Below are 144,179 nucleotides of genomic sequence, written 5' to 3'. Positions count from 1 at the left end.
TTTTGCTTTTGTTTTAGTGCTTTTTAATGATGCTGCTCAAAGGATAAATATTGGCCAAGACCACGGGATGAACTCCCATGATCTTCGTCGAAATAGTTATATGAGATCTTTTACATCTACCCGAGAGGGCAGATAGAGTCTTAGTTTAATATCCCAATGAAAAAAACACCTCTGACCATGTAAAAGTCTCTCAGTACTGGACTGGAATGTTGGCTCTGATTACGAGTGGGACTTGAACACACAAATTTCTGAGCCAAGGGTGAGAGAGGTCTACCAACTGTGCTATGGCTGACATTTTGTACATTATTGTGGCAATGGATTATAATTCCCTCAATTTGCTTCATTTGCTTTCATGACCACAGACAAATAACCTCCCTGAAGAAATAAACCTCCATCAATTTTAATGATTTTATGTATATTGGAGAATTCAGTGCAATTACTGCCCACCTCGATTAGATCAAAATAAAATAAGGCAAAGAACAAAGGAAAGCTCACATTAAATTGTAGGTTGCTACTGAATCTCATTAAGTAACATTTCCATGGATTATAAATATATACTCCTTTTTATGAAACCTTCTTCACCAGTCTAATCTAGCAATTATAACAAATCTCATCCCATTAAATCGCATCCTGTTTTTATTTTATTGTTTTAGAACAAGCCTACAATTATTTTGCCAGTCTGACTTTGCCAAATAAACACTGCTTCACCAGTATGAAGCACTTCATTCAATTTTGACAATGGTTTAATAAAGGACATTTAGACACTGTAAATGGTTTTCCCTGCCTCAGTTTTCAACTCAAGATAGCTTGTACAGGTGAAGAAAGATTTTCCAATTTCTGAGCTAAAGAACTTGAAAAGATTGATATGACCAATTAAATGCCATTGAACAAACAAGTCAATTTATTAGAAAATACCTTCAAGAGGGAGCTGGACCAATTCTTGACTGGGGACAGAAATTTGTATCATTTGGATGGTAATTGGTTTTGCAGATAAAATATGGACCATACGAGCTTCAGGTTCCGATCTCTTCAGGGAGATGGAGAGCACTTTTTTTACAGCATTTTTTTCCTTATTAGTTCTGAGTTTTACCCTGTTTCCACCTCTTTCAGGAGATTACATAGCTGCAGATGGGTAGTCCAGACATGCAGCTGCAGTTATCGTAAGTGTGGACAAGCTTGCTAGACCAGCTGCTGTTTTTCTACTCACCTTTTTTTATGTTCGTAAGATGGCATCATATGCTGATCACAGACGGCCATGCAGCTGAACTTTAAGAACATTTTAATTCAGTTCCTGTTTGTTCCTTTTTTAAGATTTAGATTGCAACCTCAATAGATGTCTGATAATTGCAGTTTTTGTTGTAAAATCTGAATATAATACTTTCTCTGCATGCAACTCTGAAGTTATCTGATTTGTATTCTGTGATTCTGTAATCATATCTCCATGCTGCAGGCTATTCATTTTCAAGCTGGATTAGTTAAATGGATGTTCTTGTGAGGTAGAAGCTCTGCTACAGTTGTTGAGTGTGGCATAGTGCCTGTAATTAGATTTTAAAGGCTAAGGATTTTCTGAAAATACATTTGGATTAGAGAGTTAGGATTTCCAGTACCCTATATAGACATAATTTCTTAACTTTCAAGATCAAGATCATATCCGCTACTTAACATATGCTTAATGTGTTTCAGCCTTTTCACAAAGGCTCTGGGTATTTACTGGAACAAGACATCTTTTAGTAAAACTTAATGCATGGGTTGAATATTATAAAACACACACACACACACACACACGCTCACAGACACACACACACACACACACACACACACACACATACCTGCAGACTCTGTGACTGATCAAGGAGGGGGAAAGTTACTTGGCTGCTTTGTACAGGGTCTTCTGATTTGGTCAGTGGTCAGGGACATGGAGGTGTGACTGCAAGTGAGGCAGGTAAAGGGATCCAGAAGGCAGGTGTGCAGGAGTGTCAGCCTCTGGAATTGTCCAATAGCTTTGAGGTTCTCTCAGTTTGTTTGGATGAGAGTGGGGGGCTACAGGGTGGATAAGTAAGCTGACCATGACAGTGAGGTACAGGAAGCCATTCAAGTGGGGAAAGTAAAAGGAATGTAGTGGTAATACAGGACAGTGTAGTGACACCGTTCTCTGCAGCAAAGAGTGAGGGTCCATACGGCTGTGCTGCCTGCCTGGTGCCAAGATTTGGGACATCTGCTCAGGGCTGGAGAGGAGCTTGCATTGGGAATGGGGAGGATCCAGTTGTTATAGTCCACGTAGGTACCAATGACACAGGTAGAACTAGGAAAGAGGTTCGGCATAAAGAGTCAGAAGACCTAGGCACTAAACTAAAAAGTAGAAACTCAAAGGTTATAATCTCGGCAATGTGGCATATGATACATAAAATTAGAGAGATGAATGCATGGCTCAAAGACTGGTGTGGGAGAAGTGAGATCCAGTAGGGCACGGGCACCAATACTGGGAAAGTGGACAGTCTACACCTGAACCATGCTGGGACCAATGTTTGTGCAAACCTTAGAACTAGGGAAGCGAGGGTTTTAAACTAAATAATGGGGGCAAGGCTCAAATGTGGAAAGGTGTGGTGTATCAAAGAGCAGAAACAAGGTAAGAGGAAAATAGTCTTATTGGAAATGAGGGTCAGGGAATGGCAGGAAAGGACAGAGAGATAAAACTTAAGAATGTATCAACAATCAAGACTAGATATTACAAAGATGACAGAAAGACAAAGCTAAAGGCTTTGTATCTGAATGTGCGCAACATTCATAACAAAATAAACAAATTGATAGCACACATTGAAGTAAATAAATATGACCTGATAGCCAATATGGAGACATGGCTGCATGTTGACAAGGATTGGGTCCTGAATATTGAGGGGTATATGATATCACAGAATCACAGTGCAGAAGAGGCCCTTCGGCCCATTGAGTCTGCACCAACACTTTAGAAACACCTGACCTAACTACCTAATCCCATTTACCAGCACTTGGCCCATAGCCTTGAATGTTATGACGTGCCAAGTGCTCATCCAGGTACTTTATAAAGGGTGTGAGGCAACCTGCCTCCACCACCCTCCCAGGAGGTGCATTCCAGACCGTCACCAACCTCTGGGTAAAAAAGTTTTTCCTCACATCCCCCCTAAAAAAGAATAGGAAGTTAGGTAAATGTGGAGGGATAGCACTATTAATCAAAGATGGCATTGGTGTAATAGTTAGAGATGACCTTAGTTCAGGAGATCAGGACATAAAATTGGTTTGGGTGGAGATGAGGAATAGTAGGGGGAAAAAGTCATTAGTGAGAGTGGTCTACAGGCTCCCTAACGGTAACCACAATGTAGGACAAAGTATACGAAGAAATGTTGGGTCCATGGGATAAAGGGACGGCAATAATCATGGGTGAATTTAATCTACATATAAACTGGAAACATCAGATTGGCAGTAGCAGTCTAGATGAAAAGTTCATAGAATGTTTTTGAGATAGTTTCTTAGAGCAGCACATTCTGAAACCAACCAGAGAGCAGGTTGTATGAAACTTGGTATCGTGTAATGTGACAGGATTAATTAATGACCTCAGTTTAAATGCACTCCTAGGTAGCAGCAACCTAATATGATTGAATTTTACATCATGTTTGAAAGGGAGAAGAGTGGGTCTAAGACTAGTATTTTAAACGTAAATAAGAGTAACCATGTGTGCATGAAAGCTGAGCTAGCTGAAGTAAGCTAGGATACTAAGCTAGAGGATAGATCAATAGAGAAGCAGTGACAGACATTTAAGGGAATATTTCAGAACACTCAGAATAAGTATTTTCCTACCATAAAGAAAAAATTAAAGGGAGGACTCAACATCCGTGGATAACTAAAGAAGTTAGGGAAAGCATCAAATTTAAGGAGAAAACATATAAATGCTCAAAGATGAGTTGCAGGTCAGATGATTAGTCAGAATATGAAGAATGGCAGAGAATGAAAGATTAATCAGGAGAAAGAAATTAGAGTATCAGGGGAAGTTGCTAGAAATGTAAAAAATCAGACAGCAAGAGTTTCTACAGGTATTTAAAAAGGAAAGGAGTAAGTAAAGTGAATGTTGGTCCTCTAGAGAGTGAGAATAGAGAGTTAATAATAGATAATCAAGAAATGGCAGATGAAATGAACAAATATTTTGCTTCACCATAGAGGATACAAAAAACATTCCAGTAATAGCTGTGAATGAGGAGATGGAAGGAAGGGAAAAACCTGGTGAAATTACAATCATTAGGGAAGTGGTACTGAGCAAACTGATGGAGCTGTGGGCTGACAAGTCTCCGGGTCCTAATGGTCTTCACCCTAGTGTCTTAAGAGAGGTGGTTAATGAAGTAGTAGATGCATTGGTGTTAATTTTCCAAAAATTCCCTAGATTCTGGAAAGGTTCCTTCTGACTGGAAAGTAGCAAATATAACCCCTCTGGTAAAGAAGGGAGGGAGGCAGAAAACAGGTAACTATAGGCCAGTTAACTTGTCATCTGTTGTGGGGGAGGTGTTAGAATCGATCACTAAAGAAGTTATAGCTGGGCACTTGGAGAACTCAAGGTAATCATTAAGAGTTAGCGTGGTTTTATGAAAGGGAAATCATGTATAACCAATTTATTAGAGCTCTCTGAAGGAGTAACATATGCTGTGGATAACGGGGATCCTGTTGACATACTGTTCTTGGATTTCCAGAAGGCACTTAATAAGGTGTCACATCAAAAGTTATTGCAGAAAATAAAAGCTCATATTGTAGGGGGTAACATATTAGCATGAATAGAAGATTGGCTGACTGGCTTGCAAAAAACAGATAGTACATATAAATGGGTCTTTGTCTGATTGATGAGTGGTATCCCGCAGGGGCCTCAACTTTTTACAATTTACATCAATGACTTAGCTGAGGGGAGCAAAGGCATGGTATCTAAATTTGCAGACTACACAAATATAGGTAGGAAAATATGTTGTGAAGAAGACATAAGGAGTTTGCAGATGGATATAGATAGGTTGAGTAAATGGACAAAAACCTGGCAGATGGAGTATAATGTGATAAAATGTGAAGATGTTTACTTTGGCAGGAAGAATAAAAAAGCAGAGTGCTACATAAATGGAGAACGACTGCAGAGTTCCGAGGTGCAGAGGGATCTAGGTGTTCCAGTGCATGAGTCACAAAATGTTAGTATGCAGGTACGGCATGTAATCAAAAACATGAATGGAATGCTATCCTTTATTATGAAAGGAATGAACATAAAAGTAAAGTAGGTATGCTTTGGTTATACAGGGCATTGGTGAAACCACATCTCGAATAATGTGTGCAGTTTTGGTCTCCTTATTTAAGGAAGGATGTAAATGAGCTGGAGGTAGCTCGGAGGAGGTTTCTAAATTGATACTTGGAATGAGCGGGTTGTCTTATGAGGGTCGGTTGGACAGACTGGGCTTGATTCTACTGGAATTTAGAAGAGTGAGGGATGACTTGATTGAAGTACATAAGATCCCAAATGGTCTTGACAAGATGGATATGGAAAGGATGTTTCCTCTTGTGGGTGAGTCCAGAACAAGCGGGCACTGTTTTAAAGTTAGGCGTCATCCTTATAGGACAGAGATAACAAGTTTTTTTCTCTCAGAGAGTTGTGTGACTTTGGAACCTGTTGCCTCAGAAGGCTCTGGAAGCAGGGTCATTGAATATTTTTAAGGTGGAGGTAGAGAGATTTTTGTCAGGCAAGGGAATCAAAGGTCATTGGAGATAGATGGGAATATGGAACTCTAAACACAAACAGGTTAGCCATGATCTATTTGAATGGTGGAGCAGGCTCGAGGGGCCAAATGGCCTGCTTCTGCTCCTATTTCATACGTTCGTATGAAAGGTTTGTCTTATGAGGAAAGGTTGAGCAGGTTAAGCCTATACTCGTTGGAGTTTAGAAGAATGAGAGGTGATCTTATTGAAACATGTAAAATTCTAAGGGGGCTTGACAAGGTGGATACTGAGAGGATGTTTTCTTCTGTGGGTGAACAGCGGCACAATTTAAAAATAAGGGGGCCCCCATTTAAGATGGAGCTGAGGAGGAATTCCTTCTCTCAGTGTCATTAGGCTTTGGAATTCTCTTCCACTGTCTAAAAGATATAATAATGTCTAAAACATTTTGTTGGAAATTATTTTACAATTGTGGTGTCTATGTCTATGTGTGCGTATGTGTATGTGTCTTAATTATATTAAAGCCAGCTGGTCTAGAGGCTTTGATGTATAGAAGAGAAGTGGGTTTGAAATGTTAATTGGGTAAACATATGGAAGTTAGAAGGTGAGGTGTAAAGGGGGAAATTTGCATTTTTAAATAAACCATTCAAAAGAATGGGTGAAAGAAGCCAAACAATGTGTTTATTTTTATTTCCAAATCTTACTAATAAAATTGGTGCGATGAAAGGGTTTTATTGTTAGAAGAGATGAAGTTCAAACAACCGAGTGATACAATGAGAATATGTACAAAGGAAGAGAAGGCTTTTGGTGAAAAGGAGAGGAATTCTAAGATCTAAAGCCTCCAGCCTGTAAGCCTCAAGCTGCGGTCTGCAAGAACGCAGAGCTGAAAGAAACTAATTTAGAATATGACTGTCCAGAGTGTGCTTTGCCAGGGGTCTGTTTAAATATATGAGTTTTGATCCCAGCGTGAGGGATCAGCGGGGGCAGGCAGAGTTGGGTGGGAAGCCGAACACCGCTTGTGATCGGCAGCACCCCATGATTTTATGCAGGTGGGCCAACTAAGGCCCAACCAGCATGATACATGAGTGGCCGCGCAGTGCGCTGCCTGTGTGGGTGGGGGATGAGGGAGCAGGCCTAGCGTGCAATTCATGCATGCATGCAAAAGAATATATTGAAAAATGATTAAACAGCACAAAAAATTAACTCTGTCACATAAGCAGGGGCATGTTTTTAATTAAAAATTAAAATTTTTATTTCATTTGTATTTGATTTTGGAAACCTCATCCCGCCTGTGGATGATGTTTCCAAAAAAAAAATGCAAAAGCCGCTTGACCTTTTCGAAAAATTCAGCGCAATTGATAACTTTATGGCATTAATAGGCCTTGTAATTGTTGGCGGGGGCGCTGCCAGCTCCGTCGCGCACCCGCTGACCAAACTATCATGTGACTGCGAGTTGACGTCAGCACACACAGCTGATGTCATCGCTTGTCATTTCATGTTCGGTAAGGTCGGGCGTGTGTCCACCCGCCGAGCTAAAAATCCTACCCAATGTGTTTTACCATAGCCGTAAGGGAGGTGTAACTGGGAGTCAGATTAATTATGGGATTTTTAGAAGTTATTATAGTAGTAATTTGTAGACATAAGTATGTGCTTACAATCTTTTAATTAATAAATGCTTAATTTAGTTTTATAAAAACCTCTTGAGACTTGGTGGGCTTATTATAACTTAATTCAAAGCCTGCATCTCGAAACATGCAAATTGCAACAATTGGTGATGACAGTTTATTAAGTTTCTGGGATTTGAACAGCTCAGCATTTACCATCAGCTGTGTCACAATATCCACAGAGAGCAGTGGAGGCTGGGTCATTGAATATATTGAGTCTCAGTTAGACAGATTTTTCATAGATAAGGAAGCTAAGGGTTATGGGGGCAAGCAGGAAAGTGGAGTTAGGGCTATAATCAGATCAGCCATGATATTATCGAATGGCAGAGTAGACTTGATGGGCTGAATGACTTACCCCTGCTCCAATTTCTTATTATTTTACATCCTACCATTATCCATTGCCTCCAAAAGAGGGGAGGAGGGAATGGGTGAAAATCAGCACAAGAAGGTGGGGAGAAAAAGTATTGAACAGTTCCCACCGAATAAAATAAAAGAAGTTGAATCCAGGAATCCCAGTTGCACTGATTGGTTTTATTGTCAGGTAATGTTCATCAGTAGGAATGGATGAAATCTACTGATTTATTCCTATTAGAAGAAACTATGTTGGATGTTTGCACAGAGATTTTAACAATACTTTCAAAGCAATAGAAACTTTTCATGCTGTATTTAAAGTATAAATAACATGAGGCATCAAGTGTAAGGCAATTGCCAATTCAATCGCTGAACAACACATAATCAGTTGGGATAGTCATATTTTGCCTTTTCTATTTAATGGCAAACAGAAATAACCAGAATAATTACTGATAGAACAAAGATTGCTAGCTGATCTCTTTTTTTCCCCCGTGATCTAATTTGTTTGAGGCCTTGATGACCAAGAGCAATTCGATAACTACAGTTAAACTTGATAGTGTATTAGTCATGGAGATAAATGGTAGTGTTTGACAGACCCTTCACTTTGAGGCTGACATCACCATCTGACATCTGTATCATCTCCAACAACAAACTGACGTGTAGACGATTAAACTAATTCCCCCTTATAAGTGTTTACATTTTAAGCACTGTTAAAGCAAGCACTCATAAGCCCTGTGAACCATGGTATATTATTGTTATTCAATTGTACAGAGTCACACACCCAGAAAATCTCATAACAGAAGGCAAATAGGCAAAATCAGTCACTGAGTATGAAATGCAAATGTCCAGAGTTACTTTCTCATTTGTTGGCCTACAGATTTGTTGGCTATTAGTACTTTAGAGACCGAAGGAGTTTTATTAAATTAATATTTTTAAAGGATATCCAACAAAAATCAACAACATTAGAGAAAAACATGAAGTAAACATTCTAGATGTAGTAGGAGGCCACATGTCAGTGACTCAGAGGATATTGTGCTGCCACTATGTCAAGGCTGGCACTCTGGTGGTGCTCTTGATAATGGAAATGATAGGAATTATTCTACAGTCCCATATTCCCAGAAGGGAAACTGCAACACAGTGACTATGGGTCTACCACAGTGTAGTTTTACATGAGCACAACTCCCCACTGGGAACGCTGGAGTGCTGAATCACCCCAGTTCTTGCTCATTCATTCCCAGGACTTTAACACTGTGGAACTTCTTGCTTTCTACAATTTATTCTGCCTATCCCTACAGGGCTACAAAATCCTTGCTTGGTATCCATAACTTCTTGATCTGTTTTTATTTCATTTTATCTTTGCACTTTTCTTTTCAACCTTGGTGTTGCTCTGCATTACAAGTCTCAGGAATTCATCGTTGCTTTTCAAATAAGAACATGAACATATATACCACTTACTATTGCCAACCTCAACTCATCCAATAAAATTAGTAAAATCACTGTAATTATTGTAAAGCAAATTGAGTGTAGACAAGGCAAGAAGCAACAAGGTCTTGAATGATGTCTTAAGAGTAACGTTGGCAAAAAGATTGAAGCAATAACAGCTCAGACATATATTTCCCTTAATCTGAAGCATGGGATATTTAATTAAAAAGACTTCAGCGTCTGCCTAAAGCTTTCCCTCAGTCTTTAAAGAATGATTATTCTGAGTGCATGTTCAGTTAAACTTTGCCCACTGAAGATCTGATTGTTTATATTCAAAAAAGGATCTGACCAGAATATAAGCCTTAAAGGACCCTACCTCACAAAATGTTCATTGGAACAGTTCAATAGAGATAAGAAATAGAAGTGTCTATAAACAGTCCAATGCAGTTTTTGTTTGTTGTGTGATATTAGAGTACAAATGCTTAATGTCATCTCAGAGGTAAGAATGCACTACCCACTCAAACCGAGTGACCTTGTTTGGACCTGCCAGCCAGTCCCAGCTGACACTCTGGCCTCACCTTCGGTCTGACCTCCTTTAGCTCTGTTTCCTCGGGAACGAGCTGTAATCCCAGCAGTGACCACCAGTTGAACTTGGCACTGCTGGGATTACAGAGTTGCCGGCCATAAACTGGACTTGCTCCCCAGGCCGGGGCGTAAGTCTCACCCTTAGCCAAGTTACATCCTGCTAAATGTTAAATGGCTGTGGGGAAACCTTTCCATCTGAGAAAACCTACCCATAGATTCACTGATGGCATAAAAGGAAACGCCATTTCCGCCAACTCCAGCATGATGCCACCACCAAACACATCTTCCCTTCACCCCCCTTATCGGCATTCCGTATGGATCGCTCCCTCCGGGACACCCTGGTCCACTCCTCCATCACCCCCTACTCCTCAACCCCCTCCTATGGCACAACCCCATGCCCACGCAAAAGATGCAACACCTGCCCCTTCACTTCCTCTCTCCTCACCGTCCAAGGACCCAAACACTCCTTTCAAGTGAAGCAGCATTTCACTTGCATTTCCCCCAACTTAGTCTACTGCATTCGTTGCTCCCAATGTGGTCTCCTCTACATTGGAGAGACCAAACGTAAGCTGGGCGACCGCTTTGCAGAACACCTGCGGTCTGTCCGCAAGAATGACCCAAACCTCCCTGTCGCTTGCCATTTTAACACTCCACCCTGCTCTCTTGCCCACATGTCTGTCCTTTGCTTGCTGCATTGTTCCAGTGAAGCCCAACGCAAACTGGAGGAACAACACCTCATCTTCCGACTAGGGACTTTACAGCCTTCCGGACTGAATATTGAATTCAACAACTTTAGGTCATGAGCTCCCTCCCCCATCCCCACCCCCTTTCTGTTTCCCCCTTCTTTTTTTTTCCAATAAATTATAAAGATTTTCCTTTTCCCACCTATTTCCATTATTAAAAAAAACCCACAAGAGCTATACCTTGAGTGCCCTACCATCCATTCTTAATTAGCACATTCGCTTAGATAATATCACCAACTTTAACTTTAACACCTATGTGTTCTATTGTACTATTGTCGTTGACATCTTTTGATGATCTGTTTCTATCACTGCTTGTTTGTCCCTACAACCACACCAACCCCCTCCACCTCTCTGTCTCTCTATCTTTCCCCCCCCCCACACACACACCTTAAACCAGCTTATATTTCAGCTCTTTCCTGGACTCGAACTCAAGTTCTGTCGAAGGGTCATGAGGACTCGAAACGTCAACTCTTTTCTTCTCCGCCGATGCTGCCAGACCTGCTGAGTTTTTCCAGGTAATTCTGTTTTTGTTTTTTCATTGAATCTATGCTGGCTCTCCACAGGGCATTTCGCTTAATCTTACTCCCCCGCTCAATCCCTTAGCCTTGCAGGATTATTTCCTTCAAGTGCCCATCCAATTTCCTTTTGAAATCATTGATCATCTCTGCTTCCATCACCCTCATGGGCAGTGAGTTCCAGTTCATGAATCAGGAATGCAGCTTTTAGCCAGTGCAGGGCATTGAATCTTGAGGTGTTATCAGGTCAGAATAATAGTGTCAAGGAGGGAGAATGACAGAGGAGGTGTGGCAGCAAAAAGAGGAGTATTTAAGCATTGAGCCATTGGACTGCTTTAAGAAGCTGTAAGGTAGATGGTGTCTGGAAAATACTACCACAGTGCTGGAGAGTGCTGGAAGAATGGAGAGATACAAATACACCTTCTTTGAAAATTCAGCCTGTAACATTCAAATCAGGTAAATAAAACAAGTAGGAATATTTAATCGTCGCAACAAAGCATGATGGTCAGACCTGTCGGACTGGCATAATGAGAAAGGTGCGACCGAAGAAGTATGAAAAGGAAGTGTTCAGGGAAGTAACTATGGTACTTATAGGAACTGTGCATTTTATATATCTTATAGATAAATATTGTGTTACTGATTGCAGATTGACACAAAATGATTGTAAACAAAATTTATTATCACTAATACAAAGTAGTGCATTTTAAAGGGTATCTCAAGATAAAATCCTGCAACAGTCTTAACCTTCATCATCGGAGAAAATACAACCATGCCTCATCTCTTACAAGAATTAGGTTCTTCATATTTTTGCCTGTTTTACTGAAGACACTGACTCATGCTGGGAAACAATTTCACAGCCCTCCAATACCTCACCATTCTTCGTGTGTGAGTTTAGAGAGTGAGCATTGGGAAGTTATTTAACCTCGGGGAATGAGCCATTATGTTTGTCCACATCACACTAAGCTCAGAACTTGTTGGATACATTATTTAGTTGGGTCTACTTTTATAATCATTGTCGTCAACAAAAGCCTTGTTATGCATCTCACAATCATGCTCAGAAAGTGGATATGAGCCATAATACTGACAAACCTGACAGTGAAAATAAATTGCCACAGTAAGCAGATGTCATTATGATTTTCTCTAGTGAAGATCTGTCAGAAGTTCGCATTAAATGCTGAAGTGTATATGTCTTTCTGATGATCTCATGCATCAGTGATGTACCTAGCCTCCAAACAACTTGCCTTTAATTAACACCTTTGAACTGTTCTGCATCTATTGTAATAGGAGCTCAAGTGTTACACCAGTGCAGAAATTAAATGTGCCAGCTTGATCATCAATCAATATTGTCAAAAATAATATGGGTTAACCTGTTTGCTTCTTTGTGCTGCTGTCATGTTACTCTCTTGTCACGTATGATGCTCAAGGATTAATATAATTCTATAACTATCAGCAGACAGCAGATCCAATAACCAAAGCACAACTTGCCAGAGCTAAGTTGACCTGTTCTTTCACCCTTTTCTTAACAGAACAAGTCACAGAATTGCATGTTTTAGTTAATGCATTCCTTTTCATTGTATTGACTATTGATTTTAAGTTGGTACTGCATCACCACCCTTGGGGAAACTGTAAATCTCGGGCCAAGAAGAGGAGTATTTCAAACTACAAAGACCCTAACAATGATTTATGAAGAGTTGCATGATTTAAGCTGAGATTCTCTTGTATCGTTCCATTTGAGTGCTGGAGATTCTGACTTGAAAATTTGAAATTCTTAATTCTTGGATGCCTGTAAAGCTGAAATAGCCATTCCAGTTGCCTTCATGTCAATTTCTTGACTCTTTAAATTTAACAGAGCAGTTTTTTAAAAGATACCGATGAGGAGGAAATAAATAAATTTTATTCCTAAGGCACCTTAATGCATCTTCAGGCATCTCAAATGCTTCACAACCAAACATTACTTCAATGGCATTTTTACATAGGTAACTGTGGCAGCTAATTTAGTGTATAGCTGGAGCTCCAACAACTGGAAAAGAATGAACAATGAGATTATCTGCTTTGGGGTGCTTTTGTTAAGTGAGGAATGTTAGCCAGGACACTATAAGAGCTCCTTACATTTCTCCAAATACAACCATAAGATTTTTTACATCCATCTGAGCAGGCAGCAGCCTTGGCTCATTGTCTTATCCAGATACAGTGGCTGGGATTTTCCGGCCCTGTTGCGGGCGAGACAGTGCTCCAGCCAGAAGTCCATCGACTCGCAGTGGGACCGGATAATCATGGTGGTGGGCGGTGTGGAAAATCCCATCAAGTGTCTGATCATGTGGCACTGCCTCAATACTGTACTGAATTATCACCTAGATCATGTGCTAAAGTCTATAGTGAGGCTTGAATTCACAAATTTCTGATTCAGAGGCAAGAGTGCTACCAAATGAGTGAGAAAGTATGGGAACCTACTGAATTGCAGCAGCTACCACACCAGGCATTTCGGGCCTCTTGGTCTTTATGGCTCAACTATTCATAGGCGTCCCTGCTATTTTCTAATACGCTACTTGCTCTTACCAGTTTATTGTCGATGCAAAAAAGACTGCTTAACGTGAGCAATGGACTAATGTGAACATTTTCAACCAGGGTATTGATTGCTATTACCTCTAGTTGCATACTGCGGGAGACAACACATAGATTTCAGTGATGACTTGCTCATAAAGTGAGTAGATATTAAAAAGATAAACTGTAAAAATCTCACTTCTGAATATGTTGCTCATGTGCTATGGCCTGCACCTAATGGCCTCATTATCTGAGAGTGTCCTCATTACACAAAGACTGCAATCTACTTAGTAACTGAAGCTTTTGAAGTATTTTCTCAAGGGGGAAAGGCTTATTAAAAAGTGGGGAAGTGTATGTGGCTTAGTGCATGGATCTTTGCATTTGAGACAAAGATCTTAGTATGGGCGTTAAAATAAAGAGGGCAGCTGAAGCTATCAGTCATTTCTACAGTCAGAGTAACAATAGAAAACACCAATTAGAGAGTTGAACTGCTCATTATAGACATGATAATTCAGAACATGGTCTACCGCATCTTTTCTCTGAATTAATTTGTTTCTCTCTCAATTTTGTCCCTGATTCCACTGAAGTGCTAATGAATGTTAGCATATAACTCTTCTAGCATCTGCAGCTCCACTCACACCTTTAATTTCTATAAGCCAGGTCAGTTGCAATGATTAATGGCTATGCAAATTGCAATATGATTGTCAAGATGTGGTGTTTGGGTTGTAAATTGGTTCTCATTGGATACTTTGAAATATCAGCCATTTGGGAAAATTATTAATGAAATTCACAAATGCTTAATTAATGAAGATTTTTAATAAGCAGATGCCACGCCATTTAAATATTCAGGGCAGAAAACCTTTGAATTTTTAAAGTTATGGAACCTGAGAGGCTCTTTTTTGTACCTAGTACCTAGATCTTTGATAAAATAGACATTCTTTAGTTCATAAAACAAAAAAGGCCAAACATTGCTTTCCATTTAAAATTTAGCAATTGGATGTGGAGTTCCTGTGTGTGAGAAGTCTAATTTGTAAGTGGCAACAAAAATTTGCACACCTATGGAAAAGAAGTGAGAGTGAGCGTTTTGTTCTTAAAAACAACAGGATGGATTGAGCTGTGATTTCATTTGTACTGGAGAGAAAGTATATATGTGAGAAAAGATTGTGACTTAAGAGGCAAGTATGAGAGGTGATAATCTCAGTAGGAGAGGAATACATTATAGTCCTTGATGCGACCTTAGTAACTGTGGCAGTAGAGCTTAGACTCATATGTCTAGATGTTGGGAATTCAGCTTCCATCTTAACTGAAACTTAAATTTGGCAACCCCCTTTGAGCAAGTTTTGTCAGACCTTGATTGGGTTGCTTGGCAGCACAGCTTTTGATCATAAATTGACAAAACATAGCAGAATCACTCTCGCACCCGCTGAAAGGCAAAAGCCAATCAGCCGACTAACTACTAAGCAACAATAAAGTCCTGACAGCACTGCTCTACCAGGTGAAAGGGGAAGATTAGCAGGGAGATACACAGCAGTAAGAACCTCAAGGGGAAAGGAATTACTGAAGGATGAGAGAATTGCACAAGTCATAGCTGGCTATATCTTTGTTCTGATTTACTTAGAACAAATATTGCAGTGAGGCAAGTGATTGGAAAGGTGGTGTATGTTTTATTTAAAAGATTCTATAAAATAATATTTACCTTCTCTATAAGGCCAGTTTGATGTCAGCTACTTCACGCTGTCTAACATTACATGTTGTTTCATTGTGAAACCATATTGGTCTGTGATCATCATCTCTGCTGAATGGCACCTCAATTACTAATGAAGGCTAATAGACCTGAAATCAAGGGCAGCTATGAATGGGCTTCTCTCCCCTGGGAACTGCTTTGATTCCAGTGCTACTTAAAGGGATGTTCTCCTTCATTCAGGTGTATAAAAATGGATGATGCATTACGGGTTCCTGGTCAGAAAACATATGACAGGGTCAAATAAATAAGGACAGTAAGGATATCTTTCTTTTTTGTTTCTGCACTGATGAAGCATTATAGGCAAGGTTAGCTTTGACTGACACACTTTTATTAGTTAGTGAGGTGAGAGGAATGTAAACAGGTTACAATTAAAGTACTTAAAAATCTTACATGGAAGGGAGACTTTAAAAACTAGAAAACATCAGATTTGAGTTTGAAAATCCATAGCAGGTCTATGAGAACAGATAAAGAGAAAAGACAAGTCAACATTTCTGGTATGAACTTTTTGTCAGAACTCTTAACACCTGATCCTCACTTAAATGTTCACTTGCCATTTCTCTTCACAGATGTTGACAGACCTTTTTTTTATTCATTCATGGGATGTGGGTTTCACTGGCTGGGCCAGCATTTATTGCCCATCCCTAGTTGCCCTTGAGGAGGTTGTGGTGAACTGCCTTCTTGAACTGCTACAGTCCATGTGGTGTAGGTACACCCACAGTGCTGTTAGGAAGGGAGTTCCAGGATTTTAACCCAGCAACAGTGAAGGAATGGTGATATATTTCCAAATCAAGATGGTGAATGACTTGGAGGGGAACTTCCAGTTGGTGGTATTCCTATCTACAGGCTGCCCTTGTCTTTCTAGATGGTAGTGGTTGTGGGTTTGGAAGGTGCTATCTAAGGAGCCTTGGTGAATTCCTGCAGCCCATCTTGTGGATGGTACACACTGCTGCTACTGTGCATCGGTGGCGGAAGGAGTGAATGTTTATGGATGTGCTCCCAATCAAGCGGGCTGCTTTGCCCTGGATTGTGTCAACCTTCTTGAGTGTTGTGGGAACTGCACTTATCCAAGCAAATGGGGAATATTCCATCACACTCCTGACTTGTGCCTTGTAGATGGTGGACAGTATTTGGGGAGTGAGGAGGTGAGTTACTTGTCACATGATTCCTAGCCTATTGCAGCCATAGTATTTATATGGCTAGTCCAGTTCAGTTTCTGGTCAATGGTAATCCCCCAGGATGTTGATAGTGGGGAATTCAGTGATGGTAATGCCATTGAACATCAGGGGGCAATGGTTGGATTCTCTCTTGTTGGAGATAGTCATTGTCTGACACTTGTGTGGCGTGAATGTTACTTGCCACTTGTCAGCCCATGCCTGGTTATTGCTGCATTTGGGCATGAACTGCTTCAATATGTGAGGAGTCGCTAATGGTGCTGAACATTGTGCAATCACTAGCGAACATCCCCACTTCTGACCTTATAATGGAAGGAAGGTCATTGAAGAAGCAGCTGAAGATGGTTGGGCTGAGGACACTACCCTGAGGAACTCCTGCAGTGATATCCTCGAGCTGAGATGACTGACCTCCAACAACCACAACCATCTTTCTTTGTGCTAGGTATGACTCCAAACAGTGGAGAGTTTTCCCCTGATTCCCATAAACTACAGTTTTGCTAGGGCTCCTTGATGCCACACTCGGTCAAATGCTGACTTCATATCAAGGGCAATCATTCTCACCTCACCTCGGGAGTTCAGCTCTTTCGTTCATGTTTGAACCAAGGCAGTAATGAGGTCAGGCACTGAGTGTCCCTGGCAGAACCCAAACTGGCCATCAGAGAGCACGTTATTGCTAAGCAAGTGCCGCTTGATAGCACTGTTGATGAACCCTTCCATTACTTTACTGATGATCGAGATTAGACTGATGGGGTGGTAATTGGTCGGGTTGGATTTGCCCTGCTTTTTGTGTACAGGACATATGTGGGCAATTTTCCACATAGTCAGATAGATGCCAGTATTGTAGCTGTACTGGAACAGCCTGGCTAGGGGTGTGGCAAGTTCTGGAGCACAAATTTTCAGTACTATTGCCGAAATGTTGTTAGGGCCCATGGCCTTTGCAGTATCCAGTGCCTTCAACCGTTTCTTGGTAACATGCAGAGTGGATCAGTTCTTACTATATTTTGTAAGGCATATGGATGGATTTTTCAGGGGGCGGGGTGATCCCTGCTCCCTGGTATAAATATCAGGGGTGAGCCCACCCTGCAGCCATGGGGCATTTATTGGCTTGAGACAGGCCTTCCACCCCCATGGGGCAGGAAGTCCCACCTCTTGAGAGAGCTGCCAGCCAATCAAGGGACCAATCAAAGGACCAGCAGCTCTTTGGTCCCAGCAGCTCCAAGAGTGGTGATCACTGCTGGCACTGCAGCCAATCCTGAAAAAAGCATTCAGGGCTGGGGCCTGGACTTTAAGGTAAGTCTGGGATCTCATTAGGGTCTGTTGGGGCAGGGTGGACAGGACAGGGAGGGAAACGCATGGTGGGGAGAAAAGAGCTTGGGGCCCTCCATGGGCACGGGGGGCAGCCCATATATGTGGCAACTCTTTGACCTGACACCACTTACATGGTGAAAGCTGTTTGGCTGGATGCTTGCCACTGGCTTTCCTTCACCGCGGGTAAAACCCCAGTGACCTCAATTGGCACATGGCCAGCAGGCCTCCCAATGTCTCACCCTGATGCTGGTAAAAATGCAATGTAGACCATTCTATGGCCAGGATTTTCCCATCGGCGACTTGGGGGCGGGGCCCGCTCGTCGAGGGGAAAATGATGCGGGATGATGTCAGGAGGAATCCCCAATGTCATCCTAGGCCATTTAAATCTTAAGGAAGGCAGGCGGACAGTAAAATCAGCTGTCTGCCGGCCGACCTGTCAATGGCCAATTAAGGCCATTGACAGGCTCATTAAGATAGTTAAATGCCTTGCCCAGCCAACCTTAAGGCTGGCAGGCAGGCCAGGAGCCCCAGCGGCCTGTAGATTATTAATGAAACTTCACACACTGGCGGGATGAGGTTTCATTACCGTTTTGTAAAAATTTAACACATTTTATGAGTTTGTTATCAACATGTCCCATCTCGTGTGACAGTGTCACATGAGGGGGACATGTTAATAATTTTAAAATGTCTCTATTTTTTGACTTTACTTACCTTTCACTAAACTCCCTGAGACAGGACTTTGCCTCAGGTGCATGTACGAAAGAGCACACTTTGACAGTTGGGGATTCCCAACCCCCCCCCAGCACAGGAAGCGCATAGTGCTTCCTGTCGGGCAGGCCGTTGGGTGGGCTTTAATTGGCCCGCCCACTCAAAATGGCTGCCAGTGGGGCCCGCCAGCCAAGGGCTAAATTCTGCCCTATGCTGCGAACAAAGCATGAAACCCTTTTCCCCTCATGTACTTATCCAGCTTCCTCTTAATGACATCTATACCACTCCAGCTGATAGAGAGTTCCACATTCTAACCACTTTTGAAAAAAATATTCCCCTGAATTTTTTTTTGGATTCATTAGTGACTGCCTTTTATTGAGGGCATCTAATTTTGGAAAGCCCCACAAGTGGTATATATGTTCTTTACATCAAAACACCATCAAACCTCTTCATAATTTTAAAGTCATTCATTAGGTCATCTTTCCAGCCTTCTCTTTTCTAGGGAAAACAATTCCATAAGCAACAAGCCACAGAAATTTTAATTAATGAAGTGCCAAAACAAGGTTTTTGTTTTTATGAAATTATGCCATTTTCAAATGCTGCCTATTAATTCTTGCCTATTAATCACTTGCATGAGGACTAACACCTTAGAGAGTTCCACAATACAGTCTGATGTGCACGATAACTTCTTCAGGGTTCATAGAATGCAACATCAAACTTGACAGCCAACTACATAGCTTACATTACTAGTCAAACTTTATATCAAAGGGGATCATACAACAGGGTATTGTGGGGCTGAGTGGAGACTCTCAAATCTTGTGGACAGAAGAGTAGTACTTAAATAATGTAAACAAAATCTTTACAATAAATCTTCCATTGTAGTTCATCCAGATTTGAGTAGAGCTTTTTGCATTACTTCTTGTGGTAAATAAAAAAATTACCTCTAGAAAACTTTCCTATATTTCCACAACAGAGGAAGATTGCGAGATGATGGTGTAGCAGCAATGTCACTGGACTGGTAATCCAGAGACGCAGGCTAACGCTCTGGGGACAAATCCCACCACGGCAGAAGGCGGAACTTAAATCCTGTCGATAATAAATCTGTAACTGAAAGCTAGTCACACTTATGGTGACCATATAACTCTCATTGATTGTTGCAAAAACCCATCTGGTTCACTAATGTCCCTTAGGGAAGGAAATCTGCCGTCTTTATCTGGTCTGGTGACTCCAGATGCGCAGCAATGTGATTGACTCTTAACTGCCCTCTGAAATGGCCTACTAAGCCACTCAGTTCAAGGCAATTAGGGATGAGCAACAAATGCTGGACTTGTCAGCGATGCCCACATCCCATGAAAGAATGCTAAAAAAAAGGTGCACCACAATAAAGGGAATATTGAAAACCGATAAATATAACTCGGATTTTTTTCTTTTAACAAAGAGAATAACACAAAGGAACTCCGATGTTTTAACATTGAAGTGATGCTCATTTGTCGTCAAATAAATGTCTTAGTGAGAATTCTTGCAGTTCCTAATATTATAACCATTCAAGTGAAAATGAGAACTTCTTATAGTGCTATGTGGCATTACAGCTTATTCCTAATCAGGGTCAGGGTGGAGTTGGTCTTTTGTTAGATTAAGGTGATCAGAGATGATTGTGAACATTATGGCTAAAGTACCAATCTTACCTAGTACTCTAGTGACACCAAGTGGTACCACAGTAATAAAAACAAAAAAACTGCGGATGCTGGAAATCCAAAACAAAAACAGAATTACCTGGAAAAACTCAGCAGGTCTGGCAGCATCGGCGGAGAAGAAAAGAGTTGACGTTTCGAGTCCTCATGACCCTTCAACAGAACTTGAGTTCGAGTCCAAGAAAGAGTTGAAATATAAGCTGGTTTAAGGTGTGTGTGTGGGGGGCGGAGAGATAGAGAGAGAAAGAGGTGGGCACACAGTAATCTAGCAATTTACATGTAAGCTTCACATTGATCCTATTGTTCCAAGAAATGGAAATTGTGAATATCAGCACTACCCCCAAATATTTAAATTCTCATTCCTGTTTTACTCTGAAATTCTACAGTAAATTCTGAGAAAAGTGCCCACAGGAAACCTTGAATTTTATGGATCTTGGAATCCCTTGAAGTTGACACAGGTTGTCATGCCAATTAGCAGAGCTCCTAAATATAACCTGATCGTATGGTCTGAAAGAGCATTGTAAGATCTACAGGCTCAGGAGTTGAACTGTTTGTTGCATCCTTAATTAGCTTGTTGGAAAGTTTTGAGGTTGGCTTTGGGGAAACCAACTTAAAACGTAAGTGAAAAGGACTACACCAAAGTCAATGAATACCAAAAAAGAATCTAACAAAACACAAGAGCTCAAATCTTCCGATCAGAGTTGGAATTGCTGCATCCAACACTGATCAGACAGAAAACTAACCACTTACCTGGATACTCTTAAAAAGGCTAGACTTCTGAACCACGATGCAGAAGAACTCGTTCAGCGCAGGAATCCTCGCAGAGAGCAGTGAAAAGACTCAGCACAGAGGCCGCTCCCCTTTTTATGGCATTAGCTGCCATAAGGTAAGTTTAAATGTCCAGTGTGAATATCAGTAAATGGGTAATGGATGAATGTTAGTGAATGGATAGGGTGGGTGGGCGGGTGAGGTGGTAGGTGGGTAGGATGCCAGGCGAGTGAGATAATGGGTGAACTGATAGGATGACAGGTGGGTAGAGTGACAGAGTGATAGGTGGGTAGGGTGACAGGTGGGATGAGATGGTAGGCTGGCAGGTGGGTGAGGTGGTAGCTTGGCAGGTGAGTAGGGTGGTAGGTGGGTGAGTGACTAGGTGGGTTAGAGGTCAGGTTGGGTTGGGAATGGTTGTTACATCAGAGGATAGTCAGGTTGGGTCAGGGGTGTAGTTGGGTCATGGAGGCTGGTCAGGTTGTGTCAGGAGGGTGGTCTGAGGTTGGAGGAATCATGTCAGGCTGGTGGGGCTGGGTCAGGTCAGATTGGGGGGAAGGAGTTGGTTTGGGCAGGGATAGTCAGGTCGGTGGGGGAATTGAGATATTTGGGGGATGGGTGTTTGAGGGGTGAGTTGGGGGGAGTCAGTATGGTTGATTGGGGCATCAGTAGTATAGTTACCCAAGAGTTAGACTAGGACTTTTTTGTCTAACATTTCCTGGGTAACCATTCAGGTAAGTAAATCGGAACTGTCCGAAATCTCCGACTATTGCAGAGTTAGAGATTTTCTTGGAGGGTCCCGGGGATCAGGGGAATTGCCCAACAGAGGTTCAAACTTCCCAGGCAATTCCCATGGAGTTAGCATGTCAAGACTTCCGTGGGGTCTCCTTACGCATCTTGGGTCATACATCCGATCTCCGAAGATCTGGGCCAATATTCTTTGAACGTTCTGTATGAGGTATTTTATTTCTAAATGTTTTGAATTTGCTTCTTTTCTGGTATTCACCTGATCTGCCTCATGTACATGTTAATGCTATATATCAATCTGCTGCCTCATGAAAGGTTCAAACATGGAATAACTTCATCTCACTGGCACTTGGGTGTGAGAAGGTTAGACATGAAAGCCAAGAGCTACTCTATAGAAAGCAAAAAGCCCAATGCGGCTCACTCGGTGAATTAAATCTATTTAAAGAAGTAACTTGGATATGGCCTCATATTTTGTGACCTCAGGACATTCTAAGGCACTTTACAGCCAATGAAGGTCCCTGTGGACCCCAACATCACAGATGGCAGTCTTCAATCAATTCAATTCATTCCATGTGACATCAAGAAATGGCTGAAGACCACATCACAAGATAAAGGCCCTGTCAACAGCCCAGCTGTAGAATTGAGGTTCAGAAGTAGCTGTACCCCTAGCCAAGCTCTCCCAGTACAATTAAAACACTGGAATCAATGCGACAATGTGAAAAATTGCCCAAGTACGTCATGTCCACTAAAAAACAGGGCAAATCCAATCTGGCCAATTACTGCCCCATCAGTCTACTCTCAATCACAAGCAAAATGATTGAAGATGTCATTGACAATTCTATCAAGCAGCACTAACTCAGCAATAACCTGCTCATCGATGCGCAGTTTAGGTTTGCCCAAGGCACTCAGCTCCGAACCTCATTACAGCCTGGATTCACACATGGAGAAAGGACTGAATTCCAGTGGTGAATTGTGAGTGACTGCACTTGACATCAATGCAGCATTTGACAGGGTGTGGCATCAAAACCCCAAGCACAATTAATATCAATGGGAATCAGGAGGAAAACTGTCTACTGGTTGAACTCACACTTATGTTACACCTGTCCAATATGCCCACGAAGTTATGAAGAAGATGGACTCTTTACTTTTAAAAAGCAGAATTTAAAAGGATGATTTATCTTGACATAAGATGGAGACTGGGGGGGGGGGTGGGGTGGGGTGGGGGGGGAGGGGGGTTGTGGTGGGTGGGTGCAGGGGTGGGGGGTCAGAATACCTTTTTATGTGTTTTCTGTGCAGGCACAAAGACTGACTTATGTCTGGGCATGTCTCTGCGAAGCCCATCACATCATTTGTGTGGATAATGGGAACACAAATACTGTGGTCAAATGACAGAACTGATTTGTTGTAAGAATCGTCATATTAATTCACAAGGACAGCCCAGGGCAGTCAGTCTGGAATACAGAGACCACAAAGGGAAGACATCTCATCCAAAAAATGGAAGAACCCTGCCTAGAAATTCACCACAGGCAGAGAAGTAGAGCTATTCTTTTACCTACAGATTATATCTTCACTACAGGGGCTTGACACACAACTTCGACTGGAACAAAGCCAGAAACCTGCTGTTGCATGGAGTAAGCCACTGTGAATTCATCGGCAGAAACTTTCAGCTTCAATTGTTTTCATTGAACCAAGAGAGAATCTTCAAGCCTGCAAGGTTTCCAGGTACCATCTCAATAATGAATACTAAAAGTGAATTTTTTGACTCTTAAAGAAATCTAAGTGCATGCTGCATCTTTTGTAATCAACTTTTCTTGTCTGCGTATCTTGTGTGAATGAATGAGTGGTGCTGTTGCAATTTTGGGTGGTGAGAAAATAAACATTGATTCTTTCTTTTAATTTAAACCTAAAAGAAAGCCTGTCTTGAGTCTGTTTGTGAAACTCACAGCACTCAAGGGATTAAAACACTTCTTCTTTAAAACATGACATGTTGCAGTTATTTAAGGGGCAGAAAAAAGGGGAACAATCTTACAACTCTCACCTGACTATAACACCTAGCACAAATGAAGATGATTGTGATTGTCGGAGGCCAATCATCTCAGCCCCCGGACAGCATTGCCAGAGTTCCTCAAGGTAATATCCTCGGCCTAGCCAGCTTCAGCTGCTTCATCAATCACCGTCCTTCCATCTTAAAGTCAGAAGTGGGATGTTTGCTGATGATGGCACAGTGTTCACTACTCCTCAGATACTGAAGTTGCTCGTGTCCATATGTAGCAAATCCTGGACAACATTCAGACTTGTGCTGATATGTGACAAGCAACATTTGCACCACACAAGTGCCAGGCAATAACTATTTCCATCAAGAGAGAATCCAGCCATCTGTCCTTGGGAGGTACCATTGATCGGAAATTTAACTGGACTGGCCATATAAATGCTGTGGCTACAAGAACAGAGACTAAGAATTCTGTGGGAGTGATTTCACAAAGCCTTTCCACCTTTGACAAACTATATGTAAAAAGTATGATGGAATACTCCCCAATAGCCTGCAGATCCAACAACACTCAAGAAACTCAAGACCATCCAGGGCAAAGCAGTTCCCTTGACTGGCAGCTCATCCACCACTTTAAACATTCACTCTGCACCACTGGCACTTAATCGCAGGAGTGTATACCATTTACAAGATGTACTACAGCAACACATGGCTACTTCAACAGCATCTTCCAAAGCTGCAACCTCTACCAACTAGAAGGACACAAGCAGCAGACACATGGGAACCAGTTCCCCTCCAAGCCACACACCACCCTGACTTGGAACGATATCACCATTCCTTCAGTTTCTTTACTGGGTCCAAATTCTGGAACTCGCTCCCTAATAGCACTAATAGGCAATAATGCTGGCATTACCAGCGACACCCACCATCCCATGAATGAGAAAAATGAAATGTAGTCACTGTTGCAATGCAGTAAACACTTTGACCAATTTGAGCAAAACAAGCTCCTACAATTAGCACTATGATAATGACTAGATAATCTAATTTAATGATGTTGATTGAGGGATAAATATAGACCAGGATCTGAATGACCATCCCTTGTTCATTCTAGGTTAAATAAGAAATTGGCATTACTGAAGCTTGTAAGATTTTTGGATTCAGGGCCTCAGAAAGCTAAGACAGGCAGTCAACTGTTTGTAAGTAATTTTAAGGTAGTTTATTAAGAAGCAACAATTTAGATATGATGCATTAATTAATTAGAGAGGAAAAGTATACAACCTGTGACAGTTGAGAGCAGTTTACTGATCCCAGGGGATGAACAGATGGTTGGCACAGAATGTGTTGATTTCAGCAGCTTGTGATAGCAGTATTCTGCTCTCTAGCTGAAGTGTTGGGGAACTCTTCCCTCAGTCTTCCTCCTCACCCTCCTCTTCCTCTCCCATCTGAAGAAGGCAGCTGCCTGGTTAGCACTGCCACCTCACCAGCACTGCCCCCTGTTCCTGAGCTCTTCTTAATATACCCTTTTTCTAGGGTCTGGTAGCTTACCCAGTGTCAATCATCTGTTCAAACCCTTCTGACCAATGGATACAGGACAGGTACCCAAAATGTCAGGGTGGTTACCTCCTCCCCTGTTTGTTACCATGCTGAGGGTCATATCCTGACCCTTTCGAAACACTTGCATAGATAAGGGGCTACACAAATACGCCATCCTACCAACTTAGGAATGTCAACATGGCAGCCTGAACCAAGTGACCTTGTCATTTCTGGGGACTGTTTAGAAGTTGAAGGGCAGGGTTTTCTAGTCCCACCCACCAGCAGGATCTTCTGGTCCCCTCCGGAATCAATGGACTTTTGGCTGGCTCGCTGCATCCACCGCAGCGGGACTACCATGCTGAGGCTGGTAAATCCCGGCCAAAGTGTTTAGATATTGCCTTTCCAGAGAGACAATTAATGTTGTTTAGCTTATCTCATAAAAGTTCTATCCTATGTGGAAAATACTAATTTATTAAAGACCCCGGTTTCTTACAAGCTGTATCTACATAATGTTAAACACATTTAGTTTTTTTGTTGCCGTCGCTTCCATATTACATTTATTCCACAGCTTCCACACCATCTAGTATTGAAATTACTCCTTTGGGTATTAACATTTGTACACAATGTATTGGAATGAAAATCTTCCCTCAACTATTTTGACAGATATGTTAACCTGTTTATTCTTTAGTTAAAGTATGTAATGAATTTGATATGTCATAATTTCAAAATCAGCTTGTTCAATGCAAGCAAACATGAAGATTTGTTTTTCATATATCTCACTGAGTTACAAAGCAGGAGCTTTTAACAGTCCAGACAAGAGAATCAGGAAATTGGATTACACCTTCATAACTCCTATGTGGCCATTTGTGTTACACAAATATACACAAAGTTTTTAAACATTTACTCACAGTAAATCTTTCACCAGGTAATTAATCCACTCCCTCAAATGCAGAAAATATGATTGCAATGAGCCATTAAGCAACAACAACAGGCTCTGTTTGCTCAGTTTAATTATTTATTATTAATAATAAACCAACATTTGAAAACGTACTTTTAAACTTTAAAATAATGAACCAAAATTTGAAAACTCTGTACTTTTGCTTTCGTATATTGTGGAGTTTTAATTGGTGCTGCCATACTTGGTCACCGCCTTTGTCCCTTGTGACATGGATGCTTGGCCAGCTCCCTGGGCAGCAACAAATGCTTGGCAGTCTGGATCTCTCAGGGACTGATAATGTGGCACTTGTGTAATGGGCCAGTTGAGACCCCTCACCTACAATGCTCTTGAAAATATCATTCACATTGGAGTTCATGTTACCCAGCTACCTTGCTGGGAGTCAGAGTGGAATGGACCTGCGGGAGATAATCGGGAGCTGAGAAGCACCTATAAGTACAGGCTGGGGATTCGATTGAGACCTAACTTGCTGGGAGTCGGAATGGAGTATGGACCTGTGGGGGACAGTCGGGAGTGGAGCAGTGCTTATAAATTCAGACCAGGGATTCGAGTGAGGCCAACCTTGCTGGGAGTTGGAGCGGAGCTGAGGAGTGCCTGTTTTGCTATTTCAGCTGCTGCGATGCAGTAGAAGGAAAAAGAGAAAAAAAACAGCTGTGATGTCACAGGAAGCTAATAAGTTCATTGGCAGATAATTGCTCAGTCTAGGGGACAGTGTGTGAAAAGCTAGCTTAGGACAGGTGAGTACAGGTAGATCTATAAATAAAAAGAACTAAAACTTTAAAATAATAAACTAAAATTTGAAATCTTTAAAATTAAAATAAAACAATTAAGATAATAAAAAACAATTAAAATCAAGTAATTTAAACAAACATCTAAAAATATACTTTTGTAGTTAGGAAACATATAACTTTTAGTTGTCAGTGGTACCAGCATTCAATAAGCACAGTAAATTGTAGCATACATAGGAAGAAAGTAATTAAAGTAAATTAACTAAATAACCTAAGTTAGAATGGTGGGACAGGTGTTATGTTGTAGCTGTAGAATGTGGGAATTTGGACGGCAAAGTAAATCCATGACACACACACCTGCAGGAAGCGTAAGCATGCGAAAAACTCTGGATCAGGATTATTGATCTGGAAGCCAAACTGCATACACTGCGCAACATAACAGAGAGGGAGAAATACCTGGATACTTTGTTCCAGAAGACAGTCACACATCTTTTTTGGTCAGCAGTGAGGTTCAGGAAGATGTGACTGTCAGTGAGGCAGGGTAATGGGACCAAGCAGACAGTACTGGAGGGGCGTCCATCCCATTCTCTCAGTTCCTTTGCCTCCATCACATCTGTTCCGATGATGCCACTTTCCAAAACAGTGCTTCTGACATGCCATCCTTCTTGCTTAACCAAGGTTTCCCAACCATGGTGGTTGACAGGACTCTCAACCGTGTCCGACCCATCTCCCGTGCCTCTGCCCTCACATCTTCCTCTCCCCCCAAGAACCATGATAGGATCCCCCTTGTCCTCATTTTTCACCCCATCAGCCTCGGTATTCAAAGGATCATTCTCCGCCATTTCCGCTAACTCCAACATGATGCCACCACCAAACACATCATCCCTTCACCCCCTGCATCGGCATTCGGTAGGGACTGTTCCCTCCGGGACATCTTGGTCCACTCCTCCATCACCCCCAACACCTCATCCCCCTCCCATGGCACCTTCCCATGCAATCGCAGAAGGTGCAACACCTGCCCCATTAATTCCCCCCTCCTCACTGTCCAAGGGCCCAAATACTCCTTTCAAATGAAGCAGTGCTTCACTTGCACCTCCCTCAATTTGGTCTATTGCTTCCAAAGCGGTTTCCTCTACATTGGAGAGACCAAACGCAGACTGGGTGACCGCTTTGCAGAACACCTTTGGTCTGTCCGCAAGTATGGCCCAGGCCTTCTGTCAATTGCCACTTCAAAACTCCACCCTGCTCTCATGCCCACATGACAGTCCTTGGCCTGCTGCATTGTTCCAAGGAAGCTTAACACAATCTGGAGGAACAGCACCTCATCTTCTGATTAGGCACTTTACAACTTTCCAGACTGAACATTGAGTTCAACGATTTCAGATCATGAACTCTCCCCTCCATTCTCAACCCTTCTTGATCCCCTTTTTTCAAATATTTATTTTTAAATTTTTATTTATATATATTTGTTTCCCACCTATTTCTATTATTATTTTTAAAATTTATTTCCATTCGTTGTTTTATCCCCACCTTTCAGCCTATTTCGATCTTTTCTCCCACACCGTCCCCTCCCCCACACCACCCCCACTAGGGCCATCTGTCACTTGCTCATTCTGCTTTCTACTCTTAATGTCATCATTAGCACCTCCTTTAGCCAGTATCACCACCATCAACACCTCTTCTACCTTATCTTTATGACATCTTTTGCAATCTCTCCTTTGCCTCCACCTATCACTGGCCTTCTATCCAGCTTCACCTGTCCCATCCCCCTTAAACACTATATATTTCATCACATTTCTACTTCTCTTTAGTTCTGAAGAAGAGTCATACAGACTTGAAACATTAACTCTGTCTTTCTCTCCACAGATGCTGTCAGACCTGCTGAGTTTTTCTAGCAATTTTCATTTTTGTTTCAGATTTCCAGCATCTGCAGTATTTTGCTTTTATCTAGCTGAAGTGAACTGGGAAACTAGGCTGGTGGATAGATCAAGAGAGCAGACATTTAAGGGAATATTTCAGAGTATTCAGAATAAGTACATTCCTATTATATGGGGAGGACCCACCATCCGTGGTTAACTAAAGAAGTTAAGGAAAGCATCAAACTTAAGGAAAAAGCATACAACTCTGCAAGGATGAGTGGCAGGACAGATGACTGGTCAGAATATAAAAAATGGCAGAGAATGACTAAAAGGTTAACCAGGAGAAAGAAATTAGAGTATGAGATAAAGCTAGCTAGAAATGTAAAAACGAGTAGCAAGAGTTTCCACAGGTATTTAAAGAAGAAAAGAGTAAGTAACGTGAGTGTTGGTCCTCTAGAGAGTGACAGTGGGGAGTTAAGGTAGATAATAAGGAAATGGCGGAAGAAATTAATAAATATTTTGTTTCTGTGTCCACCTTAGAGGATACAAAAAACATTCCAGTAATAGCTGCAAATGAGGAGGTGAAAGGGAGAGAGGAACTTGGTGAAATTGAAATCACTAGGCAAACAGGACTGAGCAAATTCATGGAGCAGCAGGCTGGCAAGTCTCTTTACAGTACAGACCTCAACACAGGAACTCAATTAGAGCATACCACTGCTTCATAGCATAACTCCGTGCGACACCACAACGAGGAGTTTGTTTAAACGGGGTGCAATGTATTTACATCCAGGTAGACCCTGGGTGCGGTTACACATTGACTACATGGGTTTACTAGATTGATACCTGGAATGAGTGGGTTGTCTTATGAGGAATGGTTGGACAGACTGGGCTTGGTTCCATTGGAGTTTAGAAGAGCAAAGGGTGATTTGATTGAAGTATACAAGATCCTGAATGGTCTTGATAGGGTGGATGTCGAAAGGATATTTCCTCTTGTGGTTGAGTCCAGGACTAGGGGGCACTGTTTTAATATTAGGAGTCGCCCTTTTAGGACAGGGATGAGGAGAATTTTTTTCTCTCAGAGGGTTGTGCGACTTTGGAACTGTGTGCCACAGAAGGTGGTTGAGGTGGGGGTCATTGAATATTTTTAATGCCGAGGTGGATAGATTCGTGTTAGGCAAGGGAGTCGAAGGTTATCAGGGGTGGATGGGAATGTGGAAATTGAAACACAAGACGATCAGTCATGATCTTATTGAATGGCAGAGCAGGCTCGTGGAGCCAAATGGTCTAATTCTGTTCCTATTTCTTATGTTCTTATGTTCTGTGCTCATGGCCTTGGAGGAGCACCAGTCTCAGAGAGAAATGGCTCCTTCACCTTCTGGATCAAGTACGTCTATGTAGTAATTATGGGTTTATTTAGTGTGTAATGTACCTTTAAGAATAATACGTGTTAAGGAAGATCACATGATCTGCAGCAACCAATAGGAGAGTAGCGCGGGCCGTGCAGCGGTCAGTGTAGAGATAGAGTTGGAGTTGAAAGCATGCGTGTAGTTGCTGCTGAGTATATTGTAAATAAATTTAAAGTTTCCTCCCAAGAAGTGATGCAGATCAACTCTATCATTAATAGTACAACTTGGCCACCCTACAATAGTCTCCTTCTTCGATTTTCTCCAATTTGTGCTATCACTTAACGCTCTATTCACCGATATCTTTGCAACGTTCTTTGGACCTGCTCTCTTCTCCTCAGAAACACTCCTCCAGTTTCAGACACAAACGTGTTGGATAATGTTAGATGACAGTTTCTTAAATGTGTATGAAGAATGAATTAAATCATTTACTACTTTTTGCTCCACTGAACCTTTCTTATATGATGCTTTTAAAAGTAATCGTACTGGCTGGACGATGACTATAATTGGAGTTTTTTTTCAGAATCCTTCGCCTGATAGACATGTAACACCATTTAAAATTGCAGATTCCTTTTATTTAAAAATGGATGTTATTTCCATGGGATTTTATTTTCCCACAATTAGTATTTTAAGAAAAAAAATCTGAAAATAAATTTCATCCTTAAGTTTGTTTTCAAAAAATTAAATTTTCCACTTCAACATTTATCACCATTCTCACTTTTGATGTTTTCCACCAGTGAAGTCTTTTATAAATGCGCAATAGCCAACGGCATTCTAAAACCTAAGATGCTGTTGTGTTGAACTAAATGGCTTTATTTTGTTGATGGTGATAATTAACTTAGGCTTTACATATTACTACTAGCTAATGAGCAGCCATGCAATAATGAGAGATTTAATGAATGGCATCATCACCAAGGGAAATTCTCATAACATAATTTTGAGAAGAATAAGTGTTATCCATTACACTGGAATTTTTATAGAAATTGTAGTCAATTTCTATAAATTGTAGCCAATCTCCAATTATAGAAATTGTAACCTATCTATCCATTGTTATTTTGGATTGCTTTCTTCCCACCCAATCCCTTTACACTTCCAAAACATTAACCAGGAGCAGCAGTGGCAAGAAAGGATCAAATACTTTTTAAAATAATAAATGTACATCCAATCTCTAATTTGCAATTTTGACTATGAGATATGAGACAAAACATCTTTCAAATCATAATGATGTTGATTTTGGTGTACTAATAGTAGTGAGGTCAACTGCGCTTACTGTAATAGTAGGGTCTGGTACATACAGGGTTAATGTGGGACTGAGTACAGTATCACCCACACAGTGCTATACGAAGGCACATGACCCAGAACCAGAGTCAGTCTAGAGATGGACAGAGATGTGTAAAGACCTAGGATGGAGTCAGCTTCACATCTGTACCCTCTACTGTACACATGTATATATCTATGAATTGTTAATGAAGACTTGCTGATAATATACTCAAGATATGAAGCCTACATCATGATGTCCGGAACAGGATTTTCCATGGTGGCAGCGCCTGGATCAAAAACCCTTATCCTCACAAGAATGCAGAAAAGTAAGAAAAAGACACCTTCAGTGGCTTCTGAACTGAAACAAACCCCCAACTGAAGGTGCAGACGTGGAGAAAATTCAGCAGAAATTAAGATCTCCAGTGAGAGAAGAACCTGGAAGTGAAAAGGTAGAAGTTTAACTCCAGCATACGACTCCATTGAATTTCCCTTGGAAGTCCAGCTTCAGCAAGCAGAGCTCACAAACTGCAAGGGTGAGATTCTTTTTTTTTTAAATTTTAGGCCATCCAGTCCTAAGAAATTCCTTTTCATTCATTCAGTCAGAAGCACCATTTGAAAGAAACCCGTTGCTAATCCTGATCACCCTTTCCAAGTCTCAACACGCTCCCGAATTCAGCAAAGAAAAATAAATTAAGTTAATAATTAGTTTTGTCTACTTTGGGTACCTCAGAACCATCTGATTCCCCAAACAGCAAGCCTGCGGTTCTTAAGGCAGCAGTCAGCTGACCCATGCAATCATTGCAGGCCCTTCTTCTTCAGGCAGAAGAGTGCCGCTGCCATTTTGGAAAGCTTGCCAAAAACCGGCAAGCATGGGAAGATCCATTGTTCAGCAGTGAATGGCAATGCCATCTTAGAAGTCTGTAATCTCTTAAAGCTGTACTCACACTTTTAAAATCTTCAAAACAGATCACAATTTCACACTTCCAGCTTCACTGGGTTTCACTCATGGCCCAGAGCAGTCAAATAATTAGAGTCTTTAGAGGAAAAGATTTTTAAGATACAGCATTGCTACTGATCTAAATTAAAAATCAGAAGCCGAGCAAATCAATACACTTCTCTACTTCTGGGCCAATTGCAGATTGCACCATTGCACCACAATATATTGATGAGCCATCTACCAAATTTGAGGATGTTTTAAAATCCTTCGACATTGATTTCAACCTGAGATCAAATAAACTATTGGAGAGAACCAAACTTAATAAGAGAGCCCAACTGCCCAGGGAATCTATCGATTCCTTCATAAATGATCTCTACAGGCTGGCAGAAGGTGTGAATATGACAATTTAAAGTCTGAGCTCATTGAGACAGAATTGTGGTGGGTTTTGTGGTTGATTCACTCTCTGACCTCCTACAAGCTAAAGATGATCTTACCCTAGACAAGGCAATCCAACTAGTTAGGTTGTCTGAGCTACATGAAACACATGGGACCATCCTAAGGGAGAACGCAACTTGGAGCAGAAGCCAACCCTCAGTCCACCATATCAGGTCATAAAAACACAGGAACCACCCAAATTAGGGAAAGCAATTCCTGAACCGCCCAGCAGAGAGACCTTGCCGGCGCTGCGGTGTGAAGCGCCCTCACAGGAAAGATCAGTGTCCTGCAAGCTCTGCCCAATTGCTTCCACTACAACTGACAGGGACAATTTGGTAAACTGGGCAAGTTAAAACCCCAGCACTGCACAGACATCCCAAAGATAACCCACAAGGTACAACCAGTGCTTCTTCGGTGACATCAGAGAATGCGGCTCTTAGCTTTGGAATGCTGACATCCTGGTAAATGGTCATCTAACAAATTTTAAATTAGATTCAGGTGCCAGTGTGACAGTTCTGTCACTTTAGAGAGCGGGGGAGTCCGATTCCCAATGTTCCTTGAGTTACTGAGGTGTGGCACTAGTCAGATCCTTGAGCTGATGTATATTGTCTGGAATGAGACTTTCTCTGTCCTGAGCAGAGGCACCTGCATAGCCCTCGATCTCCTTCAGACGACAGGAGATGTCAAGACTATCACAGTTGTTAGCCAGTCAGAACAGCATGTCCTGAGTCATCAAACACTAAAGGGTATTTAGACTCTGATTTCACCTGTGATCTTCCATCTCTTTATGCGGAGCAGGTTTGTCCATCATCATTCCAGGTCCTGGAAAGTCCTCAGTGCCTTTTCATACGAGATTACCTCCAGTGGAAGTGGCACCAGAAAATTATCATCAGTGTGAGCACCCTCTACCTCCAACTATGATAATGGTGCAGTCGGTAGGCACACCAGCCACTGTGCACACAGGGCAACTTCCAGCCATTGTGCCAGAACCACAAGGGATGCTGGAGCCTTGTAACTGTCTTGCACCATCAACAACAAAATACAGGTGAGCATGCTACTCAATCTCCTTCTTGCCACAAGAACACCCTTTCTCAGCCTCAGAGAGCTTCCCAATGGCCCAGACAGAAAAAAGAAGAAAAGGCCAAACCAACAAATACCTTTTTCGTCCACCCTGCAATAAACGATCAAGAGTAACAACAGCCATGCACCGCCAAACCATCCAGACTAACCAGGCATGGTTTAACATCAAGCAATGGAAGAAACGGATGAAATCATACCCAGATGCCAGTCCAACCTCCAAGCTAACAACAAGAGCCAGATCCAACAGAGCCTAACACTGTCCCAACAGGACACCGAAAGAAATTTGGAAGGGTTATAAAACTCCAGACTGCCGGAACCTCTAACTTCAAAGACTTGAAGGGGGAGATGAGGTAGTGAGAACATTGTTAATGTTAATACTGTAATAGCTATAATGTTGGAATAGCATTAAGTTTGTAACAATAAGGTAAATGCACAAGACTTTTAACAATATAAGACTTGAAGTAAACTAAAGTAACTCTATATCCATGGAATAAAGATTTGGGGGAGATGTAATAGTAGGATCTGGTACATACAGGGTTAATGTGGGACTGAGTACAGCTCCGCCCACACAGCGATATAAGAAGGCACATGCCCCAGAGTTAGTCTAGAGATAGACACCAATGTCTAAAGACCTAGGATAAGTCAGCTCCATATCTGTAACTTCTACTGTATATATTTATATAGTATTGAGTTGTTATTAAAGACTTGCTGTTAATATACTCAAGACTATGAAGCCTACTTCATGGTGTCTGAAGGTGGATTCTTCACTTACCATTACTATAACATACATTGGACAACAAATTCTGGAGTCCCCGCATGCACAGAGAAATGTGGAAATCCAGAAGTTGCTGTCAGAGATACCCTGCTCACTTACCAGATGTCAGAGGTACTCTGCTCTGTTGATGTCTTCTTCATTAAGACTTGGCATTGACATGACTGCAACAGCCTGAACTTGGTTACTTGCCAACTAGTTTCATACTAAAACAGCTCAAGAGAAATGGGCTGTTGCATCCTGGAATGGGTGAATTCTCAATGGCGTAATGAATGAGTTCTAATTATTGATGAACAACTGTTAGGTTTAGTATAGTGTTATGGTTTGTTGATAATAATCACCCTGTAACATTCTTCTTAAGAAACTGTAATTTCAAGGCTGGACTTCAAAGCGTGATGGTTAGCTTTGCTGAAAAAGTCAAATTGTCAATGTTGGAATATGTGTATGTGAAACTGCACGTAGCTCACCCTGAAAAAGGGAGAGTTATGCAGATGGAAGGAAGCCCTCAAGCCGAATCAATGCACTGCAGGGTCGACAGACTACAACATATTTTATGCTTGTAAAGAAAGTACAGTTAAGCTAATAGAATTCATTATATATTATGTGTACCAATATGTGGAAGTCTGTTTGAGTTAATGTTTGCTTTATTATGAAATAATTTTTCAAGGCTATACTCTGTTAAAACCTTTACGTCAGAACAATGGGAGAAATAAGATGGAGACCTCAGTGCTTGCTTTCAGAAAGGCAGGATAAGATGAATGTGAAACTACAGAACTGCAGAAGTTAACCTTCAAAAGGAATGTGAATCTTAGAACCTTTGGAAAAACAGGAAGCACCTATATGTATTGGAACATAGGGAGTCCATGGACTCAGTGATGTTAGTTGAATCCAATCATGTTTTTTCCTCATTCATCGGATGTTGGCATCGCTAGCTAGGCCAGCACTTATTGCCTATCTCTAACTTCCCTTGGGAAGGTGGTGGTGAGCTGCCTTCTTGAACTGCTGCAGTGACTGTGGGTGTAGGTACAGCACAGTGCTGTAAGGAGGGAGTTCTAGGACTTTGATCCAGCGACAGTGAAGGAACAGTGATATATTTCCAAGTTAGGTTGGTGTGTGGCTTAGAGGGGAACTTCCAGGTGATGGTGTTCCCATGAATTTGCTGCCTTTGCCCTTCTAGATGGTAGCGGTTCTGGGTTTGAAAGGTGCTGTCTAAGGAAACTTGCTGAGTTCCTGCAGTGCACCTTGTAGATGGTACACACTGCTGCCACTGTGCATCTGTGGTGGAGGGAGTAAATGTTTGTGGAAGGCGTGCAAATCAAGCAGGCTGCTTTGTCCTAGATGGTGTCAAGCTTCTTGAGTGTTGTTGGAGCTGCCCTCATCCAGGCAAGTGGACAGTATTCCATCAAACTCCTGACTTGTGTATTATAGATGGTGGACAGACTTTGGGAAGTTGGGAAGTGAGTTATTTTCTGCAGGATTTCTAGCCTCTGACCTGCTCTTGTAGTCACAGTACTTAAAAGGCTAGTCCAGTTCAGTTTCTGGTTGATGGTAACCCCTATGATGTTGATAGTTGGGACTTCAACGATGGTAATGCCATTGAATGTCAAGGGTCGATGATTAGATTCTCTCTTGTTGGAAATGGTCATTGCCCTGCACTCATGTATCATGAGTGTTACTTGTCACTTGTCAGCCCAAGCCTGGATATTGTCCAGGTCTTGCTGCATTTGGATATGGACTGCTTCAGTATCTGAAGAATTGCGAATGATGCTGAACATTGTGCAATCATCAGCGAACATCCCAACTTCTGACCTTATGTTGGAAGGAAGGTCATTGATGAAGCAGCTGAAGATGGTTGGGCTGAAGATATTACCCTGAGGAACTCCGACAGTGACGCCCTGGGACTGAGGTGATTGACCTCGAACAATTACCACCGTTTTCCTTTGTGCTAGCTACGACTCCAACCAGCAGAGAGTTTTCCCCTGATTCCCATTGACTTCAGTTTTGCGAGGGCTCCTTGATGCCACACTCGGTGAAATGCTGCTTTGATGTCAAGGGCAGACAATTTCATCTCACCTCGGGCATTCAGCATTTTTGTCCGTGTTTGAACCAAGGTTGTATTGAGGTCAGGAGTTGAGTGATCCTGGCGGAACCCAAACTGTGAGTCAGTGAGCAGGTCATTTCTAAGCAAGTGCCGCTTGATAGCACCATTGATGACCCCTTCCATCATTTTACTAATGATCAAGAGTAGACTGATGGGGCAGTAATTGGTTGAATTGGATTTGTACTGTTTTTGTGGACAGAACATATTGGGGCAATTTTCCACATTGCTGGGTAGATACCCCCGTCGTGGTGTATTGGAACAACTTGGCTAGGGGCACGGCATGTTCTGGAGCACAAGTCTTCAATACTATTTCCAGAATATTGTTAGGGCCCCTAGCCTTTGCAGTATCCAGTGCTTTCAGCCATTTCTTGATATCATGTAGAGTGAATCGAATTGGCTGAAGATGGGCATCTACGATGCTGGGGACATCTGGAGCAGGCCAAGATGGATGATGCACTTGGCAATTCTGGCTGAAGATTGTTGCAAATGTTTCAGCCTTATCTTCTGGCTAGGACAAACTATGGCCTAATATGGCATGGAAAGGGCCTCTTGATGGAGAGAAAAGAAAGTAGCTAAGAGACAGTATTGGCATACATCTAGAGGAAGAAGACAGTCAATGGTCAACAAAACACAGAAGAGAAGGAGAGAAGATTGTGCCCCAGAGTGCTCAGAAGCAGGAATTGTCAGAACCAAGTCTCGCTGTATATCTATTCCATTTTTAAGTATTAACTTTGTATTTCTTTGTGATACTTAGTTATCTCTCTGACTTGATTAAAGAATGTGAGTCCATACCTTGTAGGACAGAATTGGTCAAGAACCCTGACATGGGTTGGAGTATCCTCTGTTGCACATAGATTATCACATCTGGGAGTCTCTCTGATATATTGGCCTCACTGGCCATGAAAAATCATTTTTACAATTATGGGGTTTCATTCCTTCTGAAGAAAAGGAGTATTGGATATTTATTAATTTTTTCTAAAAATCCAATTTTCTTATCAGGCTCTTTTATCACTCACCTCTAATTTCCAAATATTTACTTCATTTTCTCGGCACATGATTCAAATCTGATTTATTTTTCCTGCTTTGTACTTCTTAGTTTGGAAGCTCCATGGCAGTGTGGATTTTTCAATTTGATTGGTTGAAGAGTCTCTCATCCTGCTCACAGATGACACAGATCCCCTTTTGAGGGCACAACATAGGAAAAGAGACCCGATGATCTGAAGCATCCACTCCAAAGCAAGTTGAATCTTTGTGGAGAGCTGTCAGTGAGGTGAATGGTGTTTGCTGTTCCTTTGCCACTGGTCACACAACTAGGGCAATTAAGCAATTATAATGAATTAAAGTGATATAAAAGATTTAAAAGATTTGGGTTAAATATCTGCTGGGTTGAAAACAATTAGTTAAGTGTGGATCAGAGTATGTCATGCATGTTATGAACCTGTTGATTCTCACATACGACACAGGGTGAATATGTATGTATGAAGAAAAAGCTTTCACTCCTTGAACATATACTTGTATAACTTAAGTATTAATTGGACACACTGTGCAACATTCAGGAGGGAGAAAGTTCCCTGAAGCATACATTTCAAAGGATGATTACCCCACAGATTGCTAGGTATAGGGAAGCTGTTCCAGTACAGCTACAACACTGACATCTACCTGGCTATGTGGAAAATTGCCCAGGTATGTCCTGTACACAAAAAGCAGGACAAATCCAACCCGGCCCCATTAGCCTACTCTGGATCATCAGTAAAGTGAAGGAAAGGGTCATCAATAGTGCTATCAAACGGCACTTGCTTAGCAACAATCTGCTCACTGACACTCAGTTTGGGTTCCACCAGTGCCACTCAGTTCCTGACCTCATTACAGCCTTGGTTCAAACATGGACAAAACAGCTGAACTCCCGAGGTGAGTTCCCTTGAATTCAAGGCAGTATTTGACTGAGTGTGGCATCAAGGTGCCATATCAAGGCTGGAGTCAATGGGAATCAGGCGGAAAACTCTCTGTTGGTTGGAGTTGTACCTAGCACAAAGGAAGGTGATTGTGGTTGTTGGAGGTCAATCATCTCAGTTGCAGGGCACCACAGCAGGAGTTCCTCAGGATAGTGTCCTAGGCCCAACCATCTTCAGCTGTTTCATCAATGACCTTCCCTCCAGTGTAAGGTCAGAAGTGGGGATGTTTGCTGATGTTTGTACAATGTTCAGCACCATTCACAACTCCTCATAGACTGAAGCAATCCATGTCCCACTGCAGCAAGACCTGGACAATATCCAGGCTTGGGCTGATAAGTGGCCAGTAACATTCGCACCACACAACTGTAAGGCAATGACCATGACCAACAAGAGAGAATCTAACCATCACCCCTTGATGTTTAATGGCATTATCATCTTTGAATCCCTCACTATCAACATCCTGGTGGTTACCATTGTGCAGAAACTGAACTGCACTAGCCATATAAATACTGTGGCTACAAGAGCAGGTCAGAGGCTAGGAATCCTGTAGCGAGTAAATCACCTCCTGACTCTCCAAAGCCTGTCCACCATCTACAATGAACAAGTTAGGAGTGTGATGGAATACTCTCCACTTACCTGGATGAGTGCAGCTACAACAACACTCAAGAATCTTGACACTACCCAGGCAAAGCATCTCACTTGATTGGCACCCTTTCCACAAATATTCGGTCCCTCCACCAAAGATGCACAATGGCAGCAGTGTGTACCATCTACAAGGAGCACTGCAGGGACTCAGCAAGGTTCCTTAGACAGCACCTTCCAAACCCAGAACCACTACCATTTAGAAGGACAAAGGGCAGCAGAGGCATGGGAACACTATCACCTGAAAATACCCCTCTAAGCCATACACCATCCTGACTTGGAAATATATCCCTGTTCCTTCACTGTCGCTGGGTCAAAATCCTGGAACTCCCTCCTTAATAGCACTATGGGTGTAACCACACCATAGGGACTGCAGCGATTCAAGAAGGCAGCTCACCACCACCTCAAGGGCAATTAGGGATGGGCAATAAATGCTGGCCTAGCCTGGCATCCCATAGGGGCTAGGCTGTGACTGTTCAAACCTATTTTGCATAACAGCCTTAATGGTCAACAAACAGAAAGATTTTCATCCTCCAGTTCTGATATCAATCCATATCCTAGAAGTGAAAGCCCACTATGTCAAACCAGTCACAGGGTTGTCTCATCCTGTTTCAGATTTTTACAAATGGATTCTTTCATAACACTAATTTCTCCCCTGGAACTGAGATTGTTCAAAACTGGTTTGAAAGGGAATTAGCAATCCTTGTGCAAGACCAATTTTTTCTGTAGACAAAAAAAATCAAGGCATCACACATCAATACTAAGCAAATGACGGCCAACAATGTGTCATATATAACAGTGTAACAGTGGCTTTGGTGAATATTTTCTCCTTTAAATCTAACTGCATGCCTCAGGAGAGAAGGTTTAAAAATGCACAGTTTCCAGGTGAATGTCAAGTTGAGAATTCTACAGTTGCAACTTGTGTAACGTGGAAAGGGATGGAATACATTAAAACAACTCAAGCAGGGAAGTTAGCGACATGGGCTTGTGTGTTAATATGTATTTCAGGAAAAGCAGGCATTTAATCGAACATTTCCCGTTCTATCATAGTCTGTTGTGGTTTTAAATATCTATCCATCAATAACTGCAGCTGAAACAAAAACAAAAGTAGCTGGAAAAACTCAGCAGGTCTGACAGCATCTGCGGAGAGGAACACAGTTAACGTTTCGAGTCCAAATGACTATTCATCAGAACTGCGGAAATATAGAAATGAGGTGAAGTGTAAGCTGTTTGAGGGGGGTGGGACCGGTAGAGCAGGATAGAGGGCCAGTACTATTAACTGTATTCCTCTCCGCAGATGCTGTCAGACCTGCTGAGTTTTTCCAGCTATTTTTGTTTTTGTTTCAAATTTCCAGCATCTGCAGTATTTTGCTTTTAACTAATTACAGCTGGTTCAGACAAGGTATCACCAGATAGATTTTGAACTGCAAAATAACTGTGATTATCCAAATTTAGGTGATGGATTTTCTTTTTACTTATTTCAGTAAGCAGAATCTGTTGCAAAAACATAACAATGAGCATTTGTAAATAATTTCTTTCATAAAATGAGATATTTTAATAGATATAATTGCACTGTTGAGGATAGATTTTCTTTCCCCATCTTAGCTATTCATCAGCAATATCAAATACTCTCACATCACACGTAGAAGAGCTGAAGCTGAGTTAACCCTTGCCCTAAGTCCAGTCTCAGAACCCTAATTGTCCAGTTGCAGTATAAATCTTTGTACATCTCACATTGGTCATCCTTCCATCCTTCCTGTGTGTGTTTAAGAGAGGAGATATCTTATACAGGGGGGTTCAAGAAGAGGTATCACAAAACTTGGAAGAAATATTATAACCCAGAATTCTTATACTTTTTTATTTATTTTTGTTGAAACGATAATATCAGTTCCCTGCATAATTTTAAATGCTTGAATTATACATCCCCTTTTACATCTTATTTGCATCAATAAAATGGTCTTTTTAAAAACTTGTATGCAAACATAACTGTTGGTGATGAGCCTGAGAATCAGCCCGGCTACTCTCACTGCACTCTTCTGAATGTCTGGTGTAGAATGTACTTGTTCCATTATTGTGGTATCATGGACAGAATTTATGGGTTCCCTTTACTGCCCATGATCACTATGTTTTGCATGAAAGAGATGTGGGTTTTTTGTAACTTCACTGTGTATATCCCAATTAAATAATGCCAGCAGCAAGCTTTTGTGATTTTAAAAATATAGGTTACTTATCTCAAACACTTAGCCCTAATTTAAATTGTGACATCTTACACACTCGCCCTTACAAACACATTCATACACACAAAGATTGGTTACAGGTAAAGCTAATACACTTGTACAAATTATGGTTAACTCAATCTCTGGTTTATGATCTACGGTTTCCCGGAAGGCAGGCCTGCTTTCTGGAAGGAAGTCGATGCTTTTAAGTTGAAGAGAACATCTTGTAAAATAAAGGATTTGCAGCAGGCTGTGAGGTTTCCTGTGGTTGAATTTCAAGGAGATTTTTTTCTCAGGTGAACTCAAAGTTGGAACAGGTTGGGGGAGTCCTTCTCTTCGTTGGGATCTCCCAGTTAGAAGGTATTGCTGTTAATTATCTGGGCTGCTCAAAGTACTTGCAGCCACTGTGATAGCTTTCACGGAAGTGCCTGCAAACAGCTTGTGTTGATTTTTGAAAAGCAGACAGAAAACATGGCTGCCTCATCATGTGACTTTCTACAACTCCAAGTTGTTTGCCAAATAAGGGTAGTGCAGCAGCTTGTACCATCGCTATGGATTGCAGGAGGAGTCCTCTTGGTCTTCAGCGGCCCCCTTAAAAACTTTTGGCTGGGCTTCTGTCAGTTAAACTGCTCAAATTTGACCTAATTTGGAAAGATGTCCTAAAATAGGCATTATACACCTTAGTAGCATATTAAAGGGTCTAACATCTGTTTTAGGCTGATGCCGGGTAAGCCTCTAGATTGCCTGAACTAATAAGGTGTCTGATGTGTTTTGAATGCAATTCAAACATGAAATGGTAGACCCAGAAATTGGTCTTGAGACCCGCTTTCCGCCTGGAAAACTAGCAAATAGGATTCAACATTCCCCGCCAATCGTCTGGTAAGATCCATAGAACTGGATATTTGAGGTTTGGAGATGGAGTGGCATATGTCTTTTTGGGACTAGCTAAGGGGTCTGAAGAGTATTTTCTGGTCCTTTACTTTCCAGTGTTCATATGTAATAGTACACTTTGAAGAAATGTATTGTATGTTAAGCGCTTTGAAATATTTTAAGAAAAAAAGACAAGGGCTGGGATTTTCCGACCCTGTCATGGTGGGACTTGCTGCGGGAGATTTGATGGCCCAGCCAAAAATCCACTGATGCTCAGCAGGACTGGACGATCCTGGCGGTGGGCATGGTCAGACAATCCAACCTAAGGTGCAGTTCTGTTCGCCACATTATAGGAAGGATGTGATTGCACTGGAGGGGGTGCAGAGGAGATTCACCAGGATGTTGCCTTGGGTGAAACATTTAAGTTATGAAGAGAGGTTGGATAGACTTGGGTTGTTTTCGTTGGAGCAGAGAAGACTGAGGGGCGACCTGATCGAGGTGTACAAGATTATGAGGGGCATGGACAGGGTGGATAGGAAGCAGCTGTTCCCCTTAGTTGAAGGGTCAGTCACGAGGGGACACAAGTTCAAGGTGAGGGGCAGGAGGTTTAGGGGGGATGTGAGGAAAAACCTTTTTACCCAGAGGGTGATGACAGTCTGGAATGCACTGCCTGGGAGGGTGGTGGAGGCGGGTTGCCTCACACCCTTTAAAAAGTACCTGGATGAGCATTTGGCATATTATAACATTCAAGGTTATGGGCCAAGTGCTGGTAAATGGAATTAGGTAGGTAGTTCAGGTGTTTCTCATGTGTCGGTGCAGACTCGATGGGCTGAAGGCCCTCTTCTGCACTGAGAGATTCTGGTGCTGCTGAGATTACAGAGCTGCCAGCCAATCAGAATAACCAGCAGCTCTTTAGGAGTAGAAGTCTCTCTCTGAATTAAGTAAAGCTGGCCCCAGCATATTATCACTGCGGGGCAGCCGGGTTTTTGGTCAGCGTGGTACTGATGGACTTTGTGGTTGGGGGAGGGGTGAGGTGGGTAACCTGCCTCTGAGATCCATCTCTATGAAACAAATTCCTGAAATTTCTTTCCAACTTCACTAGTATCTTGTATATAAAAACCTAACTCATTGGCCATGGGCAATGTCACAGGAAGCTTGTGAGTAGGAAAACGTTATCATATAATAAAACGTCACAAAGACAAGCAGATCCATTGGGTTATTTACTAAACATCACTCATTTTTCACAGCCATGCACAAGAGGATGTCCAACATGCAGTGTACAATTAAAAACATTCAGTTAACATTGACAAATAGCACTAAAGATTTATTTTTCAACTCTTTCTCCAGTACATCGATGACTGCTTCGGTGCCGCTTCATGCTCTCTTCTGGACCTGGAAATTTTTTAAAATCAATTTTGCTTCCAATTTCCACCCATTCATCATTTTCACATGGTCCATAACTAACACTTCCCTTACCTTCCTTGACCTCTCTGTCTCAATTTCTGATGATAGACTGTCCACCAATATTCATTACAAGCCTACCGACTCCCACAGCTACCTCGACTACAGCTCCTCACACCCTGCTTCCTGTAAGGACTCCATCCCATTCTCTCAGTTCCTTCGCCTCTGATAATGCCACTTTCCAAAACAGTGCTTCTGACATGTCTTCCTTCTTCCTTAACCGAGGATTTCCACCCACGGTGGTTGACAGGGCCCTCAACCGTGTCAGGCCCATCTCCTGCGCATCCACCGTCACACCTTCCTCTCCCTCCATAAACTATAATAGGGTCCCCCTTGTCCTCACTTATCACACCACCAGCCTCCACATTCAAAGGATCATCTTCCGCCATTTCCAGCATGATGCCACCACCAAACACATCTTCCCTCCCCGCCCTGCTCCCCTGGCAGCTTTCCACAGGGACCATTCCCTGGGACACCCTGGTCCATTCCTCCATCACCCCCTACACCTCAACCCCATCCCACGGCACCTTCCCATGCAACCGCAGAAGGTGCAACACCTGCCCCTTTACTTCCCCCCTCCTCACATCCAAGGGCCCAAACACTCCTTTCAATTGAAGCATTTCACTTGTGCTTCCCTCAATTTAGTATACTGCATTCGCTGCTCCCAATGCGGTCTCCTCTACATTGGAGACACCAAACGCAGACTGGGTGACTGCTTTGCGGAACACCTTCGGTCTGTCCGCAAGCATGACCCCGACCTCCCTGTCGCTTGCCATTTCAACACACCACCCTGCTCTCATGCCCACATGTTTGTCCTTGGCCTGCCGCATTGTTCCAGTGAAGCTCAACGCAAACTGGAGGAACAGCACCTCATCTTCTGACTAAGCACTTTACAGCCTTACAGACTAACATTGAATTCAACAACTTCAGATCATGAACTCTCTCCTCCATCCCCACCCCCTTTCTGATCCCTTTTTCTAATAATTTATATTTTTTAAAATATATTTTTCTTTTCCCACCTATATCTATTAACTTTTTTCAATTTATTTCCACCCATTGTTTTATCTCTACCTTTTCGCCTATTTCGATCCCTTCCCCCTACCCCACCCCCACTAGGGCAATCTGTCACTTGCTCGTCCTGCTTTCTACCCTTAATGTCACCATTAGCACATCCTTTAGCTAATATCACCACATCAACACCCCTTTGTCTATGACATCTTTGGCAATCTTTTCTTTGTCTCCACCTATCACTGGCCCTCTATCCAGCTCTAGCTGTCCCACCCCCTCAACAGCTTATATTTCACCTCATTTCTATTTTTCTTTAGTTCTGATGAAGAGTCAGAGTCGAAACGTTAACTGTATTCCTCTCCGCAGATGCTGTCAGGCCTGCTGAGTTTTGCCAGCTATTTTTGTATCAGATTTCCAGCATCCACAGTATTTTGCTTTTATCTAAAGATTTATTTTTTATTTTTGGCTAACCGCTTTTCAAACACTTCGATATACTACTCTACAATGAACAACTTCCACAGTACAGCAGGGATTGTGCAGCATATATGACAGTAATCTGCAGGCATGTACATAACAAAATTGGATTGGGAAAAGTTTTGGAGAAAGTCTCTGCTTCAATCCGCACTGTTTAGGTTTTTGGTCAAGATTTCAATACCGCATCGTAAAAATGAAAGAACGTGCTAACATTGGAATTTTATTATTGCACCAGTGGACTTTAATCAAGTTTCACATTTCTTTAAAGTACCCTTCAATTCTGGAAATTTGAAAGAACAAAATACCATTTTCCTTTTTCCAACTGTTAAGCTGCTGTGGAATTTTCAGTATTTTTCTGGTCTTGACTTATATTTTCACAAAACTGTAAGTGGATTATCAGCCACAATTCAGTAGATAGCACTCTCAGCTTTGAGCCACATAGCACTGTTGGAGGTGCTGTCTTTCCGATGAGATGCTAAACTGAGGCTCCATCTGCCTGCTCAGGTGGGTGTAGAAGATGCCATGGCACTATTTCAAAGAAGATTAAGGAGTTATTCCCTGGTTTCCTAGCCAACATTTATGCCTCAATCAACATCATAAAAACAGATTATCTGTTCATTGTCACATTGCTGTTTGTGGGAGTTTGCTATGCTCAACTTGGCTGCGGTGTTTCCTACATTACAACAGAGACGACGCTTCAAAAATTCTTCATTGGCTGTAAAGTGCTTTGAGAAGTCCAGTGGTCCGGGGTGGGATGCTGATTGTAGTGGTAACGTCACTGGACTGGTATTCCAGAGGTCAATGGCAGCTGGTGGCATTTGAATCCAATTAATAAATCTGGAATATAAACCCAGTCTCGGTAATGGTGACCATGACAACTATCATTGATTGTTGTAAAAAAGCCATCTGGTTCACTGATGCCCTTTAGGGAAGGGAATCTGCCACAATTAACTGGTCTGTCCTACACGTGACATGTGACTCCAGACCCATAGCAATGTGGTTGACGCTGAACTGCCTTCTGAAATGGCCTAGCAAGCCACTCAGTTGTATCAAACCGCTACAAAGTCTACAAAAAGGAATGAAACTAGATAGACCACACTGCATCAACCTAGGCACTGGAAGGGACAATGGTCATCCCAGCCTCATCGACCCTGCAAAATCCTCCTTACTAACATCTGGGGGCTTGTGACAAAATTGGGAGACACAGACTGGTCAAGCAACAGTCTGACATAGTCATACTCATGGAATCTACCTTATGCTCCAGCCACCACCATCGTCATCCCTGTTCCACCAACAGGACACACTGACCAGAGGAGGCACAGTGGTATACAGTTGGGAAGGAGTTACCTTGTGAGTTCTCAACATCGACTTTGGGGCAGCATAAGGCATATCTAAAAATGACGTGTCAACCTGATGGAGCTAGAACACAGGACGACTTGCATGCCAAAAAGCTAGAGCAACATGCAATAGACAGAGCCAAGCAATCCCACAACCAACAGGTCAGATCTAAGCTCTGCAGTCCTGCCACATCCAGTTATGAATGGTGGTGGACAATTAACTGGAGGAGGAGGCTCCACAAGTATCCCCATCTTCAATGATGGCGAGCCCAGCGTGTCAGTGCAAAAGACAAGGTTGAAGCACTTACAACAATCTTCAGCCTGAAGTGTTGGTGATCATTCTCAGCCTCCTCTGGAGGTCTCCAGAATTACAGATGCCAGTCTTCAGCCAATTTGATTCACTCCACAATATCAAGGCATGGCTGAAGGGACTGGATACTGTAAAGGCTATGGGCTCTGACAACATTCCAGCAATAGTACTGAAGGCTTGTGCTCCAGAACTAGCTGTACAGCACAGCGAGTACACTGGCATCTGCCTGGCATTTTGGAAAATTGCCCAGGAATTTCCTGTCCATGAAAAGGTCAAATCCAACCCGACCAATTACCGCCACATAAGTCTACTCTCGATCATCAACAAAGTGATAGATGGGGTTGTCGATCTGCTGATGCTTAGTTTGGGCTCTGCCGGGGACACTCAGTTCACGACCCCATTACAACTTTCGTACAGACATGGACACAAAGTGCTGAACTCAAGAGGTAAGGTGAGAGTCACTGTCCTTGACATCATGGCAGTATTTGACCAATCATGGCATCAAGGAGCCCTAGCAAACTGGAGTCAATGGGAATAGGTTCGGGAAACTCTCCATTGGGTATCATACCTAGGATGAAGGAAGATGGTTGCGGTTGTTGGAGGTCGATCATCTCAGTCCCAGAACATCACTGCAGGAGTTCCTCAGGGTAGTGTCCTAGGCGCAACCATCTTCAGCTGCTTCATCAATGACTTTTCTTTCATCACAATGTCAGAGGTGGGGATGTTCACTGATGATTGCACAATGCTCAGCACCATTCATGACTCCTCAGATACTGAGAAGCAGTCTGTGACCATATGCAGCAAGACCTGGACAATATTGAGGCTTGGGCTGATAAATGGCAAGTAACATTTGTGCCACACAAGTGCAAGGCAATAACCATTTCCAACAAGAGAAAATCTAATCATCTCCCCTTGACATTCAATGGCATTACCATCACTGAATCCCCCACTATCAACATCCTGGGTGTTACCATTGACCAGAAACTGAACTGGTCCAGCCATATAAATGTTGTGGCTACAAGAGCATGTCTCAGGCTGGGAATTCTGTGGAGAATAACTCACCTCCTCACTCCTCAAAGCCTGCCCACCATCCTCAAGGCACAAGCCAGGAGTGTGATGGAACACTCTCCACTTGCCTGGATGAATGCAGCTCCAACAACATTAAATAAGCTCAACACCATCCAGGACAAAGCAGCCTGCTTGATTGACGCTCTATCCACCACCTTCAAAATCCACTGCGTCCACCACTGACGCACAGCAGCAGCAATGTGTACCAGCTACAAGACGTAATGCAGCTCACCAAGGCTACTTTGACAGCACCTTCCAACCCCATGACCTGTACCACCTAGAAGGATAAGGGCAGCAGGTGCATTGGGACACCAACATCTGCAAGTTTCCCTCCAAGCCACACACCATCCTGACTTGGAACTACATTGCCGTTCCTTCACTGTTGCTGGGTCAAAATCCTGGAACTCCCTTCCTAACAGCAGTGTGGGTGTCCCTACACCACATGGACTGCAATGGTTCACGCACGCGGCTTGCCACCACCTTCGCAAGGACAATTAGGGATGGGCAATAAAAACTTGACCTAACCAGTTACGCTTACGTCCTGTGGGAGAATAGAAAAACATCTCTGCTGCTGTTGGCTTTGCATAGGTTGGACTATTTATTACAGGAATGCCACAGACTGCAGCTGCCAGCGGCACTTCATTACAGCAAAGGTGCCGAATTTAAATTATACTTGTTTGGATGCTTGAAGAGTAAGCTGTAGCAAGTTTGTTGGAAACAGTTGACACAAGAAGTTTGGTTTCTAAAACTGCACTAACACCAGCAACTGTGACCTGTTTTATAAACACCAGCGTAAGCATTAATCCACTCACTGTGGTTACACCAAAATCATTTCACAAGGTACAGTGAGGTACACAAGCCAATGCTCTAGCTCTGCTTGTAACTTTATAGATGACAGTAATAACTGTGCATTGTGAATGGCAGAACAGATCTGTTCCTTGACTTTACCTGTTGATAGCTAGGGAAAACAGATTTGATCAGGTGGAACTCAGCAAAGAAAGGGTAACAGCTTTACAATTTGGGTGCTTTTCACATGGCAGAACCCTGTAAAATTCAGCTTAGTACTAACATTTCCGAAAAGAAACCCTGTCGCACCCACGGCATGATTTCAGTCCACTCACCTTCCTCACTTCTATTCCAAGGAAAAAAGGTAATTACATATTTTACTGGGTACAGAAAGACATTTTTAAAACAAAAATCTACAGAATTTACTATTCCGTGTAAAAATCCAATTAAACAGTACTTTATTTATCAGAAATCTTCAGTGCCATGGAGCTTGAAACCCTCTCATCCATTATCAGCAACATGTTATGGGTTTGGAAGCACAAATGGTCTTGACAGTGGTAAATTCGCAGTGTTTCACTCACTGCTTTGCTTGTTATTCTTCTCTTGACACTGCTGCTGTCTTTGTGCCATTTTCCACATGATACCTTGCTCTAGAAAGCTTTCCCCTCGATAAAATGCACTTTTTCTGTGTTTTACACCATTCTGTGCCAGCTGGTTAATTTGTTGGGCAGTCATGAAGCCACCCATACACTCCAGCGCAGTACTGAGGGCATGTTGTAGTGTTGAAGGCACCGTCTGTCGGATGAGGCAGTAAACTGAGGCTCCATCTGCCATCAGGTTCTACAGTACTATTCTGAAGAAGGGTTTTGGAGTTCTCTCTGGCCAATGTTTATCCCTCAAACAACATAATTAAATTAAAAACATTATCTGGTCATCATCACATTGCTGTTTGAGAGAGTCTGATGTACACAAATTGGCTGCCATGTTACCTACATTACAACAGTGGCCAGACTCCAAAAGTATTTCATTGGTTGTGAAGTGCTTTAGGACATTCTGGCGTCATGAAAGGCACTATACAAATACAAGTCTTTCTTTTTTTCCTTTAAAAGTCACTTAACAAAAATTGGAAAGAATCAATCATGTCTGTACTATTGAGTTTTAGGAAATGTAATTTATTATCTGCTAAACTGAGATAAGCTGCCTCACTGAAATTGGCCCAAACCACAGAACACATGAGCCAAATATCATCAGTAAACAGTTCTAAAATGTTTTTAAGAGCACCGCTGATACAGATCACTTTAGTGACATTTCCTTTATATAGAATACCAGTGAACATATCCCAGCAATATTTTTCATGATCAGTCTTTTACAATGTCATTAGAGGTAAACTAAAATAAATAGCACTGATATATTCAGCATCTTATAGTTTTCTTCTTTAACTACATACCTATGAACAACCAGAATGCATCAATAAAATAGAGCTTTTTAACCAGGCTTTTGGCTTCCTCTCAGAATTAAAAATGTGACTGAAATCAAGGCAGGTTGTTCCCTTGCAGTTTCTTCATTACTAGGCAATCTGTAGGTGCATTTGTAAAAAGACTTCCAACAAACACATGTGTCCCCCAAAGCTTGTGCTGGATAACTTTACAACAGCCAAGATCCTCAACGCGGAAGCCAAGGTGCCGATAGCGCTCATCTGTTTCAAACAGTGTGTTATTTGTGTATGATCCAAAATACTGGAAGAAATGGAAGTAAAATATTACAATTATTTAAATCAATCTTTGATTATTTGAAGTGAAATGATATTCAATAAACAAATCTGTTATTGCTAAACATGCAACCTGGATGTAAGGCTGGTATATTTAAACTTTTGATAGACCAATTTAGATTGATAGACCAATTCCGCCACAAAATTAAAAGTGCAATATTCAACACAAGAGACTGCACCAAATTAGTTACTAAAAGAAGAAAGCTTCCTGTCTGATGTGGTCATACATCTTTGATATGAACAAGGCTAGATATTGAGATGACTTGTAAAGTTTTATTTTGATCTATGAGGTAGCAGGGTCTTTTGAGGTGGTTGTCCCCAACTCTTTGCGAGTCGTCCAAGGCCCAGGTAAGGGTTCCATGGTCAGCATAGCAAATGGCAAATCAGTGAATTTTAGGTGTTGGCAAAAGAGCTAGAGCCTTGAGGAACAATGGCCTGCCTACAGCCAGGTTCTTCAGAAACAGGACTTGTGTTTCCTTTAAGCATACACGAGGAAGGCAATGGGAAACCACCTCATGTACTCTTTTCCCCAGGTGGACTGCTCACAGAAGTTCAAACTGGGAGGCTTCTCCGAGCAACTGTAGAGGAAAGCGCAAGACTGTTATGAGTGGAAAAATGAGCAGAGGACCTAACCTTAGGCAGATCACTGCTACTTTTTACCTGCTGAAATCTTGATTTAATTTTTTATTTATATATTCTATTCTTTATGCTTTTGAAGCCTTCAAAATATGGATATGTTTCTATGATTAGCATGTTGGCTTCAGAAATATGTCGGGCTGAATTATAATTCTAGGGTTCTGATCCGGCCTTGGGTCGAATTTCAGGTCAGGAACTGGAAGTGGCTATGACAAGACCATGGAGGAAATTATTGAGGGCTAATTTATCTGGGAATCCCATTCAAATAAAAATGGCGGTGGGGGAGAGGGGTGGGCACTGCAGCCAGGAGGGCCATTGGGAGAGCTCAAGACTCTTGGCAGCCACTAACTCCACTGGGAAAGATGTTCATTCCTGCTCTAGGTGGGAGGCTGAGAGGGTGCCTCAAGTTGGAGGCACCCCTTGGAAGACTTAAAAATGTTTCAAAAACAATATGCTTACATCTGCCTGATCATTATCGCAGAGAAGGAGCCCCTCCACAGGATGGCCTGTGATCTATGCTGGTTTTTTTTTTGCAGGATGCACCTTTGCCCTGTTCAACCTACTGCCAGGGAACTGCCAACATGCCATCCACGGGCTCTAGCCAGATCGAGGGAGCTGCCTTCCATCTGGAAAATCCAGATGATGTGTGAAAATGCCCACAACTGGCATTTTAACTGGCCTGATTAGTTATCTGCCTTTGGCAGACAGGTAGTCATCACCCCCTGAAGCCACCTCCTTGGAAATAGGCTGGAGGTGGGAATACGTTGGCATATCGGCATGCTAGACGATGGCATGAAATTGTCAGCATGCCCGCCTCTGAACCAGCTTCTGTCGCAGAATGAAAATCCAGCCCATTACCTGCCACTGCACAACCAATTCTATTGTCACATTAAAATCTATTCATTTCGATACAAAGAACAGTGGTATTATGGCTGTTCTTCACAGTCAAGATTTCATCCTTGTCTAAATGTAATGCACGTTGCTTTTCTCTTTCATCCAGCCCATTTTATTGAGCATTTTTAAAGCAGAGGTAGATGGATTCTTGACCAACAAGGAAGTCAAAGGGTATGAGGGTCAGGCAGGAAATATGCAGCTGAAGCCATAATCAGATCAGCCATGACCTTATTGAATGGCAGAGCAGGCTCGGGGGCCAAATGCCCTACACCTAATTTGTGTGTTTTCACAATTTTTAGAAACCCCTTGGGTTGCTTAAATTTCCATCATATATACAAGACATTACAGCAGTTAGGGACCTTGTAACAAGATATCTGCTCAGTCATTTCAGACCTCTGGTTTAAATCTCTGGGTGGGAACACAAGAAAATTGAAATTTTGTAAATCTCTGTCATGAGGACAAGCTCCCATAAGAAAGTTTGAAACCAGGTGAAAAAAACCACTAAAGATAAACTTTTACCCTAAAAAAATGCTTAATTTAAAAACAATGAAAAATATCTTCATCATAAAGAAAATCATTAATTGTTAAGCTTTCATTTCCCAAACAGCTTTATAAGGAACAAATTAAACAATAATTGCTGGGAGGATACCTACTGCGAGGCCTGAGGATGGATCAATAAAGTCAGCCCAGTAACCTTCTGAACGAAGTGCATAGCAGATTTCCTTGGCACCATTAATGAACTGTAAAATAAATAACCATTATTTGGTTAAAAACAAAATCCCTTTAAAACAAAAGCTACGAACACAAATGCATTTGATTTTGTTAATTATAACTTTTCATCAGTAAGTGGGAAATTAATAAATTCAAGCTCTGGTGGACAAAGCTCCCCCCGCAGTCTCACAGCTTAAAATAAATGGATATAGAGTACATGAGGATTAACGCTAGAAATGTTCATTTCAATGTAATTAAAATCACTTAGTAGAAAAATCAATAGTGACAAATGACGGGGCTTAATTTGCCTTGCAGACGCTGGGCAACATTGACTGTCACATTGTAAACACAGGCTTGCCTGAATTGCTGAGGCTTGCAAAATCCAAACATATTGATAAAGTTCCCAGTACAAGAATAAAGAATAGGACCAAACCTAAGAGTCTGGGTGATTAACAACACTAGCGACTATACTGGACAATTATTCACCACAGAACATCAAATAATTGTTAAAAACGTCTTTAGTCAGATTGAAGTTTGACAAAATTTGATGGACTGTCAACTGTTACTATTCAAGATGAGGTCCAGCCATGCTGTTCAGTGTTTATATTTCTGACAGATTATCTACTTGCACTTGCTCACCATTTGGATATCTTGCTATCTAAGGAAACTAGAGTGGGGGTGGGGGCGGAAAGAATAAAGAGAACAGATCAAAGGCGAATTCCCTTGACAGTCTAAGACTGCACTTAAACCTATGCAACCCAATCTTGTCCTGGACTAATCTTGGCTCTTATTATTTCCTTTAGGGAAAGGATGTGCATGCATTATGGGCCGTTAACTAATTGATTAGAACCAAAGAAAAACATCCAAAATAAAGGATAGAAAATTGAGAAACTGTACTTTTGATCATTTATGAGCTTGTCGGTTAATAAATGGTTGCATTGGGTAAAATTACAGCTCTATGCTGGGACACAAGCCTGTAAATCTAAAACAGGATTAAGACAAAGATTCTCCTCTCTTGGATTGAGAAAGTCCTATGTAAATGTTACACAGGCAGTCTGAGTCCAGGCCCTACTGTACAAGATATCACATTATATTTACAACTGACAATTCAATATCTCCTGTCATCAAATTGATTCGTTTTGAGTTTCTGAGCTTGTGGTTAAGGGAAATTCTCAGGCAGAACAGAGAGCTTTATTCTGCATCTTGCCTGACTTATAAATAATCTGGAAGTTCATCATTCTATTACATCTTCAAATATACACAAAGACAAATATATATTTTGAGGGAAAGGGCACAAAGCAGCATTGAAAAGGATAAGTATATAGTTGTGAAGATCACTAATATCATGAAAGAAACCCACCTCTAAAGCAACATTGTATCTCAAAACACAGAAGAATAGATTGGAAATGTCTTGGTTGACAGCTAAGTTATTTTCTATATTACAACGCACTTATATATATGTTAACTGCTCTTTTTCCCATTAAATAAAGACAAGAAAGACCACAGCTATTCCTCAAAGTTTGCACAACAGATATCTCTTGCATCCTTATTTGCTATATAAATATATGGTCTACAAAACCTCATATGCTGTGCATTACAAGTTCCAACACATCCATTTATGTTGGAAGTGCCTGTATAAGTTTGTTGATGTCATCCAGTGCATTTGAGGGGTGCTCCTCCCACTGCATAATTTACTCCCTCCATCACTCACATAATGTGGCTACTGTATGAAAGAGCTATAGGGTGCACTGTTGCAACTTAGTGAGCTTCCTTCGAACAACAAGAGAAGCAAGATGATGGGAAGACCATCAACAGCAAGCCATATACCTTCATACTTGGATGTATTATCACCATTCTTTCATTATTGCTGCTTCAAAAGCCTGGAATTCCTTCATTACTGTATCATGGGAACATCATCAGCACAGCTTACTGCAGTAGTTTAAGGAGAAAGCCTAGAAATGGGCAAATAAATGTGCCTGACAGCGTGGCATAGATCCAATGAATAAATTTTAGAAAACCTCCAACTAATGGTGGCATTGCATTGTCTCAGTAGTACACTTCCCAGTCTACAATGTGCAAAAAGCCCTGTGTTCCAACCAATTTGACTTGTGTGTTCCCTATTTTTGCTATTTAAACAGAAATATATATATTAAAAAATATTGATTAAATATACTGCAACAGATATGAGATTGGATATTATTTGTTTTTAATATTTTTGGTAATATTTGTTATTCTGTGAAGGCTGTGTGTGTGTGTGTGTGTGTGTGCGTGCAAATATTTAATTAAGCTGGGGAAAGGTTACTACGGACAAGTTGTCTGGGAGGTTTAAGGCATGAAAGGATAGAGGTGTTAGGTTTATGCATTTGTAATAAGATATTATGGTGGTTTGTGGTACAAGTAAATAGGTTGGATCTAACATTTTCATTTTTAGTTAAGTTGAGAGAGCTCGTTTGAATATCAAAGGAAAGTCAGAGGTGACAAGAAATGTTTTTGCATTTTACAGGGGTTCCATAGGTAAACAGAAAAGGGTATATTGCATTTTACTGACTCAAAAGCAGGGACAAAATAGGAACATGGAAAGATTTCATTTTTGGAAGGATTTGAGTTTCAGAGAGGTGTGAGAACAATGGAACCCGAGATGAATAGGATAAAAAGGTATTTTAGAGTTACTGTGGAGAGCTTAACGGTTTGCTGTGGGTGTTGGCTGTGTGAGGGTGCTCTTCTGGAAACAGCTCTAGGCTGGGAGAAGGTGCAATTTGAATCAGCCATCCAGTCAAGCCAGAAAAGTCTTGGGCTGCAAAAAGCACGTTTGTTCTGAAGTCTTGGGTTTCCACAGCAGAGTGGAAGAAAGTTTAAGAGGTTGTGTGGCATGCCTTTATTAAAGCTACAGCAGTTTCCCTTGGGTAATATTACTAGATTTTTATAGTTAAACAGCTAAAAGGGAAAATTGCCTGGTAGGTGTTTACTTGTAGGTCTGGCCAAGCAGAGAGTCTTTTGTGGGAATGTTTTATAAGACTAATTTCAACTGTGTAACTGTAATCTTGTGTGCTTCAGTTTTCTTTTCTTTTTGTTAATAAAACTTTTACTTTTAATTTTTTTTTTAAAATGCCAAAAGTGTTACTGAGCTTCTTGCTGCTGAGTATTTTAAGAATACGAAGAAAAATCCAGTATGGCCCGTATGCATTTAATATCAGTTGTGGTCATAAAACAGAATACATGACTTCAAAATAGGGACCGAATATTATCTATATGAACGGTGCAATTATCCCCCAAACCTTCAAAGCTGCTTAACCTCAAGGCTATACTTGGTCTTGATTCCCTGTGTGCAACAAAATAAGAGATTAACTAGCATTAAGATTGATATATCATACAACCTGCGAACATTCCTACGGCATTTTCATTTTAATTGTGTCCACAAGTTATATTCGCAACCGCCTATAGGTGGCACTGCTATAAGATATTCCAAGAGTCCTTGATTTATGTTTTTCAATCACAAAAGTTTCTGATCTATTAAAAAGCTTTGTTTGAGTTTGACTGCAGATTTATCACCATGGAGCAAATGTTTCTCAGCTTCTTCTTCCCTCTCCAAATATATGTTGGTTTCTGAGAAGTTAAAACAGAAAATGCTAGAAATACTAAGCAAGTCAGGCAGCATCTGTGACGAGAGAAACATGTCATCATTGACTTGAAATGATAACTTTGTTTCTCTCTTCACAGATGCTGTCTGACCTGCTGAACATGTTCAGCACTTTCTGGTTTTATTTCATCTGGTTGCTGTACTTGTTTTTGGTGAAGGCAGGGTTTCAGAACACTGCTGATCGATCAGTGTACATCTTTTTTTAAACAAAAACAGAATTACCTGGAAAAACTCAGCAGGTCTGGCAGCATCGGCGGAGAAGAAAAGAGTTGACGTTTCGAGTCCTCATGACCCTTCCAGAGAACTAGATGAATCCAAGGAAGGGGTGAAATATAAGCTGGTTTAAGGTGGTGGTGGGGGGGGCGGGGGGGTTGGGCGGGGAGAGAAGTGGAAGGGGGTGGTGTGGTTGTAGGGACAAACAAGCAGTGATAGAAGCAGATCATCAAAAGATGTCACAGACAACAGAACAAAAGAACATAGGTGTCGAAGTTGGTGATATTATCTAAACGAATGTGCTACTTAAGAATGGATGGTAGAGCACTCAAGGTATAGCTCTAGTGGGGATGGGGGGAGCATAAAAGATTTAAAAATATTTAAAAATAATAGAAATAGGTGGGAAAAAGAAAAATCTATATAATTTATTGGAAAAAAAACAAAAGGAAGGGGGAAGAAACAGAAAGGGGGTGGGGATGGAGGAGGGAGGTCAAGACCTAAAGTTGTTGAATTCAATATTCAGTCCAGAAGGCTGTAAAGTGCCTAGTCGGAAGATGAGGTGTTGTTCCTCCAGTTTGCGTTGGGCTTCACTGGAACAATGCAGCAAGCCAAGGACAGACATGTGGGCAAGAGAGCAGGGTGGAGTGTTGAAATGGCAAGCGACAGGGAGGTTTGGGTCATTCTTGCGGACAGACCGCAGGTGTTCTGCAAAGCGGTTGCCCAGTTTATGTTTCGTCTCTCCAATGTAGAGGAGATCGTATTGGGAGCAACGAATGCAGTAGACTAAGTTGGGGGAAATGCAAGTGAAATGTTGCTTCACTTGAAAGGAGTGTTTGGGCCCTTGGACGGTGAGGAGGGAGGAAGTGAAGGGGCAGGTGTTACATCTTTTGCATGGGCATGGGGTGGTGTCATAGGTGGGGGTTGAGGAGTAGGGGGTGATGGAGAAGTGGACCAGGGTGTCCCGGAGGGAACGATCCCTACGGAATGCCGACAGTGGGAGTGAAGGGAAGATGTGTTTGGTGGTGGCATCATGCTGGAGGTGGTAGAAATGGTGGAGGATGATCCTTTGAATGCGGAGGCTGGTGGGGTGATAAGTGAGGACAAGGGGGGCCCCTATCATGTTTCTGGGAGGGAGGAGAAGGCGTGAGGGCGGATGCGCGGGAGATGGGCCGGACACAGTTGAGGGCCCTGTCAACGACCGTGGGTGGAAAACCTCGGTTAAGGAAGAAGGAGAACATGTCAGAGGAACTGTTTTTGAAGATAGCATCATCAGAACAGATGCGCCAGAGGCGAAAGAACTGAGAGAATGGGATAGAGTCCTTACAGGAAGCATTTTTTTTTTTGTTTGTTTTAATAAAATAGCCTTTCCAACATGTTTAATGTCCTTTCCCCTTCTAGGTTTCCCTGCCAGTATTTTCTAGGACTCTCTTCCTTCATTTGGTCACCCCCATCTCTAAATACAGTTGAAAATTAACAGCCTCCTTCATGCAATTTTTATTTTTAATTTTCAGAGTTGTCATGGGTCAGTTTTGTTGCCAAAAAGACAACTTTTTTTGTGACCTTGCTTTCCACTCTACCCTCCCCTCCTATTTCCAACCGCCTTAGTGCTCCTCAGAAAGATCTGTGACTCCTGCACATCCCCACTGTCAACTTAAAAAAAAACAGAATCAGGAAAATATTTTTGTTTGAAGTGTTCAATGAACAGGACCAGAGAACTCAAAAATATTAACTCCATGGGCTGGATTTTACTGTCCGTGAGCAGTGGCGGGGCCCGCTTGCCGACACATAAAATGACGCGGGATGACATCGGGCGGAACTCCTGACGTCACTGCGCCCCGTTTAAATTTTCAGGAAGGCGGGGGCGCAGCAAAGTCAGCTGCGCGCCTGCCAACCTGTCAATAGCCAATTGAGGCCATTGACAGAGCACTTAAAGTAATTAGTGGACCTGCCCATCCAACCTTAAGGTTGGCGGGCAGGTCAGGAGCCCCGGCGGGGAGTAGAAAAAACATGAAACCTCATCCATGGGCGGGGTGAGGTTTCATTTAGGGTTTTAAAAATTTTAAAGAAATTTTTTTTTGAAATTATGAACATGTCCCAACTCATGTGTCATTGTCACATGAGGGGACAGGTAAGGGAAATTTAAAAAATTTTTTTTTTAATACTTTTGAAAGTAGAGGCGATCTCCTTGAGGCAGCACTTAGCCTCAGGGAGATGAGTGCACTCTTTCGTGCTCATGCGCAAAAGACCGCATGCTCGATTTTAGGCATTCCCCCCCCCCACTCCAACCACCGCCTGCACAGGAAGCGCACAGCGTTTCCATGCGGATGTTACGCTGGGCAGATCTTAATTGGCCCGCCCACATAAAATGGCGCCGAACGCGCGTCCGTATGCGCCCGCCCATCAGCTGGGGAAAAATTCAGCCCCACGTTTAAAAGCACATTCATTTAACAAAAACAAGTATTTTCTTAAGTTTATTGAAGCTGAATAACAGAACTGGGTCATTAATCAACAGCCACATTAGATACTGAACTCACTTAAATTTCAACATTTCTCAATGTTGAACATTGTGGCTCAAAAAGCTTCACCCAGAATTATTTAACTATGCAACATATTTTCATTCCAAAACTGTTCACTGAACAAATTTTGATATAAAAAGATTACACAGAAAAATACGACTGACAAATGATTTTTCCAAGCCGTACTAGTTAAGATATTTGATTGTTCACTTTGAGACACATTATAGGTCATTTATGCTTCAAGTCACACGTCATTTTGACTTTGAAATGTATCACCAGTGTTTTACATAGACTCACTTAAAACTTGGGAACTCCCCATCTAACAGCATTGTTGTAGTGACTTCACCACATGGACAGCCCATCACCAACTCAAGGGCAATAAATGCCAGCCTTGCCAGCGACACCCACATCACAAGAATAATAAAAAAAATCTCAAGGCCATTTACACAAACATCCTTTTATGAATAGGTGCAGTATATTTATATTCATGCAAAGAGGCCAAAAGATTGTAACCCTGTTAATTGCATTAATACACAAAGTATTTCCTCATAGTCTCCCTCCTCAACCTGCTGATATCTATATTGTTTAATCATTTCAAAATAAACATTATGGCAAAATGTCACCATACTTTCTGCTTTTAAGGCAATGTGAAATCAACAGGATAAAGTGATTAACAACGTTCTCAAGCTTTATCACTGCAAACTGAAATAGATCAGAACTGAGCAACATTGGGTGACCAAATGAAGGAAGGGAGGCTGGAGGGCAAGCAATGAAAAATGGTAGCAGGGAAACCCAGGAGGGGAAGGGGCATTAAACATGTTGGAAATGGCATTTTATTAAAAAAGAACAAAATAATGAATAAAGAGGCAGGAGTTTGTACAGTTTATTTACATACATTTAAATGTATTCTTGCAAGTTTGTATATATGTCCTGTTCCACATATGGTAGGAATTCCAGTGACTGTGGGCACTTTTCTATTGATAGTATGTTCAGAACAGTAGTCCCACTGTCAGTGGCACTCCATCATATAAGATGACTTCCATGTCTCTCATCGCACCTAACTTTACGTATGCCCTGACAGCAGAGTTCAGTTGTGTAAAAAGACACCACCTTACTTCTGTCGGGCCACCAGAGGGGTTGGAAGCACAGAGACACACTGAAAATTGTGCTGTTCTCCACTCCACTGAGAGGTTGTGTGTGTCTTTTTTCACAAATTATGTTGATTAGCACTTACCATATGGCTCAGCATCAAATTTCTAGAAAGGTGTTGTGACACTAGGAAGTACTCCAGGATGTCATTTCTGTTGTTTATGTCATGTTTGTGAGCTTGTGAAACTGCGGTAACAGATTTACTGCAGCATACAAAGGATGCATGCAGTGTATTAGTAATTTTTTTCTGTGGTTGAAATGTGGCAAGGTAGAATTCATTTGTACTGAAAGCATTCATAAATTTATCATAAAAATTCTTAAGTAACCAATAGAACCTATTTCATGATCTCCAAGCCGTTCTGTATTTGAAATGCCTGATGTAAAACAAAAAGCCGTGCATTTTCTTCAGGTTTTCTCTGAACACTTGTAGTGATTCCTCCCTGTCTTGCCTTAAACTTCTTCCTTGGTCATTACAATGGCTTCTATGAACATGAAACCTGAGCCAATGTAAATGCTTTTTTTTTTTTACAGCAGATGTCCAAAAGCAATGTTTTTTCCCAAACTACTGGCTTTTTATTATAACCAAAGGCTAGGAATCCTGCGGCAAGTAACTCAGCTCCTGACTCCCCAAAGCCTGTCCATCAGCTACAAGGCACAAGTCAGGAGTTTGATGGAATATTCTCCACTAGCCAGGATGAATGCTGCTCCAACAACACTCAAGATGCTTGACAATGTCCAGGACAAAGCAGCCCGCTTGACTGGCACCCCATCCACAAACATTCATTCCCTCCACCACCGACACAAGCTGGCAATGTGTATCATCTACAAGATGCATTGCAGGAACTCACCAAGCCTCTTTAGACAGCACTTTCCAAACCCATGACCACTACCATCTAGAAGGACAGGGGCAGCAGATACATGGGAACACCACCACCTGGAAGTTCCCCTCCAAGCCACTCACCATCCTGACTTGGAACTGTATCATCGTTCCTTCATGTCACTGGGTCAAAATCCTGGAACTCCCTCCCTGACAGCACTATGGGCATAACTACACCACATAGACTGCAGCGGTTCAGAAAGGGAGCACACCACCACCTTCTCAAGGGCAATTAGGGATGGGCAATAAATGTTGGCCTAGCCAGTGACATTCCATGAATGAATAAAAAAAGTCTTTAAGTATTCCATTTTAATGGTCTGTAATTCATAGTGTATTCCACAATTTTGACTCCAATGGTGCCTTTTCCAGTATGTACCCTCCTCCAGTTGAGAGGATGTGGCCGTCCAAGTCCTGGACTCTTTATGCTTACTAACAAAATTAGAAATGCTAATGACTCAAACTGCAGCATTCTGGTTTTATTTTTAATCTTGAACTTTATTTTTTTAATTTTTTAAAGAAAATCACGCTTTGCTTTCTGATAATTCTAAGTTGTGCATGATCAGGAATGAACATCAAGCTGCCTATTTTTAAAAAAGGACAGCTGATCTTTTATGACATACCACTTGCCTGTAGCATTCAAATTCGAGATCAATAAAACTTGGTTGAACAATTAATTCTTCAGTCACCTCCTCACTATGTAACAGTGACCACACTACAAAAATAATTCATTGGGTGTGAAGTGTTTTGGGACATCCAGTAGATATAAATTATTCAAACTCCTACTTTCCCGAAGAGCCAAATAACAAGCAATTCCCTCTTCAGCTCAGCACACCAGAATGAGCCTTGGATATCTACTGTGCAGCCAATGGTGAATTTGCAAAAAAAAACCTTGCATTTACTTTCTTGATTGTTGCTGATTAAATTGGCATAGCTCAGTTATTATTGGGATGCCTGGACGTTTCCATTTAACCTGCTTTCTTGTCAGGTCACAATGATGTGACTTAGCCAAGAGAGCCAAGAAAGTAGCTTGTTCCCAAGCCTACTGTTGTAAGAACATAAGAACATAGGCAATGCAGCCCTTTGAGCCTGATCCACCATTCAGATGTGCATCTGGAATTACCAATGGAAGTTGCTATTCTTGCTTTTCTTAGACTTTCTGCATTCCTGATCTTCTAATTTGGCTACAACTTTCCATTACATCCCTATATGCCTTGTTGCCCTGTCAATCCTGTCTTGACTATGTTTAATGACTGAGCATCCACAGCTCTCTGGGTGGACAATTCCAAAGGTTCTCAACGCTTTGAGTGAAGAGGTTTCTCCTAATCTCTGTCCTAAAACGTTGTTAACATTGTGTAGCAGCTGGAAGCAGAGGGCTGTTCAGAATCACATTTTTTCACCATCCCACTGGAGAAAGGGTCTGATCTCAATGATCATCAACTGATTTGACAAAGAAAAGTAAGAATAGCAACTTGGTGCATTGGTAATTACCGATGCAAGTGTAAATTCTCATTGATACTGAGAAAAACATATCAAAGTAATCACCATGTTTGCAGTTTTACTCCAACTAAACAACTGATATTTCACCTAGGACAAAAATCCAAAATAAATATATTTGTTTAAATATAATAAACAACTTAAGTCAACTTAAGTCACAAGTTAGTTAAAAAAAAAGTCTGACTTGTGCTTTCAGATTATCGAGGTTGTCAATTCTAAGAAAACAGTTGTTTCAGAAGCACTTCATGGTGTGGGGCTACTAATTCTAACAGTACAAAATTGTTTTTTGATTATTTACAGAGTCACTAACTACTGCACATATATTTTTTAAATGATATATTGGAGTCAGAGAAACCACAACAATGACAAAGATTGGACAAGATTCCTGGGCACTGTTAATTAATGTCAACCCTTCAATTATAATGTTAGCATAACAGCATTGAAAATATTTGGATAAACATTTAAATGAATAAATTTCACATACTTTTAATAAAAGATACATATAGAATTGGGAATTAAAACATCACTGCTAATACTTGTCATTTTCTTTTTGCTGATTATTAGGTTAACATAAAAGGTGCAGGTTATATTAGATAGCCAGCCTGTTCCTCATTGTAACATTGCATTTATTGTCAGGATTTACATCTACTGCTTGATAATTCTAATCAGATCCAGGTCGTAAAACAAGTCACTGCTTAATTCAAATCTGGCAAACTAATTCAGAATGTTCATCACCTATTTACAGGTGCTGCTTTTTGAATCAGTTATGAAAGAGAGAGCAGGGACATTTTGCATAAAGAATGCTCACCACAAGGTAGAAAGGCTCTTGAATTTGCTGAGGGGATAATAATCTCACATTCTTAATGGGCTATAAAGTGTTTAGAGGGGCATAAAGTGGCACATAGCCCACCGAAAGGAACATGTTTGATGGGCTCTGATGCCATTTTCCTTTCCCCACTGTCTTCACGCTCGGTACAAATGTTAACTTGCCTAAGTGAAATCCTACAAATGTGGTGCCAACACTTCAGCTGATTCCAGAAAGCAGTTGCATCTCACATGGCTTTGGATCAGTTGTTTCATTAGAGGCATCAGTACAGAAATAGCTTTAATTACATGTTCTCAACCCGAGGGAATAGAATACACAGGGGGAAAATTAATCATTCCTCAGGCACTGCGCAATGATACAGCACAACATTATCTCCTCAGAGAGTCACTTTAAATAGGTGAAAGAGGGATATTAGATTAAAGTCTGGAGATAACTGCATCCTATTAAGTAATATCTTCTCTGTCTTGAAGCTTTTTAGATTAACGTTATATTGCCAAAAACATTAATTGAACTGACTGAATAAAGCTATTTTAATGTAAATATCAAAATTACATACAATTAAAATCTCTTCTCTCATTTTCCCCACATAGGAATGAATTTGAAGTACATGATAGTGTCTCTGGCTCCAGTTACTGGTCACCAACTGCAAAATGAAGTTGGATACATTGCGTATACTCTGCAGAGTTCAGCATAATGTTTGATACAGTTTGATACAATTTAGTTTAAAAATTGTAAAGAAACTTTCTTTTTTGTGGTTAAGAGCCATAACTTCTTTGTAAAAAAAAAGCTGATCTCAGAGCAGTTGAAAGTATTGCTGAAGCAAGGGTGCCATCTACTGGCGGGAGCAAGAAAACACTGCTTGGCAAAATATCTCACCATCCTTAAACAAAAGCAAAAATACTACAGGTGATGGAAATCTAAAAATCAAAGACAGAAAATGCTCACATCAGACAGTATCTGCAGAGAGAAACAAGAGTTAATGTTTTAAGATCGATGACCTTCCATCAGAACCTTCTGAGGGCTAATTATCTCAATAGACTCCGTCAGTTTTTCCTCCCAGCAGCACTTTTCAAGTGCCAGTTTTGTCTCTTCTTGCCTGCCTGCAAGTAAAGAGGTTTCCAGCTGATTACGGTATCAGTTGACCATACGGTTGGCTACCAGCAATCGTTAAACTAGATTTTAAATTGAAATGCCAGAGAGATGCCTGAAGTAGAAAGCTACCATCACCTTTTGGTGGACCAAAGCCTCAGTATACTTAAAGATGACAATAGGACCTTCTGGACTGCTTTCTATCACCAAAGCAGGTTGAGTGGAATTTTAGAGAGTGTTTCTCCCCTATTGGCTGTGGATATTTTTATTCTATAGGAGATTACATGGCTGTGAGGGTGGATGTGAGATGGGGTTTGTAGTGGGGGTGGGGGGGGGAAAGAGAAATATTTGGTCATGGTGATCAGGCCATCACCATGTGTGGTCGACCTGATGGATCAGCTGGTCTTTTCCTGCCTGACAATTTTGTGCATTCCTATGTGGTGTTCTCCTTTTAAAATATCTCCTACGATATTAATTGAAATTCACAGCAATATTTCCTTATTTCAAGTTCACTAAAACAAATGCACACAAACAGTATTTGCCTCCTGCAGCACACTGTTTTCTGCAAAGGCAAGTGAATGCTAACCCAGCCGTTGGAAAGCAATAAACTATTAAGCCTACCTAACACAGACTTATCACTGTGGTATTTGGTTCATTTGCATATGAATCTGGCTGAAGGTGTACTGGATCAGTGACCAAGGAGTTAAATTTGTCTGTCAAAAGCAAAGCTGACCATTGCTAGACTGGCCCAGTCACAACTTACTAACCAATCTGTGTTAAAGCTATTCTATCTCCAACAGATTCAAGTGAGGTACTGTCAGGGGAATCTGTATTAATAACTGAACTGCAGGGAGTGTTGAAATGGATTATAACCCTAACCCCTTTTTGGAGTCATTATCAGGAGCACTCCCTTAACAATCACTTTCACTTGAGTTTAAAATCGCCACTTCCTGCAGACACCTTTTTGGGGTCTAAGCAAGTGAACTACCTTTCCCCCATGGAAGATTATCATCTAGATTATCAGATAGCCTCTTTAATAATTTTCAGGTAGGTTGTAATTACACAGATATTATAAGGGTCTGGTGGGTGGGAGGGGGGTTTCTCTTCAAAAAATTGTAACTTGCTCACTTTGGAGTAGACAAGAGAGGGGGGTTCTTAAAAGTTGCATACAGAATACTAACTTATTTACAAATTTATTAAAGAACCATAACTTGCAATACACTTCTAGTGGATAAGTACATCACAACGTTAAAGATTATAGAAAGATGGAAAACAGAATCTTAGTTCTAATATAGAATCCAATATTAAACAAAGCTCTTACCGTGCTACAGACTAAGATGTCTTAGAATATTTAAAGCAAAGTGTTACCTTAAATCCCTGTGTGTTTTAGCTCTCTGATGAGCTGGGCAGTGCGCAGCTGTAACTCACTTTAAAATGTCCAGCTCTTCATCAGCCTGAGAAGTGTTGACCTAAAGGTTTCTGTTTAACTCTGACAAAAAGCTTCTATCTTACAGTCTATTTAATTGGATTACATCAGCAGCGGGTGTTACCACTTTGTGTAAAACCCTCCCCTTTTTAAAAGGCTTTATTAAACCTATTATTGATAATTATTTGTTAAGTATTGCTTTATTAAGTGAACATTTATCTGGTCAATAACTGTTTGTAATATCTTTCAGTGGCAATGCTTATAATGAATTTTGCTCGTTTCCTATATTCATAATTTGTATTTTATAAAGAGGGGTTTAAACTTTACTGCTTGGTCAGCTTAAGATTCCTTTGTCCATGATGAGGTCATCAAAAAGGTCAATGCCTTTCTCTCTTTTTTTCAGTTCAGCAAAAGTTGAATCTGTGATGTGCAATATTCCAATTAATTTGACTAATGATTTTAAATTCATTGTTAATGATTCAGGTGTTCTGCACCATCTAGAGCCATCTAGTAAAGAATCCTTTTTAAAATAAAAGCAATCAATGTGCCCTTTTGCAGACAAGGTTGACTGCAGTATATTATGTCAAGAAGATATAATAATGTCAATAATATTATTGGAAATTATTTTAAAATAGAGTTTAGTGGTGTCTGTATCTACGTCTTAATTGGATTAAAGCCAGCTGGTCTAGAGGCTTTGATGGATGGAAGAAGTTGGTTTGAAATGGTAATTATGTAAACATAGGGAAATAAAAGGTGAGGTGTAAAGGGGGCAATTTGCATTTTTAAATAGACCATTCAAAAGAGCAGGTGAAATATTACATCTAACCAGGTGAAGCTCAGAAAGTGTTTATTTTTTTTCAAAGCTTACTAGTCAAGTGGGTTTTATGAAAGGGTTTTATTGTTAGAAGATTTAAAGTTAAAAAACCTTGTGATAATGAGAATTTGCATTCAAACAGGAAAATATTTGTAAAGGAAGAGAAGGCTGGTGATAAAAGGGGGAGGGATTCTAAGATCTAAAGCCTCTAGCCTGTAAGTCTCAAACTTGTCTGCAAGGACCCAGAGCTGAAAGAAACTCATTTTGAATGTGACTGTCCAGGGTGTGTTTTGCCAGGGGTCTGTTTAAATCTGTGTGTTTTACTGTTGCCTTACCAGGGGTGTAACTGAGAGTCAGATTAATTAGGGGATTTTTGTAGTTAGTATAGTAGTAATTTTGTAGACATTTGTATGTGCTTACAATAATTCTTGTATTAATAAATGTCTAATTTAGTTTTATAAAAAACTTCTTGAGACACAGTGGTCTTATTACTAATGAATTCAAAGCCTGCATCGCAAAACATACAAATGTAAAAATGGGTCATGACAGTTGTTTCAAGTTTCCCTCTGGGATTTTACCAACTCAGCCTTCATCATCGGCTGTGAGATACCCTTTTAACATTTCATTTCTTAAAAAAAATAAGTCATTTAGAATATGGAATAGAGAGGGCTTAAATATTCTATTTTTCCTGGGATACTCCCATATTGTGGCATCTGTGTCCTTGTGACCTTTTGAAACAGCCTGTACTAGGATGTTTACAGAGGGTTTGGAAAAGTTCAATCTGATGTGTCAGATTCAAAGATGTCCCTACGTATACGCAAAGGCTTCTGGGTGAGATCTGTTTGCCTGGTTTAACAAAGATAGCCATTTATTCAATTCTAAGGTATAATGTCCTAATTATATATGCATTCTACTTATTATCCACATGTCAACTAACTAATCAATATTTCATAACATTATCATCACATTGTTATGATTTCTATCAAAGCAACAACCAACATGCTAAGCATAGGTTACAAAGCAGTTGAAATATTGCTTGCTCTAAAATTAACCTCTCATTTAGAAACACTCAAACACAGTCAACAAAATCCCTTGAATGTAGCCAAGATCTTCAATGGAGCTCAGAACCCCAACAGATCATTAACGTTTTGATACACCAAGAAACCAGCTAGAAGCAAAACAAAGACTGAAGATCAAGGGTAAAACACACTTATCTGCATGGTGCTATGCTGCTGCTGCATTCTACTTGCCAAAGCTAGAATGTAGTTTACTCTGGGCAATGTTGAGTAGAATTTTCCAACCTTGGATAAACTCATGCTAAGCCTCCTGGGTCCAAAGTGTAAACGTGTTTGACCACTATTTTAGAGCGTTTATTCGGCCAGCCACACCCAGCAATTCTGTGGCTCACATCAATTTTATAAATTATGGCTGAGCAGGTTAAGTGAAGCTTACAGGCAAGGAAAAGAGAAGATAAATCAGGTAGTACTGATACGGTGATGTCAAATTAGGGTTTTAAGTTCCAGAGTTAGATTGTAGGAAGAAAGGCTGAAAGAGTTTTTGATTATAGATGTAAATTTATTTTCCCTCTTGAGGTGCATTTCATATTTTCCTGTAGGCTCACATTAATACAGATATTAATATGTGTCACTTACTTTCTCTAGTAGCTGTTCTCGTTCCTCCTCGACTGCTTCATTCCATATAGTCATATCATTAATACTCCTTTGGGTTACAGTAAGTACAGTGAATCCAGCAACTGGAGCTTCAGGAAACATAGACTGAAAATCTGAGGAACAACATGAAGACTGAATCAAATTTCTGGCCCTAAACACACAAAACCAAACATTATAAGTGTCCTCACTGTATTCACATCCAACATTGAGCTTTTACTGAGCCTGTGTTGACACAGCATTGGTTGGCTGATGTCGGTGAGCTGAGTGAACCTGAAACATGATCCACTGGTGGGAAGAGAAAATAATTTCCTCCTTCTATACCCAATAACTTAGAAGGATTCCAACTCTTGTACTTTCTGGATCATTTAACAAGCATTAAGATACTGCACAAACAGTTGTGAAGTTGTATGTTCAGAAGAGCTTGGCAGTTATGAATAGGAAAGCATCAGTGGCATATACATAGTTCAGTGGCCTGAACATAGCCTTCGTTTTACTCTTAAAGGAAACAACAAGTAAGACACAAGATGGAGAAAGAGACAAAATGCAGAGAGATTGCGTTGACAAAGGTATCCTGGATAGGGGTTTGACAATTAAGCAAGCACGGGGTTAATATCAACGTTTGCCTTTCTTCCAAAGCTTAGGAGTGCACACTGGAACAGTGTGATGCTAATTCACACACCTGCTACTTCTGTGTAAGGATGCTTTAAATACAAGGATGTGTTTGTCGAATATTATAAAACTTAAATCCTATTTAAAGAAACAAAAAGAATACCTTTTCGTAGAAGTTCTGGGCAGGTTTGTATTGCACATTCCACCTTTGCATTCTCAAAGTAATTTTCTGCGGTAGTGACTTCCTGTGGTTGAGGTTCAGCTTCGTTTCCCTGAAATAAATGGAAGAAACAAAGCATTATTCTCCGAGAAAATATTGGTGACAAGATCAATATGAGGGGTCTAATTTTCATTCTGCTCCAACACAAGCTGAACAGCAGTTGCAAAACTTTCTTACAATAACATGACAACACGATAGCTAGGCAATGGAAGTCACTAAGGGAACTAAATTCCCATTAAAATCCACACCCACACAGCAACAGTTAATAAATATTGTATTATTCTTCACAACTTTGGAAAGTGAACGGTTTTACGCTCCCAGCAATAAATTTGAAGACATAATTTCTCTAACAATGTTACTATCGATGGAAGTTGTGTGAGTGATCACTATGGGTGGAACCCTGTGGAGACGATGTGGGTCTTGGCCGCTGGCCTGACAGCCAGCCAGGCCCCCATGCCTTTCAGGAAGGCACGCTGCACCTTGTTCCACTCAGGCACTTGGCAGCCCTTCGGGCTTCCTCCGGGTCCTGGGGGCATAAGTCATGCCTGACAAGAACTGAAAGTCAATCAGAAGCCAGCAGCTCTACTGAATGGCAGCACCACTGTGGAAGTAATGGCTGCTGCCAGTATGACACCCGAGGCCTAGGACTGTTGCTGGATCCCAGGCCAAAAATGAGCAATGGCGGGAAGTGGGGGTGGGGAAGAAGAGGGGCAAGAAGGGATTGGCAGCAAGGGAACAGGGGTAGCTCTGAGCAGGTGGGGGATGGCAGGGAGTGGGGTGGCCCTTCCCAATGCTGGGTATCTCAATCAAGCACCGAGTGCCATTGAATGAGGAATCCCCTCCCAAGAGCTTGCATGCAGCCCCGCATGAGTTTACTTGTTGTGCTCCCTGCATGACGAGTCCCCGGCCTGGCTCTCTAGGTTAACACCAGAAGTGGGATCACGCCTGTACGTGGGCAATTGCCTGAATTGGTGGCGGAGCAGGAAGGCTGTCCTTCCCACCTGATTAAGTAACCCCTACCACCAAACCCACCACTGGGAGGGCAAAAGACTCCAATCTAAATTATAAAGTACTCCTGGTTATCATTTTTAAAAAAATTATTCATTCATGGGATGTGGGCATTGCTGGCTAGGCCAGCATTTATTGCCCATCCCTAATTGCCCTTGAGAAGGTGGTGGTGAGCCGCCTTCTTGAACTGCTGCAGCCCATGTGGTGGAGGTAAACCCACAGTGCTGTTAGGAAGGAAGCAGCAGGATTTTTGCACTGAGACAGTGAAGGAATGGTGGTATAGTTTCAAGTCAGGATAGTGTATGGTTATAGATGGTGGTGTTTCCATGAATCAGCTGCCCTAATACTTCTAGGTGGTAGAGGTCACAGATTTGGAAGGTGCTGTCGAAGGAGTCTTGGCGAGTTGCTGCAGTGCATCTTGTAGATGATACACACTACTGCTACTGTACATTGGTGATAGAGGGAGTCAATGTTGAAGTTGGTGAATGGGGTGCCAATCATGCAGGCAGCTTTGTCCTGGATGGTGTTGAGCTTCCTGAGTGTTGTTGGAACTGCACTCATCCAGGCAAGTGGAGAATATTCCATTACACTCCTGGCTTGTGCCTTGTAGATGGTGGACAGGCTTTACAGAGTCAGGAGGTGCAGAATTCTTGCAGAAGTCCCCCTGTCCCTTACCTGGGACACTTGCTGGTTGATTGTTCAATAAGTGCTGTTCATTGACCTTTGAACTGGTCTGGTGGCCTATCACAACATTCCAAGAGGGTCCTGCCCTTGTTACTAGGCAGGAGCAAAGATAACAAGCAGTAGAACATTCTGTGCCTTAAATGTTACAATCTTCACAGACTACAAGCTTACATAGCACACAGAGACACAGAATGAATGGATTTCAGAACAATGCCCTTACCTGCCTAATTTGCCATCACACCCTCCTGTCCCTGACTAGTTGTCAATTTATCAGTAATTATACTGTTATTGGACCTTGACAATATTTTTGGTGACTGCCAATCAAATTGTACAGCAATTATATTGATAAAAACAACTGCTTGTTAAAACAGATGATGGGCATTGGCTCACTCATCAAAATATTATAAATGGGTAGAACAGTAACACTCTGGTGTGGAAAGGACTGCTGCATTGAGGAGCTGTCTTGAGAATAACCTAGCTTGAGGTAAAAGACTAACATTGGACCCATTCCTCCAAGACAAGCGATTATTGTGATAAACACTAATGGCCAACTCTAAAGATCCAAGGGGTATGACCGCCTCCTGGTATAAAGTGTCGAGGTAACTTTCCCGCTCTGTGATGCATCCCAGTGCTTGCAGCTGGCCTCCAGCTCAATGACTGGCTCTGAGTCGAGGTTCCTCAAGCCACTGACACTTGCTGCAGATTTGTTTTCCCTGGATCACACTGATATCCAAGGAACTCCCACATTCCACAGTTGCCACACATCACCTGCCCTGCCATCTTTATTACGTCTTAATTAATTTCTTCCTTTTTTAATTAATTTTAACGAATTAACACTACTACTCCCAAAAGTTTTACTACTGCTGCTACAAAACCTTACTGCTAATAAAACCATACAGTTACTAATAATTTGTACCAGTTCTTAAAAGATAAATGAGCAAAATACTCACCAACCAATTACTTACCTGTTTCCCTGTGACATCACACTTGATTTTCTCCAAATGAGGAGAGTCCACAGACTAAGCCCCAGCACCACCACTGGGTCCGCTCTCAGTTTCACCCCTTCTTGCGTTCTTTTAGGCCTCTGGGTCTGCTCTCAGTCTCGCCTCCTCTCACACTCTTTTAATGCCCCGGGTCCACTCCAGGCCTTGATGCATAAGGACATGGACTGTTTCACTATCTAAGAAATTGCGAATGGCGCTGAACATTGTTCGCTGATGATTGCACATTCTCACGTCTGGCCTTATGATGGAGTGAAGATCATTGATGAAGCAGCTGAAGATGGTTGGGCCTAGGACACTAACCTTGAGGAACTCCTCTAGCGATGTCTCGGGACTGAGATGAATGATCTCCAAAAGCTACAACCATCTTCCTTTGTACTAGGTATGACTCCAACCAGTGGAGAATTTTCCCGATTCCATTGACTTCAGTTTTGCTAGGGCTCTTTGATGCCATATTCAGTCAAATGCTGCCTCAATGTCAAGGGCAGTCACTCTCACCTCACCTCTTGAGTTCAGCTCTTTCGCCCATATTTGGATTATGGATGTAAGGAGGTCAGAAACTAAGTGGCCTAGTGGAACAAAGTTGAGTACCAGTGAGCAGGTTATTGCTGAGTAAGTGCCGCTTGATTGGCCAGTTTGGATTTGTCCTGCTTTTTGTGGAAAGAAATAACTCCAGTAATGCCTTCATTTAAGCAAAACTCTGCAATATTTCATGTAAGTCAGTAACTAGTTTTGATAATACTGAACCAGCTAAAATTTTATATTGCATTTATATTAAAAATTTTTCTATTACAATGCCTTCAAGCTTTTGATGTGATTGGCCATTATGGCATAATGTGGACATATTATCACATCCAATCAAAGAAATGAGACTCCGATTGACCAGCATTATTTGACAGATGGCAGCAAAATGATAGCAGAGACAAAAACAAATGAGATAAGATCTAGGGTCAACAACATATCTCAAAATTTTGGTCACCAGTTTCAGAAACAGAATGGAACTGGCTGACATTGCTTGATATAACCTGAGCTTTGAATCACACGTTCCAATGCGAGTTAATACAAAATATAACACAAACAGCTAAAAAAAAAAAATTCAAATCATTGGTCACAGGAAGTTGAAACTTTGATGTGACAAGCTAATAATTTACTTATTGAAAATGGTTCTGTCTTGCCTGAAATTCGTTGACAAATTGTGCAAGAATGAACTCGTGTTTCTCAGTGGTTAACGGCTCAGTTAGCACATCTGGAATTGTTCTGTGTGTTGAGATTCTCTTCTGGTTAGCAATACCATTAATATGGGAATCAAACCCTATGTTACCCGGCAGCTGAAACCGCTGGTCCTGAGGTCCAAAGGGTCCCATCTTTTCATCAGGCCATATAGTCTGTAAACCTGGAAATATAAGCATAACAAAAAGATACGTTTCATTTAGACTTGTCACGTTAATATTCAACATATACATGAAAGTGGGGGGGAGAGCAGAAAGGAAACAAAATCATCACAATACTCATTATGATAAAACTTTCAAAAGGAGCTATTTTTTAAAAGCTATAAATGCTTATTTGCAGGCTTATTTTCTTTGTAAAAAGTAAATCAGAGTTAAGATAAGTTGAAAAGCAGATTGAGAAGTGTTTTTGATTGTTGAGTGCTGTGCTTCCTTAGTTATTGAATGGAATTGATGTTTAAGTAAATAAACAACTGAAGTTCACTGATCTGAACCACGTACTTATAATACAAGGCATTTCCCACTAAAATTGATGCATTTGGTACAAATGGTGTCACTGCAGTAGCTGTTGAAATTCAACAATTTCCATTGGGCAACATGGATCTGCTTTCAGCTAAGCATTGGCGCGAATCTATCTGGAGTGCTACATGTAGTGCTGATCATATGGCTATCAGGAGAATATAAATTGGCCTTGCAACAGCACAAAATGATTCTGGGAATCAAGAATTTAAGTTAATGAGGAAAAGCAAAACAACTTCAGCATGTTTTCCTTGGTAAAAAGGGACAGCAAAATTACATCATTGAAGTTTAAGATTATGATGGGAATTCTCAAAAATTAAGCGGAGCAAATTGTTTATTATGGTGAAAGGTTTAAACAAAAGGGAACAAATTAAAAGTCAGGAGGTTAGGAGGAAGAAGGGAGCCAGGGAGAACTTCGGCACCTGAAGGATAATATAATAATGAAGCAATTACCAGTGGTCCACTGAAGACACTTCTTCATGCAAAGGGTGGTAGAACTCACTGAAGGCAATTTAAATCAGTTCAATAAATATCTGGGTACATTTTTAGAGAAGGGAGGAGTTATGGTTTATGATGAAGAGGGTAGCTGCTGATCTCCGAAAAAACACTCTCAAACTTTTCCAATCTTACGTGCATTGACAATTCTTCCAAGTTTTTTTAAAAACCTGGACCATGCCTTCTTCAACCTTCTCATCTTTAATAGGTTCAGTTCTATGTGTCTCCTCATAACTTAGAACAGAACGATGCAAAAGCATAAGGTGCAGGCACAGCTTGCTCAGTAATATGGGTGCTTGTACTTAAAAGAAAAATCAAAAACACCTATCAGTAGTCTTCCAAATGAGTTTCATCCATCTTAATATATTAACACAGATGTTAACAGTGAGGAAAATTATACCTACTTTGTTCAGGTGGCATAACTGCAACATAGGACTCATCAGAGCCTGAAGAGCCTGCTGTGGAAAATGTTCTAATTGTTGCAATCCTTCTAACCAATGCATGAACCCCTGGCAGGTAGGTCACTAGCCTGGCCTTGGTGCAGAGCGCCTGTTTGAATGGAACACAAAATTAAAAGGAGGAAAAAAATTCTAATATCTCTAATATTCAGACTACACTTAGTAGACTAGACATTTGTTGCAGTACAGACATAGCTAACACAGAAATTAACCTCCAGAAGAAGATGTTTCCATTTGGAAACAAATAGGCACAACTGGAACAGAACAAGTGACAATTATAGCTTGTGGGTCCTCCCTGATTTCCTGGCCCAGTCTAGGAGAGATTTGGACTCTGGATTACTTTCCAAGTTAACAATGTGCCTCCTATGTTAAGTAGTTTAGACTGCTGAGCTAAGTGAGACAGGGAAATAGGGAACAAAATGGAAAAACAAAGAAAAATACTCTTTATTAGAGAGTATCATAGAAAATAAGGGCCAAGCATGGGAGAAAAATGTAGTATGGTTCTAAATAATATAAACAGCAGACTCAAGAAGAAAGAAAAGATACAATGGGAAAACAAATTAGGAACCAAGAAAAACATAACAAATTAAGAAACAAACCCTCATTATGTCTTTAATAAATATTTTCAAATGGAGACACAATAAATTGCACACTGTCTTTCACCTCTAGGATGTGGGTGAAAATCTGACAGGATCTGGTTTCTGATGACTTTAAAAGTCCACTATGAAATGCACTCAGTCAGTCTCAAGTTCCTAGTGGGCATGGATCTGCACCACAAAACTGTCCCCAGTTCAGCACTAATGGGCAATCTCAGAAGTCACAAAAACTGGAATGGGCCAACTGTTACACTGATGTAGTGGGGATTTATGACTTTGGGAGTGTTTGATATTGATACTAGGCATCTAAAATGAGAAGAGTGCCATTCCCCAGCACTAACATCCAGTGCCTAAATGTGCACAAAGATAAATAGAATAGAACAAAGCCATGTATTTGGCTCCACTGAAAGGAAATAATTTACTTTTGTATTGTGCCTTTAACAACTTCAGGATGTCCCAAAGCCCTTTACAGTCAATGATGCACTTTTGAAGTGTAGTCACTGTTGGAATCTAAGGAAGTGTAGTACAAGGAAATGCCTCAGCCAATCTGTGCACAGCAAGGTCCCACAAATAGCAATGAAATACACAAATTCCCCTCCAAGTCATATACCATTCTGACTTGGAACTATATCAACATTCCTTCGCTGTAGTCAGGTCAAAATCCTGTAACTCCCTTCCTAACAGCACTATGGGTATACCTACACCACACGAACTCCAGCAATTCAAGAAAGTAGCTCATCATCACCTTCTTAAGGGCAATTGGGGATGAGCAATAAATGTTGACCTTGCCAATGACGCTCGCATTCCATGAAAGAATAAAAAGACCAGAAAATGTATCTTAGTAATGCCAGCTGGGGGATAAATGTTTGCCAGGCCACCAGACGTACTCCCCTACTATTTTAAATAGTGCCAGGAGATTTTTATGTCAACCTGAGAGAGTAGATGAGACCTTAGCATAATGTTTCATTTGAAACAAAGCAGTGCTGACAGGGCAGAGCTGTGCTGAAGTGTAAATCTGGATTATATGCTCCAGTCTCAAGACCAGGGCTTGGACCTGTGACCTTCTGATTCAGAGCAAGAATGCTTTCACTGAGACAAGGTTAATGTTATGTGCATCGAGAAACACCCACTTACAGTCTAGTTCCAGAGCTTACCTGTAGAATAATACCCACTTTTAATATTAGGAAGTGTCAGTTTGGTTTCTCACAACAGAAATGTTTTAATTGTTTACAGGATGTGGGCGTCGCTGGCTAGGTCAACATTTATTGCCCATCTCTAACTGCCCTTAAGGTGGTGCTGAGCTGTCTTCTTGAACCACTGCAGTCCATGTGTTGTATGGACACACAGTGGTGTTAGGAAGGGAGTTCCAGGATTTTGACCCAGCAACAATGAAACATCGACAATATAGTTCCAAGTCAGGCTGGTGTGTGGCTTGTAGGGTAACTTGCAGGTGGTGGTGTTCCAATGCATCTGCTGCCCTGGTCTTTCTAGGTGGTAGAGGTTGCAGGTTTGGAAGGTGCAATCAAAGGAGCCTTGGTGAGTTGCTGCTGTGCATCTTGTAGATGGTACACAATGCTGCCACTGTGTCAGTAGTGCAGTAAGTAAATGTTTAAGGTGGTTGATGGGGAGTGCCTATCAAGGGGCTGCTTTGTCTTGGATGATGTCGAGCTTCTTGAGTGTTGCTGGAGCTGCACGAATCCAGGCAGGTGAAGAGTATTCCATCACACTCTTGACTTGTGCTTTGTAGATGGTGGACTGGCTTTGGGGAGTCAGGAGGTGAGTTACTTTCTGCAGAATTCCCAACCTCAGACCCGCTCTTTTAGCTACAGCATTTATATGGCTGGTCCAGTTCAGTTTCTGGTCAATGGTAACCCACAGGATGTTGATAGTGGGGACTCAGTGATGGTAATGCCATTGAACATCAAGGAAAATGGTTAGATTCTCTTGTTGGTGGTCTTGCCTGGCATTTGTGTGGCAATGTTACTTGCCATTTATCAGCCCAAGCCCGAATATTGTCCAGGTCCTGCTGTGTATGGGCATGGACTGCTTCAGAATCTGAGGAATCGCGATGGTTGCTGAACATTGTGCACTCTCACCTCACCTCTTGAGCCCAGCTCTTCTATCCATGTTTGGACTAAGGCTGTAATGAGGTCAGGAGCTGAGTAGCTCTGGCGGTATCCGAACCGAGTGTTAGTGAGCAGCTTATTGCTGAGTAAGTGTCGTTTGATAGCACTCTCAACAAACCTTCCATCGCTTTGCTGATGATCGAGTGTCTGCTGATGGGACAGTAATTGGGCAGGTTGGATCTGCACTGCTTTTTGTGTATAGGACATACCTGGGCAATCTTCCACATTGCTGGGTAGATGCCACTGTTGTAGCTGTACTGGAACAGCTTGGCTAGGGGTGTGGTTAGTTCTGGAGCCCAAACCTTCAATACTGTTGTCGGAATGTAGTTTGAATTGTTACTTTAAATATCTGTCACTGTTTATTTATTGCCATACCTCTGAGTCTATTTACCCAATTACCTTAGCCAGATCCCCCCTCATACCATTGTTTAAGATTCTTATATGGGACTGGAGAATGTAGCTTTCAAATTCAATATGGAATTCAATTGTGTTATGATCATCTTCTCCCAGTGGATCTTTTACTATCAGATTACTAATTAACATTGCCTCACTGTACAATCCTAGATCTAAAATAGCTTTATCCCCAGTTGGCTTCACAATGTATTGTACTAGGAAACTATCATAAAAACATTCCACAAACTCACCATCCAGATCACCTTTGTCAATTTGATTGATCTAGTCCAAATAAAGACTGAAGCTCCCCTCTCCACCGCCCCTCCGCCCCATAATTATATTAACTTTGTTACAAGCTCCAATTCCTTATTGCTAATGTTCTGTTCAGCTGTATAACTACTGTTCAGGTGCATTTTCTGATCCATGATATTCCTGATCTCCACCCACACGGATTCTAATTCATGATCTTCTGAGCAAATATCCAAGATATTTTCTCCCAGTTCCTGTCTCCGTCATATTGGTTATGATGATGCAATCTTCCACATCAGTGCTTCTGAAATGTCTTTTCTCCTCAGTCAAGGATTCCAATCCCTCCACTACCATATTTGACAGGGCCCTTGACTTTGTCTGCCACATTTCCTGCACTTTTGCTCTCACCCCTTCCTCTCCCTCCCAGAACCACAATATGGTTCCCTTTGTCCTCACCTTTCAGCCCACCAGCCTCCGTATTCAATGGATCATTTTCCACCATTTCTGCCACAACAAACACATTTTCCCTGCCCTCCCCTTTCAGCTCTCTGAAGGGACCATTCCCTCTGTGATACACTGGTCCAATTCTCAATCACCCACTACACCCCGCCCCATTTCCTCGGCACCTTTCCATGCAAATGCAGAAGTAATACGTACCCTTGTTGCTCCTATCTCCTCACTGTCCAAGGCCCCAAACATTCCTTCCAAGTGAAGTCGCCATTTACATGTACTTGTTTCAAACTAGTCTACTGTACTTGCTGCTCACAATGTGGCCTTCCCTACACTAGGAGGACCAAAAACTGATTAGGTGACCCCTTTGCAGAACACCTTCGTTCAGTCCACAAGCATGATCCCGAACTTCCGGTGGCCTGTCATTTTAATTCCCTACCTTGCTTTCATGCTGACATCTCTGTCCTTGGCCTGCTGCACTGATTCAGTGGAGCTCAGTGCAAACTTGAGGTACAGCATCTCACCTTTCAGTTAGAGCCTTCCAGGCTCAACACTGAGTTCAACAATTTCAGGCCATAATCTATAGCCCCATTTTATTTCCTTTGCTTATTTTGGTTTTTCTCTTATTTTTATTTCAGTGAGGAACACACCTGCTCTAGGTACATTATTTGTTTCTTTGTTTCTTTTCTTGCTCCATCACCATTCCATTTGGTCCTGGAAGACTAACACTTCTGTCATTCAATGTTTCCTGTCTTCCACCATGTCCTTCCTTTCATCCTTGTCCCAACCATCCTTTGCTCAAAATCAATTACATTTTTAACTTTTCCCATTTCTGATGAAAGTTCATCAGCCTAAAACATTAACGCTGTATCTCTCTCCTGATGTTGCCTGACCTGCTGAGTATTTCCAGCATTTTCTGGTTTTACTTCAGGTTTCCAGCGTTCACAGTATTCTGCTTTTCCAAGATGCTTTCTCACTTATGCCCTTATGGCATCACTTACTATCAGGGCTACTCTTCCTCCCTTCCCAATCTGTCTGTCTTTTGAAATCTGGTGTACCCTGGAATATTTATTTCCCAACCTTGATCACCTTGTAACTATGTCTCTAATGCCAAATAGATCTAACTCATTTATTGCTATTTGTGCCACTAGTTCACCTGTCTTATTGTGATTGTTTTGTGCAATCAGATAAAGAGCCTTTAATTTTATTTTTTTACTACTATTATTTGGATGGGCCTTATTCGCTGATGCACTATTACCATTAAACTTTCTGTCCCTTCCTGCCCTACTCTTCTTGGCTTTACCCAAGTCGCTATTCTACTCTATTGCCTTGATTTTACTTTTTAGGTTTCTAAGTTTCTCTTCAAATGATCCCCTCCCCTCCCCCTTTTAGTTTAAAGCTTAATCCATAGCCCTTGTTATACGATTCACCTGGATGCTGATTCCAGCATTGTTTAAGAGGAGCCCATCCCAACAGAGTAGCTCTCTCTTTCCTGAGTACTAGTGCCAGTGTCCCATGAATTGAAACCCTTTCTTCCCACACCACTCTTTAGAGTCAAATATTTAACTCTCTAATTTGCTAGACCCTATGTCAATTGGTGTGTGGCTCAGGTAACAATCTAGATGTGATTACTTTTGAGGCTCTGTTTTTGAAGTTGGACCCTAACTTCTCAAATTCTCTCATTAGAACATCATCTCCAGTTCTACTTATGTCATTGGTCCCCACCTGGAAAACGGCAACTGGATCCTCCCACTCCTACTTCAAGTTCATCTCCAGCCATGAGGAGATGTCCTTTAATAAATAAGTGCCCCCATCACCCCCACCCACAGCATAGTAATTCCTGAATTTATTCCTATACTCTTCAGTCTGGAAGAACGAAACTAAGATAAAAAAAACCTAAAACATACCGTGGCCATTTTGCTCGGCTTCTGCACCAACCACCTGTCCTGCAGAATAGAATACAAAATTATTACTAGAAATTCAATTATTTTAAAGAATTCCACAATTAGCTTCAACAACATTGTTGCTATAATTCGCCCTGATATCAAAGCAGCTCAAAATTCTTCTGGTTTAGCCACTCAGGTTTTCTCTTTCACCCTTTTCGCCTAATGAACATTAATATTTACATTTTCAGAATCCAGAGAAGTTTTCAATAAAATACAAACCAAAAAACATTCAGCATTTATGCCTTCATATGCTGTAACTTTCCTTGACACATCAAATTCACATTATATTGAAAATAAACTCTCTCATACTATGCCTTTGGTATGACTTGATAGAATATGTATACGTATTCTATAAAGTCATACCAAAGGCACAGTATGAGAGTTTATTTTTAAATATACTGAGACTGGACTAATGGGCCAAAACTACATTGTGGAACCACTATAAAACCAAGGTAAATAAAGTAGTGGCGACACCAAATTCGTGTTTCAATGTGAATAAACAGTCCATCCCAACATAACCTCATGAATCAACTGTCCGAAAAAACTGCAAGGTATTTTTCTCTTTTTGGGAAGATTTCTTTCTATGGTCTAGTGAGGAAGATTGCTGTTTGTAGAAAGTACTTTTCTAAGACAGCATTGGTTTTAAACGCAGCAGGTTATATTCAACCCCATCAGCTTCAGGTTCAAACATTCCCTTCCACATTATGAAGTCAGGGGAGATCACTAATTGACTCAGTGACTTTTTTTTTTAAAGAATATTAGTCTGAAGAGAGAAACAATCCCATTTGTCAAAATATAGAGATACACATTGAAAAGTAACCAAAAGAATTGTGGAAACTCTTGTTATTCAAGTTTGTCAGACCCTTTAGAGCAATTCAAATTTGTTTTTCATCCATCCCACCATCTTTTTAATGCTCAAAATTAAAGCATTACAAATTATATAAAAAACATCTTGGCAGGTAAAGGAGAGGGCAGAACAGTCATTCTTATTCTGAAGAACAGACAAATGATAAATTTGATAGCTGTCGTTTTCCCCAACCAACAGGGCAGCTAGCACCTCCTGCCCCCTTCAGATGAACAGGAAAATACTGGTCACACACTATTTAGATCACCAGAAAGATCATGGGTTTCAAAGCCACTGGTGTTGATACTGGCAATCTGAAAGCAAATGTTTTGGTCAAGTGGCCCAAGTTAACAACTCCTACTACTCATTTCAAATTCAAAAACTACTTAATCAATATTGCTTTTTAAAAAGTCACTTATTAACAAAACTCATGCAGATTTTGAAGCTAACATTCCAAGTATGCATGAGTGTTTGTTTACAGCAGTGGGTGATTCTGAACGTCAATTTCTAATTCTTTTACATTCAGCGCAATGCTAATATATCAATATTCTCCAACTGTAGATCTGGTCCCAAATAAACTATATTTTTCTCTCTTTTTTTAAAAAAAACACTGGCTTCAGCACTAGCTTCCAAAATAACTGGCAAGCAAAACCATACTGGAGCTGGCTGATCAAGGACAAGGTTAATGTAATCACTGGTTACACAACATTCAGGGTGAGAGTTCCAGGGATATGGAGGTGGTGAGGGAATGGGAGCAAATACCTTTGGGGACTGGAACCTGTCAGAGTGAAAGCATCAGTCCAACGGGTTTGATACCCACCCCTGAGGCTTTGCTCACTGTTGACAAATGCAAGATTGCAGCCTTCGCACGGTCCACTCTGTTAAGTTACAAACCATGATTAACGTCATCAAACCAGTGACTGATCAATGATCCCAGTCTTCAAAGTAACAATTTAAGCCATTATTGCAGCCCTCTTCATGCCAAGCAACACACGCAATAGGTCTGGAACAATGATCTACCAACTCAAGACTATTGTGAATATCTCAGTAACATGTTGAAGAGACATAACATTGATGCTCTCATGCGCCAAGAAACCCATATTTTAAATGACCACCAGGCCAGCTGTTACTATATCCATGAATCTAATCTTACCACTAACCACTACCACCCAAATTGTAGCCTGATCATAAACATGCAGAACACCATCACAGGTTTGAATGCCTCAACTGAAGAAAAAAAAAATCACCTACAACAGCGCCATCAAAACAGGGGAGCTGCACATTATTAGCACATCCAAAACTATTAATTCAAAATGGTTAAAGCTAGTGCTTCCAAAGGGTCAATGGCAGCCCTATTGGGCATCTTTAACAGCCGCTACGCTATATGGGGCTACGAAGCAAGTGAAGCCGATAGTGAAGACCTTTTAGACTGGATCTCAACTGAGATCTGCAACCAGTCTTTGATCCCAAACAGCAAGCAACTTTCCACTCTGCTCACTGACAAATGAGGACCTCATCTTCATTTCCAAAGAACAAAGTAGGAGCATGTTTCATGCAGCCGGCAAAGTACTTCTCAATTTCCCTGATGCCAACATTCCCCCATCATCAACCAAGTTGGCATTAAAATCCAAGTGATTCTGTCGAAACAAAACTCTCAGTGGTGCCCAGCCAAGATTGAGAAAGTGGTGATCTACATCCCAGTGACACAGGGTGCAGGACACAGGACACATTGGTTTGCTTGCCTTACCACTGCTGCCAAATAGAGAATGTCCCAGGGTTTCCAGGAAAAATGGACAAAGGTGAAGCAGGGCCTGCTCCAGCAGCACAACCAGTCATACAGCTTACAGATTGTGAAAAGATCACTTAACAATAACACCAGGTGAGAGATCCATCATTAACTTCACTGAACAATGATCTCAATCCCTCCCCAAGACCCCACTGCCATCTGTTCAGATAAAAGGAAGGAGTGGTTTGTCTCAGTGAAGGGAGGGCATCTCGCTAGCATTTATTCATTGACTCAGCTGAGAAAACTGTACATCAATACCATAGAACCCGGACGCATCACAAAAATATCTAAGCGGCAATGGTCGTTACCCAAACTATCAAGCCGACCAACATCCCGGGAGCTATAGACAGATATCACTCCCATATACCAACTCAACCAGCACTGTTATTGAGTCAATCAACCCAAAAAAGTTGAGCAGGATTCCAATTTCATTACAACTTCTGTGTTCAAGCTTTGGCCCTTGCAATGCACATTGAGAGGGATTCCCGAAGAAATCAAAGGTTGGCACAGCCTGCCATCAGCTTACGAGATGGTCTAAGTTAAAGGGCTAATACTGAAGCTCGCTAGGACGATCCCTGTCTCAAAATACCAAATCTGCTTTAGATAGTGCTGGGCAATAGGTAGCTTTGTGTCCATTTGGCTGACAAAATTGTCTTGTCCCAGTTCCTCAACAACAGACTGGCACAAGCCTCAGCACTTGTGCCAATGCTTTTCAATGTCAACGGCTAGACTGGAGAAGCTGGGTCTGTTCTCCTTCAAGAGGTGAGGATTTAATAGAGGTGTTTAAAATCATGCGGAGACTGGATAAAATAGATAGGGAGAAACTGTTTCCATTGGCAGAAGGGTTGAGAACCAGCAGACACCGATTTGAGGTAAGTGGCAAAAGAACCAGAGGTGACTTGAGCGAAAACCTTTTTACGCACCAAGTGGTTAGGATCTGGAATGCCTGACTTAAGTGTGTGGTGGAGACAAGATTCATTCATGAACTTTGAAAGGGAATTGGATGATTATCTGAAGAGAATAGATTTGCAGGGTGATGGGAAAAAGTGGGGGTAGGTGTGTGGTGGAGACAAGATTCATTCATGAACTTCGAAAGGGAATTGGATGATTATCTGAAGACAATAGATTTGCAGGGTGATGGGAAAAAGTGGGGGTAGGTAGTGGGGCTAGCTGAAATGAAGACAAAGGTCAATCTCGTCCAGAAACTGGGGAGCATCAGCATCAATGCTTTGGACGTCAGTGATTAGCCTCTTATACCATGTAGCCAAGAACTATGTACTGGTACGGATCAGAAACAGCCATACTCCACTTGTTGATGCCCAACTGAACACTGCAATGTGGTGATTCACTGGAACCCTCAAGTCCACTTTAACACCCTGACTGCTGTGTTGTCAACACATTGCTCTCCCATCCATTCGCAGAATCATCTGGGAAGTCCAGTGAATTGAACAAAACAAACATCCATCCTCCTTGACCTAGGCAACTTCCACTACACCACTTAAAGTCATGCAAGCCCCTTGGGACCTACACACTTAACCTTTCACAATGTGATTTCAACCTGAAAGGCTAAATGGAGCTCAGGAGAAGTCACTTTTTGAACAATCCGACACAGAAGAACCTCAACTACAATCTTCCATAAAGCTAATGAGCAAACCCTAAACCACATCCATGTAAACCATGGCAAGTGTACATACATGATACACAAATGGAAACAGTAACAACTCTCCAGTGCATAAACACATTCATCTAGAACAGACCATGGAGTACATATCAACTCAATGTCTGATTCACTGTTACAAAGGAGACAGCATAGCGATTCAATCAACAACAACTTCTATTGATATAGTGCTTTAACTGAATAAAATGACCCAAGGTACATCACAGGGGGATTATAGAAGAAAACGTGACACTGAGCCACATAAGGAGGTATTAGGAGATGACTAAAAGCTTGATCAAAGAGGCAAGTTTTAAGGAGTGTCTTAAAGAAGGAAAACGAGATAGGGAGGTGGAGAGGGGCGGGGACGGAATTCTAGAGCTTAGGGCCAAGATAAAAGAAGGCATAGCCACCAATGATGATGATTAAAATTGGTGCTGGTGATAAAAGGCCAGAATTAGAGCAGTGCAGATATCTCAGAGGGTTGTGAGGTGGGAAGAGATTACAGAGATAGGGGGGGGCGAAGCCATGAAGAGATTTGCAAACATGGAAGATAATTTTAAAGTCAAGATGTTGATTGATCAGGAACCAATGTAGGTCAGTGAGCATGGGGTGAAAGGCAAATGAGGCTTGGTGCGAGTTAAGAAATAGGTAGCAGAGTTTTGAATGATTTTGAATGACCTTTATAATGCTTACAAAGGTTAGTATGTGGGAGACGAGCCAAAAGTGCATTTGAATAGTCAAGTCTAAAGGTAATGAAGGCATGGGTGAGGATTTCAGCAGCAGGTGAGCTGAGACAGATGAAGTCAGGTGATATTATGGCACAAATACAAGGTCAGACGTTCATCTTTGAATGTGACACCAAGTTTGCTAACTGACTTAATCACAAATTTTTAAAAAATTCTTCCAGGGAACGTGACAGCACTGGCAAGGCCAACATTTATTGCCCATCCCTAATTGCTACCACTGAGTAGTTTGCTAGGCCATTTCAGAGGGCTGTAAAGAGTGAATGACATCTAGAGTCACATGTAGGTCTGACCAGGTGAGGATGGCAGATTTCCTTCCCAAAAGGACTAGATGGGTTTTTATGGCCATTCATGACAGTTCCATGGTCACTATTACTCCAAAGAAGAGGCATATTGGACTTGAAACGTTAACTGTTTTTCTCTCTCCATGGATGCTGCCATACCTGCTGAGTTTTTCCAGCGTGTTCTTTTTTTCATTTCAGATCTCCAGCATCCACAGTATTTTGCTTTTATTACACACTCTGCCTCAGAAGACAGGGTGACTGAATATTTTTAAGGGCTCTAGAGATAGATAGATTTGTGTTAGGCAAGGGAATTAAAAATTATCAGGGTAGATGGGAAAGTGGAACTTGAAACACAAACAGATCAGCCAGGAGCTTATTGGATGGTGGTGCAAGCTCGAGGGGCCAAATGACCTACTTCTGCTCCTATTTCATGTTTGTATTACTGAGACTAGCTTACAATTCTAGTTTAAAAAAAAAAAAAATTAATTGCATTTAAATTCTACAGTGGGATTTGAACCCATGCCCCTGGAGCATTAGCCTGGGCCTCTGGGTTACTAGTCCAATGGTATTACGACTATGCCACCATCTCACCTGCTGCCAGGGAGATGGATGGAGTGGAGAGCTAGGGAACAGAGTTTGGAGCAAGGGGCTGAAAACAATGGTTTCAGTCTTCCCAATGTCTAATTGGTGAACATTTCTGCTCCGGGTGAGTCAAGGGAGGAGGTTGGTGAGGTAGAGCTGGGTGTCGTCAGCGTACATCTGCAACCTAATGCTGTGCCTTCAGAAAATGCCGCCGAGGGGCAGCATGTAGATGAGAAATAGGAGAATCAATTTGCTACACTTCCTCCTACCTCTCCCTGGACCACGACCCCACCACTGAACATCAAGCCATTGTTTCCAGGACTGTCACTGATCTCATCTCCTCTCGAATCTTCCTTCCACACTTTCCAACCTGATAGTCGCTCAAACTCGGACGGCCCGCTTCTACCTCCTACCCAAAATCCACAAACAGGACTGTCCCGGCAGACTGATCATGTCAGCCTGTTCCTGCCCCATGAAACTCATTTCTCGCTATCTTGACTCCCTACTCTCTCACCTTGTCCAGTCCCTTCCCACCTACATCCGTGATTCCTCTGACGCTTTACGTCATATCAACAATTTCCAGTTCCCTGGCCGCAACCGCCTCCTCTTCACCATGGATGTCGAATCCCTCTACACCTCCATCCCTCACCGGGATGGTCTGAGGGCTCTCTGCTTCTTCCTCGAACAGAGGCCCGAACAATCCTCATCCACCACTACTCTCTGTCTGGCTGAACTTGTTCTCACACTGAACAATTTCTCCTTTAACTCCTCTCACTTCCTCCAAATAAAAGGTGTGGCTATGGGTACCTGCATGGGCCCCAGTTATGCCTGTCTCCTTATGGGGTATGTGGAACATTCCTTGTTCCAGTCCTACTCGGACCCCCTCCCACAACTCTTTCTCCGGTACATCGATGATTGCTTCGGTGCTGCTTCATGCTCTCGTCAAGACCTGGAAAAATGTATTAATTTTGCTTCCAATCTCCACCCCTCCATCATATTCACATGGTCCATCTCTGACACTTCCCTTCCCTTCCTTGACCTCTCTTGTCTCAATTTCTGGTGATAGACTGTCCACCAATATCCATTACAAGCCTACCGACTCCCACAGTCACCTCGACTACAGCTCCTCACATCCCGCTTCCTGTAAGGACTCCATCCCATTCTCTCAGTTCCTTCGCCTCCATCGCATCTGTTCTGATGATGCTACTTTCAAAAACAGTTCCTCTGACATGTCCTCTTTCTTCCTTAACCGAGGTTTTCCACCCACGGTAGTTGACAGGGCCCTCAACCGTGTCCGACCCATCTCCCGCGCATCCGCCCTCATGCCTTCTCCTCCCTCCCAGAAACATGATAGGGTCCCCCTTGTCCTCATATACCACCCCACCAGCCTCCGCATTCAAAGGATCATCCTCCGCCATTTTCTGCCAACTCCAGCATGATGCCACCACCAAACACATCTTCCCTTCACTCCCCCGGCGGCATTCCGTAGGGATTGTTCCCTCCGTGACACCTTGGTCCACTCCTCCATCACCCCCTACTCCTCAACCGCCTGCCAGGGCACCTTCCCATGCAAACGCAGAAGATGCAACACCTGCCCCTTCACTCTCTCTCCTCACCGTCCAAGGGCCCAAACACTCCTTTCAAGTGAAGCAGCATTTCACTTGCACTTCCCTCAACTTAGTCTACTGCATTCGTTGCTCCCAATGCAGTTTCCTCTACACTGGAGAGACCAAATGCAGACTGCGTGACCGCTTTGCAGAACACCTTCGGTCTGTCTGCAAGCATTACCCAGACCTCCCTGTCGCTTGCCATTTCAACACTCCACCTTGCTCTCTTGCCCACATGTCTGTCCCTGGCTTGCTGCATTGTTCCAGTGAAGCTCAACGCAAACTGGAGGAACAGCACCTCATCTTCCGACTAGGTACTTTACAGCCTTCCGAACTGAATATTGAGTTCAAAAATTTTAGATCTTGAACTCTCTCCTCCATCCCCACCCACCCCTTCCGTTTCTTCCCCCTTTTTGTTTTTTCCAATAATTTATATAGATTTTTCTTTTCCCACCTATTTCCATTATTTTTTAATGTATTTCCACCCATCGTTTATCTATACGTTTTATGCCCTTTGAGTCTTATTTCACCCCACCCCCACTAGAGCTCTCTGTAACTCTTTCGAGTACAAACACGTTTCCATCTGTTTCAGATGAAGTTACATTGTTTCATAGTTTGCCATTGTGAGCTTTGAACTCTTGATCTTGGGGTTACAAACCCAGTACCATAACCACTTGGCTATTTAGGCCAAGCTTAGAGCTCTCTGTACCTTGTGTCCTGCTCTCCACTCTTAATTAGCACATTCCTTTAGATAAAATCACCACCTTCAACAGCTCTTTGTTCTTTTGTCTGTGACATATTTTGGTTATCTCCTCCTGTCCCTGGCTGCTTGTCCCAACAACAACCCCCCCCCCCTTAAACCAACTTATATTTCACCCCTTTCCTATTTTTACTTAGTTCTGTTGAAGGGTCATGAAGACTTGAAACGTCAACTGTGCTCTTCTCCGCCGATGCTGCCAGACCTGCTGAGTTTTTCCAGGTATTTCTGTGTCTGTTTTGGATCAATTTGCTACTCCTGAAGTAATAGACTGGCTTAGGCACGTCAATGTAAAATTATAGCTGCTGCTCCATGAGCCAACCTGAGAGAGAAAGAGTTGACCAGTTGAGGGATATCCAGCCTGCCTTACGGTTCCAGCCTACCTTAGGCCCGCTCAGCAGCTACTGGGCTCCCCCTCCCATTGACAGCTTTATTCTGATATTAACTCTTAAGATGGTTCCCTGGCTAGGGTGGGAGACATTGCTGCCTCCTCCCGCTCAAACTCACAGGCAGGTCCACCTTCCGCCTCTACTCCGAATCCGCCGATTCCGCAGCCTCTTGCCTCCCTGGCCCACGCTCCGAAACACACGTACTCGTGACGTCATCACGCACGTGGCCAAGCCCCTGCGTCACGTGTAACCATGGCGCTCCACAGCAACGGTGCTTTTCCCTACTCTCCCAAGTCTCGTAGCCCATCACGTATTTAGATATCGTGGCAGTTTATAAAATACTTTTGCCTTAATATCCACACCGTCATCCGGTAAACAAATGATAGCATCGAAGTGGAAACCAAAGATTGATTCTTTTTTGAAAATTTAAAAATTCAACCGGGTCGTCAGGCTCGCTTCATGAGCCTCGATTCAATTGGTTGGTTTTGTGACACCGTGATAGAAGGGACTCTGTGATTGGCTGATCCGGCAATGGCGGCCTGGGAGACGCACAGCCTGGTTTACTGGCAGCTGCAGGATGTCTTCCTCACGCAACAGCAAAAGATCCGGAGCTTCGGCCAGATGGTGAGAAGCGGCCTTTTTCGCTCGGTTCGGTGGGACCCTGGAAGTCATCAACAGAGGGGACCAGGCGGACTCCTGGCTGGTGTCCCCTCCCCTGCCGCTCCCTTTCTAATTCTGCCAGCCTGTCGTCACGAGCGCTTCAAAACCCACCTTCCTTTGGGCAAGCTCATCAACAACAAATTATATTACATAAAACATCGCAGGGCGTCCCACAGGAGCGTAATGGAGCAACTTTGACGCACAGCCAGATAAGGAGGTATTAGGGGGCAGATGAGCAAAAGTTTGGTCAAAGCGGTAGGTTTAAGGAGCGTCTTAGAGGAGGAAAGTGGGGTTTAGGGAGAGAATTCTATAAGCCTGTCTCCTGCTCAGTGTCTTTTTGATTGTTTGCCTCTTCCAAGAGGCATTGAGCTACTTTGCTGTATTATAACTCCAGAGACTTGAGCACGTAATCCTGGTTTTAACTGAGGTCACGTCTGCCCTCATATAAGGACAGAAAATGCTAGAAAAACTCAGCAGGTCTGGCGGCATCAGCGGAGAGACAGAGTTAACATTTCGAGTTCAAAATGTATAGCCTACACACCTTTTTGGCTTGACGGTAGTATCCTGTTAGTGCCGAATACCGCTCATGGTGCTACTGTATAATAGCAGTGTGAAATAGCTAGCTTCACCTGTTACTAACTGCCATCAAGCTAAAAAGATATTCTGTCACACAAATGAATACTGTGGTATGTGAGTTGTAGTGCCATTGTGATGCTAGGTATGCAGGACGTGCATCCAAAGACTGGCAGATTATATCAAACAGCATGTCCCTTTGCTGTTTGCAACGGTACAGACTGTACCCAACCAGCCTGTGCTTGTAAAACTCAAAACACAGTGTCCAATGTTGGATGTGATTCTGCGATTGGACAACATTTAATAAATAATCTCCTGTATTAAATATTAAGCTGACAACTAATTTAAGATTGTCAGTCAGGCTTGCAGTATGACACATCTCCGTGTACTGGATGGTAAATATATTAATACCCAGGGCCCTGTTTTTTGCAGACTTAAAGAACATACACACACATTGCACCTGTTTCAGCTAAATAAAATAAGTGAAAGCCACTTCAAAAACAAAATTACCTGGAAAAACTCAGCAGGTCCGGCAGCACCGGCGGAGAAGAAAAGAGTTGACGTTTCGAGTCCTCATGAGCCTTCAACAGGGTTCTGTTGAAGGGTCATGAGGACTTAACGTCAACTCTTTTCTTCTCCGCTGGGCTGCCGGACCTGCTGAGTTTTTCCAGGTAATTCTGTTTTTGTTTTGGATTTCCAGCATCCGCAGTTTTTTGTTTTTATCTAAGTGATAGCCATTTGCTGGTTCATTCCTCAGGTCAATGCCTTGATCAATCGGAGTCAAGCTGCCTGGTTTAAATTTCAAACAATGCTTAGCAGTTGACTGTTCACTCACCATTAACTGGTGTATTTTCCATGGCAATGCCTCTAATCAGAGTCCTCTTGCCAACTGATCACGCATTCTCTTCTCATACAGTATAAAGTTATTGCTTCCCCTGACATCGATATTTTTTCATTTGGTCGTATAAAACTTGAGTACTGTTGAAAAAAAGACAAACGAGTAGTACTCTTATGCTTTGTGACCTGTTTATCTGGAGTGGGATCAAGCAGAGTCTAAAGCTAAAATCTGAACAGTGTGGGAGTCCAGCTGGCTTCAAGGCCTGAAGTCAGAGCTACACTACAGTGACAAGATTTTCTTTGTACTTTGTATCGCTCTCCTTGTGTGTACCCACATTTTTTTCACTCAGTTGGTGCTTATCTGTGATTTTTTTTCCTCTCTTGCACTTTATTTTGTATATTTTTCTTTGTTTCTCGCTTTGCATTTTTCATTTGCCTTTTTCACTTATTCGACAGGTTGGATGATGGCTCTAACAGGATAGCTATAAAAGCAAGTAGCTTTGTGTATTCTTTTTGTGTAGGTTACAATATCTATCAGAGTCGGAGAGCAGTAACAGATGCTTGATTTATTTTTAAAAAAAGTTCCACCAGTACTTTGCAGATCATTTTAGCTCTATGTAACATTATTCTTTTCTGTTCTTTCCAAAATTGTACTGCAGAATTTGACAATTTATTAAATATTTTCCTCAGCTTATCATATTTGATGACTACCAGACTTCATAATCTACTAAAATCTAATGATAATTTCGTTAGGTTATAGTTTTAACATCATTCAACTGCTATTCTATATTCTGCATCAAACTGCTACAAAAAGTATAATGTCACACTATTCTTTTGTCAACACAGATACAATCTTGCTGTACAATCAAATTTATTGTTAATGAATTCTGTATATACTACTACAGACTTCTGATCCATTAGCTCAGCAGCCCGATGACGGGGCCAAGAATTCTTTATATATTTGAAACAAAACTGCTTAACACAAGGCAATGCATTCTATATTTAGATAAAACAGCGAGAAGAGGAGTCAGTAAGCAGAGAGGAGTTTGACGTTGTTGTGAAGGAGTTGGAGGTGAGAACGTTTGAAGCTAATAGAGGTAATCGTTAACAAGACTGACCTATATATTTTCAATATTTAGTGCTTAATTTTTTCTACACCAGTGGATGTATCTATAACATGTGTATATATAACTTATTTATCAGGGCCAGATTTAAAAAAGTATTGACCTTCAAACCAGTGCCTACAGCACTTGTCATGTGTGTATGAATAATGTAAGGTATGAGTTTATTTATAATAATGTACTTTACTAATCATAGATTCAGAGTCATGGGGTAGAATTTTCTGAGCCTGCTGGCGGCAGGCATGATTGGTGGCATATGCAGAAAATATGGCAGGAACCAGTTCACGATGGTGTAAAGGCAGGTCGTTATCTTCCACTCAGCCCACCAATGGTGGGCCACGTTTTCCTCTATCGGTTGGCAGGAAGCTAATTGTAATACATTAGCATAATTAAAAGCCCATCCCGCCAGGCTCGTGGAACCCCACTGTATCATCCATCCACGTTGGCGGGAAAGCACGCTGACGTGTTTCCCAACAGCACGCAGTTGACGTGCACTTGGCAGGCTTCACTTTGGGGGAATTGATGTGAGTGAGCAGCAGCATTCTCCACAGCTCGCCTGTTGTTTACAGGCTTTAGGGGAGCCGGGGGGGCAGGGGAAACTGATGCCTGGCCCCGCAGGTAACTGCTGAGGGGTAGGGGTGTCCAGGGGCAAGTGCTGGCCAGCCTTGGAGGCGACTGCTGAGGGGTGGGGATGTCTGGGAGCAAGTGCTGGCCAGCCTTGGAGGCGACTGCTGAGGGCTGGGGGTGTCTGGGGGCAAGTGCTGGCCAGTTTCGGAGGCGACTGCTGAGGGGTGGGGATGTCTGGGCGCAAGTGCTGGCCAGCCTTGGAGGTGACTGCTGGGTGGGGGGGGGGGTGGTCAAGTGCTGCCCTGGCGCTGCATCCTGTGCACAGTTGGGCAGGGTAAGCAAGGGAAGTAACCACTTATTAGGGACACCTGTATAAACTGACCATGCCTCAGCAACCAAGACAGATCAGGCACAGCCACAGTGATATGATTGGGGTCAGGCTCCTAGCATGCCCGCCCATGCACGCAACGCGGAGGCACCAAAGGGCCACCAAGCACTCCATACTTTACCCACCCTTCCACCCCCTGGCACAGACATCGAGTCCATGGAGCAGTTGGACTGCACACATTGTACCACATTCGCCCTGATCTCAGGATTCCCACAGGTGCAGGGTGCAATTGACTGCACTCGTGCGGCGCTCAAGGCTCCATCGCTACACTCAGTGGAATCCATCAGCCGCAAGGGTTTTCCGCTCACTGAATGTTTAGCTGGTATGTGACCAGCAGAAATGCATCCTACAGGTACGTGCGCGGTTTCCAGGGAGTGCACACGACGCCTACATCTTGAGTCACTCTCAGATCCTTGCAGTCTTCCAGGGTCCACAGAGGCTGCAGGGTTCACTCCTTGGGGACCGGGGCTACTTACAGAGGCCATAGCTGATGACACCTGTGCTGCAGCCTCAGACTGCAGCAGAGCGACGCTATAATGAGGCTCATGCAGCAGCTCACAACTTGGTGGAGCAGACCATCGGGATGCTGAAGATGTGGCTCCGGTGTCTAGGCCAATCTGTTGGAGCCTGCAATACAGTCTGCAGAGGGTATCATGCATTGTCGTCGTTATGCTGCACCCTTTACAACCTGGCACTGCAACTGGGAGAGGAGCTGGCTGAGGAGGAGATGGAGGAGCTGCATGTCTCTTCCGATGGGGAGGACATTGACGGGGGTGAGGGGGTCCTTGGTGACGACGACGGGGACGAGTCTCGCGCCCTGGCTAGACGAGACAGGCGCACTTCGGAGGCCCCCATAGCTGCCAGATTTGTGGAGGATGATGACGACATGCAGTGACATGTCCCCATAGATCCTTACATCATAGTTGTGAATGTTTGACTCCAGTCTTATTGCAGCGCCAATACTCTGAGAATGCTCCTGTCATGGAGATGCAGTGGAGACCCTAATAGTTGCTCAATCGCAGGAGGATGATGACAACATGCAGTGAGGACCCCCCATTGATCTTCATATAGCCTCTGAGAATGTCAGACTCCTGTCTGACAGAGGGCAGCTTGCTTTCGCTCGATGGTCAGGGCCAACTCAGAGATGCAGCCATGAAACTCTGATGCTGTGTCTGCCTTCAGCACCTCAGCCCATCAGGAGCTGGTGCACAGCATCACATGGTGCAGATGCTGGTGTGATGGGGGCCAGCCCCACCTTAAAGGTGCTGAGACCACACAGAAGGTATGAGAGAACTCTGTGGCGCCTGCTCACTACATTCTGGCAACAATGACCAGCACTGTAAAAGAACAAAGAGCAAAGAAAAATACAGCACTGGAACAGGCCCTTCGGCCCTCCAAGCCTGCGCCGATCACATTGCCCGTCAACTAAAACATTTTGCCCTTCCGGGATCCGTATCCCTCTATTCCCATCGTATTCATGTATTTGTCAAGCTGCCTCTTGAACACCACTATCGTACCTGCTTCCACGACCTCCTCTGGCAGCGAATTCCAGACACTCACTACCCTCTGCATAAAAAAACTTGCCCCGCACATCTCTATATTTTTCTCCTCTCACCTTAAATCTATGTCCCCTAGTAATTGACTCTTCCACCCTGGGAAAAAGCTTCTGACTATCTAATCTGTTCATGCCGCTCATCATTTTGTAAACTTCTATCAAGTTGCCCCTCAATCTCCATCGCTCTAGTGAGAACAATCCAAGTTTCGCCAACCTCTCCTCATAGCTAATAACCTCCAGACCAGGCAGCATCCTGGTAAACCTCCTCTGCACCCTCTCCAATGCCTCCATATCCTTCTGGTAATGTGGTGACCAGAATTGCACGCAATATTCCAAGTGTGGCCTAACCAAGGTTCTATACAGCTGCAGCATGACTTCCCAGCTTTTATTCTCAATACCCCTGCCACTGAAGGCAAGCATGCCATATGCCTTCCTGACTACCTTATCCACCTGCATTGCCACTTTCGGTGACCTGTGGATCTGTACACCCAGATCCCTCTGCCCGTTGATGCACTTAAGGGTTCTGCCATTTACTGTATAATTCCTGCCTGTATTAGACTGCCCAAAATGCATTACCTCGTATTTGTCCGGATTAAACTCCACCTGCCGTTTCTCCGCCCAAGTCTCCAACCAATCTATATCCCACTGTATCCTTTGACAATCCTCTTCACTATCTGCAACTCCACCAACCTTAGTGTCGTCTGCAAACTTACTAATTAGCCCAGTTACATTTTCCTCCAAATCATTTATGTATACTACAAACAGCAAAGGTCCCAGCACTGATCCCTGCGGAACTCCACTAGTCACAACTCTCCATTCAGAAAAGAACCCTTCCACTGCTACCCACTGTCTTCTATGACCAAGCCAATTCTGTATCCATCCTGCCAGCTCACCTCTGATCCTGTGCGACTTTACCTTCTGTACCAGTCTGCTATGAGGGACCTTGTCAAAGGCCTTACTGAAATCCATGTATATAACATCCACTGCCCTTCCATCGTCGATCATCTTTGTCACTTCCTCGAAAAACTCGATCAAGTTAGTGAGACACGACCTCCCCTTCACAAAACCATGTTGCCTCTCACTAATATGCCCATTTGCTTCCAAATGGTAGTAAATCCTGTCACGAAGAATCTTCTCCAATAATTTCCCTACCACTGACGTAAGGCTCACTGGCCTGTAATTTCCTGGATTATCCCTGCTACCCTTCTTAAACAATGGAACAACAATGTCGACTTGTAGGCATCAGTAATGTTTCCAGGGAGTGTGAGGCTGGACCATCACTGTGGTCTGAAGTCAGCACAGAGCACAGGAAAGTGGCCGTGGATTGAGACATCTGCCTTTTATCTTGTGCAGAAAGGTTTCACATCTGAGTGGCAAGAACGCTGCTCATCAGAACAAGTAGCCATAGGAAGGGAGACATTCTTGGGAGTTTATTGACAATAGTGAACATTATGTACAAGTGATTAACACCCGTGCGCAGGCTGTGCAATGGGTTCTTCTTAACTGTCCTAACACTGCCGCTTCATCTTGGTGTTCCCTGGACATTCACAACGGAGATGGTGGCAGCCTGCTGACTGTGACGCCCTGTCTGTGATGACTTTGGTGGGTGTCCTCTGGAGGGCCGAGACTTGGAGGGCCCCGGCCTACTTTTGGGGTCCTGCTGTGTGGCAGTGGCACCCTCCTTGGCCTGTGAAGCTGGATCTGCAGAGGTCACAGGAAGAGGGGTGGGGCGGGGGGGAGGTGGGGTGGGGGTCAGATGGGCCGGTTGCTCCCAGAGTCACCTGGGTGGATGGCCCCGGAGCATGCACCTGAGGATCTACCTCTCTATGGGTGCCCAAGGTCCCCTGGTTGATTCTATGAGTGGAAGGGGTAGCTGGACTGAGATCGAGCTGCCCAGCACCCCTTTTGCGTACACACTGTTGGAGGCCAACTACGGCACCAGCAATGGAGTTAAGCCCACGCAGCAGTGCAGGAGTGACATGCTAGACCAAGGTCTCCATGGCAGCTGCCATCCTGCCAGTGTTGACCTCTGTGCATTGCAATGCAGACGCTATCACCTCAGCCTGAAGACGACGGACTCCTCCATCGTGCCTTGCAATCTGAGGAGTGTAATAGACATCCCTTTCTGTTGTTCCCTAGCTTGCCTTAGCAGTTCCAGCAACTGTGACATGATTGAGTCCAGAGGCTGGTCATCTGACTTGGACTCAGCACCATTCTGGCCTCCAGGAGTCCTCCGAGTGTTGGGGACCTGGGAAGTCCCTGGCTCCACTGGCTGTGGATCAGAAAGTGCGATGTGCTTACCAGATTGTGATCCCGAGGCTACTCTGAAGCTAGGTTCCACCGAGGTGTGTGTCTCTGTGCTGGTGGAGGGTGACCGCTGTGACGGGACTTCGGGAAGGGTGCCTTCAGAAACCTTCAGAGGTTTCTTTGAAGCTTGCTTGGAGGCTCTGGGTCGTGGACTCTGTCGGCTGCTTCCCAGGTGTGCCTGTGAAAGCAAGGGGAGATAATAGTACATGGCATCCAGCAGTCGCTTGAGGGATCTGTCATTGAAGCGGTGGGCTGCAGTCTTTTTGCCTTTGCTGGCCATGTCTCCCAGGCAGCGGTGGTGAGCTGATGGCGATAAGCGCTTTGCTGGCAGCTGCCTTTTAAAGATGATGAGCCGATATGATGCAACAGCGGGGTGATGGCGAGCGGGCGAATGAGAGCCATGTAGTTTAAAGTACAAGTTGCCTATAAAAATAGTATTTAGTCAATAATGCTTTTAGTCTGTTTGTTACAGTAAACATCCGAAAACATGAAATCTTGTCACGTCATCCTTTCAGCTATTAACTGGAAGCTCAAATTTCTTTTTAAAGGTTATTGGTCTCTAAGGAGACCGTAGCCATGGAGAGCCATGGAAATGGCGTGAATCGTGGGAGTGAATATATAATGAGGCGGGCTTTGGAAGATATGGCATGAAAACCCGCCATTTTCTTCGGCAGGTAGAACTCCATTTTACCCGCCTGCTACCGCACTTAGTGCAATTCTGGGAAAATTCAGCTCATAGAATCATTATGGCACAGATGGAGCCTTTTCACTCCATTGGGGTCCATGTTGACTTTCTGTTGAGCAATCCAGTCAGCCCCATTCCCCTGCTCTACCCTGTAGCTCTGTACATTCATTTCCCTTAAGTGTCAATGCAATTTCCTTTTTAAATCATTAATCATCTGTTTCCGCCACCGTTGTAGATAACAGGTTCCGGGTAATTAACTCGTGTGTAAAACAAAAGTTCCTCAAATCATCCTTGTATCTCTTACCCAAAACCTTAAATCTCTGTCCTTTAGTCTTTGTTCCATCAGCCAATGGGAACAGCTATTCTTTGTCTACTTGATCTAAACCTGTCATAGTCTTGCATACCTCTATCAAACCTCCTCTCAATCTCCTTTGCCTAATCTCTTTTGCTATGGTCTCCATAGAGACTGATAACTTTTGAAAAGAAATTTGAGCTTCCAGTTAATAGCTGAAAGGATGATGTGACAAGATTTCATGTTTTCGAATGTTTACTATAACAAACAGACTAAAAGCATTATTGACTAAACACTATTTTTATAGGTAACTTGTACTTTAAACTACAGGGCAGAACTTTTAACATGATCAAAAAACCCACTACCAGGTATCCATTACAATTCTCCAAAACCCAGTTCAAAATGATTGAGTTCCCAAGGGTTTGCTTCTGATCTTTTCCTTTCCCGGCCTTGAAACTTTTAACTCCAGAACTGTCTTTCATGGTGCAAGATTTCCTGGAGACTCCTTCAGCTAGCTTAAGCTAGGCAAATCTTCCAGCCTCGTTTTAACTCCTCATGAATTTGGTCTTTCTAATCTGAGTGCAAGCTCTCACCCACAGTCCTGCATTGTAGACCACATCATCTTGCTGCCAATCGTTGCTCTCCCTAATTTCGGACCCTGACAGACTAACCCACCTGTCTGTGATATTCCATGATACTTTAGGAAAGCCTGTAACCTGATTTTTACAATGACCTCCTCTGCACTCTTCCCCATGGCAATATGAATCATATTGGCCTTGTATCCAGGTAGAAATGCTGATTAGCTATTCATTATAACCCGGCTCTATCATATCATGGAATCAGATGGACAGTTCAAAGTATACCCTTTTACAACCTTTCTTAACTCTTGCTGGGACTTGAAGACTCGGAGTCTGTCCACCGGGTGTCAGAGCTGCCTTTTACATTGTTTGTAAGTGTGAAAAGCACCGTCGTCCCAGTAAAACAACCTCGGCCTGCTTTTAATCTTTAACAGCCCCGTTACCCAAACCTGTTGTCAAGCAGATTTCATCACAGGTCACCTGACCCCCTTTATTTTACCATAAATCAAAGACACATTTCCAAAACATTACAATAAACCTCATAATTGTAATGCTTTAGAGAGCAACCCTAGCTTCACCAGCTTAACTTTGATTCCACAAAGAATCTTAGCTACATCCTGGTAAATCTCCTCTGCATCCTTCCTAGGACCCTCACACCCTTCCTAAAATCTGGTGACCCTATGTGGATGAAATAGTCTAGTTGTGGCCTAATCAGAGCTTCATAAAAGTTCAGCTGTATTTGTACTCTACTTCTATTTTTGAGGCCCAAGATCCCATAACCCCCCACCCCCCAAGTCCCTCTGTCCCTTGCACTTTTTGGAACTCTGCCATTAAGTTTTATTGCCTCCTTTTCCTTACTGCCAAAATGCATCACCTTACACTTCTCTTCATAAAATAGCATCTGCCACCTGTCGGCCCATTCTGCTAGCCTTTCTACGTCCTGCAGTCAACTGGTATGTTTGCTGACCTTTCTCTTCTACACCTATTCTGCCAAATTATTTATTATTTTCATTCAACCTGAGAAAACTTTGGAATATTTTTTCACATGGTGATTGTAATGTATGGTTCAACGGAACTCCACCTGCATCGTATTTCAAAGTGCTGACATTGTTCTATTCAGATTTGAGACAAAAGCAACTGAGGGATTATCAGATCAGCCATGATCTCATTGAATGGCGGAGCAGACTCGATGGGCCGAATGGCCTACTTCTGCTCCTACGTCTTATGGCCTTAATTCTGTTAACTCTGACATGCTTCTTTACAGAATGAAAGACTTGAACATGCTAAGACTAAAGCATTACTTTTCAAGGAGTCTGAAAAACTGCAGTTTGCACTCGGTGAAGTAGAGATTCTATTGAAACAACTAGATCGGGAAAAGAAGGCCTTCGAAAATGCGTAAGATTTTTTCACTTGGCTGCATAACCTCAGTGTATATATTTCATAAGATAATTAATTGGCTCTGAACTGCTTGGGGATATTCTGATATCCTGGAAGGAACCACATAAATGCAAGTTTGCTCTTTATAGCTCTGCGCTCCTTCAGCATACTGTAGCAATTTTTGGTCCTGAATTTACTTTTTTGAAAAGTTTAGAACTTGTCATATAATGGCGTAACCATTAAATGTATTTATAAGTACAGCCCTTGTTAAATTGTTGTGTATTTCATTTCTGCTTGATCTTAAGTACGTAACTGCTGTGTTAGTTTTGAGAATATGGCGCAGCTAGTTTTTGCTACAAGTTTCATGAAATGGCATTAACTTTTTGTATGATTGTATTTTTATCTGCGCTCGCATTCTTGGTTTCCATTTTAACAACTATGCTGTTGCATCATCTGTACAACCTGCTGTTTCGAAATTTTGACAGTAGTGGATGCCATAAATGGAATTAGTCAGGTTGCTTCCTGCAGAAATGCTTTGCTGCTTACAGAAGTTCATGATTGGAATAAGAAGGACGAAAATAAATAACCATTATGACTACAATTTAAAAGTTTAAGGAAGAAATTGTGAAAACTAGCAGTTGAGGAACGTGAAGAACTGCAGGAAATATATTAACCTACCGTGATGTGTGATTTGTGAAGCTGTAGAAGTAATAAAAATTGCTAGATAAGTTTATCCTCTTTGGATTAATGACAGCCTCAAGAGTACCATATGAATTAAAGTTGCAAGAGATTGAAAGAAGGGATTCAATTTTCCTCCCTGATCATAATTTCTTCGAAAATGCAGTTGAGGTGCAGAGGTGACTTTTCACCCACTGCTGCCCAGGTGGATCTACCAAATTGAAATATTTTTGGGTGGCAGCTAGACAGAATTCTGGCGGTGCTAGTTAGCCTTAACAGGGTAAGAGGGGGGAAAGGAGTGTTGCTGCTGCTGGCTTTGGACACTTGCAGCAATGGATCATGGCTGATTAAGACACCAGCATTATTTATTATTCGGCACACTTTTGTGCTGTAATGACTCTGGGACAGTGTTGCACTTTGAAATAGTCACAATTTCCTTTTGAATACACCCATCCAAACTTGGCAGAACTGGCAGGGAGCTTGCCAAATGGCTCCAAGCTGATTTTCATCAAAGCCCCCCACTTAACAGACCCTGAAAACAGATAGTATAGGGAAGAAAAATCTACCTCACGGCCTTTGACAGGTATATAAAATATGCTTCAAATTTACCTCATAACGACTTGCATCCAATATTTAAATTTAGATTAACAGTCTGTCAAACTGTAGCTAGCACTTTCACCTCTGAGTAAGAGGCTGTGGTTTTAAGTCCCACTCCAGAGGCCCAAGCACAAAAATCTAACCTGATACTCTGTTGAGTTACTGGGGAATGCTGCACTCCCAGAGATACTGTGTCTTGATGAGACATTAAAACGAACCTCTGTCACACTCTCAGTTGGACGAGAAAGAGCCCATGGCACTATTTTGAAGAACCATAGGGAAGTTCTTCCCGGTGTCTTGGCCAATATCTATCGCTCAATCAACATTGCTAAAACTGTTTATCTGGTCATTACCGCATTGCTATTTGTGGGATATTGCTGCATGCAAATTGGCTGTCACGTTTTCTTCATTAAAGCAATTACTGCAATTAATATACTTTGTTGGCACTAAAGCACTTTGGGAAGTCCCAAATACCTGAAAGATGCTATATAAATACCAAGACTTTTTTCTGTAGACCTCTTTCATCTCTGTAACACAAATGCTGCAGGTTTGATCCAGTGTGCTGTGAAACTCTGATGATTATATAATGTAGGAGACCTTACTCCATCAATAGAAATTGGCAGATAATGAGTTTCTGACTCATATTGCCAGTTTGCTGCTCCAAATTTCTTCCACCTAATCAGTCCTCTGCAACATTGCTCATGTTCATTGATACTGAAGACGGGATACAGCTAATCCATTGGATATTCAACAGCCCACAGGTGACTAATGTAACTTGTATTTCCATCTACCAGACACTGGTAATCGTGCTAAATGTTTTTATCACAGTGTCAACCATGGAGGGGGCCCCCAACTCCGCTCCAACAATCTTAAAGGCATCCTTCACAATAACTCTCACAACAGAAGAATGCACTTAAAAACAGGTTCAATGTTGAGTTTTAAAGTCAACAGTTCTCAAGTTAACTGTTCCACTGTACTGCAGAGCCTGTGGGTGGGATCCATGAATATGAGTGGATATTGTCTTTAGGGCTCAGAAAATGCAGCTGGAGCCATGCAGTTGGCCATGGGACCACTTTTGCATCCTTTTTGCGTCTTTGCTAGGTCTGATGCCTGGTGCTGCTGCCAGGTTCAGTAGCTGGAATTGCAGCTGGGACATTATGAACTGGTGGATCAATAAATGAATGTACAGTACTAAGTGACCCCCATGACACCTTTAACAAAGGCAAATGCTGTTGAGAATTAGCATTCATCTCTAATTCTTGAGGATAATAGGAACATATATGATCACAATTCCATTGCATAGTTCACTTAATTTTTATGGGCCTGTTATGACCGAGCAGTTAGTAAAGTGGATTTATTTAAAAAATCCCAGAGGGAAACTTTAAATAACTGTCATAACCTATTATTTTAAGTGTTATGTTTGAGATGCATCTCTAAATTCAGGAATCATACCACCAGTTCGCGAGAGGTTATTAAGCTACATTAAACATTTTATTAATTTACCTAAGTAAAATATATACACATGGCTACAAATTACTACGATCATAACTTTTAACAAACTCAAACTAATCTCCATTAAGGCAACAGCAACGCATAGACTTAACCAAACACCAGGCAAAGCATTTTCACCTTACGAATTCAAAATGAGGTTCTTTTCACTTTGGTTCCTGTGGAGACAGCTGGAGGCTTACAGCTGCTTTTGATTTCACATTGACTCTGCTCTACACACACAAAACTGCTGAAGTTACATCTAGCACAGCTCAATGAATATAAGTTCTCATTGTATCACCAGCCTCTTCTAACGATAAAACCCCTTTCAGAGTATCAATTTTATTAGCAATATAAACAAATTTCTTGGTCTCTGTTTGTTAGGTGCCAGAATTCACCCCCCTTCCTGGATGCTCTATTCAAAAAATGCAAATGCACTCTACCTTTCTTTTTACATCTCAAAACTAGTACACATCAAAGCACCCAGACTAGCTAGTTTTAATTCAATTAAGACACACCCACAGACTAAACCTCTAAAAGAAAAATATTTTCCAATAATATACACATTAATAGCTTCATGACGGGGCCTTTTATTGGGGGAAGGATTACATCTTTATTTACAGTTAGTTAATACGATGGTGGGAGCTATTGTAATTTAAACTTATTTAAACAAATTGTTTTCATTATGCTTTATAACACAAACATGTCTCTGTTTTCACCATTTACAAAGGTTGGAAAGCATTAAAAACAAAGCATTGAAGGAGTCAACCAAAAATGACAAGTTAATAAGCAAATGCAATGGTAAGTCATAGTGCTATTCTAAATATTTATTCCCTTTTTTATATGGAATCTGTTGCATGCTATAATTGATTTCCTGAAAACACATGAAACTTTTAAAAAAAGTGAACTTGACATTGATAATTTCCCCCTCTTTTCTCTCTCTCACTCACACACACACACACACACCTGCTTTGTGGGCAAGAACAGTGCAACAAAAGTGTACTATACCTGTTCAGGTTTGTCTGTAGCTAAATTTTCTGCCTCTAGTCTTGATAATGACCTGAAGGCACCCCTAGTGCAATCCCACCAATTGCCTGGGCCTGGAAGCATGTTCTTCAGCAACAATACAGGAGTTCCCAAGATCTGATTGGTAAGTCATGTAACTTCTGAAATTTATACTTTGGGGCCCTCTTTAATCTGCTACTGCATCCGTTTTTGGGCACTCTGTGTCTAGGTGCCTGCTGCAACAAATCACTATGCAAATGTTGTAACAATACTAAGTACTAATAATGGTACTTATGCTGACAGTAACAAATAGTCACCAAAAATGATAGAAAGGGAAGGATTTTTAATTTCATCGTCTGATGGCTGTAATGTGCAGATTGCAGGAATGACATGTTTTATTGTTCCTGAAAAATATATGGTAGATTTTGTAAGTGAATAATTCAGCAGGCTTAAATGGAAATCAATAATTTGTGAAAATTAAATGTTTTCTTTGTAGAGATTGAAAATCAGATGGAAAAACAAGATGATATTTTGACTACGAAAGAGGTTCAGATTAAAGAACTTTGTCATCTACTTGCAGAGCAGAAAGAAGCGTTAAAGTAAGTGTGTAAACCTTTCTTGAGGAGAATTTTGATGTGTTGCGATCGGAAATTTTCTTAATATTTTAAGGGGACTGATTCTGTGTTCTATATACAGGCAACAGGTTACTGACTTCGAAATACAGAAACAGCAAGATGCTTATATAGCACACGTACTGAAAGGAAAAAAGAGGAAGACATTTGGAAAGTTCCCTCATGTTCCTAAGTAGCAACGTCCACACAGACTTGTAAATAAACATCAATATTTCATCAAATATTGTATTAGTGTTTGGCAGCTGATTAAATTTAAAGTGGTTGTGGTGAAACTGATGTTAAGCACAGCATGTGGTTGCCCTAGCAGTCTCTAGTATTGTATTTGACAAAGCAGCAGCCTACAGGAAGGTGGTTGTGGTTGTTGGAGATCAGTCATCTCGGTTCCAGGGCATCACTGCAGGAGTTGCTCAGGGTAGTGTCCTAGGCCCATCTACCTTCAACTGCTTCATCAATGACCTTCCTTCCATCATAAGGTCAGAATTGGGGATGTTCGCTGATGATTGCACAATGGTCAGCAAGATTTGCAACTCCTCAGATACTGAAGCAGTCCATGTGCAAATGCAGCAAGACTGGATAATGTCCAGGCTTGGGCTGACAAGTGGCCAGTAACATTCATGCCATGCAAGTGCCAGGCAATGACCATCTCAATCAAGAGAGAATCTAACGATCACCCCTTGACATTCAGTGGCATTACCATCACTGAATCCCCCCACTATCAACATCCTGGGGGTTATCATTGACCATAAACTGAACTGGACTAGCCATATAAATGTTGTGGCTACAAATGCAGGTCAGAGACTAGGAATCCTGCGGCGAGTAACTCGCCTCCTGATTACCTAAAGCCTGTCCCCCATCTACAAGGCACAAGTCAGGAGTGTGATGGAATTCCCTCCGCTTGCTTGGATGAGTGCAGCTCCAACAACACTCAAGAAGCTTGACACCATCCAGGACAAAGCAGCCCACTTGATTGGCACCACATCCACAAACATTCACTCCCTCCACTACTGACAAACAATGGCAGCAGTGTGTACCAGCTACAAGATGCACGGCAGAAACTCACCAAGGCTCCTTAGGCAGCACCTTCGAAACCCACAACCACTAACATCTAGAAGGACAAGGGCAGCAGATAGATGGGAACCACCACCACCTGCAAGTTTCCCTCCAAGCCACTCACCATCCTGACTTGGAAATATACTGCTGTTCCTTCACTGTCGCTGGGTCAAAATCCTGGAACTCCCTCCTTAACAGCACTGTGGGTGTACCTACACCACATGGACTGCAGCAGTTCAAGAAGACAGCTCACCATCACCTTCTCAAGGGCAATTCGGGATGGACAATAAATGGTGGCCTAGCCAGCAACGTCCACATCCTGTAAATGAATTTTAAAAAATGGATTGGCCATTGCACAATCTGTTTTGGTGTTTTTCTGGTCATTCTCTTGGTGATTTGAGTCACACTTTTCTCATATAGCAAAGAATTGAGAGAGATACAGTGAAATTTGTAAAATAGGGAACCTGTATTCTATTTCTATGCCGCAGCTTATCATGTGCTTTAACTGCATTTGCAATCAGCACTGGTAGAAGCTTTTCAGGACTCTGTCTTAGGCTCATTGTTTTAGAAGTAGATTTACAAATAATGCCATTTGTTACTGACAACATTTGTGTTATGATGGAAACTGCTGTAAGATTTAAGCATTTTGCCACATCAATCATTTGTTTTGGTTGTTACAGTCTAAGGCTTTAGTGATATTCACTATTCTGAGTAGTGTTAATAGTTCTTTCTTAAAAAATGTAGGTTAATTGTTAGTAACATTTTCTAATGTATATCTTGTAGCCAATTATTTTGTTGGCAGATATTGAAATAACTGGAACCTTCTTTGACAAGGATACCAAACATAAAGTTATCAACTTTTTATGTTACATATATAAACCGCGTGAATGACCAGCACTCCCCTAGGACCCACCATTCAGTTCCCTTCGAATCTTGGTCTCTCACTGTTGTTGTAATTGTTGTGATTTGTTTTAAGAAAGACAGTATGTCAAATACACATTTGACATTGTATTCAAAAGATAAGGCTTCGAGCTCAACAGCATTGCGTATGTAGAATGTTGAAACTAAATTGTCAGGTGTAACATGACGTTTCAGTAACTCTCACTGGAAGTGGAGCAATGAGTTTTACTCGAGTTTGGTTATAATTCTAAGATGTTAGTATCACTGAATTGTACCTTGTAAAATTGTTTGGTTTACTTTAGGTATTGAAGTTAAATTGAGGCAGTTTAACAAATGTAGGACCAAACATTATTTACCTAAATAGGAGATTTTGAAAAGAAATCTAAGATTTTGAAGGGTATTTTACTCTGGTCAAATAACTGTAATAATACTTGGTTTTTGTCTGTCTGAAGTGTTTTGATTGCTTAGTTTAAGGGATGCTTCTGGTAGATTTATTTGGTGCGTGGTGCCTGGTGCATGCGGAACCATTTGTGGAGGACTGGAGTTCATGATACACATTTGGCAGCCAACAATTGGTGGCAGCATCAGCAACAGAGTGGGGTGGTGGGTTTGGAGAATGAAAACAGATGGAAGGTAAGGGGACCCCAGCAAAAAAGATGTGTTACCCTGGCTGCAGCGATTGTTTCCATGATGCGAGATATGGGGATGACAAGAGTGGGATGGGGATGGCATGGCAAAGATTGAAGGAATATACTGGGGATGGCATTGGAAGGATGGAATGGCATGGGATGGGGATGGCATGGGAGGGTAGGATGAGATGATGGAATTGGTTAAGTGTGGCAAAATGGTGCGGACAATTATTGGACGCAACTTACTGTTTGAGAATTATTCTTTATGCTAAAAATGAAGATTCACTGGATTTGAATGAAAATGTTTTAGAAAAACCAGCAGGTGAATTAAAAGAATACCTTAGTGTTGATTCTATAGATGAAGAATATGGCAACAGTCTATGTTTCAGAGTTTCTACACTGTCTAACTCCAATGGACATGCCACCGCCCCAACTTAGACTCAAAGAAAGAGCAGTTGTAATTTGCAACTAAAACTTCAATCCTAAATAAAGATTTTGTTATGCAACAAGGTTGGTAGTTAGGAAGCTGTTTGATGATCAATGTTGAAATTATAATAGGCAGATTTCAAGGAAATAGTGTTTATTCCTCAAGTAATATTGAGCCTATCAGATCTAAACCTGTCTTTTCAACTCTGTAGAAAACTGTTCCCATTTAAATTTTCACATTCTATGACTATAAACAAGTCACAGGTTGACAGAATTTGTATTTATATACTTGGGCTGGTTTTTATACATGGACAACTTTACATAGCTTTTTTCAGAGGGAGAAGTTTTGATTCTATTAAAGCATTTGGTGAAAGAATAACTGGAAATCCTGTGTTTAAAGAAATAATGTTGTAATAAAGATACTAATTTGACTGCAAATGTTTTGCTAATTCCCACTTGTCCAAAATAATTTCTTATGACTGTTCAAAACATGAGGCTCAATTTGGCTCAGTGCTAGCACCTTGACTCGGAGTTAAAAGGTTGTGGTCCCAAGCCCTACTCCCAAAAGGTTTCTGCACATTAACCAGGTTGACACTTGAGTGTAGTGAGGGAGTGCCACACAATCGGAAGTGCCATCTTTTGGATGAACTTCAAGAACTAGGAGTACATGTGATGTGAGGAAATATCTTTCACCCAGAGGGTGGTTGGAGTCTGGGACAAACTTCCTGAAAGGGTGGTGGAGGCAGGTTCGATCGAGGTATTTAAAAGGGAATTGGATTGCTACCTGAAAAGAGAGAATGGTGCAAGATTACGAGGATAAGGCAGGGGAGTGGGACCAGGTGATATGCTCTTTCAGAGAGCCTGTGCAGACTTGATGGGCTGAATGGCCTTCTGCACTGTAAAGATATTGTGATACTGCTGTGAAGTGTCTGTCTGCTCTCTCAGGTGGATATAGAAAAAAGGAAAGATGTACTTATGGAGCATCTTGTATAACCTTGGGACACTTGGTGTTTTACAGCTAGTGAAGTACTTTTTAATGTAGTCATTGTTGAAATATAAAAGATTCCAGACAATATTCAAAGAAGAGCAGGGGATTTTTCCTGATTTCCTGGCTAACAATTCCTCAAATATCAGTGAAACAGATTATCTGGTTGTTCATCTCATTACTGTTTTTTGTGACCTTCTGTGCAAAAAAATGACTGCCACCTATCTCTTTGTTATAACAAGACTACACTTCAAAAGTCCTTTATTAGCTGTAAAGCACTTTGGGAGTCCTGAGGATGTGAAAGTTGTTAAATAAATGCAAATTATTTTCTTAAACAAAAGAAAATTTAGTTCATTATAGCAAATGGAAGGAAAGAAGAAAAGATTATAAAGGCTAAGAGAAAGCTTGAAGAAAAACTACCTGATAACAACGAGTAATAGTAAAAGATTTTATAAACATGGTGAAGTAAACATTGATTCGAGGAAAGATTAAAGGTGAGAAAGAAAGTCTTTCTTTGGGGGACACATGAATGGCAGAAGTGCTAAATGAGTACTTTGCCTTTGTTACAAAAGGAATGATGATGGAAATAAAGGGGTGTACTAGAAGAGGTGATGGAGCACTTGGATAGGAAAACTGGAATAAAAAGTAGCACTGAAAATTTTTGTGAAGCTCTTGAAGTGGAAAGGAATTGGGCCCTAATGGTATGTACCCTAGGATGCAAGGAAATTAAACAGCAACTAGCATAGGCCCTGCCTACTGTCTGTCATACATCCTTGGATATGGCACTTGTACCAGTGGGCTGGTAGGTTTCCAATGTAGCATTGTTGTTTAAGAAAGGAGAAATGGATACACGGCATAACGATAGATCAGTGAGCTTAATATTGATAGCTGCTAGAGGTCGTGATATAGGATAAGTAAAATTAATATTCACTTTATTATAGACAGCTAGCATGGATTTGTAAAGGGCAAATCAAGTCTGACATTTAAGAAAGTACTTTGAGAAAATAATGAAGTGTAATGATAATATGGTGTGCATGGGTTTTCATTTAAGACGTTGAACAAGGGCTTGTTTTTTCAAAGAAAATTAAGACTTTAGGAAAAAGCAATGCGATAGAACTAAGTGGTAGATTGTGTAGCTAGCCAGGCACAATAGACCAAATGTTTTCCCATGCTGTAAAATCTTACGAAACTGAAGTATAGGCCAAGAATATAGCACATTGGTATACCAGTACCTGCAACAGATTGGACTAATGAAAGAAGAGGAATGCCAAATATTGACCATCATAAGCTGGAATCAGTGCAATGGGTAAAATACTGAAATGTTTCAATATAGCAGTTAACTTGCTACCAGGCAAAAGACCTTTATCCTGCCACCCAAATGGCAGATTTAACAGTGGAAGCTTACCTGCCTTGCAATACAAATACATGTTAGCTTTGCCAAATATCATAATCATGGAAAATTGTTGCTGTTAAGCTATGTTAAATTGAACCCACTTGATGGTATTCTGTTGTACCTTTTATGATTAACATTATGGTTTATATTAAATATCAGCTTCCTTTTTGGAACAATATTACTGTAACCACTGCTATCAGGTATGATACGATCAAAGTTCGCTGCGACATATGTACATAGTTATAGTAATTAATAAAATTTTCTATTATGTACTGTCAGGTCATCATCTCTAAGATTAATGGTAGTGCATCCAGGCTGATAGTTAACCTGTGACTGTTCCTTTTTATTGCTTTTGCTTGAGAATTTCCACAAAGATTTTCCAGTTTTCATAATTGTCCAGGTTACCTTGTATTGTTTGATCACTTTTAGTAAATTATAGCTGCTATTGAGTAATTTGACCAAGGCAACTGCCAGCATATTCCCTTAAACACACCATATCTCCTTAAATAAAATAATAGCTTTTAAAATTTTCATTTTTATATACCACTTGTATATTTTGATCACACAAATGGAGTGGACTGTATTTTTTTGTGGTGGGGGGGTGCGGATTTGCTCAAAATTCTCCGTGATTTAAATTGTGGAAATCACTGATTGGATGCAGGATATTTCTCAAAAAGAGATGAATAGATGTTGAAAGAACCCAGGTTGTTTTTTACACTTCCTAGGAGTGATCCACAAATGTCTGATGATATCTGTTCCATTGTAGCAAATTAAAGAGAAAGCTAGTTTCTTTTACAACAAAAACACAATCTACAAGGATGTTGGATTGCTTACAGAAGAACCTTAGAAGCTTATTGCTCAATCCATTGTCCCCATGTCAGTTCTTTGCTAGCCCTGATCTATCATCCAAACTTGGCAGATTGAGAGTAGTGTTTTAGTTTGCTAATATTTCCTTCTTTCTGATGTTTTTTTCTGTTTCCCTCATGTTCTCAATAGAATAATATCACTTATATGCCATTACCTTTGGCCAAATCCTGTACTTATTGTGGCTGAAAATTTGATCATTTGAAATTTTTTTTATTCTTTCATGGGATGTGGACATCACTGGCAAGGACCATTATTGGTTAACCAACCATAATTGCTCTTGAGCTGAGTGGCTTGCTAGGTCATTTCAGAGGACAGTTAAGAGCTAATTACATTACTGTGGGTCTGGAGTCACATGTAGGCCAGATGGGGTAAGGTCTGCAGATTTCCTTCCCTGAAGGACATTAGTGAACCAGATGGATTTTTACAACAATCAGTGATAGTTTTACAGTCACCATTACTGATGCTAGCTTTATATTCCAGATTTCTTAGTTGAATTTAAATCCACCAGCTGGCATGGTGGGATTTTAACCCATGTCCCCAGAGCCTGGACCTCTTGATTACTAGTCCATTTCAGTTACCACTACACAACCATCTCTTCTTACATAATGGAATAGACAAACAGTAATAGCTGGAAATGCTCAGCAGGACTGATGAAGACTCTTGAGAGATGAAACGTTGACTGACTGGCTTATGTTTCTCCACAGATGGTGCCTGACCTGCCGAGCATTTCCAGCTTTGTCTGTTTTGGTTTTCAGATATCCAGCAACTGTGGTATTTTGCTCTTTGGAAGATTTGGTTCATAGCATTTCAATCAGCATTGGAATCATTGTCGATTGTCCTAAAATCCCATCTGGCTCACTAATGTCCTTTAGGGAAGGAAATCTGCCATCCTTACCTGGTCTGACCTACATGTGACTTCAGACCGACATCAATGTAGTTGACTCTTAACTGTCTTTTGAAATGGCCTAGCAAGCCAATTAGGGATGGGCAACAAATGCTGGCCATGTCAGCAGAACTCACATCCCATGAAAGAATGAATTTTTAAAAAACTGCTGCATCTGACACTGATCAGTCAGCAAACTGCATACTTACCTGGTTAAGTTTAAAAGGATCCAATTTCCAATGCTGCATCCAGAAGAACTCGCTCAGCATACGAACCCATGCTGAGAACTGCGAAGAGGATCAGCACAGAAGACACAGCCCCTTTTTATGGCATTAGCTGCTGTATCGTAAGGTTAAATGTTCAATGTGAATGGTAGGGAATGGGTGATGAATGAGTGAATGGGTAGGATGATAGGCCGGGTATGGTCGGTGAGGTAAGTGGATGAGGTGGCAGGGTAACATGGGTAGGGAGGCAGAGGGGAAGCTGGTGAGGTGGCTGAGTGAGTAGGTGGGTTGTGCTGTAGTCGGGTTGGGAGGGGTAGCTAGGTCAGGGGCTTGTCAGGTCGGGTTGGGATTGCTACTCGGGTAGTGGGAGGTTGTCAGATCTAGTTAGGGGCTAGTGTTGTCAGTGGGGTAGTTGGGTGGTGGGGGGTGGTCAGGAGGTGAGGGGTGAGTCCGGTTGGGGGGTTGTGGGGGGGTTTCTGTGTGAGTGACTGAGGAGGTCAGTTCTCACCCAGATACAAGGGTAAATATTTTTGTATATACCTGCAGAATGAAGAGAACAGCACTAGATGGCAGTATAGGTTATATTAAAATAGATGAAGAAGCTGCATGCTGGAAACCTGAATTTTAAATAAAAAATATTGGAAATGCACAATGTATTTAATAGCTTCTGAAAGAATCCCATAATATTGTACATTAGGTGGTAATGTAAACCATAAAATAGCATGCCACAATTTGTATACAAATGCTGTTTAAGCACCAAAAAATATTCACAGGACAAATGCCACTCAGATTTGATATTGTATTGTTTTTCAATTCTTGTATATCTGCAGTACGTTGCCTTTAGTGAACAAACCAGTGGCCCAGATCTTACAGTCTCTGGATCATCGGACACTAGATGTGCGACCCAGAATACGTGTCAGGACCCCAGTGAAGTCCCAAAGCATTGACATCTCTGGGACTTGCCCAGAGAGTTTGAACTTCCTGGCAACTCCCCAGGACATTTAGTGAAAGTCTCTGACTCTAAGCTAGATAGTTCTGTGGGACCTAGCTGAATAGTTACCCAGGAAACAGAAAAATCCTAGTATATCTCTTGGATGACTACAGAACTGACTCTCCAATCACTCACACTGACACCCGACCTGCCACATCCCTGCCCACCTCACCCACCTGCCCATCTCATTCACTTGCCCACCTCACCTACTAGCCCACCCTACCCATCTGTCACCCTATCTATTCATACATTCGCCCATTCACAAGCATTCATACTGGGCCTTTAAATTTACCATATGGCAGCTAGTGCTGTGAAAAGGGCTATGTCTTGTTCCCCCCCTCCCCGACCCAACCAACCCCCAACATTACAGTGCTGAGACAGAGCTTTCCAAAAGACACTGAACTCCGCATTTCTAGAGAAACTGAGGTTGGAAGCCTTGGCAAGAAATGCGAAGCAGCATCAGAGCTTGGAAAAATTCGAGCAGAGCAGCAATCAGGTGGATCTGGGCCAGTATTTCAACACAAGATGGGCTATGCTGTCAAGAATCACAGGAGGTAGTGTGGGCCTTGTAAGGTGAGCATAAATATGGATAAATACAGGATGATGTGGACAGGTAGATAAATACACTTTAGGTAACATTTTCAATGGTGTACAGAAACAGAGCTAATTGCAGATACACAGATCTTTTAAAAATGGGATTACTGGTGGAAAAAAACAAAAACACGTGGGGTTGTAAATTTTATGCATAGGGATATTGAGTTCAAAGCAATATGATAATGAATCTGTGTAAGAATTAATTAGTTTTGAGCACTCCATTATGGAAAGGGTTTTGGCAGCATAGTATGTTAAAAGGGACAAAAAAAGGGCTACGTCTGTATTCACTGGAGCAGATAAGATTAAATTTTAAAAGGGTTTAAGATTTTAAAAAAGCTGAAAGATTTCCAGTAGTTGGTGAATTGATAGCAATGGGCATGTAAACTTGAAACTAGTATCAAAACATAAAGGGGAGAGATTCAAAAAGATGTTTTCAATGCTATGAGCTATTAGGTTATAGAATAATTCACCATGAATGATTATCAAAATTCAACAAATTATGAATTTTAAAGGGAATAGAAGAATAAGGATACTAAAGGGTACAAAAAGATCAAGGGGTTGGGTTATAATAAATAGCTCTTGTTGGGAACAAGCATGAGGACTTCAACTCTTTCTTGGACTCGAACGCAAGTTCTGTGGAAGGGTCATGAGGACTCGAAACGTCAACTCTTCTTCTCTGCCGATGCTGCCAGACCTGCTGAGTTTTTCCAGGTAATTCTGTTTTTGTGATGAGCATAGACATGTTAGGCTGAATGGTGTCTTGTGCCATAATTGCTAAAATTTATATATTCTGTACAAATGACATCTGAATGTTATGAGATATGTGATCAGATTACCAATGTCAGCTTTTATGCAGTAAATGCTATATTCCCAATTGATTATGACATACTGTATTTCTGGTTGAATAGTCTTGCAACTATTTTGAAGTTGTCACAGTCACTACAGTTATACAGGGCATTGGTGAGGCCACATCTGGAGTGCTGTATGGTTTTGGTAGTCTTACCCAAGGTAAAACGTCCATGCTCTAGAGAGAGTGCAACAAAGGTTCACTAGACTGGTTCCTGGAATGAGGGGATTGTCCCATAAGGAGAGATTGAGTAGACTAAGCCTATATTTTCTTGGAGTTTAGAATAAAGGTGATCTAACTGAAACATATAAGATTCTTAAAGGACCTGTTTGGGTAGATGCTGAGAAAACGTTCCCTAGCCAGGGAATTTGAGGTAACAGTGTCAGAACAAGGGGTCAGCCATTTAGCATTGGGATGAAGAGAAATTTCTTCATTCAAATGCCTGTGAATCTTTGAAATTCTCTACCCAAGAGACCAGTGGATGTTCAGTCATTAAGTAAATTCAATACAGAGGTCAATTAATTTTGGAATTTTAAGTGATATGGGGATAGTGTGTGAATTTAGGTAGAAGATCAGCAATGATATTGTTAAATGTTGAATAGGCTCGAAGAGCCAAATGACCTACTCCAGGCTCCATTCCTTACATTCTTAGAGTTAAATAGGCAAATAGAGAAGTGACAGAATTTATGTGGGCTTTTACACTGTGATATGCAGTTGTTAGACAGCCAAAAGTACAGACGATCTGTGACCTGTGTAAACAGGGCAAGTAACAGTATATCATCTTAACCAATCAAATGGAAAAATTACTGATGCACATAGAGTCTAAACCAAAAGGTGTAAATTAGAATATTTGATTCAATGTAAAATCATGCACAGGAAGTGGAATAGAGGGAAGGAAATCTGGGATTGAGAGAGAAATAAGAGATAGAAAAAAATAAGTGAAAATTCATGTGGTTGGAATAGAGAGACTAGAATGTTTTTATTCGTTTATGGAATGTGGGCATTGCTGGCTAGGCTGGCATTTATTGCCCATCCCTAATTGCCCTCAAGAAGGTGATGGTGAGCTGCCTTCTTGAACCGTTGTAGTCCCTGTGGTGTAGGTCCACCCACAGTGTAGTAGGGAGGAAGTTCCAGAATTTTGACCCAGTAACATTGAAGGAACGGCAATATATTTCTAAGTCAGGATGGTGAGGGCTTGGAGGGAAACTGGGTGGTGGTGTTCCCATGTATCTGCTGCCCTTGTCCTGCTGGATGGTAATAGCTGTGGGTTTGGAAGGTGTTGCCTCAGGGGCTTTGGTGAGTTTCTGCACTGCACCTTGTAGATGGTATATACTGCCGCTACTGTTCGTTGGTGGTGAAGGGAATTAATGCCAGTCAAATGGGCTGCTTTGTCCTGAATGCTGTTTAATTTCTTGAGTGTTGCTGGAGCTACACTCATCCAGGCAAGTGGAGAGTATTCCATCACACTCCTGACTTGAGCCTTGTGGATAGTGGACATGCTTTGGGAAGTTGGGAGGTGAGTTATAGCCTCTGACCTGCTCTTGTAGACACTGTATTTATATAGCTAGTCCAGTCCAGTTTCTGGTCAATGGTTATCCCCAGGATGTTGATGGTGGGGGATTCAGTGATGGTAATGTCATTGAATGTCCAGGGGCGGTAGTTGGATTCTCTCTTGTTGGAGATGGTCATTGCCTGACACTTATGTGGGATGAATGTTTTTTGCCACTTGTCAGCCCAAACCTGGATATTGCCCGGGTCTTGCTGCATTTGGACGTGGACTGCTTCAGTATCTTAGGAGCCATGAATGGTGCTGAACATTGTGCAATCATCAGCGAACATCCCTACTTCTGACCTTATGATAGAAGAAAGGTCATTGATGAAGCAGCTGAAGATGGTTGAGCCGAGGACACTACCCTGAGGAACTCCTTCAGTGATGCTCTGGAACTGAGATGATTGACCTCCAACAACCACAACCATCTTCCTTTGTGCTAGGTATAACTCCAACCAGCTGAGAGTTTTCCTCAATTCCCATTGACCTCTGTTTTGCTAGGGCTCCTTGATGCCACACTCGGTTGAATACTGCCTTGATATCAAGGCAGCACCCTCACCTCGCCTCTGGAGTTCAGCTCTTTTATCCATGTTTGAACCAAGGCTGTAATGAGAATAGAAGCTGAGCAACCCTGGCGGAACCCAATCTGAGCATCAGTGAGCAGGTTATTGCTGAGCAAGTGCCACTTGATAGCACTGTTGCTGACTCCTTCCATCATTTTACTGATGATCGAGAGTGGACTGATGGCGGTAATTGGGTGGGTTGGATTTGTCATGCATTTTCTGTTCAGGACATGGGCAATTTTCCACATTGCCAGGCAGATGCCAGTTCTGTAGCTGTACCAGAACAGCTTGGCTAGGGCCTTTGGGTAGAATCCATCTCTGCCGGCTCTCCTCCCTTGGAAGGTGGATGACAAATTTAAAGTATCGTAGTTGGCTGGGTGGACAATTGTTCTTCTCAAATCACTGATTTCAGCGTTCTCCTAACTCCTCAAGTCTAAACTTCAGGTTTTTGGGCAATATCTGAGGATATCATTTCTGGCTTTTCCCTGGGAAATCTGGCAAATACACCTACATCCAGCAATCCTGGACTATAAGAAAACAAATGGTAACTGAGCCTCGAACACTAGAATACAAACCCTGCATCCTAGGAATCGTTATCCCAAATTGCCTGTGGCTCCTCAACACCAAGGTATCATGTAATTCCATTTGCTGTGCTGCAGAGGTACCCTGAATCACTGCTAGTGTAGCTGTCTGCCCCAAATATTGTACTAACCCCACCCCTGGGATTTGAGAAGTTCACAGTGGGACTAAGGTACCAGTAAATGCTCACCTTGGCCACATTTATTGTGGCATCATTGTGCTATTAGAACTTTTAGGTTACTTTGTTTCTCAGAAGGGTTTATTGGCAAACTGGTTTTGCCACTAAGCTTGGCTAAATTCTGTGACCTACTGTCCCAATCAGTGAGACAGTTGGGTGTGCAGAGTTACTGAATTTACTATTATATATGTAACATAGGAGCAAAAGATAAAGTATCACATGACATTATACAATTTAAATTGCTGCATCACTATCAAGCTAAACTTTTGATGGCATAAAGAATACAGCAAATCTCTGGTTTGCATTTAAAATAGCAGTTAAGATGGCTGTGTAAAGCTACACAATATCTTCACAATCAAGCCAGATCAATGCAAATATAGTTCTGTTTTTTAAATTTCCTTCAATACAGTGTCAGCTTGTACACAATGTGTGCAGCTAGCTTTATCAACCTGTAACTCTTTCGAGTACAAACACGTTTCCATCTGTTCATTCAGATGAAGTTACATTGTTTCATAGTTTGCCATTGTGAGATTTGAACTCTTGATCTTGGGGTTACAAACCCAGTACCATAACCACTTGGCTATTTAGGCCAAGCCTTTATCAACCTGTAACTCTTTCGAGTACAAATCCGTTTCCATCTGTTTCAGATGAAGTTACATTGTTTCATCGTTTGCTGTTGTGAGATTTGAATCTTGATAATCTTTTAAATGAAAACCAAATCAACAAAATTGGGATAAATCAGGCACAGCCCCTAATTCAGGTCAGCTGTAAAACCAAGAACAAAGTTTAAAGGAAACTTACAAACTTTAAATTAAAATGTGATTAAAGGGGTCAACAGAACACCCCAGTCCCCGCGGTGCCCACCGAGCACGGAAGGCCTCGGGAGTGCCAGCAGACACCGCGTGCTCCTTCTCCAGGGACATCCGGCAGCGAACGTAGCCACGGACAAACACGTTTCCATCTGTTTCAGATGAAATTACATTGTTTCATAGTTTGCCATTGTGAGATTTGAACTCTTGATTTTGGGGTTACAAACCCAGCACCATAACCACTTGGCTATTTAGGCCAAGCTCTTAAACTGAAATATCACATGACTGATGTCACTGAATCAGTAATTACTCTGTCAAGGTCCAATAACAATCACAGTTTTGCCATTGTGAGATTTGAACTCTTGATTTTGGGGTTACAAACCCAGTACCATAACCACTTGGCTATTTAGGCCAAGCTCTTAAACTGAAATATCACATGACTGATGTCACTGAATCAGTAATTACTCTGTCAAGGTCCAATAACAATCACAGTTTTGCCATTGTGAGATTTGAACTCTTGATTTTGGGGTTACAAACCCAGTACCATAACCACTTGGCTATTTAGGCCAAGCTCTTAAACTGAAATATCACATGACTGATGTCACTGAATCAGTAATTACTCTGTCAAGGTCCAATAACAATCACAGTTTTGCCATTGTGAGATTTGAACTCTTGATCTAGGGGTTACAAACCCAGTACCATAACCATTTGGCTATTTAGGCCTGTAACTCTTTCGAGTACAAACCCGTTTCCATCTGTTTCAGATGAAATTACATAGTTTGCCATTGTGAGATTTGAACTCTTGATACTCTTTCGAGTACAAACCTGTTTCCATCTGTTTCAGATGAAGTCACATTGTTCCATAGTTTGCCATTGTGAGATTTGAACTCTTGATCTTGGGGTTACAAACCCAGTGCCATAACCACTTGGCTATTTAAGCCAAGCTCTGTACAAACACATTTCCATCTGTTCCTATTCAGATGAAGTTACATTGTTTCATAGTTTGCCATTGTGAGATTTGAACTCTTGATCTTGGGGTTACAAACCCAGTACCATAACCACTTAGCTATTTAGGCCAAGCTGTCCAATAACAATCACAGTTTTGCCATTGTGAGATTTGAACTCTTGATCTAGGGGTTACAAACCCAGTACCATAACCATTTGGCTATTTAGGCCTGTTAACAATTAGGTGCAAGCAGACCAGTCTAACTTCAATGGAATAGTAACTCTTTTGAGTACAAATCCATTTCCATCTGTTTCAAATGAAGTTACATTGTTCCATAGTTTTGCCATTGTGAGATTTGAACTCTTGATTTTAGGATTACAAACCCAGTACCATAACCACTTGGCTATTTAGGCCAAGCTCTTAAACTGAGTTATCACATGACTGATGTCACTGAATCAGTAATTACGCTGTCAAGGTCCAATAACAATCATAGTTTTGCCATTGTGAAATTTGAACTCTTGATCTAGGGGTTACAAACCCAGTACCATAACCACTTGGCTATTTAGGCCTGTATTTTCTGTAATTACATCCTTACCATAAATACTAAATACAATAGAATTCGCACTAATAATGCACTGCTGAAGACAATCAACAATCCCATTAAACTGGTGTCATCATACTGATGTGACCATTCTATCAGGCCTCAAAGCATTGATTAGTATGACAACTAGTCTGCATACCTTGTTAGCACCAGTTTAATATAAGTATCCATGCCTTGGTGATAAAATTTAAAGGTTAATTTAACAACTTTTTTTGATTTTGACAAGTTCCCCAATTTAGCAACTAAATCACCGCACAGCAACAAGAGCAGTGAACAAAATTATTCAAATACCAAAGTCTGTTATCAAATTTCTCAAATGAGATTTTCCCTCCTCTTTAACATTTCTGCCCTTTTTTGATCATGATGACTTTCTTGGGCTTTGAAAGCCTTATCGTTACAATCCGTGCCTGTGTTCAATCAATGTGCTACATAGATGATCCATCTCAGTCTCCTCCTGAGGTCCCCAGCAGCACAGATGCCAGCCATCAGCAAATTTAATTCAGTCCACATGATATCAAGAAATGTCTGAAGCTACTGGATATTGCAATGGCTATGGGCACTGACAACATTCTGGCAGTAGTACTGAGGATGTGATCCAGAACAAGTACATCTTCAACACTGGCATCTACCTGGCAATGTGAAGAACTGCCAGGGTATGGCCTGTCCACGGAAAGCAGGACAAATACAACCTGGCTAATTACCACCCAATCAGTCTATCCTCGGTTATCAGCAAAGTGATAGTAGGTTTTGACGACAGTGCAATCAAGCAGCACTTACACAGAAATAACCTACTCACTGATGTTCAGTTTCAGCTCTGCCAGAGACTCTCAGCTCCTGACCTCATTACAGCCTTGGTCCAAACATGGACATAAGAGCTGAACTCGAGAGATGAGGTCAGAGTGGCTGCCTTTGACATCAAGGCAGCATGTGACTGAGTTGTGGTATCAAGGAGACCTAGCAAAACTGAAATCAATGGGAAATCAATGGCATTTCACTGGTTTGAGTCATACCTAGCTTAAAGGAACATTATGGTTGTGGGTGGTCAATGATCTCGGCCCCAGGACATTGTTACAGGAGTTCCTTGGAGTAGTATTCCAGACCTAACCATCTTCAGTTGCTTCATCATAGGGCTGGAAGTGGACATGGTTGCTGATGGCTGTGCAATGTTCAGTACCATTTGCTACTCTTCAGATATTGAAGCAGTACATTTCCATATGCAGAAAGACCTAGATAATATTCCACATCTGGATGAGTGAGGCTCCAAAAACACTTAAGCTTGACACCATCCGGGACAAAGTAGCCCACTTGATCGGCCCACCATCCTCCACCTTCAAAATTCACTTTCTCCACCACCTCCTGCACAGTTTCAGCAGTGTTTACCATCTACAAGATTCACTGCAGTAATTCACAAAGGGTCCTTTGACAGCATCTTTCAAACCTGTGATCTCTACAACTTAGAAGGACAAAGGCAGCAGAGGCTCCCCTCCAAGCCACACACCATTCTGACTATGAAATATATAGTTGTCCCTTCACTGCCCCTGGTTCAAAATCCTGGAACTCCCTAACAAACTGTGGGTGTACCTACACCACAAGGACTGCAGCGGTTCAAGGAGGTAGCTCACCACCACCTCCTCAAGGGCAATTAGGGATGGGCAACAAATGCTGGCCTATCCAGCAACATCCACATCCTGCGAAAGAATAAAATAAACGGTCCAATGCATGGTCATCGCCCTGAAATTTTGGCTTGATTTTTACTGACCTGACCTGGTTGGAGACACTTGCCTCTTGAATCTGCCAAGTCCCTGCCTTGGCAAAGTTGCCAGGTCACCAACTGCTTAGGAAACACAGTCAACAAAAGTAAAAGTGCAAGTTCAGAACGACAATGGGGCTTCAACCCATCACCTTGTATCGGGTTGGTTGTCTGCTCAACTTCCAATTTATTGAAGCCAGAAATAGGTGGGTTAGATGTGGGTTTGTGTCCGGAAGCAAATTTCTGAGACCTTAGTCCCCTCCATGACCCAAATTGACCCATTCTTTCAGTTAAACTTCAGCCCATTAACTCTGGTTTCTCCACAGATGTTCATTAACCTGTTGAAAGTTTCCAGCATTTTCTGTTTTTATTCTTTTATGAACACACTGTGGTGCCTTTTATTTTGTTTTGGATCCTCCTAGCCATACATTCCAATGCTTTGTTTGCTTTTACTCTAGCCTCACGGCAATGGTAGTAAACCCTTAGAGCCAGGCATAAAACACTTTGATCTAATTTCCATTCGACTGTCGTTAATTAAGAACTCAGCATGCTGTACGCATGCTTAGCATTAGCCTTGCCCACGTGCTTAACAATACATTTGCCTATATTAAACATCCTTTGCCATACATGAGCTGATTATTCCATTGCCTCTAGATCTAATTCCAATCATCTTCCTCATCTAGAATTCTGACACTGTGAAGAATCTCAGCTTCATCTGTGAACTTGTGGACAATGACCGCTCCCCCCCTAATGCCTTTATCCCGATGACTGATATAGGTTGTAAAGCATAATGGTCCTAAGATTGATCCCAGTTGATTAGTTTCTGGCCTTGGGCAGTGAGGCCAAATTAACATCACTATCATAACTCACACTGAGAAAAGTTAACATAGCACTGCTTAAGGATCAAACCTAAGATTTTCATGATCTCCGTCCAATGCATTACTGAACTATCAGGGTAGCCACATATATATATAGGAATAATATAGTAGACTGGATTTGGCAGAAGATTACACGTGAAGCTAAACTTTGAAATTAACTACAGTATTTAAAAACATGGCTAAATAGAAGATGCTTGTTTACACATTTAAACAGCCCTTAAACAGGATACAGCAAAAGTCTTTTGGATGTCTGGGAGCAATCGCTTCAAACTGTCTTCTGTTCCTTAAAAAGTATACAGCTTTTGATTAATGATGAAAGAAAACACTTTAGTGATTAAGTAACATATTTGGCACTCGAAAAATACTTTTTTATAAATGGTTTTAGGGAAGAAAAAGCTACGTTTTATTAGTAAAACACCCACAGCTGCAGTTTTTTAAAAACACCTTTTGGGGGCAGTGCTGCAACAGATCTGAACTGAAATTGATTACATTTCCCCACACCTGCTTCCTGTAAGGAGACTCTGTTTCATTCTCCCAGTTTCTCCCTTTCTATTCAGATGATGCCACCTTCCACACCAGTGCTTCTGATACGTCTTCCTTTTATTTCCTTTACACCTTCCCCTCCCTCCCAGAACCACGATAGGCTCCCCCAATCCTCACCTTCCACCCAACCATGCTCTGGACCATCCCCTGCCACTGTTGCCACCTCCAGCATAATGTCACCACCTATCATATCTTCCCTCCCTTCCCAAAGGCCTTCCAAAGGGACTGTTCCTTCCATGATATCTTGGTCCACTCTCTCATTCCCTTTCCACAGCATCTTCCTGTGCAAGTGCAGAGGATGCAACGGTTGTCTTTTCATCTCTTCCTGTCTCACCATCCAGGGTCTTAAACACTCCTTTCAGGTCCAACAGTGATCTACTTGTACAGCTTTCAATTTAATATACTGTATTCGCTGCATATGACGTGGTCTTGGTTTCTTCTACATTGGGAAGACCAAACGCAGATTGAGTGACCACTTTGTTGAATACCTCTGTTCAATCTCCAAGCGTGACCTTGAGCTTGCAGTTGCTTACCATTCTAATTCTCCATCTCATTCCCACTCTGACCTTGGCCTCCGACACTATTCCCAATGGAAGCTTGAGGATGCAACACCTCATCTTTTGATTAGGTACTTTGCACTCTTCAGTCTCAATATTAAATTCAGTAGCTTCATAACCACAGCTATTTTATTTTCCAGTGATTTACAGCATCTCTAGACCCTTCTTTCGTTTCCTTATTTGCCTCACTACTCCCCTTTTGCTTTATATCATTGCTTGTTGTTTAACCACTCTTTTCCTTTCCATTCTATCACAGATGTACCCTCTAGCTCTTTTATTCCTCTTATACCAATCCTCTTCCCCTGCCTGTGCACTTAATTAAAAACATTATTATCGTTTTCTATTCTGGTAAAAGTTCACCGACCTGAAACATTTAACTCTGTTTCTCTCTCCACAGATGCTGCCTGACTTGCTAAGTATTTTCAGCATTTTCTGTTTTAAATTCTGATCTCCAGCATCCTTAATATTTCACTTTGTGGTAAATTTACAATTTACACGCTACTTATTTTTCTCAGTTTAGCTGAAGTTTATTTGGCTGAAGTGTGGATCTTGCCATTAAGAGACAGAACCAATGTCTGGACCTCCTTCCCCACCCTCCATCCAGTGTAAATGTAATAATAATTATGATCAGAGTTCTTTTAGCTCCTGTTGTAATTTCTGCAATTCTGTCTACATCACACATTCATGTGCATCCTCTGGATTCTACGTGCAAGTTGTTCATCCACAAAATGGGGCAATTTCCTGTACATGTTTGTGTAATCAAATCATTAACTTACTTACAGAGAACACACTTAGAGTTTTGCTCCTTGTAGCATATGGAAGAAATCTTCCCTCCAAGTTGAGTAACCATTCTACTAATGACTTAAGGACTCGAAAAAAAAATAGCTATAGTGATAGGGGATTCAATAGTAAGGGGATCAGGCAGGCGTTTTTGCCACTGCAAAAGAGACTCCAGGATGGTATGTTGACTCCCTGGTGCCAAGGTCAAGGATGTCTTGGAGAGGCTGCAGAGCATTCTGAAGGGGAAGGTGAACAGCCAATGTTCGTGGTACATATTGGTACCAACAACATAGGTTAAAGAAAGGGATGAGGTCCAACAAGCTGAATATAGGGAGTTAGGACATAAATTTAAAAAGTAGGACCTCAAAGGTAGTAATCTCAGGATTACTACCAGTGCCTCGTGCTAGCGAGAGTAGAAATGGTGTAGGGGGAGGGATTCAGATTCCTGGGACATTGGGACTGGTTCTAAGAAGGTGGGACCAGTACAAACAAGACAAGTTGCATCTGGGCAGGACTGGGATCAATGTGTTTGGGGCGGGTATTTGCTAGTGCGGTTGGGGAGGATTTAAACTAGAATGGCAGCGGGATGGGAACCTGAGCAGGGAGACAGAGGAGGGGGAAACAAGGATAGAAACAAAAGACAGAAAAGTAGGAAGCAAAAGTGGAAGGCAGAAAAAACAAGGGTGAAAAACAAATGGGGTCATAGTGCAAAATAAAACTAAGGTGACTAACCAGGTTAAAAAGACACATCTAAATGCATTATATCTTAATGTGCGGAGCATTCGCAATAAGGTAGATGAATTAACAGCGCAAATAGATATAAATGGTTATGATATAGTTGCAATTACGGAGACATGGCTGCAGGGTGACCAAGGATGGGAACTGAACATCCAGGGGTATTCAATATTTAGGAAGGATAGACAAATAGGGAAAGGAGATGGGGTAGCATTGTTAGTAAAGGAGGAAATCAATGCAATAGTGAGGAAGGATATTGGCTTGGAAAATCATGATGTGGAATCTGTTTGGGTGGAGATAAGAAACACCAAGAAAACATTGCTGGGGATTGTCTATAGGCTCCCAAATAGTAATGGAGATATAAGGGAAGGCATTAAGCAGGAAATTAGAGAAACATGCAATGATTACAACTGTAATCATGGGTAACTTTAATCTACATATAGATTGGACAAACCAAACTTGCAATAATACTGTGGAGGAGGATTTCCTGGAGTGTGTACGTGATGGTTTTTTAAACCAATACGTTGAGGAATCAACTAGAGAGCAGGCTATCCTAGACTGGGTATTGTGCAATGAGAAAGGATTAATTAACAATCTTGTTTTGTGGGCTCCCTTGGGAGGAGTATCCATAAAACGATAGAATTGTTCATAGAGATTGAAGAAGTTGAATCTGAAACTAGGGTCCTGAATCTAAATAAAGGGAACAAGAGGGTATGAGGCGTGAGTTGGCAATGATGGATTGGGGAACCTTACTAAAAGGATTGACGGTGGATAGACAATGGCTGATATTTAAGGAACGTATCCATGAGTCACAACAATTATTCATTCCTGTCTGGTGCAAAAGTAAAATGGGAAAGGTAGCTCAACCATGGCTTACAAAAGAAATTAGGGATAGTATTACATCTAAAGTGGAGACATACAAATTGCCAGAAAAAGCAGCAAGCCTGAGGATTGGGAGCAGTTTATAATTCAGCAAAAGTGGACAAAAAGATTGATCAAGAAGGGGAAAATGGAGTATGAGAGGGAACTTGCAGGGAACATAAAAACTGAATGTAAAAGCTTCTATAAATATGTGAAGAGAAAAAGATTAGTCTAGGCAAACATAGGTCCCTTACAGTCAGATACGGGGGAAATTATAATGGGGAACAAAGAAATGGCAGAAGAGTTGAACACACATTTTGACTCTGTCTTCACAAAAGAGGACACAAATAATTTCCCAGAAATGTTAGCAACAAAAGGTCTAGTGAGAGGGAGGAATTGAAGAAAATCAGTATTAGTAAAAAAAATGGTGCTAGAGAAATTAATAGGGTTAAGGGCTGAAAAATTCCCAGAGACTAATAATCAACACCCCAGAGCACCAAAGGAAGTGGCCCTGGAAATATTGGATGCATTGGTAATCATCTTCCAAAAATCCATAGATCCTGAAGCAGCTCCTACAGATTGGTGGGTGGCAAATATAACCCCACTATTTAAAAAAGGAGGGAAAGAAAAAAATATACCAGTTAGCCTAACATCAGTAGTGGGGAAAATGCTAGAGTCTATTATAAAAGATGTGGTTACAGAACACTTGGAAAGCATTAACGGGATTAGGCAAAGTCAGCATGGGTTTATGAAAGGGAAATCATGCTTATGTAATCTACTGGAATTTTTGAGGATGTAACTAGTGGAATAGATAAGAAAGAACCAGTGGATGTGGTGTATTTGGATTTCAAGAAGGCTTTTGATAAAGTCCCATATAAGAGGCTAGTGAGAAAAATTAAAGCACATGGAGTTGGGGGTAATATACTGGCATGGATTGAGAATTAGTTGACAGACCAGAACAGGGAGTGGGAATAAATGGGTCTTTTTCCAGATGACAGGCGGTGACTAATGGATCAGTACTTGGGCCATAGCTATTCACAATATATATAAATGACTTGGGTGAGGAAACCAAATGCAATAATTCCAAGATTAAAGCACAATACTTTGGATGCTGGAAATCTGAAACAAAAACAGAAAATGCTGGAAAAACTCAGCAGATCTAGCAGCATCGTGGAGAAAAAAAAACAGAGTTAACGTTTCAAGTCCTTATGGCTCTGAAGAAGATAGATGCTGCTAGACCTGCTGAATTTTTCCAGCATTTTCTGTTCTGTTGCAATATTTCCGAGTTTGCTGATGAACAAAACTGGGCGGGGTTTTGGGGGATTCAAGGAGGCTTCAGGGTAATTTAAACATGTTGTGTGTGGGGGCAAACATGTGGCAGATGCAGTAAAGCGTGGATAAATGTGAAGTTATACACTTTGGTGTGAAAAACAGAAAGGCAGAGTATTATTTAAATGTTGATATATTGGGAAATGTGGATGTACAAAGGGATCTTGATGTCCTTGTACACCAGTCAATGAAAGTAAATAGGCAGGTGCAGCAAGCAATTGGGAAGGCAAATGGTATGTTGGTCTTCATTGCAAGATGATTTGAGTTCAGAAGTAGGGATGTCTTACTGCAGTTATACAGGGACTTGGTGAGACCACACTGGAGCAGTGTGTGCAGTTTTGGTCTCCCTACCTAAGAAAGGATATACTTGCCATAGAGGGAGTGCAGCGAAGGTTCATTAGGCTGATACCAGGGATGGCAGGACTGTTGTATGAGGAGAGATTGGTTCGACTGGGCCTGTATTCACTAGAATTTAGAAGAATGAGAGGGGATCTGATTGAAAAGTATAAAATTCTAACAGGGCTAGACAGACTGGATGCAGGGAGGATGTTTCTCCTGGTTGGGGAGTCTAGAACCAGGGGCCAAAGCCTCAGGATAGGGGGCAGGCCATTTAGGACTGAGATGAAAAACTTCTTCACTCAGAGGGTGGTCAACCTGTGGAATTCTCTACCACAGGAGGCTGTGGAGGCCGGGTCACTGAGTATATTCAAGAAAGAAATTGAAAAATGTTTGGATATTAGGGGCATCAAGAGGTATGGAAAGAAAGCGGGAATATGACGTTGAGATAGAGGATCAGCCATGACATTGAATGGCAGAGCAGGCTCGAAGGGCCGAATAGCCTACTCCTGCTCCTGGTTTCTATAATATGTCAATTAACCCTGCGATATTTTAATTATAATACTGACAATTATATCTAATCCAGATTACATATTTCAAACTGGGTCAAACTGTTTTATTGTATTTTTGTGATTTCTTGTCATTACATTGCTAGCCATACTATTTTCAAAAATGCTATTTAAGTTACAGTCTAAATTTGTGACTTTCAAACAGCGGCGAGTCTAACAATCTTCCAGCATGGCAATCACACCACTTTGGAAGTCTCACATCGTTGATGTTTTCTTTCACTGATGTGTGTTTCTACAGCGCTCAGCTTCTGTCAGAAGACTGTAAGTTATAGTCTGCAACACTTGACAGTCTTCCTTTTACTTTTTAAAATTGAATACTTTGCTCAGGGAGTCTCAGTAAGATTTCTTTTACAGCCCAAGTTCAAATTGTACAGGGTTGCATCCTTTTAAACGACTGACAACTGTGGGGAATTGGAGCCTCTCCATGCAGGCCAGCAATTGCTAACATAACAAAAACAGAACTACCTGGAAAAACTCAGCAGGTCTGGCAGCGTCGACGGAGAAGAAAAGAGTTGACGTTACGCGTCCTCATGACCCTTCAACAGAACTCAGTTGAAGGGTCATGAGAACTCGAAACGTCAACTCTTTTCTTCTCCGCTGATGCTGCCAGACCTGCTGAGTTTTTCCAGGTAATTCTGTTTTTGTTTTGGATTTCCAGCATCCGCAGTTTTTTGTTTTTGTTTTTATCTCTTTGCTAACATAAACCTAATATTGCAGTAACAATGCTACTTAAATGTCAAGACTTATTACTGAAATATTAACATTATAAACCTTAAATAAACATTTTAAAATGATGAGGAGTTGAATGAGGTATAGCATTTGTGGATTGGGAATGTCGGAAACTTGCTTGATTGCATGAATGATATTCAAGTGTCTCTTTTTATTTTTAAACTTAAAATCCATGAAATGGGGAGTATAAACATGCTTGAAATTAACCAGAATGCATATTTTTTAATGTAGAAATTTCGTCTTTTAATTTGGAGAGCATGCCCTGGATCTCCACTAGAATTGACCTACAATATTCATGCCTGGACTGTCTGAATTGATTTGAACAGGCTTGACTCCAAAAGGAGCAGTGTGATCAGATGTGTCTTATTCTGGCTAGCGGAAATCCCACTATTCTTCATTCCCACTCCACACAAACCACAGAGAATTCACCCTGCAGTGTTCAGATGTTCTTAGCCTGAACATATTAATACAGAGAGAACATTGCAGAGATATATTTGTCTTATTCAAATATTCTAATAATCCTCTCCTTTACATTGGCCAGATGGTGCTATGCTGCAGGCTAGCAGATAATTAATTGCAACTTTGAAGCGAAGGGTCCAAAAATTACCCGAAGTTTACAGGCTATAAATCAAACATGTGCTTCATTTGAAACTTCCTTTTTAATGTAATACTTTTTAAAGTCCAGTTGAGATCAGCTTGATTAATCCTGCTATTTAAGAAGTGGCTTTGTTTATTTACTTTGTGGTAAACATCCTGACAAATTTTGCAAAACGAGTAATGATAGTTCATTAGGATACAGTTCAAATCATTTTTCCAGGATCCAGATATACACAAACATTTGTGGATTATGCAATTATCCTTTTGGAGCATACTCGTCAGGTCCGTGGAGAGAGAAAGAGTTAACATTTCAGCTCGATGACTTTTCATCGGAAGTTCTAATGAAAGGTCATTGACATTAACTCTATTTTTCTCTCTCAGTCAAACCTACATTCCTGTTTTCAGATTTCCAGCACCTGCTGTATTTTGTTTTCATTTCATTCTACTTCTGCAATATCGTATCATAGATATGTTTATTCTTGTTAAAGATTAATTCTTATACTCATGACAGAATACCTCGATCTCTCATTTAGTGAAAACATATTTTTGGTCGTTTATTAAAGGTTATTCCTCCTATCTTGATGGATGTTGACTCTTGGTTCCACAGTAGATGACAACACTAAACTACCTTGATAAAATGGCAGGATGTGAGAGGGTTGCCAGAGTGTTTATCATTGGTTACCATGCTTCTCTTCTGTCTCAACTCCACACACATGTATTTTCCAGCACAGGTCACTGGATAACAGCTTGAAGTTGAAAGGCTGATCAATTTTTACTGTGCCTAACTCACTGAAGTTAAGACTACTTGTAATAGACAATTGCTGCTCTCCCTGGCTTAAGAACAGCTAATTCAGCACAAATTGAGAATATAGTATGGAATTTTTTAGATCTCTATGGCTCAATATTGTACTGGATAGAGATATTGACCATGGGCCTATAAGATAAGGGAATTCTTGAGCAAGTAAAGGACATTTGGCCCATCCGTCACTCTTCATTCAGAGTTCATTCTATCATGGACTCCTCTTCTGCCACCATCTTTTTATCCCCAGCTTTAGAGGGTAATATGTTCCCACCTGATGTTTCATGAGAAAAGTCAAGCAACAACATCAATATCTCAATAAGCCTCAATTCCCCCTTCTTGACAGACATTGATACATCTTTTTAATTATGCCTAAATTCTGACCACAATTTAATGGCCCCTTGATCTAGCTCTTAAATGCCCTTTTCAGTCCCATGCTCTCCAACATTGTCAACTCGCCATATCTTTTGGCATTAACCCTATCATACTTCATAATTATCATTTCGCTTCTTAAAAATTACAGCTTCTGACTAGACATACGACAGTAGCCATTCTCATCAATCTCACAGCTAATATTCTACATGGCTGTGGCCTCCTCAGCTTCTCTGCCACCTCATTCTCCTTACCATGTCTCCTTTGTTGCCCAGCTCTGCAACGTTGCTCTTGCTTGTTTAGATTTCTATTTGTCTCAACATAAATTTATGGGTTATCCTGTCCCTACCTAAGGTCCGCTCCAAAATGCCATGCTTAACCACCTATTATTCAACAACAACTTGTGTCTATATAGCGCATTTAATGTAGTAAATCATCCCAAGGTGCTTCACAGGATTTGACATTGAGCCACTTGGGGAGATATTAGGGCAGATGGAGGTAGATTTTGCAGAGCATCTTAAAGGAAGACAGGGAGGGAGAGGGCTATTGGGGAGTTTCAGGGAGGGAATTCTACACCTTAGGGCCTCAGTAGCTGAAGACATAGCCACCAATGATGGAGCAATTTAAGGGATGTTCAAAAGATCAAGATCAGAGGAGCATAGATACGTCAAAGGGTTAAAAACAGAAAATGCTAGGAAAACTTAGCAGGTCCGATAGGGGCTCAAAACACTAACTCTGTTTCTCTCTTCACTAACTCTGTTGCTCTCTCCACAGGGGCTGCCAGACCTTCTGAGTTTTTCCAACATTTTCTGTTTTTATTTTGGATTTCCACCATCCAGGTATTTTGCTTTTACCTCAAAGAGTTGTAAGGCTGGAGGAAATTATAGAGATAGGGAGGGGGAAGGCCAGAAAGGATTTGAAAACAAGGAGGAGAATTTAAAAATTGAGGTGTTACTTAACTGGAAGCTGGTCTGAGTCAGTGAGCACAGCAGTGGTGGGCGAATAGGACTTGGGTGCATATTAGGACACATACTGTGATGTTTATATGCTGTCCAGTGCATAACTTGCAAGTACTGGGAAAGCTTTCAAATGTAAATTGGACTCTAATCAGTCTACATGTTTATCTCCATCATCAACTCCATGCCTGTTATGAGCGTTTTCAATGCTTGTTCAATATGAAGTCCTGGGTGACTCAAAATTTCTTTCAGGTTCCCATAAGTGAAGCCATTCTAATTGGCTCCCACCCCAAGTCCATCAACCCCTCTGGATGACCTGTCAAGCTAAATCCAGCTGAGCACAGTCTTGATAACTTGGTCAACCTCTGTTTCATCGTTGGCTGTCCTTTGGTTCGAGGATGCTGTCTACTCAGCATTGCGAATTTCTGCCGTGGGTTTGCTTTTGTTTCTCTCCTTTGCCACTGCCGCTCTGCCTCATCATTAAGATGTTTGGGCTGAAAGCATGATGCAGCTTGATGGTTGTTGCTAATTTGAACAATTGGTAGCAAGCTCCTCCCAGTCATTAATGTCAAAGCTGCTGTGCTTTGAAGAAAGCTTCATTGTGTCTTTAAAGTGTTTTCTTTTTCCTCCCTGGAACACTGGAGTGATTAACAACAAAGATTTTCACAGGTCAACAAAGTCCTGGTGTACAGAATGGTTTTCGTCAGTACACCTGTACTGTAGTGAAACCTGTACTGTTATCAGCGACACTGTACAGCTCAAAATGAATGTCTGCAAATGATTGTAATATTCATTTATTGTATTGATGCACCTCGTGATACATGTTGTAAAAGTTGAACCTGAATGTACCTTTGTGATGGTGATTTTGAAATGGTTTGGTATGTTCTTCCAGATATCTTATGAATAAAGTAAACTTTTTTTTTGGAAAAATAATCAGCGACACATAACCACTAAAAAGCTTCTCCCTACCAGGTCCTGTTTTCTCACTCTCAAATGGCCAACATTCCTGGGGAGGACAAAGAACTTTGGTTTAAGCTCCTTATCTCACGACCAATTCACAGATGTCTCTGCAAGCTCAACACGGCTACTGTTCCCATGGGTGGAATTTCCTGTGCCCGCTGACGTCGTAAGCGATCGGTTTTATGACGGCGGGAAACCAGTTTGTGGTCGTCCGATTAGCCCGCCAATGGCAGAGCTGCGTTTGCAGCCTTCGGATATCAGGAACCTCATAGTAATACATCAGCACATCACTATCAGGCCAGACCCCCGGAATTATCTCCCCGCTCCCCTGGATTGTCCATCCACTTCGGACAGCCCTGCTGTTGAGGTGACTGGTGGTGGTGGGGGTGGTGGGGGGTGGGGAGGGGGGTTATTAAGAGCAACCCTGCCACTGACATGGCTGATGGTGGGGGGCTGCAAGGGCAGCCCTGCCATTGAATATAGTGCACAAACATTTGGGATGGTGGGGGAGGGGAGGGGAGGGAGGGAGGGAGGGGTGGGGTAGGGTGGGCGTGGGAAGTGGCCACGCATTAGGGAAACCTGTATAAGGTGATCATTCCTCTGCAACTGAGACAGTTCAGGCGCAGCCACGTTGATATAATTAGGTTTGGGCTCCTAGCTTATCTGCCCACTCAGTCAACACAGAGGCATCAAAGTGCCACCAGGTGCTCCAGAGCTTCCGCCCCCTCCCCCCACCCCCCCACCCCAACCCCCATCCCATGCGTTCCCCCCCCCCTTCCCCATCCCACACTGCATTTTAGTGGACTGCAAAACAGTTGAACGACTGCACACGTACAATCTCCTCGCTTAAGCTCTCTGGAGCAGTCTCTGCCGGAGGTGTTCACAGCCCCTTGCAGTGTCAGCATCCCGGTTTGGATCAGTCTCCCCCATGGTTCAAGCCAACAGGGCAGCCTTGAAACACATTAATCTCTGGCCACCCAAGTGGTCAGCACTCTCCAAGAAGCATTAAGGGGCCGTCACACTTAACCAGGACATGTTCTTAGTACACCCGTGCTAACCATGTGTCTCTTTCATCCTGCAGGAAGACTACATCAGGATCATGGAGCCTGGTGAACTAGCTGTATGCCTGATGGCCTACAGAGTGCAAAGACGACAGAGGAGAGAGTGACTGAGGCCCCTGGCTGTGCAGAGGCAACCTCAGGAAGAAAGGGCAGCTGGAGTTCCTGCACACGCTACCCAAGAGCCACAGCGAGCAGGGCTTGCTGGCATCTAGCAACGCCTTTCATTCCTGCAGTTGACCAAGAACCAGTGTTGCCGAAGACTGCGTATGTCTAGCGAACTGCCAACTACTGCAGGATTTGGTGCAACGGGGACATGGAGGGCATCCATTGCCAGCAGCCATGAAAGTGACTGTGGTGCTCAATTTCTATGCCATTGGCTCCTTTCAGGGCTCCATAGGTGACCTCTATGGGATCACACAAGCTTCCACCCACAAATGCAGCCATGAGGTCATGGATGCCACCTTTGTGAGGGCACACAGCTTTGTGCATTTCGCCTGGGACCAGGATGCAAGAGCGATTGGATTCACCCAGATATCGAGGTTTCCCACAGGTGCAGGGTGCCATTGACTGAACTCATGTGGCGCACAGATCTCCATCGCAACACATGGTGGCCTACATCAACCACAAGGGTTTCCATTCGCTGAATGTACAGCTGATGTCCAACCACCAGAAATGCATCCCGCAGGTGTACGCATGGTTTCCAGGGACTGTGCACAATAACTACATCCTCAGTCAGTCACAGATCCCTGGAGTCTTCAAGGGTCCACAGAAGCTGCAGGGATGGCTCCTCGGGGACAAGGGCTACCCGCAGAGGCCGTGGCTGATGACACTCATGCAGCGGCCTCAAACTGCAGCAGAGCGACACTAAAATGAGGCTTATGCTGCAGCTTGCAAGTAGGTGGAGCAGATAATCGAGGTGCTGAAGCTGAAGTTCCAGTGCCTGGACCGGTCTGGTGGGGCCCTGCAATACAGTTCGCAGAGGGTGTCACACATAGTCGTCGTCTGCTGGACACTTTACGACATGGTGCTCCAATGGGGAGACAAGATGGCTGAGGAAGAGATGGAGGGGCTGCACATCCTCCTCTGCTGAGGAGGTCATTGATGGGGATGAGGCTGAGGAGGTCCTCAGAGGCAATAATGATGAGGATGAGGTCCTGGCTGGATGAAGCAGGCATGCTTGGGGGGCCCTCACAGCTGCTAGATTTGTAGGGGATGTTGACACAGTGAGGTGACCTCATAGATCCTCACATTGTATCTATGAACATTTGACTCCAGTCTGGCTTATGGCAGTGCACATACCCTCTGTGTGAAAGCTCCTGTCATGGAGGCGAAGTGGAGGCCTTAATAGTCACTCGATTGCAGGAGGATGATGATGACATGCAGTGAGATCACTCCATAAATCTTCATACAATCTCTGAGATTGTCTGACTCCTTTCTGGCCGAGGGCAGATCGCTTGCGCTCTGTGATCAGTGACATACAGAGATGCAGCCATGAAACTTTAGAAGCATCTGATCCTTTGTCTGCCTTCAGCACCTGAGCCCTTCAGGAGCACAGCATCAGTGGACACAAATGCTGAAGCGAAAGGGGCCAGCCCATCCTTAAAGGTGCTGAGAGCACATCGAGAGAATGAGAAAACTCTGTGGTGCTTGCCCACTACATTCCAGCAGCAATGACCAGCACCAGGCTGGACCATCACTTTGGTCTGAAGGCTGCACAGAGCACGGGGAAGAAGCCCTGGACTGAGACACCTGCCTTTATCTTGTGCAGAAAGGTCTCATGTCTGAGTGACATGAACACTGCTCATCAGGAGAAGGAGCCATAGGAAGGGAGACGTTCTTGGGAGTTTATTGACAATAATGAACGGTATGTACAAGGGATTAACACCCGTGCCCAGACTGTGCAACTGATTCTCCTTAACTGTTCTAACACTGCCACTACATCTTGGTGCTGCCTGGACATCCACAGTGGAGGTGGAGGCAGGCTGCTGACTGTGACACCCTGTCTGTGAGAACTTTGGCAGGCATCCTCTGGAGGGCCGAGACTTGGAGGGCCTTGGCCTGCTTTCTGAGTCCTGCTGTGTGGCAGTAGCACCCTCCTTGGCGTGTGGAGTTGGAGCTACTGAGGTCACAGGAAGAGGGGAGTCGGATGGGCTGGACTCTCTTGGAGTCACCTGGATGGATGGGCCGGAGTGTACCCCTGCGGATCCTCCTCCCTATTGGTGCTTGAGGGCCCCAGGCTGACTCAGTGAGGAGCAGGGGTAGCTGGAGTGAGATCGAACTGCCTGGCACCCCTCTCGTATACATACTGTTGGAGGCCAACTATGGTATCAGCGATGGAGTTGAACCTGCGCGGTAGTGCAGGAGCCAAGTCCTGGACCAAGGTCTCCATGGCAGCCGCCATCCTACTAGTGTTGACCTCGGTACATTGGCACGCCGGTGCTATCACCTCAAAGTGAAGGCAGATGGACTCCTCTATCATGCCTTGCAATCTGAGGAGTGCAGCAGATGTTCTTCCCTGACATTCCCGAGCTTGCCTTTGCAGCTCCAGCAACTGTGCCATGACCGAGTCCAGAGGCTCATCATCTGACTTGGACTCAGCAAAGTTCTGGCCTCCAGCAGTCCTCCGAGTGCCGGGGACCTGGGAAGTCCCTGCCTCCACCTGTTGTAAATCGGACGGTGTAATGTGCTCACCAGATTGTGATCCCAGGGCTATTCTAAAGCTAGGTTCCATTGTGGTGTGTGTCTCTGCACTGGTATAGGGTGTGGGTAAGAGCTGTGACGGGACCTCAGGGAGGGTGCCTCTAGATTCCCCTTTAGAGGTTTCTTTGGGGCTTGATTGGAAGCCCTGGGTCATGGACTCTGTCAGCGGTTTGGCTGATGTGCCTGCGGAAGCAAGGGGAGATAACTAGTGCATGGCAGTGGCTTGTGAAAGAGGACATATCACTCACAGCATGGTTGTCTGATGGATGTTGCACTACTGGACCCTCACTTGGTAGACCACCGTCGACCTCACTGTCAGCACAGGACCGGTCCAGGTCCTCGCAAGCCAGCTGGATGGCTCTGTTTTCAAAGTCCATGAGGACTTTGATTTTGGGCAATCTGCCACCGGTCTGCATCCTCTCCCTCTTGCTGTGTGCCAACTTGTCCTGCTTGAATAGAGATGGAGAAAGTGTAAGCAGGACACCTGCCAGGCCAGATGATAAGTATACCTGGCCTGTGTGGGCGGTCCCATGGATGGGATGAGGACAATGGGTGTGAGAGAGTGACTGGTGATGTCGTTTGAACTGGCAGTGAGTGAGGGCCCTGTGGATGTGTGATGGGTTTGTGAATGTGTGAGTTGGAGTGATGAGGAGAGTGACTTACCCTGGTGGAATGGAGGTGATGATTCATCCTTTTGTGGCACTAGGTGGCTGTCTTTTGAAGGGCGTTTGCGCTGACCACCACTGCCACCTCCTCCCAAGCCGGATTATTGTTGTTGCTGCCCATACTGCGGCCAAAGTGGGGGTAGAGGATATCCCGGTGGGCCTCCATGGCATCCGAAAGGCGCTTGAGGGATGTAACGCTGAACCTGGGGGCTGCAGTCTTCATTTTTGGGGCCCTATCTTCCCCACAGCAGTAGTAGCCTGGAAGCACTGAAATGTGTGCTTTAAATATGGTGCCTGATGTGATGCAGCGGCGAGGTGATGGTGGGTGGGCGAATGAGACCCCATCCACCATGGAAATGGCATGTTTCCCAGAAGCGCATAAATAATATGCCAGGTTTGGGACGATACAACGTGTAAACCCGCCATCGCGGCCGGCCGGTAAAACATCGTTTTACCCCCCCGGTACCACACTTAGTGCAAATCTGGGATGATTCAGCCCCATGAGGGTACAGTCCAGCACTCCCGAGAATGCATATTGGGAATTCAGCTGCATGCTCGTCATATTTTTGCCTGGAAGTGCAGGCCCAGTTCACACTCCCAGCATGTGAGGAGTATGACCGTCCAAAATTGTCTCCCATATCTCAGCACCCAACACACTTTCATCACCCTGAGGTTGGAATTCTGCAATTACCTACCAAACTCTCACTTCCGTCCAGAGCTTTCATGGTTTGTGTTTTTTCCTGCCTGCCCAGTGAATTCACTCCTTTCTATGTCACTCTACAGCCTTACCTCACCTGACTTAATGAATGTATCCACCAATGCTACCCTGCACACATCATCTGGTCATTTGCATTTTTGCTTGTCCCCAATTCCCTTTGTTTCACAATCAGTCACTATGTTCCTGTTCTTTCTTTAATTCCCTTTTAAAACAATTTTCCTTGCTACCTCCCTATCTTCAAAAACCTCTGTGAAATCCGATGTAGAAACGGCCTTTATTTCAGATTTCCAGTGTCCACAGTATTTTCTTTTCTTGCTATGAAATCAATTCCTGAGATGCACCTTCAGTCTCTTCCCCCCCCACCCCCACCGGCAAACAAATGTCTTCCCTTTTCTATTCATTGTCTCTCCTGTCATCTGATGGGATGCTCTGAGGAGTTCTTTTACATGGAGAGACGTATTGAGGTGTTGTCTGTAAGGAATGCTGCACAAAAACAAACATTAATATACATATCAGATTGCTGCATGTCATTTGTAGAGATATAACTTGGATGGGAAATAAATGTTGGTTGTTTGTCTTTTGTGCTGACCTGACAGCTGGAATACTGGCTCTTGCGTCACAGTTATAAGCTTGCTCTGTTCAGCTCAAACATCAGCTCCTTTGCTGTGCAATGAACAAAATTTACAGCCAACACTGTAAGCAGTTAATGTTCAATATATACACGTAGCATATATGGACCAGACTTGAGTAAATCATTAGATTTTACCTGCTGTGCAGTGTAATGATTTTTTTCGTTCAATGCAGCTAATTGTTATACTGTGGATACAGCAAGACAAACTACTAAAGCAACCACAAATGGGCTTCCAGTTTTTGTAATTATTTTTTATAATGTGTTGAATTTTTTATTTGTTGCACCAGTTTTGTTACCAGATTTTAATGTAAGCAATCATGAATGCTGGTGGGGAACTCAAGCTGACCTGCCCCTGGTCTCACATCTGGAAAATCATGAATCTTTGATTCCTGGGGCTGCTGTCATTTGAACTCACTCACCTCACTTGGGTGAATTTTGTCAATCCTTGACAACATAGCTCGAATATATTGTCATGTGTAAGGCACATGACAAGGCACCCTATCACTGGGGGTAACTAAAGTTGACATTATCGAACGCAACCTGCTTAAATTTATGTCTCAAACTAGTTAGCCTCAAAGGACCATTGTCTTGTTATAGTTAAAGTGAGGAGCATATATGTGTGGTCTGTAATCAGATAAAAAGAGAAAAAGTAAGAAGAAACATGTATCTTTAAAAACGTGAGCGAAAAATTACTTGAAGCTAAATTTAAATACTTATTAACCTAGAAATGCGCAAACCGCTTCACAAAGACAGATAATGTCCCTAAAAAGCTGACGAGGCAAAGCTATATTTCAAGCAGACCCCTGACTACAAGAACAATAACAACTTGTGGAGTCGAAACAAAAAAAGGTGGAAATTGAGCCATGGAAGGGAAGTTTAGGCCTATGATGAGGGCCATTCGTTTAAGATGGCTCCATTAGTTAAATCCTGTTTTATTATATTAGTTTCAAGAGTTTACCAGCATTTTGAGATCAACTCTCACCATTTGTTTCCTTTTTCTACGAAATCCAAAACCTAAGGCCTTGACTATGTGAAAACAAATTTTAAATTCCCCTCCTTGTTTTTAAACCCCGTCAAGGATATACACCCCTTCTAGTGCCTACAACTTGCTCCAGTCCTGCAACCACCTCAAACTCTCCGATCCACTGTCTCCAGCACGTTGCAGATTCCCCCTTCCCCATTACCTCGCCATCAGTGACTGTGTCTCTAGCTGCTTAGTCCCCATGCTTTGCAAGGCTCACCCTAAATCCCTCCACCTTAAACTCCCCCTCTTACTTTTTTTAGAGGGGTTTTAAAGCAAGATCTTTGATCAAGATTTTTGTTACCCTGTTCTCGTTTGTCATTTGGCATGGCATCCATTTTACCTTCTGCCTTTGTGGAGTACTTTGGGATATCTTCCTATGGCAAAGGTATTATATGCAAGTTGTTATCATTATGTTGAGTGAAAAGGAGCCTGAGCTTGGAATTTAAACTGCAGGTACACTAATACACCCATTACACATTTGTATTTCCTAGTGGGCAGCTGTGGGGCAATTTCTCCAGGAGATTTTGCTTTTTGACACCTTTGGTGCAATCTGCAGTGTTTTGCAGTGTGCTGTGATTCAGTCTTTGTAGTCGCAATTAATTTACATAGGGCAGAATTTTACAACAGTGGTATTTTACAGTCCCGCCAAAGTCGATGGAGTTTAGAATGGCCCGCTGCATTTTATGGCCCCATTCCTGCTGCAACTGGACCGCAAAATTCTAGCCATAGAATATATAGCACAGAAACAGGCCATTGAGCCCCATCAGTTCATGCCAGGAAAAGTGTGACACTCGAACCTCCTCTTATCCAGTCTCATCTAACTCTATCAGCATAACTTTTGATTTTTGTTTTTTGGGTTATTAGGTTCGCTTTGTCTGGCGAACGCTTGCTGCACCCTTGATATTAACACATTACCCGGTGTTCGAAACAATAGAGGCAGAGCGGCCAGTTAACTGAACAAACACTGGTAGTTAAAAGCGGATGCTGGAAATCTAAAACAAAAACAGAAACTGCTGGAAAAACTCAGCAGGTCTGACAGCATCTGTGGAGAGAAAAACAGAGTTAATGTTTCGAGCCCGTATGACTCTTTTTCAGGACTAAAGGAGTGGAGTCATATGGACTCTGAACATAAACACTGGTAATTTATTGGAATTAAGAACCGAGCACTAACCCCATGTACGTTTCTTCAATCACCTCCAGCTCTAGACTTCCCAGTTACCCGAGAAACTTGCGCTGTGTGGCGATTGGTCAATACAGTCACATGGTCAACCAACTCTACATTCTCTTAAAGGTACATAGCACTCCATTTCACCACAACTTTCAATTCCCTTCTCCCTCATATGCTATTGTAGCTTTCCCTGAAATGCATCTATCTGCTGAGAAAAAGAGAGTGTTGCATTTTGGCAACACTCAAGTTCTGTATTACTAAATGACGAAATGCAATTTATGCTATTTGCCTCAACTACTGCCTGCAGTAATGACTTCCAAATTCTCACCACTTTCTGGGTAAAGAAGTTTCCTCTGAATTCTGTATTTTATTTCTTGGTAACTGTCTTATATTGATGGCCTCTAGTTTTGCTCTCTGCTGCAAGTGGAAACATTGTCTCTTTGTGTCCATTAAAACCTTTCATAATTTTAAAGACCTCTAGGCCACCCCCTCAACATATTTTCAAGAGACCGACCCTGTTAATCCTTTCCTGATAGTTATAACCTATTTATTCTTGAGGACTTACAAGTATGTTAAATGCTAAAATAAAGTTGTCTTATTAACTTTAGAATTTCTTTAGATTGATTAAATTATGCTGCCTTCTGGGTTACAAGGACAAGAGAATTAATAATACTAGTGCAAAACCCTGCAATTCCCCTACTGTCTGCTGCTGAGTACTGAACAAACAAAAGGGAATACAGGATCTCTGTATTCAAGAGTGTGTGCACACTCTGCATGGAGCAAAGATTTGCAACTAGCCCATACATGCTGCTCGGCCTGCACACCATTGTTGCAGATATGTTTGTATGATATTCCATAAGTGTCCACGTGCGAACTGTGGGACATTTGTAGTGTCTGAGGAAAAAGTGCCTTGAAGCAATAGAAAAGACTGATGTCTGTTGGCAGATGCTGACACGGACAGGACCCAGGAAACATTGGCTGACTGTGTGCACGGAAATGCCTTGAGATGCAGCGCAAGAGGATAAGGGTAATTTGAGGGCTAATTTCTTCCAAAGATGCCTACATATGTACATACCAATGAGGCCTATCAACTCTTCTAGGCAACCACCGAGGATGCCTGAAAAATTGCCCAATCCGATATTGGATTGGAAGATTGGGCCAATGGGCTGGGCAACAGGGGACAGGTGCTGGAGGAGGTTGACCATGTCAAAGGCTGCAGAGAGGTCGAGGGGAACCTGGAGCAATAACACACGTGGTCATACGTGGCTTAGTTGTCAGGACCCTAGAGGGTGGGAATGGAGGCAGGGAAGGCCCCGAAAAATATCAGCGTTGGCCAGCACAGCAGTTTCAGGACACAGTTCCAGATATTGACAATGTTAATCTGTTAGTCAGGGATTCTGCTCTCCTCCCTAATGAGGCCAGTTAAAGCAGTTTAAAAGCTCGTTAAGAACTTGTTCGAGTTGAAGGGTTGAATTTTGAATGGAGGGCATGGGTTTCACGGGCTGATTGTTGCAGAACAGCTGAAAGGAATTGGGTACTGAGTGGGGAGCCCATCTTGGTTGCCCTAGGGAATTACCTCGTGCCATAAGACATCAGGAGGGCAAAGGGGGGCACTCAGGATTTGGTAAGGAGGTGCCCTTGGCACGGCCTAGGTGGCAGGGATAGTGGGCACTTAGCGCTCCAGCACTGAACAAGGCCGACACCCCCAGGCATTGCAGGGTCAGAAGAATAAGAGGCAAGGCTGCTCATCATAATTGGGAGGCCATCTCTCCAGAAGGAAAGCTGTAGCTGGCAGTGGGGGCACAAATTTCAGAATTTGGACCCAGTGGCAGTAAGGGGCAACACCATCTGCCCCTTCTGTAGGGTGGAATTGCAGGCATCTGGAGGGCACAGGAAAGGATAGAGTGCCATGAAGGCAATGGAGAATATACCCTCAAGACAAGATTGTCCACTGAAGACGGAGTTACATGGAGTTGACTAGGACCCAATGCTGCAGGAGAGTGCACCAGTACAAGCAGGTGGTCACAGGCATCCATACCCTTGTTGACGAAGACCTTGGACCTCTAGCTCTGCCAGTGACCATTAAAATCACCGTGGCCTTGAAATTCTTCATTTCTGGCTCCTTCCAAAGATCAGCTGCAGACCTTAGTGGCATCCTGATGGTCGACGATGCCCTCTTTGCCAGAGCTGCACAGTTTATTCAGTCCATGGACAGACAGGTGGTGAGGCATTTGACACCCTCCCCCACCCCACACCTCCCCAGCTGGCATATTTGCAGGCGTGGGGAAATGCACGTAATGTAAGTGGTTCGCCCATCGCCCTCCCACCACCCCTGAGCTGTCCCCAATAATGCAGTGGGCGGGTAAGGCATCAGCCAGCCAGCACCCCTTAGGCCTATTGAAGGCCTTAACTGGGAAATTGATGGTCTGTTAAGGAACTGTTTCTGCTCCCACTGCAAAAATATATTCATTACTGGTCCACACCTCTAAGTCCAATCTCTAAGGATCTTCTCCTTGGGACTGCTGGGACTACTCAGCTGCTGGCCAATCTTATTGACTGGCAGCTCTCGAGGGCAGGACTTACTCTCATTGAGGGGCAGAAGTCCCACAATTAACTTGTTAAGGCCACCCCCAGCGTATTATCACTGTGGTGGGGCAGCTTTTCTAAAAGTCGGTGGTTTGCGACCAACCTTTCTACCGGGGTGGGCGGAGTGGGTCAGCAATACACCCACACCCCCAGTAAAATTTAGTCTGGTGTCACAGGAACAGGGATCATTGAGTTTCGCCTCAATCGCTGGCATTCCCCCAGCTACAGGGCATCATCGATTGCACCCATGTGTCCATTGAGGCTCAGCAAACAGCCGGTCAGATCCATCAACACTCCCTTAGCGTCCAACTGGTTTGCAACCACAACAAGAGTTTCCTCCATCTGTGTGGTCGCTTTTCTGACAGCTGCCATGACTCCTTCATTCTCTACCAGTCCAGGCTGCCTCAGGTCTTCACTCCAAAGGTGTGCTCGTCTGGGCCTGTGGAGGAAAAGGGTGATGGTGTGATGGGTGTGATGGGAGACGAAAGAAGCGATGATGAGAGCCTGCCTAGGAGAGTAGAAGCTACTGCAGTGTTGATGCTACCCAATATTACTTATTGCATGATATGTTATTGGGTGGGGTGCACTGTGGTGCACACATTTAATGACCACTTTACCCTTTGTAATCACAAGGTTCACCAGGAGCTCCCATTTCTACAGGCACCTCCTTGAGAGATTCCTTTGGGCATTATCCTGGCAACCTACATTGCCATCTGCTCCATGGGGTTGGTGGCTATTCGACAGAGAGGGGTACCTCTCCAACCATCAAGGCCCTTTATCTTGCGATGTGCATGCACTTCCCCTGCAAGAACCAAAGAGAGTGAAATAAGTCACTGCTGTCCTCCATGTCCAATGTCACCTGCCCCTTTCCAGTAGGAGCTGCATGTCTTAGTGATGACAGGTCCTCAACTGCTTTCCGGCTGTGAGCCATTCTGAGGAATCAATAAGTGGCCTGGGCACATACCTTTCCCATGTTGAAGAGCAGCATATTCCAGAGGCTCCTCAGTGACGTCTGCTGAAGGGTGCAAGTTCTGGAGTGTCGGGAATTGTGCTCACTTTGTCAGAGATTATGAGATTTTTTTACCTTTTTCGGCACTGTATCCAAGTTCTTTTTATTACACTTCTGCTCTGAGGATGGTGGCAATCTGTAGCCAGGCCTCTTTGGTCTCAGCTGGTGGCCTCCCGTGCAACCCTCCAGGAAAAAAACCTTCCTTCTCTCCCTCACAGCCTGCAACATGAGATTCACGTCCGCATCAATAGACTCGGGGACAGATTTGCCCCAGATGTTAGGCCTCAGGCTCAGCTGACCTGACCTACCTCTCTTTGGAGCAGTAAA

The 144,179-nt window shown here is 42.3% G+C and overlaps 2 protein-coding genes across 7 annotated transcripts; one reads left to right on the top strand and one right to left on the bottom strand.

Annotated features, from left to right (window-relative positions):
* Positions 1-49,987: 49,987 nt before the first annotated feature.
* mmadhcb (metabolism of cobalamin associated Db) lies at positions 49,988-89,569 on the bottom strand. Of its 4 annotated transcripts, none has more exons than XM_041200764.1 (8): positions 89,304-89,569; positions 80,498-80,531; positions 74,723-74,867; positions 73,254-73,471; positions 69,329-69,437; positions 68,539-68,669; positions 52,788-52,874; positions 49,988-50,572 (listed from the first exon to the last, which is right to left on the bottom strand). In XM_041200764.1, exons 1-8 carry the CDS (start codon positions 89,399-89,401, stop codon positions 50,369-50,371), a joined length of 1,026 nt encoding a protein of 341 aa, XP_041056698.1. In that variant the 5' UTR covers positions 89,402-89,569; the 3' UTR covers positions 49,988-50,368. The 4 variants fall into 4 exon arrangements, with proteins under 4 accessions (XP_041056698.1, XP_041056699.1, XP_041056700.1 ...); XM_041200765.1 differs by having other exon boundaries at positions 80,498-80,536; positions 89,304-89,480; XM_041200766.1 differs by having other exon boundaries at positions 50,398-50,572; positions 52,784-52,874.
* A 9-nt stretch (positions 89,570-89,578) lies between these two features.
* On the top strand, positions 89,579-104,746 carry LOC121284895 (spermatogenesis-associated protein 24-like). 3 transcript variants are annotated; one of them, XM_041200769.1, is made up of 7 exons: positions 89,637-89,809; positions 91,712-91,745; positions 92,262-92,327; positions 100,013-100,143; positions 103,619-103,689; positions 104,390-104,492; positions 104,590-104,746. In XM_041200769.1, exons 1-7 carry the CDS (start codon positions 89,763-89,765, stop codon positions 104,699-104,701), a joined length of 564 nt encoding a protein of 187 aa, XP_041056703.1. In that variant the 5' UTR covers positions 89,637-89,762; the 3' UTR covers positions 104,702-104,746. The 3 variants fall into 3 exon arrangements, with proteins under 3 accessions (XP_041056702.1, XP_041056703.1, XP_041056704.1); XM_041200768.1 differs by lacking the exon at positions 91,712-91,745 and having other exon boundaries at positions 89,579-89,809; XM_041200770.1 differs by lacking the exons at positions 89,637-89,809; positions 91,712-91,745 and adding an exon at positions 89,967-90,100.
* Positions 104,747-144,179: the final 39,433 nt, after the last annotated feature.

Source organism: Carcharodon carcharias, chromosome 12 (genome assembly GCF_017639515.1).
Source record: "Carcharodon carcharias isolate sCarCar2 chromosome 12, sCarCar2.pri, whole genome shotgun sequence".
Classification (NCBI taxonomy): Eukaryota; Metazoa; Chordata; class Chondrichthyes; order Lamniformes; family Lamnidae; genus Carcharodon; species Carcharodon carcharias.
Note: the sequence above shows the minus strand (reverse complement) of the source record. Positions and strands in the feature narration are given on the sequence as shown.

Excerpts from the sequence above, each read along its gene's own strand:
- mmadhcb (XM_041200764.1), bottom strand. The coding sequence starts at position 89,401 with ATGACGTCACGAGTACGTGTGTTTCGGAGCGTGGGCCAGGGAGGCAAG. Across the intron at positions 69,438-73,253 it reads AATTTGTCAACGAATTTCAG|GGAAACGAAGCTGAACCTCA; the intron begins GCAAGACAGAAC and ends CATTTATTTCAG. Across the intron at positions 52,875-68,538 it reads GAGAACAGCTACTAGAGAAA|TTCATTAATGGTGCCAAGGA; the intron begins GTAAGTGACACA and ends TTTATTTTACAG.
- LOC121284895 (XM_041200768.1), top strand. The coding sequence starts at position 89,717 with ATGGCGGCCTGGGAGACGCACAGCCTGGTTTACTGGCAGCTGCAGGAT. Across the intron at positions 100,144-103,618 it reads AAGAAGGCCTTCGAAAATGC|GTTGGAAAGCATTAAAAACA; the intron begins GTAAGATTTTTT and ends CCATTTACAAAG. Across the intron at positions 103,690-104,389 it reads GTTAATAAGCAAATGCAATG|AGATTGAAAATCAGATGGAA; the intron begins GTAAGTCATAGT and ends TTTTCTTTGTAG.